The sequence below is a fragment of the Rhineura floridana genome, chromosome 1, assembly GCF_030035675.1.
Source record: "Rhineura floridana isolate rRhiFlo1 chromosome 1, rRhiFlo1.hap2, whole genome shotgun sequence".
Classification (NCBI taxonomy): Eukaryota; Metazoa; Chordata; class Lepidosauria; order Squamata; family Rhineuridae; genus Rhineura; species Rhineura floridana.
Genome location: NC_084480.1, coordinates 115,670,353 through 115,814,531, shown reverse-complemented (window position 1 = coordinate 115,814,531; position 144,179 = coordinate 115,670,353). Strand labels below are relative to the sequence as shown.

Here is a 144,179-nt window from a genome sequence, read left to right as displayed (position 1 = left end):
CACTCTATGTTTATATTTAAATTGCAAGCTCTTTGGGGTAGAGTCTTATCACACATTTATGGTAAGCATCATGAAAATTGATTGCATTAAATTAATTCAGTGTCCATCACCTCCATTTTTGGTAACTTAATGAATGGTACATTGTAGAATATTATGGAATAGCTACCTCCCAAGTCTTGTATTTAGCTGTGGTCGTAATGAGGGCACCTTTTAACAAAACAAAACACATCCTATGTATTCACCATGATTGTGCCTAATTTATAGAACATATGGCTTAGTTTGGACAATTCTTCCAGCTATGGGGAATCAGTGATTTTTTTGGGGGGTGGATTTTGACAAAAATTCATTGGGACACATATTTTGATTTTAATGATAATAGTGACCTAAAAAGAAAGTAAAAACTGCCCTGTGAAGTTAAAGTTTGTCTTAACACCCATTAAATGCAAGGAAGCTTAATTAAATTTCAACTCACAGAACTGAAAAGAACATTCATTCAATATCTGTTACTTACGGTCACAGAGTAACTCAACCATCCATGTGCAAAAGGGTCACATTGAAAAGATCAGTGATCCAGAGGATGTTTTCTATAACATTCTATCTGGATGGAATATTGAGAAAAACTGGTAACACCCTGACAGTCATATGTACATTCTTCTTCTTCTTCTTCTTCTTCTTCTTCTTCTTCTTCTTCTTCTTCTTCTTCTTCTTCTTCTTCTTCTTCTTCTTCTTCTTCTTCTTCTTCTTCTTCTTCTCCTTCTTCTTCTTCTTCTATGAAATAACAATATTAATGCATAAGAGAAAGGCCCATTCCTGTGCAGATACTATGCTTACAAATTACCCATTATTGGAGACAGTTGATTCATATCTAATCCTTACCAAAATGTGAACACTGTAATAATTGATACAGTGTTATGTCTGATAACTGGGCCGCCATCTCTGTTGTGTTCTCAGCGCACACTGAAGAGCTTCCTCTTTCAACAAGCCTCCCAGTCTGCATCTGTGTTGGTTTTAGGGTGTTTTTTTTTTTAAGTGTTTTAAATATTTATTTTTAAAGATGTTTTACTTTAACATTTTAAAGATGTTTTTAGTGTTTTGTTTGCTGCCCTGGGCTCCTTCTAGGAGGAAGGGCAGGATATATATCTATTAATAAATAATAAATCATAATGTTTGAATTGCAATCCTAAACACACTTACCTTAAAGATATCTCCACTGAATATAGTAGGACTTCTCAACAAACATGGATTTTGCACAATTAGTCTATTAATTGGTTTGATTGACTACTTAGATTATTGGTTAGATCAGGGAAGGGCAAAAAGTAGATTAAGGCATAAAACAGACTGGATAGAAATTTAATAATCAGGGTGTATTAGTCAACTGACCATAATACATAATAAAGGACAGTATACAGTAATAACTGTGACAAAATAAATAAATTGTCATTTGTATCAATCCTTAATTGTAACGCTTTCTGTTTGCAATCAAAATCTATCTACAAAAGGAAAGGGGTAATCTGCTCCAGATCCTTTTCCTGTTGACAAGAGGTTCATTATTGGGTCTGCACCTCTCCTGCATTTTATTCAGCATCAGAAGAATATTTGCCTCCTCCTTTCATGTCTCTTCCCCCACCCCTGCAGTTTGTTATCAGTGTTCAGGATGGAACCTTGAGCTGTCCTTCTTTCCTGTCTTCTTCAGAGGGAGAAAGAAAGAAGCAATTGTTTCATGAGTTTCCTACATGACATCTGTAGAACACTCTGAGGGTGGAGCTACAGTCAAAAAATGTCTTTATCTGGCATGCAATAGGAATCATTAGCCGTCTGAAGATTTAAAGAGAGAAGGGAATGAACAGGAATCAACTGGAGCTCCAACAATTGTTGTCCAGTACAAAAATCAATAAAGTTTTCATGATTAAAATAGTTCCTCCCCACTTTCTATGCAGATATCATTAAAGCATAGTTTATTTAGTGTTATGCACAACAAAGTAAATGGACACCCAGCAGTGATAGTCATACAGGACTGCACAGGAATTGGAAAGTCAGAAAATCCAACCTTTGGCAAGAATGATCAAAGAACTACCCCTTATCTCATCCTGAGAAAATGCATGAGAAGTTTTTTTAAAACCTAACTAGTAGGTCATTTTCCCAGGGGACTATTGCTGAAGACATTTGGCATGCTTACAAAGAAACCAGAAACTTAGAAAGACAAACATGTTTAACAGGTGCCACAAAGTATTTTAATATTAATGGCGACTGCTGGTTACTGATGAGAGCTAACCGACTCCATGAGTGGTTTTTCCCCCTTTGTGGTGGCAGCATGAGATTTATCTTTATTCAATGACAGATAGTCTTCATGTTATTGATATGGACATGGAGACTTCTTTAAGTGAAAGCATTTCTTTAAGAAGAAAATGAAAATGTAGTTTCTTATACTCTTGGATTTAGAAAACCAGCTCTATCGGCTTATCAAAGAACAGTATGGTTGTAATTTTAATCAGGGCACTGGAAATAGTTGTCAGGTCAGGAGGAAACACTCTCTGTGAAGGCCATATTACTGAACCAAACATTAAAGCAGAGCTCTTTTCTATTTGTGAACAATTCATTACTGCACTAATTGGGAGGGCGCTTCTAATTATGTGGCCGATTATTTCTACTCTCTGAATAATGGATTGTTTGGATCAAATAACTCTTTAGTTTCAGAATATAAAGTTTCTTTGATGAAAAAGAAAACCCCTGGCACATCCAAATGATTGCTCATTAATTGAGGGAGACCCACACTATATTTTCTAATTCAGTGCATTCACCAACTCCACATGTAAAATGAGACCTATACTGAACATTTTATTCAAATGTATGCACCAGTTGGGATGGGTTTATATACGTATTATTTTCCTCCCCTACACCTGATTACTTATAGATGACTGCATGAACTGATTCCTTCAAAAAGCATTACCCGCTGAGGTGAATACAAACATTTTACACACCGGGACAAAGACTGCAAATGAGACTTATTCACAGAGCAGATGAATGCAATCTGTGGTTCAAAAAACCTGAAGACTATGGAGAGCAACTCATAAAAACAGCCTTCGTCCACCAGGTGCCCTCCAGATGTTTTGGACTACAATTCCCATTAGTCGCCACCAGCATGGCTATGTTGGTGGCTGCTGATGAGAGGGTACCAGGCTGGGAAAGGCTACGTAAGAGAAACTCGGCATGGGCCTATACTCTCTCTCTCTCATGTACACATGCACACGCACAGAATGCCAGTGAGTCCCTTTCTGCAGGGTTTACCTAGTTGGTGTTTGGTTTCTTAAGGACTTCAGGACCCGCTTCATCTGCAGACTTCTTAAGTCAATAAGTTTCTTTACAGTACACACATGTCTCTGGCTCACCATTGAGCTTATTAATCAGAATCCTGCTTTACAAAACACCCTTTTTTCATTCCTGTCCTTCTACCTTTCTCCCACTCTCCACTGACAGGCTTCTAGGCCAGTTCTCTCAGTCACACTTGCACCAGGGCTTCTTGCCAACCCCAGCACAAGTTCCCTTGTACATGTCGCTCTTTCTCTCTTGCACACTCCAGCTCCCCTCACACAAGCTCTCAGTCTCTCTCACACATCTTCTCCTTCCACTCTTCACACAACTTCTGTAGCATGTTCCTCTCGCCCTGCTAGTATTAAGCCTGGGTGGTACATTCTTCTTCTGGCTCACCCATTTTCTCCTTCAGTTGATGTGCAAGGAGAACATGGTTGTGGATGGCCATACTTGTTCCCTGATGCCCCATCTAGTAACAAGGTAGGCAAAGGACACCATGGCTTCCAGTCTTTCCCACTGTCCCTTCAACAAGGCCTTGTTATTTTTTTAAAAAATAATTTGGATGTATTCATGGAATATGAAGATTGCGCAATAATAGAATTAGATACAAAAATGTAAGTTGGCAATTTTCTCTGGAAAGGTTGTTTAGAAACTAGGAGGCATGAGTTAAATTGTGGGCTCCATCTTTGGCTTCTTAGGTAATGGTGAAGGCAACTCAGACACTAGCAATTCTTACTGTGCTAAATTGTTACAATGTCTCTTTTTTTCAAAGATCATATTTCATTGCCAGGGTTAAGATCCTGTCCTTTCTACTTTTCAGTTTACTAATTTGTGGATTATTTAGGATGGAGGCATATGTGGTGTACATTGTGTAGTAGTCCCCTCTCCCAACTAATTAACAATTAGGCTTTAGGCAGAGGCAAAAGTGCATCTTATTATCTCATTCATGATTTCAGCACACTTGTGGGGTGAACTAGCTCAGCATCCTTATTTCCATTCTGCAAAGAACAGAGAGAGCCTGGTGAATAACTACTGTCCCCAAGCCAATGGGTCAATTGCTGGAGTTGAACTCAGGTTTCTCAGCTGCATTCTATCCATTAGAGCAACACCCTTCAACCTTGGGTCCTCAGATGTTGTTGGACTACAGTTCCCATTATCCCTGACCATTGTCCATGTTGACTAGAACTGATGAGAGCTGAAAATCAACAGCCTCTGGAGAGCCACAGGTTCCCCATCCGTATTCTATAACATGGATACCTTGGTACTGAAATGTACCTAGATTCAGCACCATCTACTATTACACTCTCTTGCCTTTTTCTTCAACCCTTCCCCCTTTCTCTCAGAGTCACTATTTCTATTCTCAGACCATGCACCAAGGTCTGTTGAAGATCTACATCAGATAAAATGGCATTGATGGAGGTGTATGTGCATTCCTTTTCCAGACCTGGTTGTGAGAAAACCCAGTGACAAGGACAAAAAAGGGGGAAATAATGAAAAGGGGCATGCATTTGTTTCTAAGAACATGGCACCCATCCAACAATGTGTCGAATTTGTCAAGTGTGCCTGACTGAAGCCTTTTATTATCATATGCTGCTGAAATGATTTGCCTGGAAGGGAAATGGATCATTAATAAAAGGGATGAATTGCTCTTTGTTCTCAGATGGCTGTGCTTCATACTGTTCTTCTGTGCCTTGCACATTCCCTTCCATTCAAATTTCATTACCTGGTCAATAATTAGGTTATTAGATCACTAGATCAAACCTGGGATAGGCACAAGGAAATGAACACTTCCTGAGATATCGCACAGGAAATGAATAATGCTAGCAAATCTCTGACCATAGGAATCACTGGCCTGAAGACTGACATAGCAAAAGTAGTCATGCCTCTTCAGTTTGCCTACTATATAAGATGATTAATGTCTACATGTTAATCATCTTATTTCAGTGAACAATAAAGTATGAATAGAATGAATGCTGGAAAGATGCTAACAACACGCTCTTCAGATTTCTGGACTCTTGTGTTATGTGTGCCCAGTACAGGAGGAAGATAAGGTAAGATTGATGAACATCAAACCAGTGTGACAGGGCTGGGCCATGGGCAGCAGTCCAAGATGACTAAGGAGCTGGCAACCAAGATCAGTGAGAAATGATGAGCTTGTATTGTCCTTGTACTGTCTACACATGTATTTTTATTTATCACTGAACTTATACAGTTCTCTGGGCAGCTCACAAAACAAATACGACAAGTACAGCACACTATATAACAACACTATACAATTATTTGCTAAATTCTAAATTATTCTAAATTCTAAATTATTTGCTAAATTCTATAGAAGAGGAAGGCTGTCTGCTGGAACAGGACTGCGTTGGTGGGGTGTGGAAGCAGGGTGCAATCCATGCACCTGTACTACAGAGAGTCTTTGTACCACTGCCTGCACCATCCTACATTTTGAAATAGTGCTTTAAATTTGCCAAAGTGTTTTAATGCTCTTTTTATCTTCATAACAACCCTGTAAAGTAGATCATAGTGCCATTTTAGCAAAGCTATAATAATAACACAAAGTAATATATACTCAGTGCCATGCAATAGGCCTGAGGCAAAGAGAATGAATTTTAAATTAGGCCTCGAGATCTTCTGGAGGGTTGGCATGTTTTAAAAAAATGTAATGCTTTTGCTAATTGGCTTACTGAGAAGGAAAATGTGCAGACATTATTAGGAATTATTAGCCTCAGAAATAAATGGGAAGAGCATGTAGAAAGTGCACCTGCCCCACCAATGAGGAATCTCTCCTTGCATCTACATTGTTTTTCTGCCTGGAGATGGATAGTTTTAGATTGGGATTGGCTGATGATTGGGGTGGTTACACATGGTCCCTCCCACATTCAATACTGTTTGCACCTGGAAAAGTTTTGGGGTGGACATATTGCTTTGTTTCCAATTGGTGCAGGTCCCATAACGTCCTGCTGAAATCTTGTTACTTTTTATATCACAAATGTTCCGGTGGTTTTTTTTTGTCTCACTTTTGTTGCACTATAGTCCAAGAATGCCCCTCCAGATGGCAACAATGCGGTAATGTTGGGAAAGCATCATAGAACAACAAATAAAGTGGAATGATGATGGTCCAGTAGAAATCCACCACCAATACACTATTATTGTGTCAATGACATGTTAACATAAGAACATAAGAAGAGCCTGCTGGATCAGGCCAGTGGCCCATCTAGTCCAGCATCCTGTTCTCACAGTGGCCAACCAGGTGCCTGGAGGAAGCCCGCAAGCAGGACCCGAGTGCAAGACAACTCTCCCCTCCTGAGGCTTCCGGCAACTGTTTTTCAGAAGCATGCTGCCTCTGACTAGGGTGGCAGAGCACAGCCATCATGGCTAGTAGCCATTGATAGCCCTGTCCTCCATGAATTTGTCTAATCTTCTTTTAAAGCCGTCCAAGCTGGTGGCCATTACTGCATCTTGTGGGAGCAAATTCCATAGTTTAACTATGCGCTGAGTAAAGAAGTACTTCCTTTTGTCTGTCCTGAATCTTCCAACATTCAGCTTCTTTGAATGTCCACGAGTTCTAGTATTATGAGAGAGGGAGAAGAACTTTTCTCTATCCACTTTCTCAATGCCATGCATAATTTTATACACTTCTATCATGTCTCCTCTGACCCGCCTTTTCTCTAAACTAAAAAGCCCCAAATGCTGCAACCTTTCCTCGTAAGGGAGTCGCTCCATCCCCTTGATCATTCTGGTTGCCCTCTTCTGAACCTTTTCCAACTCTATAATATCCTTTTTGAGATGAGGCGACCAGAACTGTACACAGTATTCCAAATGTGGCCGCACCATAGATTTATACAACGGCATTATGATATCGGCTGTTTTATTTTCAATACCTTTCCTAATTATCGCTAGCATGGAATTTGCCTTCTTCACAGCTGCCGCACACTGGGTCAACATTTTCATCGTGCTGTCCACTACAACCCCGAGGTTTCTCTCCTGGTCGGTCACCGCCAGTTCAGAAAGCAGGAGCGTATATGTGAAATTCAGTTTTTTTGCTCCAATATGCATAATTTTACACTTGTTTATATTGAATTGCATTTGCCATTTTTCCGCCCATTCACTCAGTTTGGAGAGGTCTTTTTGGAGCTCTTCGCAATCCCTTTTTGTTTTAACAACCCTGAACAATTTAGTATCGTCAGCAAACTTGGCCACTTCACTGCTCACTCCTAATTCTAGGTCATTAATGAACAAGTTGAAAAGTACAGGTCCCAATACCGATCCTTGAGGGACTCCACTTTCTACAGCCCTCCATTGGGAGAACTGTCCGTTTATTCCTACTCTCTGCTTTCTGCTTCTTAACCAATTCCTTATCCACAAGAGGACCTCTCCCCTTATTCCATGACTGCTAAGCTTCCTCAGAAGTATTTGGTGAGGTACCTTGTCAAACGCTTTTTGAAAGTCTAAGTACACTATGTCCACTGGATCACCTCTATCTATATGCTTGTTGACACTCTCAAAGAATTCTAATAGGTTACTGAGACAGGACTTTCCCTTGCAGAAGCCATGCTGGCTCTGCTCCAGCAAGGCTTGTTCTTCTATGTGCTTAGTTAATCTAGCTTTAATAATACTTGCTACCAGTTTTCCAGGGACAGAAGTTAAGCTAACTGGCCTGTAATTTCCGGGATCCCCTCTGGATCCCTTTTTGAAGATTGGCGTTACATTTGCCACTTTCCAGTCCTCAGGCACGGAGGAGGACCCGAGGGACAAGTTACATATTTTAGTTAGCAGATCAGCAATTTCACCTTTGAGTTCTTTGAGAACTCTCGGGTGGATGCCATCCGGGCCCGGTGATTTGTCAGTTTTTATATTGTCCATTAAGCTTAGAACTTCCTCTCTCGTTACCACTATTTGTCTCAGTTCCTCAGAATCCCTTCCTGCAAATGTTAGTTCAGGTTCAGGGATCTGCCCTATATCTTCCACTGTGAAGACAGATGCAAAGAATTCATTTAGCTTCTCTGCAATCTCCTTATCGTTCTTTAGTACACCTTTGACTCCCTTATCATCTAAGGGTCCAATCGTCTCCCTAGATGGTCTCCTGCTTTGAATGTATTTATAGAATTTTTTGTTGTTGGTTTTTATGTTTTTAGCAATGTGCTCCTCAAATTCTTTTTTAGCATCCCTTATTGTCTTCTTGCATTTCTTTTGCCAGAGTTTGTGTTCTTTTTTATTTTCTTCATTCGGACAAGACTTCCATTTTCTGAAAGAAGACTTTTTGCCTCTAAGAGCTTCCTTGACTTTGCTCATTAACCATGCTGGCATCTTCTTGGCCCTGGCGTTACCTTTTCTGATCTGCGGTATGCACTCCAGTTGAGCTTCTAATATAGTGTTTTTAAACAACTTCCAAGCATTTTCGAGTGATGTGACCCTCTGGACTTTGTTTTTCAGCTTTCTTTTTACCAATCCCCTCATTTTTGTGAAGTTTCCTCTTTTGAAGTCAAATGTGACTGTGTTGGATTTTCTTGGCAATTGGCCATTTACATGTATGTTTAATTTAATAGCACTGTGGTCACTGCTCCCAATCGGTTCAACAACACTTACATCTCGCACCAGGTCCCGGTCACCACTGAGGATTCAGTCCAGGGTTGCCGTCCCTCTGGTCGGTTCCATGACCAACTGGTCTAGGGAATAGTCATTTAGAATATCTAGAAACTTTGCTTCTTTGTCATGACTGGAACACATATGCGGCCAGTCCATGTCCGGGTAGTTGAAGTCACCCATTACTACCACATTTCCTAGTTTGGATGCTTCCTCAATTTCATATCTTATCTCCAGGTCTCCCTGAGCATTTTGATCAGGGGGACGATAGATCGTTCCCAGTATTAAGTCCCTCCTGGGGCATGGTATCACCACCCACAACGATTCTGTGGAGGAGTCTGTCTCTTTTGGGGTTTCGAGCTTGCTGGATTCAATGCCTTCTTTCACGTATAGAGCGACTCCTCCACCAATACGTCTTTCCCTGTCCTTCCGATATAGTTTATATCCAGGGATAACCGTATCCCACTGGTTTTCTCCATTCCACCAGGTCTCGGCTATGCTCACTATATCAATGCTCTCCTCTAAGACCAAGCACTCCAGTTCTCCCATCTTGGTTCGGAGGCTCCTAGCATTAGCGTACAGGCACTTGTAAGCAGTGTCTCTCTTCAAGTGTCTTTGGCACTTGTGGTTTGGCCTGTGGTAATTTTGCTCTTCTGAATTTATATCCTGTGCCCCTGCTCTCACAATGCCTACTTCTAGGCCTACCCCTTTTAAAATGTCATCATTTCTTTGGTTTTTATCCCAGGGGGGAGGTTTATTCCGAACCAGACCTTTCTCAGCTCCTGTCGGGTTTCCCCCCTCAGTCAGTTTAAAAGCTGCTCTGCTACCTTTTTAATGTTAAGTGCCAGCAGTCTGGTTCCATTCTGGATCAAGTGGAGCCCGTCCCTTTTGTACAGGCCTGGCTTGTCCCAAAATGTTCCCTAGTGCCTAACAAATCCAAACCCTTCCACCCGACACCATCGTCTCATCCACGCATTGAGACTGCAAAGCTGGGCCTGTCTGGCTGGTCCTGCGCATGGAACCAGTAGCATTTCAGAGAAAGCCACCTTGGAGGTCCTGGCTTTCAGCATCCTACCTAGCAACCTAAATTTTCCTTCCAGGACCTCACGGCTGCATTTCCCCATGTCGTTGGTGCCAACGTGCACCACGACCACTGACTCCTCCCCAGCACTGTCTACCAAACTATCTAAACGACGGGCGATATCCGCAACCTTCACACCAGGCAGGCAATAATAATAATAATAAAATAAAATTTTATTTGTTAGTCGCCCATCTGTCTGACTTAACAGACACTCTGGGCGACTTACACAATATAAAACACAATTTAAAACATATTCATACAACAGTAAACCACCTGTTAGTAATAGCCTAACCCACCCCAGAAATCCCATAGGCCTGCCTGAATAACAAGGTCTTTAAGGCTCGACGAAAAGCCATCAGGGAGGAGGCATGTCGAAGGTCAAAAGGAAGCAAGTTCCAGAGGGTGGGGGCCATGACCGAGAAGGCCCTCTCTCTGGTTCGCACCAGCCTAGCTGTTTTCACCGGTGGGACCGAGAGAAGGTCTTGTGAGGCCGATCTTGTTTGGCGGCATATTTGGTGATACTGGAGGCGTTCCTTCAGATAAACTGGGCCAAAACCGTTTAGGGATTTAAAGGTTAATACCAACACCTTGAATTGGGCCCGGTATACAACTGGCAACCAGTGTAGCTCCATCAACACTGGGGTGACATGATCCCGGCGACGGCTTTGCTTTATTAAGCGTGCCGCCGCATTCTGTACCAGCTGCAATTTCCGGACCGTCTTCAAGGGTAACCCCACGTAGAGCGCATTACAGTAGTCTAATTGAGAGGAGACCAGGGCATGTATCACTCGTGGAAGCAGATGTATAGGAAGGTAGGGTCGCAGCCTCTGTACCAGATGAAGTTGGTACCAGTCTGCCCGACTTACTGCAGCTACCTGGGGCTCCATGGACAGTTGAGAGTCCAAAATGACCCCCAGGCTGCGGACCTGGTCCTTTAGGGGCAGTCTCACCCCATTAAGCACCAGGTCAAAGTTTCCCAACCCTCCCTTATCCCCCACCAGTAACACCTCGGACTTGTCGGGGTTCAGCCTCAGCCTGTTCTCTCCCATCCATCCACTTATGGACTCCAGGCAATTGGACAAGGTTTCCACAGCCAACTCTGGTGAGGATTTAAACGAGAGATAGAGCTGTGTGTCATCCGCATACTGGTGACACTGCAACCCAAAACTCCTGATGATAGCTCCCAGCGGTTTCATATAAATGTTGAACAGCATGGGGGCGAGGATAGAGCCCTGTGGCACACCACAATTAAGGGGCAAAGGGTCTGAAACCTCATCCCCCAACGCTACTCGTTGATATCTGTTGGAGAGATAGGAACGGAACCACCGTAAAACAGTGCCTCCCATTCCCAATCCCTCCAAGCGATTTAACAGGATACCGTGGTCAACGGTATCGAAAGCCGCTGAGAGATCCAGGAGGACGAGGAAAGTATGTTCTCCCCTATCCAACGCCCTCCTCATATCATCCACCAGAGCGACCAAGGCTGTTTCAGTTCCATGTCCAGTCCTGAAGCCCGATTGGAAAGGATCTAAATAATCTGCTTCCTCCAAGTGTGTCTGTAACTGTTTAGCCACCACACGCTCAATCACCTTGCCCAAGAATGGTAAATTGGAGACTGGGCGAAAGTTGTTTAAATCTTGGGGGTCCAAGGAGGGCTTTTTCAAAATAGGTCTTATCACTGCCTCCTTGAGGGCTAATGGCATTGCACCCTCCTCCAAGGATGCATTTACCATTGCCCTGATCCCTTTGCCCAGTCTCTCTTTACAGCTTACAATGAGCCATGAAGGGCAAGGATCAAGCAAGCAAGTGGTTGGTTTCACAGTAGAGAGCACCTTGTCCACGTCATCAGAGAGAAGAAGCTGAAACTGATCCCAGCAGACCGGATTGCAACTGGCCGCCTCTGGACCACTACTTGTAACCACGATGTACGGAATCTTGCCCTTTAGGCACTCGACTTTATCGGCAAAGTGTTTTACAAATGTGTCACAGGAGGCTTTTGAATGTTCCATAGGTTCCTGAGCAACTGGACCGACCAGGCTTCAGACCACTTGGAACAACCTCCTGGGACAGCACTCTGCCGACGCAATAGAGGCAGCAAAAAAATGCCTCTTTGCTGCCTTTGTTGCCCGCTGGTAGGCCGCTATTGCCGCTCTAACCAGTGTCCGATCGCCTTCAGCGCGCGACTTCCGCCATCGGCGTTCTAGTCGTCTCACCTCCTGTCTCAGACCGCGTAACCGTGGTGTGTACCAGGGTGCAGTCTGAGTTCTGTTCAAGGGGAGAGGACGTTTCAGTGCCACCCGGTCTATTGCCCTAGTGATCTCCTCATTCCACTCCATCACCAGGGTTTCGACCGGGTGTCCTTCAGTAAGCTCCAAATCACCCAGCGCATTCAGGAATCCTTTGGGCTCCATCAGGTGTCTGGGGCGGACCATCCTAGTCCTTGTCCCCTGCGGAGGGTATGCGGCAGTGAGAGATCCATATTCACCAGGTAGTGATCTGACCATGACACAGGGCTAGAAAAAACATTCCCCATTTTCAGATCACTTCCCTTCTCTCCCGAGACAAACACAAGGTCAATAGTATGGCCGGCTACATGGGTGGGACCTATATTACTTAGGTGCAGTTCCCATGAAGTCATGGTTTCAATGAAATCCCGAGGGGCTCCAGTGAGAGCGGCCTCGGCATGCACGTTGAAATCCCCCAAAACCAATAGATTTGGGGTAAACAACCGCACAGCTGAGACCACCTCAAGCACCTCGGTCAGGTCTACACGCCCATCACACACCCCACTGTCTATGTTCCTAATGATCGAATCACCCACTACAAGGATCCCTCCACCCCCTGGAGATATATCCTCCGCACGAGAGGATAGCTGCTCATCCCCCAAGGAATGGGTCCCTTCTAAGGGATTGTTTCCCTCTTCCTCAGCTGGATGCTCTCCTTCCCCGAGACCATCGTTCTCCATGATAGCAGGAGGGCTATCATCGTTGGAGTGGGACACAGCTATAACGTCCCTGAAGGCCTCTTCCACACACCTCTCTGCCTCTCTCAGCTTTTCCAGGTCTGCCACCTTGGCCTCAAGGAAATGAAGTCGTTCCCGGATAGCCGGGAGCTCATTGCACCGAGAGCACACCCACGACTTCTGTCCAACAGGCAGATAGTCATACATGCTGCAGGCGGTGCAAAACACTGGAAAGCCCCCACACCCCTGCTGGCTTCTTGCCTGCATAGTTTTGTTTAAGGTTTATTATGTCAATGGGTTGGAGACTGCGGTTTAGTTGAGGTCAGGGAACAGACGGGCAGAGTGGGGGGCCCTGGCCTCCTCGCCCTGCTGCCGAACTTGCTCTGCTGCTTAACTCGCCTTGACGCTTTGTCAGCTGGGGCCTTGACGCTTTGTCAGCTGGGGCCTTGACGCTTTGTCAGCTGGGGCTCCCTCTAGCTCGTGGAGCAGGCTCCATGTTGCGGAATATGCCTGCAAAAATACATCACTCTACAGGGGTCCTGCATAATTATGCATGGGATTGGCCTACATGAAACATTAGAAACACTTTAGAATATCTAAATTAAAAAAAGTAAAACTTCAGAGATTTTTTAAACATCCAATCTTGTGAAATCTAGAGTAAAAAGAAGCATGGAAGCATATATGGAAGTCCTTTGGTAATCTGCCATGTTTATGGTTGAACTCAGCTGACACGGAAATGGATTCTACATGTAGACATAGGTCTAAATCAGATGTGGAGAACCTTGACCTTCCAGATGTTGCTGAAGTACAACTTCATAAGAACATAAGAACATAAGAAGAGCCTGCTGGATCAGGCCAGTGGCCCATCTAGTCCAGCATCCTGTTCTCACAGTGGCCAACCAGGTGCCTGGGGGAAGCCCGCAAGCAGGACCCGAGTGCAAGAACACTCTCCCCTCCTGAGGCTTCCGGCAACTGGTTTTCAGAAGCATGCTGCCTCTGACTAGAGTGGCAGAGCACAGCCATCATGACTAGTAGCCATTGATAGCCCTGTCCTCCATGAATTTGTCTAATCTTCTTTTAAAGCCGTCCAAGCTGGTGGCCATTACTGCATCTTGTGGATCATCATTGGTCATTGACCATGCTTGCTAGGGGTTATGGGAGTTGTAATTCAGCAACATTTGGAGGGGCAAACATACCCCTTTTCTGGTCTAAATCCTTAGCTCTGTTCCACCAGCAGTTGAGTTTCACCATCATAGGTGCCCCTGCTGCAATGGGCTTAAGTATGCCTAACTCTGTGTTGGATTTAATAATAATATTGGGCAGCACCCCATAATTGCATACGTAGTCTAATGAATCATTCTAGGAACCTGTGTGCTCATTCCAGTGTGCTGAATACTTGTGAGGATGCCTGAACAAGAAATAACTTTAAATGGTTTCACCATGCGAAGCAAATATTTACCCTTTGCAAGGCAGTAAGGTGGTGGGTGGCCGACTGAAAGCCATCTTTGTTCCGGAGTGGATTATGGCAATGTTCAAAACATTCTATGCATCTTCCCACTTCCCCCATAAAATATTTTTCAGGATTCAGTTACATAACATCCAGTTGTCAAAAAAAGTATATTGTGTTCTTGTGTGTAATCATGAAAGGAATGAAAATATCACAAAGGGCTCACTCCTTGACCCCCCCTTTTGTGTTTAGGGAAGAATGAAATTAAGAACACTTCAGAAGCATAGAACACCTCAAAAAAGAACAGTCCAGGACTACTTTTCAAAAAGACAATGTTGATGAGCGAAGCATATATTGAGAAAAGCTCAATGTATATATTTCTGGGCAGGAATGGATGGGGGGGGGGTAGGGAATCAGACTTATGTTCCTGGCTTGAATCCATTTTTTAAAATTCAAGTAAGGTGACCACTTCTCCATCACCAAAAAAGAGGACAAAAGAGGGCACATATTTACATAACACTTGCATATACTAATTTGCATGTATAATTTCAAATGTAGAAGTAATTATCATAATTTAAATAGAAATTAATTTCACCATACTGGGCAAGACTGTGAACAGTTGATCCGTGTGCCTGCACAGGTCTGCTGGCCAGGTGCTAACTATGGGTGGGCAACTTCAAGGCCTCTGCTACTCTCCCTGCTTGTGGTTCTTTATCTTTAAACCAGACCTGGACTAGACAGCCCTCCAAACAGCTTACAGCCCTCTTTAAAGTAGGACAGATGGCCACCCTATTCAGAGAATGGATCAAGTATAGGGTGCCTATGTGTGTTTGTAGGTTTCTAGGCAAACAATTACATGTGGGTGTTGGGGGGCAGGACTAGCAGGCATGTCCCCAATTCCCCTCTTCATGCACTCATTTTTACACAGAAATGCACAAGTGAATGGGATTCTAGAATTCTATTAAAATGTTTTTCTTCAATCAAAAAAATGCAACATTGTGCTCATTATCCTCTAAGGCAGCCTTTCCCAACCAGTGTGCCTCCAGATGTTGTTGGACCACAACTCCCATCTTTCCTGACCATTGGCAATGCTGGCTGAGGCTGATGGGAGTTGTGGTCCAACAACATCTGGAGGCATGCTGGTTGGGAAAAGCTGCTCTAAGGACTGTTTATTATGGAGCCTTGCTGCTGCTGCTGCTACCAGAAGCCATGCTGCTGCTCAGGATTCCAAAGACTTTAATATCTGCATGAGTGCCCCAAACATATCCCAGCAGGCATTGAAGCGACTGAATAGCAAGACTATGAAAGATCATGCTGTGGTGAGAAGAAGTCAAACATTCCCTAAACTGCTCATTGCCATAGATTGCTAATTCCCATACTGTGATTATGTGGCTTAACTTGTTTTCCAGTGTAATATACAATATTCAGAAACTAAATTGTAATAAGCATTTTACTTCATCAGGTTTTTTAGTGTTATTACCTGCACTGATCTCACAGGATGGGTCTCTTTAAAAGGAACAAGCAACATACTAAATAAGAACAGACATCATCAATGCAGTGATAATGAGGAAAGGGCAGCAACAGTGACATGTACCAAAGATCATAATCATCCCTTACCCTCCATTTTGGTCATTACGCCTATGGTGAAGTACAAAATACCGGAATAGGCATGGGGTGGGGGAGAGAGAGAAAGGAAGGAGGTTTGTGAGGATAGTGCTGTAATAGAGTTTTCCAATAATATACCCATCTCCATGCTCATCTCAATGTTTTGGATACCAGGAAGCATGCATGTGGGTAGCTATACCTGACCCTGGTGGATGTGGAACAACGAAGTGGTGAACTGCAGAATGCAACAGATTTGGCTCTGCTGAGTAAGCAAAGGCAGAAGGCCAGGTATATACTGCCTACTACTTATATCAGGCCTGCTTCACCAATCTAGAGAGGTTTAATACTGCCTGCCAATTGCAGTGGTCAATGTGGCACACCCCTATCCCTTTTTGTGCCTCACAGCACAGTGTTACTCTCTGTAAATGCAGTTTCCTGTTGAAATTTTGCCACCCCTGACAACAGTAAACTGTTAGAATCAATGGTTATTTCAAGCAGGCTGTTGTTTCAAGAGGGCCAGGCCTCCCAACATGCTGAGGTGGCAAGTGTGCACCAGGATGATGGGAAAAGCCTATTCAGTGCATTAGGCTAACTTACTGCTTGCCAAACACTCAGCAACTCAAAGCATCTTATGAAAGTTAAATTTTTTGAAAACACTTTAAAAACCTAGCATGATAAAATCTTACAGTGAGGATCTGAACTGAAGGAATGATTTCTGAAGTTGCATGCATGTCAGGAATAAGTAGCTGTTCTGGAATTTCTCTATTTTTAGCTGTTTTAGCACATTCTCATAAAAATATAATGGTGTTGTGTCATTATTATTATTTTTTGCATAGTCTTTACTTTACAGGACTGGTTATTGTTTAAAAACCCTCGCTGATCCCTGAGGTACTTTGCAATTATATCTTCCTAGCTCATATAAGTGCTGGCTTTGTAAGGAGAACACTGCAGAGGATACTAACTGAAGGGCATTTAACTATTAACTAGGCCTTGGGTTCACACCACATATTGCGCATGCAGTTGAGAAACTGCATTGATTAACAATGTTTTCTGGAAGCAGGTTCCTATTACTCACTGCATAGTAGCCAACCTATCTTTGTAAATAAATTAGAAAAATGGAAGACATCACAGTACAATATGTTCTTCACATTCCTCTGATATTTATCTGGAATGCTGTGTGGGCTTCTCAGTGCTTTCATATTTCATTTGACTGTTATCTGGGTAAACTGGGGAACTGGATGATTCGAATGATTCACATTCAAATTCTTTTATACACGATAGCCTGAATGCTGTCAGGCACATATTTAGGACATTTTCACATGACCTTTGAAGGCTCCAAGTTTAAGTTCAGCAAAGCCATGTTTTTGGTCAGTCAACATTGGTAGTCTTTCAGACACATTGCCATGAGCTGAGCTGATCATGTGACTTTCACTAACCTATACTTGATCAGCTCAAGTTCAGCATAGCCTAATGAAAAAAACAAGGCTGCTAGTTTAAAGGGCTGAGTGGACAGGCCCTGGACTCTCTGTGTGAAGAGGAAAACTGTTGAGCCTCTTCAGGTGTCTTTAAGAGTGAATTCACACCACTACTTTTGTTAAGTTAACATTTTGTAGCCTTCTGTAGGTTCCGGGCTTGTGAATGGTTCAGCACCAGTCATTCCGACTGCATTCCAACGCAAGTTCACTCACACATACAAGCAGTTGTCACGCACACTTACACACCAGACATAGAGGCATGCCTACACATACACCCATGTATGCTGGGCATTTCCAGCCCTCTCCATTCCAGTGTTGATCCCTCTGCCAGTTCTGTAGAGATGAGCTTTAAACATCAGGCTGAGAGATTTTATCTCCCAATCTTAGCTCTAAGCTTTGGTTCTTCTTAGTGCCAAAGCAGAGATAAAGTCATCCCTTTGCCTGCTGTTCAATGGGTTATCACAATCTCCATGAAAGTTGGTAGGTCTGGCAGGCCAGCTTGAGGGGTGTGGCAGACCAGATTAGACCCACAGACCAAAAATGCTCTACCACTGTCATAAATGGATGGTTTTTAGTAGGAAAAAACGTGGAAGCAAAGACAAACACATCAGCTGAAAGAATTCACTAGATATGGCCATAGGGCAATGAAAGGAAAAGAATTTTCTCAATGAAGGAGGGGGCAGATGACCTCATACTACGGTCTTTTCCACGCTGGAGCCATTTAGTGTTACTATAGCATTGCTTTGATGCAAGCAGTGCAAGGGAAATTGCAGTTTAGGTTCCCAGGAAATAGGGCTGTAGGGAACCAAGGAGATACTGAGTTAGACCATTCGTTCATCTAGCTCAATATTGCGTACATTGACTGGCAGGGGTCTCCAGGGACTCAAACAGGGATCCTTTCCCAGTCCTATCTGGAGATGCAGGGACTGAACCTGAGACTATTTGCATGTAAAGTATGTGCCCTTCCACTGACCTTCCTCAGGTACTGGGCCATTTATACTACATTAACAAGTACAGGAGAGCAGAGCTGGGTTGTTACTGTTTTTTTTGGGCCAATCCACATATCTACAAAAAACTGTTCTGGGAGAAGTCTAGGAGTTGGGAAAGGGCATCAGACTGTGATGCTTATTCACAAGTAAGTCCTCTGTTGAATTTGCTGCCCTGTCCTGTGTAAGGCTGCAGCTACAGGGAAGGGCTGTAGCTCAGTAGGACAGCATCTACTTTGAATGCAGAAAGTCCCAGGTTCAGCTGCTTACATCTCCAGGTAGTGCTGGGAGAAAACTCTGTCTGTAATCCTGGAGTGCTACTACCAGTCAACGTAGAGAATACTGAGCTAGATGGGCCAATGGTCTGACTTGATAGCAATGAGTTTCCTAAGGAGAACGTGCCTTTCCCAGCAAATGATTCCCTAGCCCAGTTTTTGGACTGTGGAAACAGGCAAGTCAGATCTACCAGTGGAAAGCAATTTTTTCTTATGTCACGTGGCAATAACCCATGTGAATCAAATGAAACCTAAATTAGTTAGCCATATAGTACACATCTTGAGCTTTTAACCTCACTCGTGAAAAAAGATGCAACCTCAACATTAAAAACAGTGACTGAATTAAAAGTTTTATCCAAACGCACAATGATGTTCCACTGAGGACTTCAGGTCAAGCCCCAGAGTTTTATGAAAACAAAAGCTTGGTCTCTCTGCTTGTGGATAAGATTTCTGTGCAAACTCTATTTGATAAACATTTACTCAAGGGCCACATGAGACTGAGGATAGTATTGTTTGCATATTTAGATTTCTACCCCCCTTTGTAATTCAGACTATTTTTTTAAAAAAATGCCATGTTAAAAAAATCTAATAAAATCTGACAGCCAAGGTAACATTGTCTGAAAACAGCACTCCCATTAAAATCTGAACTTTTATTACCAAAAACAGCCTAGGTACAAAGATTTGAAATGTTTCAGTCTAGGGCCTTACTCACCAACTAACTATCAGTAGGCTATCAATGTTGCCAGATTTAGCAATTCTCATTTCTTTGTTCAGAATCTTAAATTGTTCGGAATCACAGGGTTTCCCCCCTTCTTCTCCACATTTAGAGCTGTGCTGAAACCCATCCTCCAGTTTCTCAAAAGATTTCTTTCCTTCTGTCAATGGGGTTGTATTTTTCTTGTTCATTCTTAGATGACTTTAGAATTTCTCTAGAATATTGGTGAGTGCAGGGTTGAGCTTACTTTGTCACTGCAAGATGGCCATGGGCAATATGTGTGTTTTCCATTAAACATTTCTCCAGCTCACTGCAGCCTCCCTGGCTGCCTACTCTTCCTGATCTGAAAAAAACACATGTGATAAGTTGCTTCATGATGTCTTTCCTTGAGCTATGACAAACTAGGGGGGCTGGCTACTGAATGTCGGAGTTTGCTTACTGATTTTGTTTTTAAGGGAAGTCCTTCCTTCTGACTTAAAAAATCCACAGTGATTTCTTTAAAAGTAAAATGCCTTCAGTTAAAAAAATAATGATGAACAGCTGTCAGGTGCACAGTAGACAGTTCCCTACGAGGCTGTGCTTACAAGAAAGCCTAAACAAAGATATCTTAGGGTGTTTTTTTTTTTAAAGGCAAGCAAGACCCACCAGAGAGATGATCTGAAGAATGAAATCACAAACACCACTTGGCCACCAGGAAAGGAAAGTAAGTTTCAGGAAAACCCCACCCCCCACCTGTGAGCATTTCTCTAATATTTTCTTTCCCCTTTGATAATTTTTGAATGCAATTGCTTTTCTCGTTGATTGATGGATAATGGCTGGGGGGAAAGCAGCAGTGTTCACTAGACGACTAACTGCACTTTCAATCAATCAATCAATCAATCCAGACTTCTCCATTTCATTTCTCCCAGCAGTGCTGCCACCAAGAAGCAACCGCAATCTGCCTGAAAAATCTGAGAAGGAGGAGAGAGCAAAGGGGGCCCATTCCCCATACTCTGCTGCTATGGGAGGTCTCTCTCTCTCCGTTTGTGTGAGTGCGTGTGCGCGCGCACACCTGTAAGAAACCTGTAATGTATTTGTTAGTAGTTGTTACAACACCTACAACTAGGATGGTGGGGAAATTCACTTCAGTTCACATCTGAAGGTGAATATATCTAATTCACAATTTCCAAAACAGTACACAAACCAAAACATTACCATCCTTTGAAATTCACACTGCTCTGAATTTTGCAATGTAGTTCTCCAGCCAGGTAATGTGTATAACAATGCATCTACTAGCGTAACGTGTGAATAAAAATGCATATATTAGGGACAATATCACAAAAAGCATTATATTTGGGGAAATTGCTTTGCAAAAATGTGCATATCGGGCAAAACTGGATGCAAAAATGTGTATATTCAGAGAAATTATTCACACTAAAATGCTGATGAATTTTCATGAGGGCTTTTTCAAAAAAATGCAAACTGATGTGGAAATGTAGAGAATTGAATTTAAGATTGGAAAAAGGAGAAATGGAGAGAAACCAAAATTGACAGATTTGCCAAATAGGAGAAATGTTCAATAGGAGAAAAAGAGGGGAAATGCATCTTCTCTCTAGCAACACATTCTCCAACCCCCCACTCTTTCCTGAGAGACCCTTGTGGCACCTCAGCCAGTCTTTAAGCACCACAGCCAGTCACTACAATTTTTTTATGCTTTTGGACAGGGTCAGTGCCAGGCATGCCGGGGCCCTTGGGCATCAGCCTGCCCTGGCACATGCATGCACGCCCCACCTACCTACCTTGACCTGCGCTCCCCTTCCATGATCCATGGCAGGATCACTGCCGTGGATCGCAGGGAGGGAGCTTCCAAGCTGCCTGCCCGTTCCCTTGCTCCACCTACCTCTCTCACTTGCCTTTTGTGGCTGCATGCACTGTGTGCACAGGGCTGCCATTAACCAAGATGGCGGCTGAGGTTTCCCTAAGTGGCTGAAGCCTCTGCAGCCATCTTGGTTGATGGCACACATATTTATTTATTTATTTGTATTTATATATTGCCCCATAGCCGACGCTCTCTGGGTGGTTTACAATAACTAGAAACATTAAAAAACAAATATACAAATTTAAAAACACATCTTTTAGAAACCATGTAAAACACAATTTAAAACAATTTAAAACACATGCTAAAATGCCTGGGAGAAGAGAACCATCAACCAAGATGGCAGCAGGGGCATCAGCACCTTAGGGAAACCTCAGCTGCCATCTTGGTTAATGACAGCCCTATGTGCACAGTGCGCACAGATGCAAAAGACAGGAAAGGTAAGTAGGTGGAGCGAGAGAACGGGTGGGCGGCTTGGAAGCTCCCTCCCATGGCAGCAATCCTGCCACAGATCACACAAGTGGAGCGGCACTCTCCTACCCTATCAAGGGGCCCTTTGGCTGGGGCCCGACCTGGCTGCCCTTTGGCACCAGCCCTGCTTTTGGGCTTTAAGCTTATCACTGCTTCTTTGACCACAGCTAGAGTCTCAAGACCTATACTGACACTCAGTGGAATCCCCCCCTTCTATCGTGAACTACAGAATTGACCTTGATTGGTTGTCATTAGGACAGAACTTGAACGTTTAGACTGAAACCTAGAGCAGATTCCACTTTCCTACTGACATGGTGCCACTGGTTGCCACCCTGCTCATTTGCAGGGCTGGGTTTTACTTAATAGTCTTTGTGCACATTGTACGTATTCTGTGAACATGTTGTCAAAGCGAGGGCTGTGCATGCATGTGGCCTGCTAATTTGACCTTGTGTGTTGGAAGCCAATCTTGGAGAATTTCATTTTAATCCCTCAGATGATATTTTGTAAAGATTCCTGGTCCAGTTATTTGTACTTTATGATGCTTCTGCAGAAATGAGAGAGAGAAAAATGAGATTTCTTGGTGAATATATTCCTTTCAAAACAAAAACACAATGGAGAGGCCAGCTCCAAGCTTTGTTTATTTATAACTGTAGGGGAAACAATTCTGCTGGCTCCAGTTATTTTCCCCTCATTTATGAGGAGAGACTCCCCCTTCCCTTGTTGTTGCAAGCTGAATTCTAAACCATGTCTAAAGCAAAGGTTAAGTGCAGTGCACATTTCTCCTGGGCTTCTTTTATCAGCATTAATTAAAAAAGAATGATTTGTTTGGGGCAGAATGTTCTTTTGCTCTCTGTCACTATAGCAAACACAGAGCTATTATGAGATGGGTATATCTGCAGCATTCTATTAATTTCTTGTTAACAGGAGAGAAAAAAATCTTAAAAGGGGGTGGAGTGTCTCAAAAAGATGGTCAGAGAAACACATTTTTTTATTTTATAGGATAATAATATAAAGCTTGCTTCATGTTCTGCTAAGAAATCAGCAGTTAATATGCAGCTGACTCCAAAAGGTACACACCCAACATGTAGATCTCCTTTGGAACAAAAAGACAGTCAGATCTTCTTCACATTTCAGCAGCATCATAGGTACATTAGCTTGCAAAGGATGAAGGGGCAAAACACATATTCAGGGGCAGGCCTTGCATCAGTATGCAGCACCCTCCAGGAGCTGACAGGGGTTTAGTTCCCCAGAAGCGCAACTTCGATGGGCTGGCTATGTGTCATAAGAACATAAGAAGAGCCTGCTGGATCAGACCAGTGGCCCATCTAGTCCAACATCCTGTTCTCAGAGTGGCCAACCAGATGCCCACAAGCAGGAACTGAGAGCAATAGCACTCTATTACATTACAAAGGACTAACTCCCTCTTTGAAAGACAGCCAGAGGACAGCCTTGTATTTGAAGGGCACTCTGCTCCAAGTCTAGTTACAAGAAGATAAAGTAGGAGCTTGAGCAGGCAGGCAAACAGATCATCTGGTCACAGTCTTCCCAGTATCAATAAATGAATTCCATTTCTATTTATAGTTATTATTTCTAAATTTCCATTTACACATATAAATTAGTATATGCAAACATTATGCAAATCTGTGATCACTTTCTTATATTATTTTTATATTATAAAATATACAAAGAGGCCTGCCTTTTCTCTCCTCCCCTTTTTTTGTCAATGTGTTAAGTGGCCTCATTTTTCCCAATCAGCTGGGTCTGGGAGCTGCCATTTTAAGCCTCTATAATGCCCCTAATGGTGGCTTTCAGCCACACAGTGCTTTGCTGCTGATGCTGGGAGGAGCCACCAGAGGTGACTTTGCTGAGAGCTCCCTCAAACCTGGTGCTGCCCCTACTCCGGACACAACATAGGTATATATTCTACAAGGAGGGAGCACTGATTCCTGTAGCTGCCTAGGATGGAGATGGATGTCACTCCTTGACAGTGCCTTGTTTTACCACCACAACTATTGATGTGTCTGTAGTGCCACATAAATTGTGATGCAGTTCTCATTCACCTCAATGTGGGGGATAGTACCATGCACAAAAATGCTTTGGTGAAATAAAGCTGGTGAAAACTTGTCTATATCAAAAAGGAGCTTATAAACTGGGCCTTAGTTGAAGGAGGTAAAGAGGAACTGTGAATCGTGATGTGTGAACAGAAATAGAGGTGGATAGGTCTGCTGTGTATTATGAACAACCTGCCACAGAATAAACAGATACTGAAACTTAAACATCCTTTCATATTCTCCACTTGTAGAGTTAAATAATTTTCAAACCATGGAACAGCTGTAGGAAAGGCCAAAAATAACACGCTAGAGTTTGAAAGTTTTCAATTTCCAATAATGTGGTGCCAAATCCACACCCTTTCAAAGTATTTATGTTCCAAAGAGACTCCCATTTTCAGATCAGATCTTGTCTTACCTAGAGATTAAAAACCATAACTTTTTATATTGCTTTTTTTTTTTTATCTATTTCAACATTCACCAGTCTATTTTGGCTTGGTGGGATGGATTATCTGAAGGTACCTAATTTTAAAGACAAGGTTAGTAATTAGTTGGTGGATTTGTGCCTGAATAAATTATTCTGTGAAACTGGAGACCATCCAGAAGCTGGATGTTTTTCTAAAAATAAAATAAATGCTTTCATTTGTTTTGATTGATTGCCAGATGTTGAAACACACACACACACTTTGCCAATTAGATGAATTTTAAAGAACTATTACATTATGCTGGTGCTTCTCAGACTGATCGATGGAACCTGCGGGGGGTGAGGATGAGACCCTAGCAAGGAGGATGTGAAAACAGTTCACCCCACTGATATTCACACACGACATTAAACCATGGGTTAGTGTGACATGCACAAGCAGGAATGAGCCACAGTGAAACTCGGGCTCACACATTCCACTCCCCTCTCCTACCATATAGCTGCGAGTTGGAGTTTGTAAGCTTCCACTTCTGCTTGTGGTTAACCACAGTTTCCTATGTTGTCCAAACCTAGAACAACATAAACTATGGTTAAGATAAACTATAGTTAGTTTAAACAAGCCAGCTGCAGTAACCATGGATTGAAGTTGGCTTCTTTTAAACAAACCATAGTTAATCTTGACCACAGTTTGTTGTTCCAGGAAACACAAGAATATAAGTAAAATGAACAGAATAACAAGCTTCTGACTTACAGAATGTCCAGTTAACTGAGGCTGGAACTGAACTGGCATGGGGAGAAAGGGTGCTTAACAGAGCCATAGGAAGATATAATGTGAAGGTAAAGTTGCTACTGGAGGGTGAGTATGTATGTATGAGCCAGGCAGGTGGAAGAATAGTGGAAGTGTGGGTAGGAACCAGGCTTTTTTAAAAATCAAAGTAGATTTTGGGATTATGGAAAATTGAGGAAGTTTAGAAAGAGGCCATAATTTCATAAAGCTGAAAATGCAGTTTAAAAAAGTTTGTATAATGAATAATCTATCTTAAATTAAGTAAAATATTATCTTTGGTCCTTTCTGCAAAGTACTGGAAAATGGACAAGAAACACTGCCAACTTGATCTGTGAAATGTGTGTATAATCAGCTAAAATGTCACTCAATGTAATGAGCAGGATTTCAAGTTTCTCGGAGTTAATATTGGTTGATGTCCTTTAAATATTTTTTTCAGGATGGTTTACACAACATTCAATTAAAATAACACCATTAAAAAAGTTCAATAAAAAATAAAACAGACAAATGCAGCAGAAAACCGGTAGAAGGTCAAGGCTGAACGTGTTTTAAAAGCCTAACTAAATAAAAATACTTTCTCCTGGTAGGCCAAATATATCAATAAAGATGCTGGGCTAGTCTCCCTGGGGACAACATTCCATAAGTGGGGTGCCACCACTGAGAAGGCTCTCTGCTCACACCTCATTTGACAGGGACACCTAAAGAAGAGCCTTTAACAATGACCTTAGCACACAGGCAGGTTGATGTGAAAGCAGGTGATAATTCAAGTATCCTGGTTCCAGGCTTTGAAGGGCTTAAAAATCAGCACCAACACTTTGAATTGTGCCCAAACACAAACCGGGAGCCAATGCAACTGTTCAAAATTCTCCCAGTGCACAGGTACAAGTTAGCAGTTTCACAGCTGAGTTCTGAACCAAGTGCAGTTTCCAGTCTTCAAAGGCAGCCGCATATGCAGCACATTACTGTAGTCTAAGTTACAGATAAGCAGAATGTGGTTCACCTTGGCAGAAAGGTTCGTAGTTAACACACTAGCTGAAGCTGATGAAAGGCATTTTGTGCTACAGAGGCCACCTGGGCTTCCAGTGACAAAAGCTGGATCAACGAGCATTCCCAAACTGCAAACCTTCAAGGGGAGTGCAGCTCCATCAAAAACTGGTTGAAACCCACCACTCCAGGGCAGAAGAACCACCTACCAACAGCCACTCTATCTTGTTGGGATTGAGCATGAGTTCATAGATCCTCATCCAGTTCATTACCAAATCTAGATACCAGTTCAACACTTCCACTACCTCACCTAAGCTGGATGCTAAGCATAAGATAGATAGATAGATAGATAGATAGATAGATAGATAGATAGATAGATAGATAGATAGATAGATAGATAGATAGATAGATAGATAGGAACAGGGGAAGGGGAGAAACCCGAGGGTAATGGAAATAGGGTTGCCAGGCTCAGGGCCTGAGAATGATTCTGTATCTTTAAGAGAAGAGAAAATTCAGTCAAGTGCAGGTTTTCTTGCAACACTGTAATGGAAAAAAACACAAAGTGAAATTCTCCCTTCCCCCTGCACAACTTTTAAAGATACAGAAGACCTCTTGGAGGCTGGGTTTAAAAAACTAAATAACAGCCTTCATTTTAAGGTGTTATTAAAAGCCTCCCACTCTTCGCCTGGTAAACTCAGTGACCCAAAAGACATCAGAAATCGATAGGTCTTACAAGGTTCCAAATAAGCAGGTGTGAATGTTCTAGGTCACTGCTGGATGCTGTTCTGTCTCCAGGCCTCACTATCCTATGCCTTCGCACATCAGTACTCCTCACTGGCATATGCCTCAATGCACAGGTGCTGGCAAAGCTCAGGGCTGAATGCAGAGCAAGAAGCACTTTGGCACTCAGTGGCTGGCTGTGAATCTGTCTCCATGGTCCTTGCTCTGAGGTTCATGTGACAAGTCAGAGCTTTCCTGTCTTTGTGGAGACAAATACAACACAAGGTTCTCTACCGTAACTTTACAGCTTATAAGTGGCACCTACAACAAAATGCTGCAGTTTGGAGTGCTCCTGTTGAGCCAATCAATGGTGCCCTTTCCCACAATACTATATTCAATTTCCCCTCACCTTAGTTTCCCATTCCACCCACATGCTCAGTGTTCTCTGTGGTTACTGAGCATGCTCAGTCAAAGCCTATTGATACCTCCCTCTTGTGTCTGCCATTGGTGCCATTTTGGCCACAATAAGGATCAGCGCTTGGGAAATTAGTTCGCTTTTAGTATATATCAGGGATGGAAACCTGTGTCCCTCCAGATATTGTTAGACTACAACTTCCATCAGCCCCAATCAACATAGCTAATGGTCAGAAGTTATGGGAGTTGTAGTCCAACAACATTTGGAGGGCCATAGGTTCCCCATCCATGATATATATGATAGAAAAGAAAGGAAATGTTCATATGTTTAAGGATTGGGTCAAATAATTAAAGTTTGAGCAAAATGTGTCTCTAATCCCTGAGATAGAAATACTTACTGAAGACCAATTATCCTGCCTAAGGAAGACCAGAAGCTACACAGAAGACATGATGAAAAGCCCAAAAAGTAAACTACCAAAACTGCCTGTCAAGTTGGGGCTAGTCAGGGCATATTTCCTGTCAGCCGACAGTGGGTGGGGCAAGACAGGAGGAGGGAAGCACATGACTACAGACCTATTTTTAGATGTCAAATTAAGACATACTTGTTTTCTCAGGCTTATGGGAATGCCTAATGTTAAGACCTGGACTCCTGCTGCTGCTGAGTTGTTTGCCTTTTTATTTTGTTGATGATCTGGTGTTCTGTCTTTTAAAAATATTTTGTTCTATCTATTGTTGGTTTTACGGTTCTTGTATTGATCTGTGTATTTTAATAGATTGCTGTCCTGGGAACCTTTGGGTTGAAGGGTGCAATGCAAATGTAATAAATAATAATGATTGTGATAATAATGCATATTACAAAGATTTTAAAGGCAAAGTCTCATTGGGTGAAATTCAGTGTTCATCTGCCAGTGGAATGGACACTGTTGGCTAAAGAGATTCCCCATGCAGCCCTGGTGCAACCCCCAAATTTGCTACAAAGGGTTTGGGGCACAATTTTGGGAGGCTTGGAGGATGCTCTTCTATGTCATAATGTTCCTGTCTATGGAAAACTGGTCAAAGGAAAAGCAGGGGAAAGGGTGTAGTTTGGCCTTCTCTTTGATATACTAGATTTTTAAGTACAGAGTAAAAAATAACAACACAGTAGTTCCTCCTGAAATGTGTGACCTCTGTTCTGAAATGGTAAAGTCCCAGAAGGGTTTTGTCGCATCTCCCCGCAGCCCCTGAAGTGGGCATTAGCTTTATGTGGAAAGTTGTGTGGCCTTTCACCAATCACCACCTTAACAGCTCCTAGCTGAATTATGTAAAAGTATATATTTACACTGTTAGACAGAAATCTTTAAGTCCAATCAACAGACAATAGAAAGTGTTTTATTGTCAGTCAGATGTAGAATTCAGCAAAATTACATTCCCACACTTTGTGTTGAAGCAAATTTCCCTCACCTTTTATTTTGTAAAAAACTGAGCAAAAGTTATATTATGAAGGAGAAGAATGAATCACAGCAATAAATTAAGATGACAAAAGAGAGAGAGGGGAAGAAAACCATCCAGGAAGGGGCGACAAAATCAAGGAGCAGCAGCAGAGAGATAGACTAAAGCAGATTTAAAATAGGTTGTCTTTTTAAAAGGTGCTTTTAAAATGCTTAAAACAAATAGCAGCATAGAAGAATCATAAATACAAGTGCACACGTGTCCCTCCTAGAGTTTCATTTTTATCAACCAAAACAGTAGTACTCGTCAGATTCAATCTTGGGGTGTTTATGAAGGGACTGTGAGTCATCTATAAGAGAAGAGTCACTAAACTGGTCCATGTCTGAGGGAGTACGGTGGCCTGGAACATCATCTGCCAAAGTGTCCAGGTAACTCCCCACGGATATTCCATCCAGTCCATCGCTGCAGTCTTGCAAACTGTTGTAGCTGCCTCTTAGAGAGGTCTCCTGACTCTCTAGCAAGCTGCAGAGGCTGCCACTCAAGCTGCTGCCCCTGCTGGTGATAGCTCCCTTTTCTTCAATCATCCACTTGATTGATTCAATGCTTTCATTGATGATCAGTAGCTGCCGCATTAACTTGACGTCTGTGGCTCGAAGATCAATCTGCATGCAGAAGAACAACTAATCAGTACACTGAATTAATGTATGATCTATCCATTCACACATACACAATTGTAATAATTTAAAATTTAGTTTCATCTAGTTTTATGTGAGCTGACATGGATTTCTAATAATGCATTAATGTTCAACCTCTGAAACATGCTGTTTTGTTGTCTGGATATTGCTGGTTATAGGATTCTGAAGATCCAAGTTTAGGTTTCGCAGTGCCCAGCCTTTCACTGGGAAGCTGAGCAAGCAATCAGCTTAATACAACAATGGCTCTGTCCATGCTGTGAGAATATATTCATTAGTTTTTGTTATATGTCAACGATGATGCAGAGCAGGATTTTCAGAATTATATAGTACCGGCCTAATTAGCTCTGCTTCTCTGGGAAGTTACTGGTTAAATTTTCATCAGCGAAAATAGAAGCAAAATTAGGCCAATGCTGAAATTAACATCACACAGTACTTGCCCCCTTGGTTCCTATTTAACATAAATGAAGCATGCAAAGGTAACTGCTTGAACAATATACTAATAACTAGCAAAATGCCCACCAAATGCTGGGAATGTGTGTGAAAACATGGTCCGTAAAAGGTGTTTACAGCTGAGAAGACTGGTAAATGCCAGCCTCAGCCTCCCTTTCCTATTCCCAGGTTTGTTTATTAAGGCATTTTTGTCCAGCTTTTCTGTCCCATGTAATGGGATCCCCAATGGCTAACACAAAAACATTTAAAAACCAAAGCAATAAAATCCACCAAAAGACTCAACAGCCACCACCATCACAGTTTGTTTAGCCCCATCTTCCTGTTCTTAGCCTGTTTTTCCCCATCACCTCTTTCCCTGGTCCCCTCGCGCCTGTTTACAACCACTTCTGTCTTCTTCCTTGTGTCTATGTTGTCCCCATTCATTTTCTCTGTTCTCCTTCTTCCTTCTTTCAATTGACCTGGCTTTCCTGTCCTTCACTCTCCACCTATATACCAAACTGCCTGCTTCCTACACTACTTCTTCCCCTGCCCCCCTCGCTTGTCTGCTGTATTCTGCACCATCTCCCTGGTTATAGACTCCAGGCCCTTCTATTTGTGTGTGCATAGTCCTAGGCCCTATCTGCAATATACATTTAAAGCAGTATTATGCCACTTTAAGCAGCCATGGCTTTCCCCAATCACTCCTGGAAACTGAAGTGTTAAGGGTGCTGAGAGTAGTTAAGAGACCCTGATTTCCTGCACAGAGGAACAATTCCTAGAGTCGGTTAACAATCAATTCTTCTTCCCAGGAAACTCTGGGAATTGTAGCTCTGTGAGAGGAATAGGAGTTTCCTAACAGCACCCTTAACAATCTACAGATTCCAGGATTCTTTGGGGAAAGCCATAACTGTTTAAAGTGGTATAACACTGCTTTAAATGCATAGTGCAGATGAGCCCCCACTGAAGGAAAGAGAGGTGTTGCTAATGAGTCAAACAGTTGTGACTGAATGAAGGGGATTGGTCGACTGGCCATTTCAGTCACATGAAACCCAAGTATGCCAACTTTTCTTTTCTTCTTGGATTTCCCAGAAATTAGTGGACACACTTTCCAAAACTGGTGAAAACATTAATTTCTAATGATAGGAGTGTTTAACCAAACCCCCCAAGCATTCATCATCATCATGTATCTGTACCCTGCTTTTCCCTCCACAAGGAAGCCCAAAGCTGCTAACACAGAAAAGACACATGCACACATATCCGCACATACAACCCCCCAAAAAAGAATGACCTGACAATAAAAAATGTTATAGACCTTTGAATAGACTTTCAATTCAATACTTAAGAAAACACAATTAATTTAACATTCAGTACAAAATACGTGAACAATGCATCAACAACCAGCAATGGGATAATAAAATATTTTAACCAAAAATACACATCTATACAGGCAATATACTAAACCACTTGGATATACCGTTAGAGACAAATCTACCCTAGATCCCACAAAAGCCAAGATAAGAACTAGGTACACAAGTGGTTAATTCAGTAATAGGACAAGATCCAAAGAGCCATTGTATCCCGAAACCCCCTCATGTCAAACCTTCCCTTTCACCTCAGGTTGATCTAGAGGCAGAAAAGGGAGAGACAGTCTGCAGTGCCCTCAAGCCAAACAAATCATGGTTGTAACTTTATATCCCAGTCTGGAGTAAACTTGCAAGATGCCGACAACACTCTTCCTCCCGGATAAAGGGAGGCAGACATAACTCACATAGGCTTGATGTTTCACCAGGCTTGATGTTTCAGTCAGGTCTACACTGAAAAACACTTGCCCTCCAATGAGCATTATAAATAAAGTATAAATATATGCAAAAGCTACACCCACACCCACACATGCATTCTGAGGCACAGCATAACCGTTTTAGGGACTAAATCTGAACCAAGAAACACTGTAAACGCTGAAAAGAGTTTTAGTCAACAAGGATTTTCTTTAAAAAAGAATATGATTTATTGTATAGTATAGTCTTCTATACTGTTCTCTTAAGCCCTCTTTTTCTGTATATGAATATAACATCTGCATTGTTCACTCACAATGAGTTGAGGGGAGGGGACATTCCAGACACTGAGGAAGTGAGCTCTTAATTTTTTTTGGCAAGCAGCCTCTTTTTTCTCTTTTGTATATAATTCTTTCCATGGATTCTTTCAAAATCTCAAGTCTGTCAAAATATCCTGAATTACACACTGCCTTCTTTTTAAAAATTATTGCTCTGGTGGTTTAGATCAATGGTTCCTGACTACTGGCCAAAGAACTGGTGCATGTTTCCTGTCCCTCCACAATTCCCACATGTCCCACTCCCTCCTCTGCTTATATTCCTTTCACATTTCATGAACCCTCCACATGACTGTTCCCTCCCTTATTTTCCATGCCCCACCTTCGTCCTCTGTATCACCCATCCTCCTTCCTAAGGAACCTGGTTTCATATTACAACTTCCCTGCCTCCTCCTGCAGTTCCTTCCCTCTCTTCTAATTCTGCATTTATTGTCTGGATCCAATCAGTCAGCAAAGCAGGGGTGGAGAAGTTAGGGCCCGGGGACAAAATGTGTCCCCCAGCCTTCTCAATCTGGCTCTTGGGACTCTCCCGAGGCCACACACCCTCCCCAGCCACACCTTTTCCTCAGGCTGCACCCCTTACTGGCCCTGCTTCACATTCTCCCTGAATCCTCTTGACTGGCTGGAATGTGTCTTTGAACTTTGCTTGCCGAGATGGAGGGTAGAGAGGGGTGTGCGAGTGTGTAAACTTTATATTCATTACTCCACCCACTTTTGTCTCTGGCTTGGCCTGCCACTTGTATGTGGTCCCCAGAAAGTTGTCCAGAAAGGAATGCAGGCTTCAGGCTGACAAAGGTTCCTTATCCCTGTGGTAAAGTAATGTACACTGAGTGGCACAGGTAGAGGAGTGTGTGAGAGAATTAGGAATGGAGAGATGGGACAGTGGTGAAAATGTATTTGAGTGAGGAAGCTACACCATTTCTTTTTTCTACTCTACTTGTCACTATTTCCTCATTAAATTTGAAGACTGAATCCTGAAGTCTTGTTTGAAGACTGTGGCAGAGACAGTAGCTATAGTTTATTTATTTATTTATTATTCGATTTATATTCCACCTTTCCTCCCAGCAGGAGCCCAGGGCGGCAAACAGAAATGCTAAAAACACTTTAAAACCTCATAAAAACAGACCTCATAAAAACAGACCTAGTTGTGCTTCTACTTTCTTCCCATCTCCTTGCCATGCAAGTTAGGAGTGCCTTTTTCCAGCTCCAGCTGGTTCGCCAGCTACAGACCCTTTTGGAAAAAAATGACTTGGCCACTGTCCTCCATGCTCTGGTAACTCCCAGATTGGATTATTGCAATGTGCTCCATGTGGGGCTGCCCTTGAAGATGACTTGGAGACTTCAAGTAGTCCAAAATGCAGCAGTCAGATTACTGCCTGGGATTCATATAACCCCCCTTTTAAAACAGCTGCATTAGTTGCCAGTTTGTTTCTAGGCCCAATTTAAGGTACTCATGTTAGTGTTTAAAGCCATAAATGACTCAAGCCCCAAATATCTGAAAGACCACCTTCTTCCCTACAGACTCTCTCGGGTGTTGAGATCAGCAGAGGGGGCCCTTTTGGTAGTTCCACCACCTTCTGAAGCTTGGGGGGGGAGTGGCCAGGGACAGGGCATTCTATGTAGCAGCCCCCAAGTTGTGGAACTCCATCTCCACAGAGGTGCATCTGGCAACTTCATTATACAGTTTTGAGTGAACGCTGAAGACACACCTCTTTATCCTGGCCTTTGACATCTGAGATGTATATTTTTAGAACCCTCCCTTTTTTGTGAGTGTCAATTGTTTTAAATTATTTTTAAGGTATTTTAAATAGTTGTAACCTGCCCAGGGACCTCAGAGTGAAGGGTGAAAAATGATGATGATGATGATGATGATAATAATGTTGCTTGGACATCCTGGAATTGAGAAAAGAGTGTATTCTGTAATGTCAATAATATATTTTCTTATTTTTTTTTAGTGCACCTTTTCATAGCCTTCCTCTATGAAAATGAATGTTAGATTGTTAACAGTGCAGCATCACAAGCATTAGCTGGGTGATGGATCCTGAAATGGATTCAGAAGTATTGTCAGTTGTAACTCTAATTATACTTTCAACCTATCATTATGTTAGAAATGCAATACTATCATGATTAAAGACTTGCATTTCTCTACCCAGCTTGCCTAAACAGTTTTCTGTATGCCAAACAGTAATATACAGCAAAATGTAAAATAATAAGAGACACCCAAGCCTAAATGGTGATTGTTATAACATTAGCAGATTTCATTCCATTTGTAATAATAGCTTGTGAGCAAGGTGAGAACAGTGCAATCCAAAACATGATTACTCAGAAGAAGGTCTTATTGAATTTAATGGGGCTTACTTCCAAGTAAGCAGATGTAAGACTGAAACCTAGTTTCCCAACGGGTAATTACTAATAGCAGTAATGATAACACTAGGCATGGTACTATAATCTGTGAGAAATAACTCAATGTCATGTCAGTGTCATAGGAAGTCTGCATTTTTTTAAAAAAAGCAAAATTCTACAAGTTTAATGCTGAAAACTGTATAAATTATGCAATTTTTAATCTTTTGCTTGATTTACATTTTTTCTACAATTTTTATTACTTTTCATAATTTATTTTGCTTCTGCTAGTCATGAGATGAGCCAAAATGCTATACAGGATACTGAAGCTCTATTCCCTGGAGCTCTTGTTCAACAACTCATATGGTTTCTGGAATGTTGCCATGCATTATCCACAGACCTTAAAACCTAGATTGAAAAATTATGTGCTAGAAAGTTGGTGCCCCCCCCCTTTAAAATAAAGCGGAATATCTTAGGAAACCAAATTTTGTCTGAATTTCCATGGAATTTCCACATGCAGTCAGCCCTGCTCATTGCACACATCTAGCAAAATAACTGGGAAATATTTAGTTTTGGTTTTGTTTTTTTTAAAATGCAAGTTGTGAATAGGTAGACATTTCTACACACTCATAGCAATCTGGCAATCCTATGAGAGTGCAGGAATTTCAATGTTCAAACAGAGACCCCCAGTTTATAAAGGTTCCCACCTTCACTCCTAGTATCACACTCTCTCAGAACAAGTGAGTGCAGGCCTAGTTATTTATTTATTAAATGTATATCCCACCCTTCCTCCCAGAAGGAGCCCAGGGCGGCAAGCAAAAACACTAAAAACACTCTCAAACATCATAAAAACAAGACTTTAAAACATATTAAAGCAAGACATCTTTAAAAACGTATGACAACAAAGCATCTTTAAAAATATTAAAACAAAACATCTTTAAAAACATTTTTAAAAAGCGTTTAAAACATCTAAAAAGTAGTTTCAACACAGATGCAGACTGGGATAAGGCCTCTAATTAAAAGGCTTGTTGAAAGAGGAAGGTCTTCAGTAGGTGCCAAAAAGTTAAGAGATGGCGCCTGTCTAATATTTAAGTGGAGGGAATTCCAAAGGGTAGGTGCCACTACACTAAAGGTCCATTTCTTATGTTGTGCAGAATAGACCTCCTGATAAGGTGGTATCTGCAGGAGCCCTTACCTACAGAGTGCAGCGGTCGACTGGGCATATAAGGGGTAAGACTTAAGGGGTAAGTGGTCTTTCAGGTATCCAGGTCCCGAGCTACACGGGGCTTTGTCCACCAAAGCCAGAACCTTGAACTTGGCCCAGTAGGTAAGGGCAGCCGGTGCAATTCTTTCAGCAGCGGGGTGACATGGTGATGATACCTTGCCCCAGTGAGCAGTTGCACCGCAACATTTTGCACCAGCTGCAGCTTCCGGACCAACCTCAAGGGCAGCCCCACACAGAGCGCTTTACAGTAATTCAGCCTGGAGGTTACCAGTGAATGGGCAACTGTAGTCAGGCTATCCCACTATAAAAGTGGCCACAGCTGTCTTACCAGTCAAAGCTGGTAAAAGGCACTCCTTGCCACTGAAGTCACCTGGGTCTCTAGTGACAAACATCCAGGAGAACTCCCAGATTACGAACCTGCTTTTTCTGAGGAAGTACGACCCCATTCAAAGCAGGCAATTGACCAATTATCTGAACTTAGGAACCATCAACCCACTTGCACCTCTGTAAGCTTACCTAATTTATGCTGGTGGTGGAGAAGAAAGCTTCCCAGCTTTCTGAGGTGATTCAAGAAGCCTCAGACCACATGGGAGGAGCCCAAATTGCAGTTCCTCCCCACACACCAGCTTTGCATCCATTTCCTACGACCTTGACAGCACTGGGGAAGAGGTCTGGCATGGAATCCTCTTACATGGCCTGGTTCTTCTTATATTATGTAGTGGCACATGAAGGAAATGCATTGCAGAAGCTCCCACACCCCAAGGAAACACAAGAAGGGGACCAAGGTGCACTTAATTCCCAGTGGAACCAACATGCTGGCATAGTACAGTGGGTAATGTGTTAAACTAGAGCAGGGAAAACCCAGGTTCAAATCCTCATTCAGCCATAATGCTGACTGGGTGACCCTGGCCCAATCAGCAGTGCCAGAGCCAGAGGGCAGCCAGGTTGGGCCCTGGCCAAGGGTCCATGGGGCCCCTCCTTAGGGTGGGTGGTTAGCCTCCCGTTCTATGGTCTGTGGCAGCATCAGCTCCTGCCACGGATCACAGAGAGGGAGCTCTCAGGCACCTCCCTACAACCGCACAGGCCCTTGATGCCCACCTGCATTCCCCACTTACCGCTCCTGTTGTGGTGAATACTGGCCGCACTGTGTGCACATGCTTGTCATCAACTAAGATGGTGGCCAAGGCTTTCCTAAGGGGCTGATCCCTCTGCCATCATCTTGGTTGATGGCATGCACACATGCGTGAGCAGCATAGCGAGCATTCACCACAGCAGGAGAGGTAGATGGCATATGCGGGTGGGCGCCATGCCCGGGACAGGCTGGTGCCCCAGGGCCCAGTCATGCTTGGCACCGGCCCTGCCAGTCACTATTGCTCAGCCTAGCCTACCTGGCAGGGTTGTTATGAGGATAAATGGATGGGAGAAGAGACATGTATGTTGCCCTGGACTCTTCGCAAGAGGAAGAGCAGGAAAAAAATGAAATGAAATAATAAAGCCAGTACACGTTTTATCAATTTAAACAGGAGCTATTAGTTGTGTGTGCACTGTGTGTTAATGCCCATCCAGTGAAAGCTATTGCTGGACTTCCAAAGTCTGCTTGATGCTTTCAACCCCCTTGTAAAAAAGAAAAGAGCAGTTACTTCTTCTGATAGGATTGACATCTCTCAAGTGATTTATTATATCAAGCTCCTGATAAAATGGACATTTTTGGTGTTTTAGTTTAGACATAATCATACCCAGCTGCTTAAATGTTACCACTGTAATCAGATTAGTAAACAGGTATGTCGAAATCAATTAAATTATGTGAATCAACAAAACAGCATCCCATTATCTCCTCCCCCTTTTTGCCAGCCACATAAATTATAGCTCAGCACCACCAGATGTATTTTTTACAGAAAGACCTAGAATGGACTAGAAATGGATTCATGTCTAATATGCAACACAGGCTTTCTATTGTGTTGTTATGAATTAGGAGCCATGAGCAACACTCTCTTTTGACCTGTTTCAAGCAACCAGGTAGATTATGAGAAGTTATGGGCATGATCCAACCCAAGTCAAACCCCTTTAAGATGAGTGCAATTAGTTACACACTTTCCTGTGAGTAAGCCCCACTGAATGCAACTGGACTTACTTCAGGGCAAGTACTCACAGGACTGCACCGTTAAACATGTATTTGTCACTGTGAAATTAACTAGAAATGTAAGTGCTTAATTTGGCTGTATTGCCCTCCTTATTTTTGAAGGCTGAATAAGTAGGGATGTTTCTCTTCCCCCAGGCATATGAGTGTTGTTGTTTTTTCTTTGCAGCAGTTGGTAGTGTATTTCCCCCTGCCCTTTGGGGGCTGTGCTACTTAGGCCTATGTTAGGGGATGAAGGGACTGTTTTATGGTTTTATTATCTCATATTGTGTTTTGTTTTTAATTATTTTGTTTTTCATATGTTGCATTGTGCATTACTATTTGTAAGTCATTTTGAGATGCTTGTGTAAAGCAACTAATAAGCTTTATAAACATTATTATTTCATTGCTTCTTTTATTTCTCGTATTAGATTTTACTGTATTACAATTTGAATTCTACAGAGTGCAAATTGTAATAAAAGAAATAAAAAGCATTGAGAATACAGTGAGAAAAATGAAACAGCACCTAGCACAATACATTACAATTGCTGCAGCAGGCAGAAAAATCTTTAAGTGGTCCCCCAAGACCACCAGCAATTTTCAAGTTTGGGAACCACTCGTCTAGGATCCATGAAGCATCAGGCCTATTCTGTGTGTTGGGCCTGACCATGTTTACTTCAGAGCTGAGCTGAGCTGCGCTTCTAAGTCTCATCCCTGGCATCACATCTCTTTCCCCAAGCAGACATATGTTGAGTGTGGCTGTCTGTAGAGAATTCCCAGTGTACAAGGTCCTGCTTGCACTTAAGGGCTCCATGCAATCAGAACAACCAGTTGTGCAGGTATCTTGATTGCACAGAACCCCTACACAAAAGCAGGAGCTCACACACTGAGGTTTCTTTACAGACCACCATTGGCAACATGAGGTTGCTTGTGGAAGGAGACACAACATCAGGACTGGGCTAAAAATTTCCACCGCTTCAAAGAAAACACAGTAATGCCTTACACATGAATAACGTGTGGATGTGGCAACCTATGTTACCTTCTCTACAGTATTAAATAGATTTTAAGATCCATTTCTCATCAGCCAAGAAAAACAGTTGGTCTGTCTGTCAATAGTATAATGGTGCCACCCTGATAAAGGCTCAGAGTTTAATTTTGCTGGGGCTCACCAGGACTTAGCAGCAAAACCTGTTCTGCATGCAACAGAACATGTAAAGTTTGGAAACGTATCGAGTGATAATAAATAACAGAATTAATCGGAACCTGTTCTTCAACAGTCTAACACCACACAATGCCAGGTTTACCCATGAATCTTCATCACTCAACAGCAACATCAGTGATGAGTTGGGGCTCTTAGGTCCAATAGCAGAGACCAACAGTGTCTCTAAGCAAAGTCCCCTGGCATAAAAGGAGGCTGTGAACACTCTGAGGGCTAAAATCAGAACAAAAGAGCTGCATCTAATGATGTCTGACACCCGTGAATTCTCCATCACAGATTCATTCCTAGAACTTCCACATCGCCCACCAAACACAATACTTTCCGTTGATGAAACATTAAGTAATGAACAAGCCTGTGAGGAATATAACCTGGAATTAATTAGAAGGGCTTCTAGGGTCAGAAAAGTCCTGGTATTATTATTTTTAGGCTAGTGCTTCTACTGTAGGAAGAGGTGGGCAGGACAGGGAACACTTCCTCGCAGCTGTGTGCTAAGTAGTCAATTACCAGAGTCTTCCGCTTACTCACATGTATGGGACTGGAGCTGGAAATTTTAGCAGACAGGTGCTTCTGTGGGAATAGAAGGGCTGAGGAAGGCTGTCCTTGGTCCTGACATACCACAGGACAAAGCAAGGTGGAACAATTCTGCTGCAGTAGAAGTATAATTTCAACGTTTTGCCTACAGGTTCCAAGATGCCTAAAGCTGCCTGGGCTTGCTAATATGGAGTTGCCAGGGTTATTTCAGGAAATGTCATGAATTATAGGCACTCTTCTGAACAACACACAGAATAGTGGTGAGAAACAAAATACAAAGTTGGGTTACAATCCACTTTATCAGCAGCAATGATTTTAATGCTACTTCCTATCACTCTAGAAGTTCCCCCTCCACTTTCTAAGGTCACCTTTCTAAGTCTACAGAACCCTGCCAAGCCGAGGAAATGTTAAGTTCAAACACTGCATTGGCATAAACCCTTAAGCACTATCGAGTCCCAATGATTCCATTTGGAGAGGTTTAAACACATGCTTCAATAAACAGGAACTGAAATGTTATGAATTTTGACTGGATCATGCCCCTCCTTTTTATAGTTTTCCATTCATACAGTGCTTTATTTTCCTATTATATTGTTTTACATTTCTTATCTTATCTATATGGAAAATATTTCTGACAGCACACATACATAGTTCCAATTTTATTTTATATCTGGGTTAGGCCTGTTTTGCATGGAATATAAATCAGATTTTCCAGCCCCTAAAAACAAAACTCTCTCACACAGAATTTGAAAAATAATCACACTCTATACTCTTTTTTTTAGAACTCTTATTATTCAGTATAAAAATTCTATTCTCGTTATTGACTGATTTTCTGTAGTGTGGGCCATCACTGCTCTTGCTTATATTACAAGGGACTGTAAACACTGACAATCTAAAATACTCATTTTACCAATTGCTACATCTATTTGGGCTTTATCAAATAAGACTTGATTTATATTGGGATACTTTACTTCAAATCAGTGGTGTTACATAAAACTGTGCAAAATATAGATATGGAAAAGCTCCATAGGTCATACACAAGACCTATTCTGTTGCAAACTAAGAACAGCAAGGTTATCTCTTTGGCGCTTAAAGCACTGGCTTGGCACAGTCCCCTCAAATAATGAATGGGAGGGTCCTGCATGGGTGAAACATCAGTTTAAGGAGCAAATGGTACTTTAAGGGGCACTAGCATTTCTTTCTGCTTATCCAAAGAAATGTATGCAGTTCTTTCACATTTGCTAGTGTCAGCTTATCCTGACACTGTTTTAAGTTTATCTTTTATTTTTATCTTTTAAGTTCTCTTATTCTCACTTTCTTATATGTGTATGTACATATATACATGTATGTATGATTGCATGTGTATGCATAATGCATTTTTTGTATTTTAATAGTATTTTATGCATTTTAATATACTGTTATGTTTTGTGTTTTTATTGTGTATTTTATTATATATGTGTGCGATTTTATTGTAGCCACCCTGACTGCCCTATTGTAGGGGAGAAGGGCAGGATAGAAATATTTTGAATAAATAAATAGATTGGGGATTGTGTCTGAGCATCCTAGCATACAAAACCAATGATAGCTAAAACTCAACAATGAGACTTAGTCCCAGCTCATTATTGCTTCTTTCCATTCACTTCCAAACTACTATGTGAACTAGAAGTTGCCTCAATGGACAGAGCACATTTTAAACCCTATTCTGTGATGGAATTCATACTATATGCAATGCAGTTCACACCATATATCCTCCATGAGAACCAAACTTGAAGATTACCATGAGGTGACAGCTGACTGAGCAAAACTAGCCTGCTGAGGAACTAATACACTCTTGCATCCTGCCACAGAAGGTTTCATCTTCAGCTGAGCCATGCAGGTGTTCAACACATTTCGTCAACCTCATTGCTATGATCTCAGCTTTAAGAAAGGCTCAGGACTCTTCTATGCAAAATTCCCCAGCAATTCCTACTCTCTGTCTTTGAAACCCACAACATGATTCCCAACGCCTCATATACATTTGCCTTGATCTATCATTGCCATGTTTTCCCATTCTTATAGCATAATCCTAGGCATGTCTACCCAGAAGTAAGACCCACTGGTTTCAGTGAGACTTACTCCCAAGGCAAGTGTGTTATTGAATTCAGCCTTAACCGTCTTCTACTCGCAATTTGAATTGATTTCCATATACTGAGATACATTTGGACTGTACACCTTTAGGATAACATGCCCTGGCTCCATCCATCAGCATCCCCTCAAGAATATCATGGCACGAGGAAGCCCACCCTAACCCCAGCCACTAGGTTAGGAGACTGCTTGGTTATAAGCTGCCTTGAGGATCTTTCAGGCAGGGTATAAACCACTGTTCTTCAACCTTTGGGTCCCCAGATGTTCACAGAATCATAGAATAGTAGAGTTGGAAGGGGCCTATACGGCCATCAAGTCCAACCCCTGCACAATGCAGGAATTCAAATCAAAGCATTCCTGACAGATGGCTGTCCAGCTGCCTCATGAATGCCTCTGGTGTCGGAGAGCCCACTACCTCTCTAGGTAATTGATTCCATTGCCTATGGCTCTAACAGTTAAGAAGTTTTTCCTGATGTCCAGTCGAAATCTGGCTTCCTGTAACTTGAGCCCATTATTCCATGTCCTGCACTCTGGGACGATTGAGAAGAGATCCCGGCCCTCCTCTATGTGACAACCTTTCATGTACTTGAAGAGTGCTATCATATCTCCCATCAGTCTTCTCTTCTCCAGGCTAAACATGCCCAGTTCTTTCAGTCTCTCCTCATAGGGCTTTGTTTCCAGTCCTCTGATCACCCTTGTTGCCCTCCCCTGAACCTGTTCCAGTTTGTCTGCATCCTTCTTGAAGTGCGGAGACCAGAACTGGATGCAGTATTAAAGATGAAGCCTAACCAGTGCTGAATAGAGGGGAACTATAACTCCCATCATCCTTGGCCATTGGCTAAGCAGGCTGGGGTTGATGGGAGTTGTAGGCTGATAACATCTAGGGACTCAAGGTTGAAGAACAGTGGTATAAATCTGCTTGCCATAGAAGCTATTTGCATGCATTCACACTAGAAATGAGGCAGGCAGTGACAGCAGAAGGTGGAGGACATCAAGACAAGGTGGATGGGAGAAGCTCAGGAAAAGACTGAAAGGCAGCAGTGCTGCATCCAGGGATTGGGTAGGAAAGGTCTGAATCCCCTTACTTATTCTGGAATCTGGTTCCAGGAGTCAGATGAGGCTGGCCTAATTCAATTTAACTGTGAAGCTGCATATAACGTTCCTTTGAAAGGAAATATGAGGGTGTAATGCATTCAATACCACATCTAATTTATCTAGCAGAGGGGATCATGTACGCATCTGTAGCTGGATAAACTGAATGCCACCATTCAATGTGAGAACTGAAACACAAGCTTGTAGTTTACACAGCTGTAGCCCAGGGTTTGAACCATTTAGTTAAATATGCCTTAACTCAGATAGGTGTGATTGTGGACTGAATTTCTGTAATCTAAGCCTATTTAATTGCCCAAACACATTTTATTCCAATTAAATTAAATGATACAAATTTCACAGAAATTTTTTGAACCTGATCTTGACTCCTTCCATACAGTAATAGGAATGACAACTGAAGGCAAAATAAATTACATAAAAATGAATATTTATTTATTTATTTATTTATTTTATTTATTATACTTGTATAGCGCCCCATAGCAGAAGCTCTCTGGGCAGTTTACAACAACTAAAAACAAATACAATTTAAAATACATCTTTTAAAAAACAATTTAAAACACAATTTAAAAATTTAAAACAATATAAAACACATGCTAAAATGAGGTGAGAATAGGTGAGAAGTGCAGTGTATTTCCCATCCAAAGTAATCTTGCATCTGTTTTGGAGTATTATGTGAATCCTTATATCCCGCTTCGTTAAAAAGAACAGTCTTTGTAACAACCTCTGACTTTGTTGGTTTAAAGCAGATGTGGAGAACCACTGGCCCTTCAGATGTTGCTGAACTACAACTCCTATCATCCCTGGCTGTTGGCCATGCTTGCTGGGGCCAATGGGAGAGGTAGTTCAGCAACATTTCGAGAGTCAAAGGTTCATCACATCTGGTTTAAAGGGAGATCTAAAGATTTGCCATAATATTCTCTCAGTTTGCTGTTGCTCAATAGACAAAGTGCTGCCTGAAGCTCCTGTGGTTTTCTGTAGTCCTTTGTAAAAATAGAAGGTAGGAACTTTCACAAAACTTTCCTAAACATAGTAAGAAAGAAAGTAAATGTACATTCTAGCTTATCCTGTTGAAGACGGCAAATTTCTCACTGCAGTCAGAAATCAATTTCAAGTAGGGATGGCTGAGGAATTTTATCTTTGTGAACTCCTGTATGAATTAGCCTGATCTGCATGTCCTCGATTTGTGTGTAGATTGAAGCTTGTGCACCTTCCTGGTGTTCTGATGAACTCCTCAGTTGAAAAAGTGTATCAAAACGCATCTCAAAATGCATATTTTGAAATAAAATATATTTATCAATGCATATTAAAAAGATAACACTATGTATGTATGTATTTAATTAATATCCCACCCCTCCCAGAAGGAGCCCAGGGAGGCAGTGCTCAGTAGCTGCAGGTGTGTGTATGGGGTGGGGGTCAGGGGCAGAGCCACCCTCCTGACACCAACACTGCTGCAGCTTACTTGAACAGGGCTGGGGCAGGACATGGTGGCAGTGGAGTAAGGGCTGTGCAGACACATTGTCAGGCTAATCTGGTGCTCCCAGTAGTGTGTCCACACAGCCCCAAACTTGCTGCCATCCTGTCACAACCCAGCTCCATCCAGGTAAGCTGTCAGGAGGGCAGCTCTGCCCCATCACACTGGCGGCTACTGCAAATGCATATTATGGGAGAGAAATATATATTTTGAAACAAAAGGTATTTTTTAAAAAATACATTTTCAATACATATTTAAATGCCAATTTTCATGTCGATTTTTTTTTTAATTGCCGATTGATATGGAAATGGGACAGAACAAACTTGCAGAAGGGACATGAACTGGAAACAGAATGATTTGTCTGTTCCGAAATTACAGCAAGGAAGCCCAACACCTAGAGATGGCACACATCCATACACCTGTCAACTTTAACGATGGAGCAGAGAAGGCTGGCCAAACGTGTGTCTTGTATGCTGAACAAGCACTGTCATGCAGTGAAAATCCACTTGCAAGATATTCTCTACCTGTTTTAATGGCAAGGACCGAAAACTTAAAAGATGCCACTATTTCATTGTTGGATTAGCCACTGATTTACGTTTGGAGAGTGATGAATAATATTTTGCATTTCTGCTGGTGCAGTGTTATATGGCCAATGAAATTGTATTCATTAGATACATTTCAGCCTCAGATATACATACAGAAAGAAGAACCCAGTCTGCGTCTGTGTTAGAATTGCTTTTAATAGTTTTCTTTAATAATATGTTTTTAACCCTTTTTTGTTTTTAAAGATGTTTTTAAAGCTTTTTAACGTTGTTTTGTTTTAATGTATTTTAAGGTCTTTTTATGATGTTTTAAAGTGTTTTTAGCGTTTCTGTTTGCCGCCCTGGGCTCCTGCTGGGAGGAAGGGTGGGATATAAATCAGATAATAAATAAATAAATAAATAAATCCTTTAATCAGCTTCAATCAACAATAAGTAATGAGTAATGAAGCCTGTACTTAGTACTAGCTGATACCGCTGTGAGAGTGGCTCAGTATCCAAAGGATCTAGGGTCAGCTCAGAGTCTTCCACTGGGCTTTGCTGGTGGGGATACACTGGCAAGGCTCACGCCTGCCCACACATTCAGGGAGTGGACGGGAAAGGTCTGCATTGGTGGAACAAAGCACACATCACTCCATTGTTGGGCACTGGGAGACTGGCTGAGGCAAGAGGAGGAGGTAAAGTATGCCTCTACTCAATCCAACCCCACCATAGTCCAGAGTGAGGGGGGGTTGGACTGTAGCCCAGCTCCCTAATTTTTCCCCTTGAAGCATAAGCCCACAACATGGAGTCTTTATATTCACATTGATTTTGCCCGTTCCCTACTTTGAAAGGTTCTTATATGCAATTGCAGAGCCAACCTGTACAGTGTAATCCAGCTTGGTGCAACTGGAGCTGTTCAGGGATATTGTCCCTTTAATTAGCAGCTTCTTCGCTCCTTTCTTGGATAATTAGTTTCTTCCTGTTCACTTATAGTTGCGGCATTCCTGAATTGTAATTTAATTAGTACATTCGTGTTTGGAGAGGGGACTGGGTGGAAGGACTTTCATTACTGGTTTCCTCTCTGAACCTGGAAAATTGGCCATTAATTTTTATTGTACTTTTTATTATTGCAGTTGCAAAATTGTGGACGTCAAACATTTGTGATCATCATTCTCTACACAGATCTAGAAACCTTAGCTGTGAAAAGTGTGGACTGGAGCAGCCCTTACAGCCTAGCAAAATCCACTGATTTAAGAGCCCACGTGTAAAGTCAAGGTTGTGGCTTAAGGCATTATTAAGGTTATTTAGGTTAGTTACACATGAAAATTAGAATAAATGGGGGGCTAATTCATTGTGTCTATCCCTGAAGGAGCCTGGACTAAATGTAATAAAAGACAGATGTCTAACATATGGCACCAGAAAGGTCACTAGCACTAAAAGACAGCTATTGATACTCAAATGTTTCCTTTTCCCTTTCATGTCCTTGGGAAACAGAGATGAATGAAGTCAGGTGGACTGGAAATCTTCAGAGCTATCCTGAATTAGTAATGTTGACGTTGCAGTTGTTTAATAAAAAGATGGGAGTCTACATTTCATATGGCATACATTTCTCATCATATGGGAGTTAGAGATGTGCTTAGAAAATCCCTAATACCAACTCACTAATGTTGTCAGACATGGTAATACAAGTGTAATCATTTAGGTCAATGCCCAGCGATAAGGAGCGGCTGCTTGTGTCAGAAAATTTTAGAGCAGATGGTACATGATAGATTCATTATGATGCATCCTGGACATCTGTCTCGAGCAACAATACTGAATTGTGGCTCAGTAATATAAACATTCAGAGGATAGCCTTTAAATCTGCACATTACCCATGCCTGTCTTGACATAAGAACATAAGAACATAAGAAGAGCCTGCTGGATCAGGCCAGTGGCCCATCTAGTCCAGCATCCTGTTCTCACAGTGGCCAACCAGGTGCCTGGGGGAAGCCCGCAAGCAGGACCCGAGTGCAAGAACACTCTCCCCTCCTGAGGCTTCCAGCAACTGGTTTTCAGAAGCATGCTGCCTCTGACTAGGGTGGCAGAGCACAGCCATCATGGCTAGTAGCCATTGATAGCCCTGTCCTCCATGAATTTGTCTAATCTTCTTTTAAAGCCATCCAAGCTGGTGGCCATTACTGCATCTTGTGGGAGCAAATTCCATAGTTTAACTATGCGCTGAGTCAAGAAGTACTTCCTTTTGTCTGTCCTGAATCTTCCAACATTCAGCTTCTTTGAATGTCCACGAGTTCTAGTATTATGAGAGAGGGAGAAGAACTTTTCTCTATCCACTTTCTCAATGCCATGCATAATTTTATACACTTCTATCATGTCTCCTCTGACCCGCCTTTTCTCTAAACTAAAAAGCCCCAAATGCTGCAACCTTTCCTCGTAAGGGAGTCGCTCCATCCCCTTGATCATTCTGGTTGCCCTCTTCTGAACCTTTTCCAACTCTGTAATATCCTTTCTGAGATGAGGCGACCAGAACTGTACACAGTATTCCAAATGCGGCCGCACCATAGATTTATCCAACGGCATTATGATATCGGCTGTTTTATTTTCAATACCTTTTCTAATTATTGCTAGCATGGAATTTGCCTTTTTCACAGCTGCCGCACACTGGGTCGACATTTCCCCCCCCTCCATTGCTGATTCTTTGGAGTCACAGCACATACTATACATGATATAATATATGCAGTGTGAGTGGGACAACTTTGGTGTGTGCCCAAATTTGGACAGGTAAATGAGGATTCAGAGCTATTGATCCCTCTTAGTCTAATTGGGTTAGGGCTTTGCACTGTAGACTTGTGACCAAAGAGTGTTGGGTCATGAGAAACTATTGAGTTATGATGTAAAAATAGGTATGTATACATGCAAACCTTAGTTGGAGTGGTAAAAAAATGGGGTAAGTGGGGAGATGTTCCTGATACATAAATGATGTGGTCAAAATTCACTATTGAACACCCTGAAGATCTCAAAGCTGACCAAGCAGCTTTCAGCTTGATAGCTGGGAGTCTGATGGTCTACTCATATGCTGCTGCTTCATCTGCTGGATTGTAAACTAAGGCATGTGTCCAAGCAGCTAAAATAGTATCCTATCCCCAGAAAGCAGGGCAGACACCTACAGTTCTTCTCTCCTGCCTCTAAAACCACCTTAACCCCTTCTTACTGTAGTACAGGCATACCCCGCTTAACGTTGCTTCACTTAACGTTGCCTCGCTATAACGTACATGCTCCATACGTCCCCATACCCCACTTAACGTTCGCGCGCTTCGCAATAACGTACACTTTATTGGCATGACGCCGCTGCCATCTAGTGGTGATTGCATGAAGTACAAGTGAAGACAATTGCTTCACTTAAAGTTTATTTTCACTTAAAGTATACTCTCCGGTCCCATTGCGAACGTTAAAGCGGGGTATGCCTTTATTTTGCTGCCACAATGCTGTGTATGTATCAAAGATTCCGGTCAGTCCAATAGCCCTAATGATGGTTTTAAAAGAGGGCTTCAATTCTCATCTTCTGTCCCTATTGCTTCCATACCCTAAAAGCTTTTTTTGATTCACACAACTGCACCATTAAGGGGCTTCCACAGTATACAATACATCTTCTACTCTGCTAATGTACAGTACAGTGAAAGGGTCTGTCCAAAAAAATCTTAGAGCTGCTTCATGTAGTCTCAGATCAGGAACTTCAGTACAAAGCACACACATCTTTACAGAGGGTGAACTGGGCTGATGCGTACACAGAAATCATATGGGCAGTTAAGGTGCCTGGGCCTCCCATCGGTAGTGTATTTCCAGATTTGACATTGTGTGAAATAGCCCAGAGCATTCATTGTAATGATTCACTTGATCATTACAACTTCCCAGTGAAACAATCCTTTATCCACCAATCCACATAATATGGCTATGGCTTAATCTATAAGTTTCATGTGAATATATTAAGATTAGGGATTGGCAAATCTGTCAATTTTGCTTCCCCCAGTTTCTCATTGTTCTAGTCTTAAAGTTATTTCCCCACATTTCCACATCAGTTTGTGATTTTTTAAAAATATGTGAGTTCTTGCCTAATATACACATTTTTGCAAAGCAGTTTTCCCTAATGTAATATACGTTTGTATGCTATTTTCACTAGTATGTGCATTATATGTATATTTTACCTATATGCATTTTTGTACACATTACTTGGCTGGAGAACTGCATTGCAAAATTTGGAGAAGTGAAAATGTCAAAGGATGGCTATGTTTCAGTTTACATATTGTTTCAGAAAGTGTGAATTAGGTAGGTTCACCTTTAAATGCAAACTGAACTTAATTTCTTCCCCCTCCCCAGTTAAAATCCCTTTCCTTTGAATCAGTTGAACAACCTGTTGGCCCAGGACAGGTCTCCTATGCATTTAGCTATTCTCAAGTATCTGATAAATAATAACTAGTTACATTCGGTCTATACGTTTCCATCTGTAGACACATCTAAATATTATTTTCCTGAACATCCATCGAGGTTGGGTAACTTAACAATAGCAAACACACAATTTCTTACCTCAGAAATTAGTACCACAGGCTTCTGATTATCCAATTTTGGACTTACCCTACATGAAAATTAAATCTACCTTTTCCCTTTGCTTGAGCTAAAAGCCATAAAAAATTACAAGCAATTTTCATATGTTGATCTAATAGGCCATTGGGTATCAATATATTTCTCTTTCTCAAAGACGTTTCTGACTCTTCTATTTAGAGTTAATGAGGATTTAAAAATGGGGCAAAAATAATTCATACTCTTTCTATTAATGTTTACATTTAACATCTCTAGCTCCTGTCAAAGATCACTCCCCTGAAGTAGGCACATAAAGTGTATGAGATGGAGTAGCTGGCTTTACATAACTGGAACAAATGATGTTATGCATATTTCAGAAGACTCAATGACCATAGTTTAATGCAATGAAAATGAGCCCTCCCCTCCCCTCTTGTGTGGCCATGAGGCATTCCATAGCTATTGCTTCTAATTTCCATTAACCACAATTTAAAGTGTCATCTGAACTCTTTGTTGTTGTTATGTGCCTTCAAGTCGATTACGACTTATGGCGACCCTATGAATCAGTGACCTCCAAGAGCATCTGTCATGAACCACTCTGTTCAGATCTTGTAAGTTCACATCTGAACTCTAAATTGTGGCTAATATTAACTATGGTTTATTTAAACAAGTAGCTTCATAACCCATGGTTTGAAACTAGCTTGTTTCAAACAAACTAACTGAAATTCACCACAGTTTGTTGCATTAGATGATACAAGCTACGATTAAGCAAAAACAGAAGGGAAAGCTTCCAGATTCCTCCTTACGGCCACAATGGACCAGAAAGTGGGGGACAGGGATGCATAAACCCATGGCTCACTGTACTTAGTGTGGTTTCCAAACCCTCACAGTGCCTTCATTATAACTAGGATGGGTAATTTATGGGTTGAAATGATGTGGCTGAAAATTTGATAAGGAATTGCACAAATGCTGTTTTTTCTGTTAAAAAAATTATATACTCTTACTGTGGAGATAATTTGACAATAGTGGATTGTTTTCAAAGCCTCCAAAATTAGCAGGCAAATGCATCACATTTATTATGATATTGAGGAGTATCAATTTGTGTTCTTCAGACGCCCTCAACTGACCGGATTACTTTAGCAGGGTGCTGTCTATTTCTTCAAAGCAGGGGTGAGCTAACTTGAAGCTTGTCGGATCTTTTTTTATTATTATTATAAGAACTCTTAAGATCTAGCAATGAGAGTCAGGAGCAAAGAAACATATAGTTAGAATTGAAGAAGACAGCACCTGTGGACACATTCTGAGTCTAGTGATTTGTTTTCAGTACCAGAAATGAACTGAGCTTACAGTCCTTTCACACAAAAATCCACTCCAAGTTAGCTTTCTTCATTTCAGCAGCCTCATTTAGGTGAAAAAAGTAATTTTGTTGTTGCTACTGATAAACAATTGGGAGTCAGAACCTCTTGCTGATCTATAGCAAATCACCCAAAGATCTATCCATAGTTTGCGATGTACCATCAGCCCACCCTTGCTTTAAAGTACCAGAAATGGTTTCCTCAAAAATGAATACTAGTGAACACAACTTAAAATGTTAAAATATATGGTTGTATTTGAGACATTCATACTGGGCTCATGGGAAAAGTAGAAAGGTGCAACCTTCTCACTGGTTGTCTTCCATATGGACACGACTAGAAAACCTACATGTTAAACACAACAGAAAAAAACCCCGATTCTCAAATACTCTCAAATGTTTACTATAATATTCAGCAAGAGTTTCTTGTTTCAAAGGAAAAGGATGGAGATGTGATGGGGAGCCCCTTTCCCTACAGTATAGGCTCCAAATGGAACAGGACAGACTCCCATTTCACACCACCATCTACTACGAGTCAGACCATTGATCCCTCTAGCCCACTATTCTATTCTGCCTCTCAGCAGCTTTTCAGAGTCTCAGAGGCCTTCCCTATCATTTGCTACTTTGGGTCTGGAGGCCAAACACATCCCTCCAGGCCTCTCTGTCTGGCCCTCAGGACTCTCACCAGGCCTGCCTTGTGTCCTCTCTGGATGTTTTTGCCTGACTTGAATGTTTATTTCATCTTGTTAATTTCTCTTGCTTCCCTGAATGGAGGGTTTGCGTGGGGTGTTTGTGTGTGCAGAAACCTCTGACTTCTGCATGGTTGGAATGTGCCCTATTGTACAAAGATAAGACTTGCCTCTGTTGCTCCAGTCACTTTTGCCTCTGGCCCTGCCCACCGCTGGCATACAGCCTCTGGATGCTTGCCCACAAGGGAACACAGCTCTTGGGCTGAAAAGTTTCCCGCCCCTGTTTTTATTGGAGTTTACCAGGGACTGAACCTGAGAATGTTTCATGCAAAGCATTTGTTCTTCATATAACACATCTCCAAGGAAACAGCGTTACTTTCCCCTTCAACCTAAAGGTACTTAATTTAGAACTTTTCTTGGCAAAATTGTCTTCAGTGGGAATACTACTGTTTAAAGGGAGCTGATCTCACTTCCTTTAGACATCACCAAATTATTGTAGAAATACTTAGAATGTAGAAATGGGCAACCTCTTTGCCAACAAGGGCCACATAAACCAGTGGATGACTGGTCAAGGGTCACATTGGGTGGCATCTGACCTGGCAGTAGATGGGGCCAGGGCCAGTGTCCTGCTTACTTCTGCTCACGCTTACACACACACACACACAAATACACACACTCACATATATGCTCATTTACACACACACTTTGCTCCCTCACAAAAGCCACATTTGCACCATACATTTCCCCCCACTGTTATTCTATTTTAAACAGCCATTGCTTCCTCAAAGAATCTTTGGAAGTGTAGTTTCATAAGGGTAGTGAGAGTTGTTATGAAACCCTATTTTCCTCACAGAGCTACAATCTCCAGAGTGGTTTAACAATCAATCCCTCCTCCCAGGGAACTCTGGAACTGTTCTATGAGGAGAATAGAGGGTCTCCTAACAATGCTCAGCACTCTTTACAAACTACACTTCCCATGATTTTGTGAGGGAAACCATGACTGTTTAAAGTTGAATAATAGTGGAATAAATGTATGGTTTGAATGTGGTCAAAGAAACACACAACCTGCCCTCCAACTCTCTCACACATACAGTTTTCCATACTCTTTCTCCCTCCCTCCCTCTCTCTCTCTCACACACATATACATAAGTTTAACATCCCTTCCCAGCAATTCTGATGCCGTCATGCAGCCGGTGAAAAGATGGGAAGAGTGCCTGGTGGTGCAGGGGGGGGGCAGCAAATCTGGTATTGCGGAAAAGCCACTGAGTTCACGTCAAGCATGCTCAGAGCGAGCATGCCAAACTCTTTCAAATTCTGGTTTTAATCCAAAGTGGGTGGAATTCCCCTGTATCCCTACAGACCACACATGTGTGATGTAAAGCATCCGTATACTGGGGAAATGTAACAAAGCTACATGTGTTACCATTCCATCTTTGTATACTTCTTAGCAAGAAATCAATTATGTACACAGGTTTTGGCCTTGCCACTTTCTTTTCATATATCTTTTGTAAGGGCCATTGCAAAACAAACATGTTCAAATCATGTTAAACAACCTCTCTAAGGAAGTAAAATTCAGCCCACTCCCTCCCCCATTCATGATGTAACTTTGCACTTCATTGGTTATCCTATTAATGTGGTTTTAATGCACATTTTCCTGCTAGGCATTACATGTATTAAATTGTTCTACCCAAATGCCCTTGCAAAAAATTAGTAAAGAAAAGTAATACTAATTAGTACAAGACAAGTACCGCATGCAGTTTTAAAACACTAACATGAGATTGTTGATAAAACTTGGAATGATACCGAACATATTCTAATTACAGCCAAGGCAAACTAGTGTTTACATTTTGGTCTAATATATTTTTATTCTCGGGAGAGCTATGGACATAGGATTACATTATTATTTGCTTAATTCCTTAAGTATGTTAATGAATACTGTGCTTCATCATTGTTGCAAAGGAAACATTCTGCAGGGCTTTTGAAAAGTATGAAAAGTTCCTCACAATAGCAAGTAGGGATTGGAAAGCTATGCAATCTACTTATTTCCCTCTAAACTGCTACTGTTAATATTGAATTGGGAAGGAAGGGTAGCTGAGTAACGTGGCCTACTTACATACTCAGTCTTTGGGGGACAGAGCTGTAGGTGAAAATGTGGTTATGATGGGCCTAAAGGATATTCATTGCAGAATAACAAAAACAGAAATATAAGTAGCTAGTTGTTTAATTATATTAAACAACCACTGCTGCCAAGGGACTGGGAGAATGCATGTGCCAAACAGCAGCACTGGTGGGCCCTGTCAGTGGGCTTGGGGCCTGGCAGCTGCCCAAGAAAGCTGGGTGCTGCTGCCAGCCCTTTCTTGTACATTCCTGGAATTCACTTCTGAGGGAGGTTAGACTGGTTCGCTCCCTGCTGTCTTTCCATCAGCAGGTGAAAACTTTTCTACTTCAACAGGCTTTGGGGAACTGACTGCAAGGGCTATTAAAAGAGTGCTCTTTTGCTGATTTCTATTTTGTGTTTTCAATAGCTATGTTTTAAATGGTTTTAGAGAGCCAGTGTGGCGTAGTGGTTTGAGTGTTGGACTACGACCTGATAGACCAGGGTTCGAATCCCCACACAGCCGTGGAACCTGTATATAATAAATCAGTGAGAAAGCTAGGGACTTTTCTAAATGTACATGCTGGAAATTTCAAGGAGAAACCTAAAGCAACCTTAAAGGGACCAGGCTCCCTGTGGGCTACAGCCATGTTGGGGCGGCAACCTCTAAACTCACTTGGATCTCTGATTTCTTACATTCAAAGAGGTATTCAGTTGACGTGAGCTGGAAGAGAAGGAACTGTTCCTTTCATTCCAGGTAAGTGATTACGTAAACAGTAGCAGGATTGTTATCTCTAGAGGAGTTCATATTGCCACAGATAAACACAATGATATCTAAGGAAAAAATCCAAAATAGTCATCAAGGTGTTTGTGTGTGCCTGAAACAAGCTTTGATCAGTTGTTCTAGCAGGCAGGCGAAGAGTTATCATTTCAATTTACTGATTTTATAATCCAAACTATCAACAAACTCCAGGTAGATAGGCAAAAGAATAGCCTGATACAGAGATCTGATAGTAGTAGCCTCAAAGAGGCTATAAGAATATACAAACCACCTTGCTGGATCAGGCCGCAGTCCACTGAGTGATCTAGTGTTCAGAAGATATGCTCTTCCTGAACACAGATGTTCCATTGTTAGCTGTCATGGACAATATATGCTGAGAATCTTCTCTTCAACTACCTTTCTCTTGTTCATTGACATAGTTGAAGAGAAGATTCTCAGCATATATTGTCCATGACAGCTAACAATGGAACATCTGTGTTCAGGAAGAGCATATCTTTTGAACACTAGATCACTCAGTGGACTGCGGCCTGATCCAGCAAGGTGGTTTGTATATTCTTATAGCCTCTTTGAGGAGGGAAGGAAGGGTAGTTACATAAAAGAAGCTATGTAGAGCCTCGGCTTCCTACTACAATGAAACAGTGATATACAAATATGTTTATAAATAAATAAATAAAAATTCAAAAACACTGGATCAGGTCCAAAACTACAGGCATAACTGGAGCATCCCCTTAAAGCAATTTCTTGAACCCTATTTCTGCACGCAGATCAAGGACTGCTGGACTGGGACTACTTAATTTCATTAGGCCAGCCTCTATTGGTTAAACATCACAGGGTTAATCTTCAGGCAGCTCTGAGGTTGTTTGAATGCGACTGAAAACTGCAGTTGGTCTGTTGTAAATACAGGTTCATGCAGTCAGCTCTGTTGGGTATATAGGGACACAGGAAAGTGCCAGGAAGGTTGGGAAATCATACCTATTAAATAGTTGCTAGTAAATATACAACCAGCCTCAAAAAGAGTATATAATATGCAATATATTTCAATAGGAACTATATATAATATGACCAGATATTTGCAAATGGAAGCCAGTGTGGTGATAATAGTGGGTTGTATCCCATCTTAGTCATACTCAGAGTAGACCTATCAAATTGAATGGGCATAACTAACTTATGTACATTAATTTCAATGGGTATGCTCTTTCAGTATAACTTAATTGGATAAAATCCAGTATTAATGAGCATGTGGAGAGGGCCTGTTTTTGAAAATTTATTGGGCTTTCAGGATGTTCACTGTCATTTTTTCTTACATAAATGTGTAATGTATCTCACATAGGCATTGCTTAACTCAACACACAAAGAAGTGATTCTACAGAGCTGGGCTGCAAGCAGTGCAGTTATCCTCTAAAAAGAAAGGTCCTGGTCTCAAACCAACTGAGCTAAGTGTGTAGCTGTGGTTGTTCAGTTGTGAGAGAAGTACACTCTGCACATCCCCAGTGGCACTTTTAGCTATGATCTCATCATGATATTCTAGGAACTAGCCATGGTACTGAGAAGAGATTCAGGACTGCATCCAGGCACAAATCAAGGCCCTGAAAGCAATGCAGGCGGGTGGGGAAGGAAAAGAAAGGGGGGGAAAGGAATGGAGTGTGTGTGTGTGGAGTTCATTTCCAGGGGCAAAGGGCTGGAAACAAGTGAATCCCACATAAAGATAAAATATTATGTTGGCAAGCCTCTTGGATGTTAAACATCTGACTATGGAAACAACCCACTCTTTAAATAGTTTATCCCCCCCTTTGTACAGGGCAGAGTTCTGATCTGATTATGATAAGAAATGTTCCATTCCTATAAATTAGGGGTTCTCTCTTATTTTCAAGGTACATTCCTTTCTGTAAGGGCTATTTCTTATACTTCAGAGCATCCAGGCTCAATATAATGGATCCTGAGTGAGCCAATTCGTCAATATCTAAAAATTGGCAGATTGCTAATAGGTACAAATTCTGGACAGAGGCAGCTGACATCTCTCTCTCTCTCCATGCAAGGCATGGCCACAAAAGCTCTTCCTGTGTTTCAACTTGCATTCTTTTAGAGCAAGATATGTGTCAGGAGTACTGGAGCAAAGGTGCCGTGTCACCTGTGTGGCCCAGGATTTTGTATGGAAAACTCTATCACTCCCACTTCCCACACGTTAAATTGTGTTGCTGGGCCTAGAAACAGCCCGCACTCTCCCACTCCCCCCCCCAGTACAAAGCCAAAATAAAATATCTCTGGGACTCGTTTCTAAAAAGAGAAACGTGGAGTTTCAAGCTTGACCGGACCCCATATCTTAACGATCTTAATAACCCGGAAGCCTGGCTTTTAACCCTAGATATGTAGGGTTCTGACACCAAAAGGGGCGGGGAAATGCTTTCTGCACGTGCTCAGAGAGACAAGCTGCTTTTTATTTCTCTGACATTTTTTTTAAAAAAGAGGCTTGAATTCTGCATTTTAAGCAGCCCTAAATCAAATGAAAACCCGTATTTTGTAACTGATGTGGCTGGAAAGTTTACTCTTGGTTTTTGAAATTGATAATCAGTTGGCTCAAAAAAGCTGAAAAGGGAAGGAGGGTGGCTTGGCAAAGCGCAGAAGAGTCTTGACAATCTGAGCGTTTCCCAAGAAGAGCAAAGGAAATGTTTGCCTACAGCGAGGGCGAGTGTCAATAAGGAGTGCCGAGTAGTGGTCAGATCCCCCCCTTGGTCGTACATTGTTGTCTGTTGTGTGTGCGCGCATTTCAGAATCCTACTCACCATTTCTTGCCTGAGGAGGTGAAGCTTGGTCTCCAGTCTTTCTAGGGCGCTGGAGTTTCTACTGCTGAGCATGGCGGCTCGCGGGGCCAAGGAGGCGGAGAAGCCGGTGGCTGCAGGACCTCCGCCGGCTTGCTCCCGGTCCTTTTCCCTGTCGCGGCCGACGACGGGCTCCTCCCCTCGCAAGGAGCGCACTAGGCTCTCGGGGACTTTGCGCCCCAGCTTGAGCTCGATGTCTCGAAGGTCTGGCAGGGAACAATCTTCCATGGCTTGTTTTGAATAAAGAGGCTTTTCAGATTAAGGGAGCTGCAATCGGCGACAGAGGAGAGGCAGAAGCGAGCCCTTAGCCGCTCAGCCCTGCCGTGCTGCCCGACCCCTCCATGTTAGTCCAGAGCAGCGACAGTCAGAGGTGGGGGTGGACGGGAGGGGAGCGACAAGCCAGCCAGGTGACCCGCCACGGGAGGCAGCAGGAATAGCCGCCGCCGCTGTCCGGCAGCTGCATTATTTGGATTGCAAACTCCCGCCCTTGGGGTCGCACCAGCTGCCTGGGCCACAAAAGCACGCAAGCTGACGGTTGCAGAAGGCAGGCAAAAGCAGACTCCAGCTGCAGTTGCAATGCGATTGCGAGGAGATCGCGTGATGCTTAGGCTCGCTTAGCTTCTCTCGCCCTTGGGTGAAGTTTGTGCATCGCTCTAGCGAGCAGCAACCCACTTGCAAGATCAGGCCTATTGGCTAGGTGCTTCCCTCCTCCCTTCCCCAATCCCTTCTCTCCGGTAGACTTGTGTGATACTGAAGCGAGCGTCTGGAGTAACAAGCACACACAGACTGACGACCACTCTTAATCCGTGCGCGTGGATAGAGCTCCCTCTATATCCCCCAGCAACAATTGCGCAATTACTCTTCTTCCTCTCCGATACAACCAGACGTGGCTTCTCTATGCAGTCAGTTCGCTCCAAGTCATTTGAGTGTCCCCAAAAGACTGCGGCTTTAAACCTCAGTGGCAGGTGCACCGGAGGAGAGAACAGCCCTTCTACCGTAATGCCTAGAAAAGGGACTCCTCATAGTCCCTAAACAGGCACGGGGTATCTCAGAAGACTTACCAGGAGGCCCAAGAATAAAGTGGTTATGAGCTGACCAACTTCTGACTCCAGATGTGCTAGAATAGACTGTGTGCTAGAATAGACTGTACCACTTCAGACTTTAGGTGGGGAGAACCCCTTTAAAAAAAAAATTAATTATGTAAACAACAACAACAACAAAATCACTCTGCAAGTAAAGGCACAATAGGGCTGTATTTTTCAATTTTATTTTCTTTCAAGAAAGAAGAAAAAACAAACACAAATGAAGGATCCCCGTTATAAGAACAAGTTGAATCAGTATCATAACTATTCAAATCCTCCCCCCCCCGTAAAAAACCCAAAATAAAACAGTTGGATGGCATTGTACATAGCAATATAGCCTGGTACAAATAAAATACACAGCCATCAACACATTCCTGAAAACCTAGTGTGAGAAGGCTTTTCCAGTTTCACAACAATTCCTCAACATACATCTTTGTCCACTCTAGTCCTTGTCCCAGAGGCTGAAAAATGCCATCTACTCTGTTGTGGGTCTATGCTATTTAATATATATCTAAGACTTGTTCCACATGGCATAATAGTCCAATGTTGATTATTTTCCCTTTGCCAACTTCAATTCGAAAGTCAGTTTCTAAGCTGTTACAATATTCCAGAGGTGCTTGGTTTAGTTTTCCACTGTTAAACAGTCAGCCTGTTTCACAATCTCCATCCTGGCAGCTAGAGTTTTGTTTTAAAACTGCAGGGAAATTCTACATCAGACATTCCACCACCACATTTTGTCTGAAGTGGTAAATTCCACTCTACTATGGCCCCATCTGCACTATACATTTAAAGCACTTTAAACAGTCATGAATCCTGGGAACTGTAGTTTGCTAGGGGTGCTGAGAATTGTTAGGAGACCCCCCTCACTGAGCTACAATTCCCGGAGTAGTTTAATAATCAAGTCCTCTTCCAAGGGAACTCTGGGAATTGTAGCTCTGTGAGGGGAATAGTGGTCTCCTAACAACTCTCAGTATCCTTAAGAAACTACAGTTACCAGGATTCTTTGGGGAAAGCCATGACTGTTTAAAGTGGTATAGTACTGCTTTAATTGTATAGTGCAGATGGATTCTACCACCTCATTGTGCTGTGTGTGTAGACAAGGTCTAAATAGGCAAAGGGAATGATCAGGGAGTCAAGAAATGATAACAACAGGGCCATTTCACAATTGCAAGGAGGAAGGCTACCCACTGTTCTGGAAGCACATTAAAGTGTGTGTACACAGATAACATAAACAAGGTATTTATTTATATACAGCATCCTGCATTTCCAAAGTGGCTAACAATGTCAAGAGTATTTTTTTTAACCCTTTTCAGTGTAAAACTGAGACACACATGTGCCACATGGGAAATGCCACACATTACCAAAGCAACATAGGATTAAAAAACAGCGTCTATGCCACTACTGTAACACAGGAATTGGGTATGACTGACATGTAATGAACTGCCATGAATGAAAGCATCCCAGCCCATTAAGGACAGCTGAATTCCCGTGCAACTGAACATCACTAACAGGAGGTTGCCATTATTTCAAAATTGGAGCATGCTTCTGTGCCTAAGAAGACTGTCTTTTCTTGCTGAATTCCCCTGCTCCACTCTGCTTCCAACCCCCAGGCTTGGGAGGAGGAAGGATTCCCTGGATTCACTACATTATTGCTGGGCTATGGGGGAACAGGCTAAACAGCTTTACCTAGTTATATTTGCTTTTAGCTCACACGCTCTGTTCTGCTGCCCTTTGAAAGAATAGCAGCTGATCTACTTTGGTGTTTTTATTTCCCCTTTGAGGCCTCTGCAACATGTCCAGATGGAACATGATGTTGTCTTTGTCATCACAGAGAATGAAATACTGTAATCCAAAACATCACAGGGCAGCTAATCTCTTTACATAACCAAGACACACGCCCATTGATAAAGTAATCTGTAATATCACTTACAAATTGGGACCAAACTACATGTGACACTCGGTCATCATGTGTAGTTTGATCCTGATTTTGTTTTCTTTTAAACAAAAACTAAAGAGTATGATTGGCTTGTGTGTGTGTTCTTAACTTTTTTGCCCCTGTGCTGTTCTCCTCTGAATATCACCCCCTCACACACACCTGTAGTTGCTTTTTGCCCTTCTTTAGTTTGCAGCAAAATTTGCAATTTTTTAAACACACACACACCTGCACACACACATCAGCAAAAAAAATCCATACCACCAAGTAGTCCTTTTGGAGTGTTCATTTCATTTCATTTCATTTCTAAATGGCCCTTCATCTGTACAGATCACAAAGCAATGTGCAAATAATCATATAAGAGCATAAGAAGAACCCTGCTGGATCAGGCGGGTTACCCATTTAGTCCAGCATCCTATTCTCACAGTGGCCAACCACTGCCTGTGGGAAGCTCACAAGCAGGACTTGAGCACCAAGAGTACTCTCCCCTCCTGCATGTTCCAGCAACTGGTGTTCAGAAGTTTACTGCTTCCAACAGTGGAGGCAGAACATAGCCATCAGGGTTAGCAACCATTGATAGCCTTCTTCTGAAGTCTTCTCGAACTATGCTGAGATGCCAGCTTCGCACCATATAAAATCTGACAACACATAAAATACAATTTAAACAGAGAAACATGTTAAAACACATGCTTACAATCAATCTCATGAGGGGAGAGCAAGGCCATCCTTGCCAGCAGGACACCAACCCATCTGCTCAGGGTGGTGGTGAGAGAGATCTGGAGCAGAGAGCCTGCTCTACCTGTGTAGGCTCCCTGCATTATTAAGGACACATAATTTAGAGTTGGGTTCTATGTGTGCACAGCAGGTACCCTGCTCCATACTTTCCCCTCCAACACGCACATGGCATGGGGTTGGGCTGGTGAAGATGTGATGGCAAGGGTGTGGCCCCACTGTCCCTATCACACGATTGTTATTATGTGAGGGGAGAATACCTAAAGCCATGTGTAGTGTAGCCCTTGGATCATGGGTAGGGAATATCAAGCCTGGAGGCTGAATGCCACGCCCCCCAAACTCTGGCTCTTGGGACTCTGCCTAGGCCATGCCACCTTCATAGGCCTCACCCCTTTCTGGAAGCCACACGTTTCACCAGCCCTGCTCCACAACCTCCGTGAATGCTTTTGCCTGACTGGACTTTGTCCTTGAGTGGCGACAATGCCTTTTGCTTGCCTGGATGGGAAGGTGTGTGGGGTGTTTGTGTGTGTAGATAAGTTCTGCGTGGTTGGAATGTAGTCTACTGAGCAAAAGTAAGAGTCGTATCCTTTGTAGTGCCCCCCTTTGCCTCTGGCCCTGCCTGTCCATGGTATTCAGCCTCCAGAAAGTTGCCCACAGTGGAATTCAGCCTTTGGGCCGATAAAGATTCCCCACCCTGGCCTGAGATAAATCAGAATCTAGCCTTTGTTGAAAACTCCCATTTGAATCAGTGGGCTATCTATTGTGGTGCTTTAAGAAAACTTTGATGACGCATGTGATATCTCAGAGCATGCAATTACATTAACAGAAAAGGAAGACAGCTCCTGTGTACTCGTGCATCTGACTAGCAGCCTTTCCAAAGACAGATAAAACAGATGTTGCCCAAAAAAGGACAAGAGAAGGAAAATAAATTAGAAAAAGGACTGACATGAAAAGAAAAACCCTACCAAATATTATAAAGAGATAGCTAAGCAGAAGTTTAGATTACTACACTGTCATTCTCAGATTAATTTTAGCAGAAATTTGAATTTTTGACTTGCTCTTTTCACAACTCTCCTTGAAAGTGCTGATACCATTAAACATTTCTATGCCTTCAAGCATTTTCATATATAATCCTAAAAGCCCCTGTGAGTTTCTATTTGTTGGCATTTGTCTCCATGTGCAAAAGTTGTTGCTGGTCAGAACACTGATGAGATCCCTTGAAGGGCCCTTCCAGACAATCTCTTTTTTTGGGTGGAATTCCATCATATATCAGCAAATTCAGGCTGCATAATCTAAGTTGGCTTGGTGCTCTTGTGCAAGAAACCTGCTTCCCAATTTTTTAATTAAACAAATCTGACTTTTTACAGTAAGGAAATGATGGGGAATTGCTCTGGAAAGTGTGGGATAACAATTACTTGATGTAACATTGCATGACCTTCCCACAAACAAATCACAATGAGTGTTCAAGAAAGAGTCAGTGTCATCTAACCTCCTGCAAACTTTGTGCAAATAAATCAGAATGAATGTTCAGTAAAGAGGTTGTCTGGAAGTGACCTAAATCAGATGAATATTCTAGAAAATTTTGCTGATAGACCCCTTTTGTATGTGCAGAAATACAAAAGTACTCTGCTGCAATGCGTAAAAAACGCCTTCAGTCAATGGACTTGAAGGGTCATGTCACATGATGGTGATGGTGCTGCCTTCTCTTCAGGAGATATTCCTAGTCTCACATTCATAACTGTACGGAGATCTTATCTAGAAGTACATAGTGTGTCCTATGATTTCAGTGGCTCCAAAAGTATCTGAGTCTAAGGAAAATTGTAGAAATGGAATTTGATAGCATTAATGTGCCACCAAGAAACAGGATGGGTGTATAAAGATGTAGGGTGGGAACCACCTTCCAGTTTTGGAGTCTTATTGGCATCTCTGATGGTCATACCAAAATATAACATATGTCAGTACTTTGGATGCTGCTTTGGGTTTTTCTCAGGAGGATACAACTTGAATGTTAGTGAAAACCTGCCAACTAACTTGATCAAAAAACAACTATTTATTTTTTCTAGGCTGCGTTTCATTTGATGGATGTCAGGGCAGTATACAGTAAAAACAGAAATCCTTTATTACTGTTATCATTTAATTTATATACTACTTAATGTCAAAATAATCAACAGGGCCAGCATTAGGCATGACTGGGCCCTTGGGCACCAGACTGCCCTAGGCCTTTGTTGTCATGCTCCCCAATACCCCCGCCCGATGCAGGCGGTGTGGCTTAAATAGGCCTGCTCATCCCACCTGCCTCCTGCATTGTTGCATCAGCACGCTAGCATGCTGCACACACACGCCTGCCATCACCCAAAATGGCGACAGGGGCGTCAACCCCTTAGGGATGCCCCCACCGCCATCTTGGGTGATGGCAAGCATATGCATGCAGTGCACTAGCATGGCAATGTGGTGATGTGTGAGGCAGATGGGACAGGCAGACCTATTTAATCCTGCATGGGGGTGTTTTCTAAGAGGATGGAGCTCCCACTCTGTGATCTGCAGCAGTGTCGGGTCACTAGGCTCCACAAACTGATGCTGGTGCAGACTGCGGGGTAGAATCTCCACCCTCCCTGCCTAAGGAGGAACCCCTCAGAGACCCTTCTGGGCTTCAGGGGCCCTCAGCCAGTGCCTGACCTGGCTGCCCACTGATGCTGGGCCTGATAATCAAAAATACAAATACAACCAAACCAGTTACAGGTTGTGAAGCAACAAGAACTTATGAAAACTGAAAGCAGTCTGAAGAAGCATAACCCTCTAAATTGCCCAAATACAAATATTTTAACTTGACATCAAAAATATTTGTTAGATTGAAACCAGTTTAACCTCCCTGAGGAGTACATTCCAAATTTGGGACACCACTGCAGAAAAGGCCTTCTCCATTGTGCACACCATACTTCCACCAAGGAAGGCATTTGGAGAAAAGCCTCTGTTGAAGATCTTAAGATTTTAGACAATGACAGGCTAGGATAGAAATGAATCAAAACACATTGTTGTTGTTTATTTATATACCACTTTTTGGCCCAAAGGTCCCCAAAGTGATGAACAGCGCATTATAAAACATATTACCAAAAAAAGAAAAATTACATAAGAAATATGCAGTAGAAATACAATGCTTACAATAGATAAATCAAAACTATATTTTTAAAATAGCATGAAAATCCAACCAATAATACCAATTATGTAATAGGCTCTACTAATCAATAGGTGTTCCCCATCTGCCCACATAGTCATCTGTGCTGTGGACATTGACAGCTACAGAGCACCAAAGTCTCCAAAAAGCCATCTTCTGTTCACATCCTTATTGTTAGAACTAAACTAAATGGGGTGGCACCGGACCCTTTCATTTAGCCTGCCCCAATCAAGGAGGGTAAGCCAGGGGTGGATTCAGTTAGAGGCAAAAGGGGCACATAGAGGCTAAATATTCTCCTTTCTGTAGCTTATGTCCTCTCAGTCTGCCTTCCCAGGTGCTTTCTCTTTGGTTAAGCTCCAATACTGTAAGTGATCTTGGCTGGAGAAAATACAGAAACCAGCCCCAGCCAGCAGCCGAACCTTATGTCAACAGTGGCAATTGGTCAGTGTCCTTCACCATACCTGCAGGCAGAAGGCTAGCTAGAGTGGGCCCCCCCCAAAACCTTTTCAGCCCAAGGACCACATCTGGAAACCAAAGAAACTGTGGTGGGCAGCACTACAGAATACTCATTTCACCAAAGAAGAACCAGCAATGCTCAGAATCCCGCAAGAGAGGCAAAAGGCATCCAAAAACAAATACAATACAGACCCCTCCCCCAACAACAACAAAAAGCAAAGAAAAACATTGAGAGAGGCAGTCACCCAGGGGGATGTCTGAGGGTGCCATGGTGTCCAAGGGTGGCCCAGGGTGAGAGAGTGCAGGTCATGGCACATATGGCTTGGTCCTCCAGCATCTTGGCATCACTCACTCACCTCTTGGCTTCACCTGGCTCTTGAATGCTGTCCACCCAAGCATACAGCAATGCTACAGTGGTAGGGGGCTGCCAGTGTGCATCATATGAGCAAAGCAACACATGCACATACATGGTGCCTTCTGGAGTACATGACCTGGAGTGGCTGTCTCTCTGCCTACTCACTTGGTCAGCAGCCTTTCCCAATGACTCTATGGTGTGATGTGTTGGGAGAAGGTGGGTAGGTGAGACAGCCAACTCAAGTCAACAACATGCAAAAAAAAAATACTGCCATCACGGCGTCAGCTCAGGAGGATGATCATGGAGGCTGACACTGTTGCCTGAAATGGTTGCCTCACTCTGACTAATGGAAGGGCCAGCCCTGATTCTGAGTTTCATAACTCATTGTGTCTTTGGTCACTTCTCAAGCCTTACCCAGTGAGGATCTAAACTGTTGCATTATTTGCCCTTGTTCGTGCTATGTACTTTCTCCCACTGAACTCTGTGTGCCATTTTAAAGTGAATTCTGGATTGCTAGAGACAGGGAATGAATGGGGGTATGAGCAATGTGGGCCAGAATCATGGCTCAACCTAACAGCAGCAGGCACACAACTCCATGGAGAGTTTTCTTTCCCTTTTTTGTTTTTTATCTATTGTCTGTTTCAGAGAAATTCCAATTACTTTTGGGTCAAAGATTTTCTCAGAGAATAGCTGAGTTGATATTTAACCTGGCATTACATCATGCTGCAATGGATATGGGCAGGAAAAAAACTGGTTCATTTTCTGGAGGCAGCCTTTATTATTCAGCTCTTTTTTTCTTTTCTTTTCTTTCCGATGTAACCAAATACCCTTGCTTTGTGTGGCTCCACATGACATAAGTTTACACTTTTTAAAATAGTAGGCTCACACCTGATCACATTTGAACAGGAAGAAATGATATTGAAACCAAGCAGGTCTCCAGCTTGTGCATAGAAAAATCCTTCCTATAGCAAAGGGAAGGGTCATAGCCCAATGGCAGAGCATCTGCTCTGCACGAAGAAGGTCTAGAGTTCAATCCCCAGCATCTCCAAATAGGGCTGGGAAACATTTCTGCCTGAAATCCTAGACAGCAGCTACCAGTCAACGTAGACAGTACTGAGCTAGATGGATCAATGGCCTGACTTGGTATAAGACAACTTCCTATGCGCTTAGCTAAAGCTGCTTTCAAAGGAACCATATCTCACTGGCAGAGTCTGACTGGCAATCGACATGGAATGCAAGATGTTTTAATATACAGAGATGACAACCCCATATTTCATATTAAGGCAACTCATTTTCTTGTACGGACATTTATCAACGTGTGGCAAGGGCTTCCATCACAGATCTGCTGTTGCAAGCAAACATGTAGTCACCTAGAGAGCATACTTTATGAGGTGACTAACAAATGCAAATGAACAAACAAAAATACAGATGCACCCAGAAAGCCTTCCACTAATATCCACCCACTATATTTTATTAGCATAATCTCAGTGCACAGGGCAATCAGTACACATTACCTGTGGAGGTAAGAAGCACAAATAAATCCTAGGCTATGTTCCGAAGGCGCACGAGGCCAGCTTCCTGCTGAAGCTAAGCAGGGTCAGGTCTGGTCAGTGCCTGGATGGGAGACTGCCTGGGAACCATATGTAAGCCGCCTTGGGTTTCTATCATGAAAAGGAAGGGGGGTATAAATCTAATAAATAAATAAAATAAAGAAATCAAGAGTTTCTCTCCTCCCACTCATTCTGCAAGACTTGTGGGTCCTGCAATGGTTCCTTACACACCTTGGTTACCAACGTCTCTTGTTTTTACTCCCCCTAAGGCCAGGCCGGCTCAGATATACATGCACACAGCTTGATTTCTTATCAGCTGAATATTCAACACTGGGTGACTTTCAGCTGAATGTCTGAGCCAATGGAAAGCACTATGCTTTACGTGAGATGTGGTGATAATGAAATTCTGTCTGTAGTGTTTGATCTGTATGTGATGACTCATTCATCTATGCAGGACACCACTTGATGCTGAAGTTTTCAGGTGATAAACATGCATCTGTGAACCAGCCCTCGGATGTCTCATCAGTCATGGCATGTGTTGCCTTCTGGATCAAACAGGAGTGGCATTCTGAGTGGGTAAACAGTAACTAGCCCATCCAGACCTGGAGTCATGGTGTCTGATGCTAGTGCATAAGTTGTTGAGGAGTGAGGAAGCAAGCATGTCACACGCAATTTGCAGTATTTCTTCTCCTGCTCCTATAAATCCTTTGGAGGGGGAGGGATACAAGATGTAGGAGACTCAGTAGGATATTGCACTGGCGTGGCATGACTGTGATATTGGGATGGGAATGCTTTGTTGGTGCTTAGTAAGCCAGAAAGCCAAGTGATTAGATGGGGTGGAGTTGTTGATAGAAAACATTTTACTGTGATGACATGGGGGAGGATTAGGAAATGTGTATCTGGTCCATAAGGCCTTGCTAACAACCCTATCTGTCCTTTCATGATGTGGATTCTAAGCCAATATACAGATCTATGCCAGTAAGGGTATATGAAGGAGAAATCCTTCTGGTGATATAAAGTCTCTGAAAGCCTTGGAAGCCAGACTAATACTCAGAACAGTAGCATGTAGAGTTGAAGTGAGTGAGAATTCTTACAATAATGGTTGCCTCCAGACTGTTAATGTTTTGCAAGAGGGGTTCAAGGGAACACCAGAAATTTAGGTTTGTGCAATGAAAGTTGATTAAAGTGCTCCTTCACCCTGGTACAACAAATCCACCTTTTTTATTTTTTAAAAGACTTTTGCAGTTAGGAAAATGACAGGGAAATGCACTGAAAAGTGTGGGATGAATGAATGATTAACAGGAAGATGTACAAAAACTGTGCATGCAAATCAAGATGAATGTGCATTGTTGTATAACTGCCCTACCAGACCAAGCAAATCAGGATGGATGTTCAATAAACAGGTCATATGGAGGAGCGCCATATCTTACAGACTAGGGCTGCAATCCACTGCGCACTTACCTGGGAGTAAATCCTGTTGAACTCAGTGGAGCTTACTTCTGAGTAGACATGTCTTAGATTGCAGCCCAGGTCTTTTGTCTTTTGCCTGAGAAACCTCAACATGTAAAACGCAGGCTACACCAGAAAGAAGTCTTACATCCAGGGAGTCACTTTCATACAAGCTTCTCCATTGGCTTTTTGGCTTGCTGAAGTCAGCTAATGCCTTTTGAATTTAGGCATGGCATTTTCTTGGTCAGATAAATATTTATGGCCAGAGTCTCTCAACCTTAGTCATACCACATACCGCTTCACTGTCTGAGTCATCTTGGTGAAATTAATGAAAGCATTCTCAGCATCAAGAAGAACTTGGCATAGGAACACATTATGGTGGGAGATAGGATTGTGTTCCGGATCTTTAAGGTGTTCAAAGCTACTATATTACTTTTGATGAAAACAAAATTTACGACTTTCTTTCCTTTATTGCGGTTTTTGTTTTCTTTTTATTTAGCACATAAGCTAGAAGTCAGCTGCACAGGAGGGTGAGAGAGCTCTCATGTGTACCCATCTTGTATGTTTCTTTTATCCAGGCCATGGGTCTCTTCACATCATCTGGGAGAGAGAAACAGCCACACCTCATCCTGGAATATCTTTACCGTATGAGAATTACTTCCGAATAAATATCCCAGACTCCCATGTGATGCACCAAAGCTTATTTGTGGATAAGTTCTCTGTTGAACCTGCTGTCCTGCCCTGTGGAAGAATCTGCATCTAGCTGTGGAAAGACTGAAGCTATGGGGGAGGACTGTAGCTCAGAAGCAGAGCATCTGCCTTACATGCGAAACGTCCCAAGGTCAATCTCCAGCATCTCCAGGTAGGGCTGGGAAAGATCCCGTCTGAAATTCTAGAGAGCTGTTGCCAGTCAGTGTAGATAATACTGAGCTAGATGGACCAATAATCTGACTCAGTATAAGGCAGCTTCCTGTTCCTCAGGTGCTGAAGTGATCCAGCTTCACATTGTAAGGTTAGGTGCTTGAGTAAATCTCTGGATAGATCTCTTTTCCCAGCCAGTGGATCTCTTCTGGCCCATCTTCAGCAGCAGATCCACTCACAGGAAATTAGTCCAGCAGGGTGCTTCAGGAGGCAAGCCAGAGTCCCTTCCCAAGTGAAGAGATCTACTTCTGAGGATGTGGGCAATTTTCCTCTCAAAGTCTGTTCAGATATCATGCAGCACAAGGGTCGCCAACCATTTTGGACCAGTGGACACATTTTTAATTTTCAGAGAGTGCTGTGGGCACCAGTTTGCCGCCCCGGGCCCCTACTGGGAGGAAGGGCAGGATACAAATCTAATCTAAATAAATAAATGGGCTGCCACAAGGGGCATCGCATCACACAAAATTAGAGAGTGCACTGGTGAAGCTTCTCCTATAATTGCATTTCTGTACAAGAAAATGCATAGTCTGTTGAATTTCTGCCTGAAATACAGCTGTTCTTCCCCAATGCCAACCCCAAACCAAAGCATAGGCTGCCATAGTAGATATTATGGGGGATGTTTGCCTGTGTGCCAACCCACATACCTCTGCATGTCTTTCTGCTAACAAGGGTTGCCAGGTGTTTTGACCCCTATATTAAATATCTGGGATTTTGGATCCCAACTGTGAAGCATATATCCTGGGCTTTGCCTATGAAAAAACACGCAAGAGCTGTGCTCTTTTTCACAATGTTGCATCCATTCCAGATTGTTGTTTTTGTTATGTGCCTTCAAGTCAATTACGACTTATGGCAACCCGATGAATCAGCGACCTCCAATAGCATCTATCGTGAACCACCCTGTTCAGATCTTGTAAGTTCAGGTCTGTGGCTTCCTTTATGGAATCAATCCATCTCTTGTTTGGTCTTCCTCTTTCTCTACTCCCTTCTGTTTTTCCCAGCATTATTGTCTTTTCTAGTGAATCGTGTCTTCTCATTATGTGTCCAAAGTATGATAACCTTAGTTTCATCATTTTAGCTTCTAGTGATAGTTCTGGTTTTATTTGTTCTAACACCCAATTATTTGTCTTTTTTGTGGTCCATGGTGTCTGCAAAGCTCTCGTTTCAAATCATTACTGATTTCTGCTAGTAGTATGATATCATCTGCATATTTTGAATTATTGATATTTCTCCCTCCAATTTTCACACCTCCTTCATCTTGTTCCAATCCCGCTTCCTGTATGATATGTTCTGCGTATAGATTAAACAAATAGGGTGATAAAATGCACCCGTGTCTCACACCCTTTCTGACTGGGAACCAATCTGTTTCTCCATATTCTGTCCTTACAGTAGCCTCTTGTCCAGAGTATAGGTTGCACATCAAGACAATCAGATGCTGTGGCACCCCCATTTCTTTTAAAGCATTCCATAGTTTTTCATGATCTACACAATCAAAGGCTTTGCTGTAATGTATAAAGCATAGGGTGATTTCCTTCTGAAATTCCTTGATCCATTCCATTATCCAACGCATATTTACAATACGATCTCTGATACCTCTTCCCTTTCTAAATCCAGCTTGGACATGATCATCTGGCATTTCTCGTTCCATATATGGTAAGAGCCTTACTTTACTTGCATGGGATATTAAGGCAATAGTTTGATAACTACTGCATTCCCTGGGATCCCCTTTCTTTGGAATTGGGATGTATATTGAACGCTTCCAGTCTGTGGGCTATTGTTTTCTTTTCCATATTTGTTGACAATTTTTTGTCAAAATTTGGACAGATTCAGTTTCAGTAACTTGTAGCAAATCTATTGGTATGCCATCTGTTCCTGGCGATTTGTTTCTTCCAATTATTTTAAGAGCAGCTTTCACCTCACATTCTAAAATTTCTGGTTCTTCATCATACGATTCCTCCATGAATGAATCTGTCATCCTTGCATATCTTTTATATAGGCTAACTCCACTGACATGTCAGCGTAGAGTCATTAGGTAGGTGAAAAAAGCCTCTTTGTAATTTGGGGGTTCACCACATAGACCACTGGCACAAGGGATGGAGTGCATTTCATATTTGAGCCAAACAAAAATCCATTTTCAGCAGGAGGCCAGCTTTACTTACCCTCAGCTTTTGTTTTCTGGAAACATCTCTAATCAGGAGTCCAAAGGTGCTTTTTCTCAGGATCTGTTGCATGCAAGGAACTCGGCCCATGCTCTGAAACCCAAGATGCTGCTCAGGCAGGTAACATATAACTAGCTAAGTTAGATTGACTTTATTTTGTGTTTGTGTGTGTGTGATTGTTCTCTTTTCCTTCCCCTTCCCCTGTAAATAAAACTCTTTATAGTTTAACATTTAGCTTCCTTCGTTTTAAAAAGCAGTTCTCTGAAATTTCACTGTAGAATCTTCCCCTTGTGCTTAAGACTGCATAGTTTAGCTATGACCCCTGTGTCTAAGTTTATTTCACAACGTTTTGTTAAGTTCTGGGTCCACTGGGCTTTGGGAATATACTGTAAACCCAAAGCTTCTGTTTTTGTTTGTTTTTTCCTAGAGCTGGGCTACAGGGTTCAGAAAGTCCCCAACCCGCTGAACAAACTAGGGTTGGCTTAAGGTTCATTCTGTCTGGTGGAAGCCTGTTATAATTCTGTTTATGGAGGGAAGCCTTATATAAAAAGAGGGTTGAACAGTAAGGAAATGTCCCCCCCCCCCTTCCTAAGCCTAAAACTCAAGAGGCAGGCTTGGTGATGTCACAAGGAAAGACTGGTGAAGTAATGAGACAGGGCCTGATGATGTCACAAGGCTGGCAGCACTTGAAAGTCAACAATCTGTTAGTGTGTTAGGCTTGGGACGAGAGCTTGGCTATAAAAGGATGGAACCCAGTGATAAAGGGGTGGAGCTAGAAACAGTGGGAATAATACAATGGTTTTTTTTAATTGAAAACCTTATGAACTATGAATTAAACTTTCAAAAGCAGTTTTCCCAGCTCCACATACTTCTCTGCCCACAAGTTTGCAACAATGTGGTCAGGGCAATCTATTATTCCTGTGCAATCCTTATTTATATAACGATTAGTTCTGCATGTGGAAGTTACATGCACAGTTGTTACCAAAGGCCAGGAATATGTCAGGTAGTACTAGAACACCTGCATACTTATAATGAGTGTGTAGGTGTGTCGAACTAGCTGATAGCCCTGAGATGTAACTTGAGTCCTGAGAATGACCCTGAAAATCTGAGTCTCGGGGCCACTGTCTGAGACCTGTCAATCTTAACTGCTAGTAAGCATGCATGTTGTGGTGTCATAACTCTCAGATTTTCATGCTCCCTCCAGTTTGCAATGGACACGGAAATACTAAATGTGATGATCTCATTGCACACTTTTCTTTTACTAGATTTTTATGTTATGTTATTTGAGCTATTTGTAGTGCTCCTTTCACTCAAGAGTTCCAAGGTAGAAAATGATAACATTAATATCACAATTAGCAGTGAAAACTCACCACCATAAAATTAGTAACATTCACAAATAAATCAGAAAATTTTCAGCAGAATTAAAAACAAGATATCACCATGCACTTCATCTCTTCCCAAAAGCCAGGGCAAAGAGGTGCATCTGAATGAAAAGAATGGAGAGGCATGACACACCTGATAGGGGAAGCTATCCCAAAGCTGTGGGGCCACCACAGAGAAAGCCCTCCTCTGGGCCCTTGCACTGCACACCTCTCACATATCTGAATAAAGAGGCAGGCTAGTATGGGAGATGTTTCAGATATTTGGGACATAAGTAGTTTAGGATTTTATGCGTCATAAACACCTTAAATGCTTGCAAGAAGACACATGGGAAGACATGGGTCCAGGACAGCCATGCGTTCCTTATAATGTCTCAATAGGCCAATGAGAGACATTCTTCTCCTATATGGCACCAATCAGAAATTAGTAGCAGATGACTTGGGGTGGCGGTGGCTCTCACCTGACCTCTGATTGTTGGTGCTGCAGCTGTTTACCAGGAGGTGTGAGGTCTGCGTGATGCAAACACACCAGCAGAGCCAATCCAGTACTCCCACTGGTGTGTTTGCACCACACCAACCTTGCCGCCCCCTCCCCCTCTAACTCCCAGTAAACAACAGCAATGTGACCAATAGAAGGTCAGGTGAGCATTGCCTCTTCACCATGCCATCCGCTATTGTTAGAAACAGACTTCAAATGTTTCTGAGTACAGCTGATTTATCAAAGCCACCTAGCGACCACCACACAATCACTGTCATTGCTGTAATTGAATTACTGTTGCCTTATATTGCTCTGTGCCCATGACTCTGTATGGCTTTGCAGAGTGTGAGTGAGTATTGTATTCCTGTCACTTGTGACTCATTGCAACAAAACAAGGGCTTTCTCTGAGCCACTGCTCACATCCGTTTCCTGACTCGCTGACAATGAGAACAAAAGGGTAGTGTGTTTAGAGATTCAGAGGTTCTAATGCTCATTATAACTCTCTTCTTGTAAGGTAGACCCACCTTAGAAAAGAGTCATGGTGTGGGCATTGGAAGCAGCGTTCCTATGAACAACAATGACTGAACCCAAGCCAAAATGTCAGAAAAGAACTCACACTGTAATCTGAAAAGGGATTTGAGTAATTCACACACCTACTTTTACCAAGGTCAACCAGGGTGCATTTGTGCTTCATGTATTACTAGCCAACCAGAAATTTGCTTTATGACTTATGTAAAAGATTTGGCTTGCAATAAGGATGGGCGAGAAATCTGATTCAGTTCGTATTTCAAGCCAAATCTATAAAATCTGCACTTTCTGAAAAAGTATGAGAACCAAAACACAACCATCATTTGAAATTTGTGCTTACCCAGATTTTGCAACGCAGCTTGCCCACCAAACAGAACTGCATACATGGGGGAAAAGTGTGCATAAAAATGCATATATGCGGGAAATAAATGCGTTATATAATGAGAAATTGCTTGCAGAAGTATGTACATTTGCCTACAAAATGTGTTTATTAGGAGAAATTTGCATTAAAATACTCAAGAATTTTCATGAGGATTTTTTTTTTTTAAATTGCAAATTGAGATATTTCCAGGGATGATGGAAGGTCTAGCCCAGTTACATATTGGCTACTTCTGGAGTACAAAGATATTGCATAATCTACATATATTCCCCCCTACCACCAGATCTGAACAACTGAATCATAAACATGAACAGAGAACTTATAGTCTCTTTCAGACTGACAAAATAAGGATGGGGTAGAGAACCAACCAGGAAACATTCCCTTAATATGTGATCAACCAAACCCAGAAATTCTGAAGTCAAAATTCACATTACTGACAAACATTTTAATCCCTCCCCCGCCAAACATTTCTGTAAACTCTCCTAATTAAGCATGACCCAAAGGAAGTAGCTGTTCTTTGGAGTGAGGGTAGCCAATGGGGTGCCCTCCAGATGCTGTGGACACCATCATCTCCAGACAGCATAGCAAATGGTCAGGGACGATGGGACTTGTCATCCATAACATCTGGAGGGTACCACATTGACTACATAGGAACAAAGGAAGCTGCCTTATACCACGTTGGACCATTAATCCGTCTAGCTCAGTATAGTTTACACTGACTGGCAGTGGCTCTCCAAGGTTTCAGGCAGGAGTCTGTCCCAAATCAACGTGACCTGGAGCTGCTGGGAATTGAGCCCGGGACCTTCTGCATGCAAGACAGATGCTCTGTCACTGAGCTACAGCCCTTCCCAGCGGGCTACCCTGCTTTAGAGTCTAAAGGGTAGCAGCTTCCTATCGTTCGTGTTCAATTAGGCGGTGCTTTGACATGTTCTCAGAGGAATAGTGAGATTTATTTGAGATGTGCCAGATTCTCACCTGATTTCCTCCTCTTGCCCTTCCCTTTTGGTATTTATAGAGTGGCTATAACATTGTGTTGTGTCGGGTGGCTATTCCATCACTTCCAACTGTCCTCAGTAACAATACATAGTTACAGGTGGCTGCCCAGTATTACCAATCCCAGAAATTCATTCAGTGTATCCCAAGAGGGCCATCAGTTACAACAGTTCAAATGTGCTCTTGAAAAACATCAATAAAATAAATTCCATACAGTACAGTGTGTGTGTACTCTGCCACAAAAGCATTAAAGGCAGGACTGAAGCCTTGAGGGTGTTTTCTGAAGGGGGGTCAAGTTCAATTGATTTGTGGGGTGTGTGTAGAGATCAACATTGTACCTTTATTTCCTATTTGGATGGTTGCAAAATATATCTTGTACTATTTATTTTATTTTATTTATGTAATTCATATCCCGCCATTCCTCCCAAAAGAGCCCAGGGTAGCAAACACTTCTGTGATAAAAAATACAATAAAGGCATATTTAAAGCTTTCAAAAACTGTTAAAAATATTTAAATGCAATAAAATTTCTAAAACAAATTTAAGAACAGAGCAGTAATACTGCTCTGTTCTGCATATTTCTGAGCTATACTTAGAATGAGACGCTTTTAGAGAAAGTGATATATCTCAATCAGAGCTTGGAAAAGTTACTTGTAGTTTAAAAAAGCATGCCCACTGGATTGGGCTGATGGGAGTTGTAGTTCAAAAAAGTAACTTTCCCAAGCTCTGATCTCAATATATGTTGCAGGGGATTTGGGCGCAATTCACAATCCAGCTTGGCTTATTTGGCTCCAGTGATGATTAGGGATGGAAAGATCTGTCTCTTTCGGTTCACTCAGTTTCTCATTTTTCTAATGTTAAATTCAGTTCTCTACATTTCTGCAGCAATCTGCGAATTTTTTGAAAATTTTTTTTAATGAAAATTCTCCACTATTTTAGTGCAAATTTCTCCAAATAAACACATTTTTGTAGGCGGTTTTGACAAAGGTACTCATTTTTGCAAGAATTTATCTTAATATAATGCATTTTGTGTATTATTTTCACTAATATATTCATTTTTATGCCAGGAATGCACACTAATGCGGGTTAGGGATGGAAAGAGCTGTCAGGTTTGGTTCTCTCAGTTTCTCATTTTTCCAGTCTTAAATTCAGTTCTCCACATTTCTAGCAGCAATTTGCAAGCTTCTTTTTTTAAATTCTCATTAATATTCTTCAGCATTTTAATGTGAATTTCTCCCAATAACCACATTATGGTATGCAGTTTTAACTGACACATTTTTGCAAGAATTTCTCTTAATATAATGCATTTTGTATATGATTTTCTCTTAATATAATGTCATTTTTATGCACATATTCCCCTGGTACATGCATTTTGAAAAACATTGTTTGGTTGGAGAACTGCATCACAAAATTCGGGTAAGTGAGAATTTAGAAGGATGGCTGTGTTTCGGTTCTCAGAGTGTTTTGGAAAGTGCAAATTTGATAGATTCAGCTTTAAATACAAACTGAATTGAATTTCTCAACCATCCCTAATGTGGAATAAAGCACTCTGTTGCCCTGATGCAACAAATCCACTTTTTAAAAACCCAGACTTTTTGCAGTTAGGAAAGTGATGGGGAAATACTCTGAAAATTCATTAATGGGGAGATCCAGAACCACCCCACGAGCAAATCAGGATGAATTCAGGATGTCTGTCCATTGTTGTATAACCTGCCTTCAAACAAATCAGAATGAATGTTCCATAGAGACTGGGTATAGTCTAACGTCCGTATAAACTTTGTGCCAGCAAATAAGGATGAATACTCAATAAACAGGGCATCTGGAGGAGCCCTGAGTTACAGTTACTCATGGTCTATATTTCCTTTATGCCTCTCTGATAAAATACTGGATGAGAGAACCACATGGGTAGGGCCAAAGACTGTTCTTTTCCATATGAGCATCACTGCCATAAGGATGTGGTTTTGGAGTTCTTGTGTTTTCATGTTTGCATTTGTTTTATTTGTATTTTAATCATTATTTAGTATTTTAACTTTCTTTATATGTAAACAGCTCTTGGAGAATTTTTATTGAAGGTCAGTATATAAAAAGGGCTGTATACCTAAAACTAAAACAATAAACAAAGTAGTCTAAAGGTTTCTAAGTCGTAGTTATGAATGGTGATGAGTGCTGGCCTTTCTTTGGATCTTCCATTGGTTTTCCCTCTGTTGTCTTTGGTTACGTTGATGAAGCGCCCACCCCACCTCACCTGAGCTGTATAAAGATGACTGTGACATTCCTGTGACTCTGGGACTACCACCTCCTGATTCCCAAACAGCTGGATCAGGAAATTCCCGGGAAGTCCATCTCAGCCTGGGTCAGATATGCCATCTGAACTACAAGCTCCAACCCCACCACCTTTTCTCCAAAAGATGACCGCTGGTGTAATCTGTCTGCAAACTTGGTATAGGTATAGGTATGGAATAGGACCGTAGTATGATAGTATTCTTGATCAAGCTGACATATGGGATTTTGAATCAAACAAATAAACATTATTATATACAAAATGTTAAATGTAATAGTAAATGAGTAAGTTGCTATTGTCTGCATGCTACCTACTTATCCTACCCCAGTAATCCCAATGAAAACTACAGCCCTTCTAATTAGATGTTGCCTTCTTGATCCTTAATCCTATCTAACTCTAACTGTCAAACCCAATGGCTTTTCTCTTTAAAACTCCCCTCAGAATTCTCACTCACACACCTGCTCCCACCTGTCAGGCATATCTCATCTGCACTTACTAACATTTTATTAACATTTTCTTACCTGAACACAATTTCAAAACAGTTTTAAACATATAAAGTAATTCTGATTTCATTACAATGATAAATCCACTAACAAGGAACTTTTAAAGTAGTCCTTCATTTTAGATGCAACAACATTAGAGAGAGTTATTTTGGATGTAAAGCATATGTCATCATTGGACGTTTAGTGGTGTGTAGAAAATGCATGTATCCAAAGGACAAACTAAATGTGGAGTGAAGGTATGTAGTTTACACATTTGAATGCAATATATTATTGCAATTCTCTTAGGAACCATAAATTAAAAGTTGTAGATTTCATGTATGCTGAAAAAACCTACTGTCTCCTTTCATTTGTGGTTTGGATAAATGCTCAGGACTTCAGATGCACATCCAACTTACCAGACTAAAGCTCCGCCCCCCCCCGATATAAAGACCTTTGGCCTTATGTGAGTTGCATCATTGATTGGTTTGGAGCAGCCTTTCCCAACCAGTGTGCCTCCAGATGTTGTTGGACCACAATTCCCATCTTTCCTTACAATTGGCAATGCTGGCTGAGGCTGATGGGAGTTGTGGTCCAACGACATCTGGAGGCACACTGGTTGGGAAAGGCTGGTTTAGAGCCTATTTTAGAATATATATGAAAAACAGAAAATCCCATGGGAACAAATTGCTTCCTAAATGGGCTTGTACCATAGTGGACAGTTCCCATTAAGTGCTGTCTTACTGGCTTCTAGCTTTGGCTGGCCCATAGGAAATGTGCTGAATTCTATCTGAGGATGGAAGTGGTGTGGTGTGTGTGTGTAAACACTGGTTAGCATTTGCTGTTTGAATAATGGGAAATAGATTTTGGACTGGTTACAGTTTCATCAAAAAAGTTGGACCCAGTGAAAGTTGGAATGGGCCCAAAAGATCATCTAGAAGCAGATAATGCATACATCGGAATTTCTTTCTCCATAACTGCCCTGTAGGTCTATATTTTCATTCAGTCATACTATATCTTTAATCAAGCAATTATTATTTGTACTTGCTAAATGGGCCAAATAAGTATTTTAGTACTATGCCAAAGGGAGTAATCATTTTACATCCTTGAAACATATCATTTCTGTTACCAATTTCAGTATTATTATAGGGCCTAGGTCTACCTTTGAAAGTTGCCAAATTATATAGTTAGTTCATTGCTGTTTCAAGTATACAAAACATTTATACAAATTACAGGTCTTGTGTAGCTTGAGGAATACGCTTTTGAAGTGTCAGGCTCAAACTGCACACAATGGTGATGGCAGGCATGTTTTGTTCAAGGACAGCTCTGATCACAAGTAAAATGGGAGGGAGAGTACATATTTTATAAGAAAAAAGGCATGATGCTGGTGTAATATATGGAAATCTGCTACTTACTTCAGAGATGGCAACCATTGTTCCTCCAGATGTGGTTGGACTCCAACTGCTATCAGCCCTAGCCTGCAAGGCCAATGATCAGTGATAATGAGAGTTGTAGTCAACAACATTTGGAAGGCTGCAGGTTTCTCTTCCCTCGCTGACGGCCTTTCAGCTTTTCCCCGGGTGCTTCCCCCCAGGTTTGTTTATTTCCAGGATCAGAGCCAGCTGGGGTGAGATGGCATTGAGAGAGAAGTCACAGAGAAGTAAGTGTGGTGAGAATTTCACCAAATGAATCCTCCTTCTCACCTTACATGTGACTGGGACACATCCAGGTTCAACTAAACAGGTCTGCTGCTATCATCACTTGTAATGGGAGGCTCAGCCCTATAGAGACGCAGAGTCAGAAGAGATCTCATTTCATCAAATCGTGCTTGAAGCAAGCATCTTTGAAGCTAGCACTGAGGGTGATCCCAAACAGTTCATTTAAGTTATCTAGAGGAGTGGATTTCAGGAGGTGCAGGTTTTGTTCCCCTCCACACTACAGCTAGTCCTGAACTAAAATCCCCCTCCCCCTTTGCAATTCCACTGTCCTATTTGCAGGCTGCTAAGTTGGGAGAGTCATTTTAGAGACTGGGAAGGGGGGGTAACAAACAGAGACAAAGTATTCACCAGTTACCACCCACAGCATTTTGGCTCCTTGTTTCTCTCTGGTGCAGTTTCCTCAATGCCTCCTACCCAGGAGACACCAGAGGAAGGGCAGACATGGGATGTTTCTGTCCCCTGCTATAGTGCCTTCTGTGAAGGAAGCATTGAGAATATGGCTTTGGGGAACATAAATGCTGCCAGGATCACACAAACAGGTAGCTGAAAAAAGGCACGTGAGCAGTTTTGTGACTTGCAGGGCTGGCCCTACAAGTAGGCAGAATGAGGCAGCTGCTGGGGGCAGCTATCCCACCATGTCTCCAAGCTCTAAAGGCTCTGCCCCTCTAAGGTAGCCTATTGCCCTCAGGCATGGTGGAAGCTGTTGCCGCATCACCAGTACTGAAGAAAGGTTCAGCTGCTAGTCCAGTTGGATTCTGTACATGTAATGAGGAAAATGTCTTGGGCTAGTCCTGATTATCTTCCTTTCCCATCCCTGAAAGCACATGTTCAAGACTGAAAAGTTCCCCAAAGAAGTTCCAGCTCAGGTCTAGTTACATCTACCAAACTTTTCATCTCCTACACACCAATTACAACTATAAAAGCCCCGCCCTTTTAACCAGGTTCTCTGGTTGTCCTAGGAGCCTGGGAACACTTATCTTATTTACAACTGTTTTTACAATATAAACAACTGCTAATCTATACTACGGGTGAACAACTTGTGGTCCCTGTATTAGAATCAACCCTCAGTGGGGTACTACCTGCCTCCCCAATTTCCAAAAGAGTGGTGTAGAGGGAATGGCATTTGTGGTTAAACATTGACTGTCAGCTTATTTATTTTGGCCCATTCTCATCTCAAAGTGGGTTTCCAAGAAAAATAAATGCTGACCAGGTCCCTCCCTGATCTAAGTCTATGAGCTAGAGGACCTCTTGATAATCAACCTCATAGCCAGATCTGTTGCTCTTCATGCCAGCATTTAATGATTTGATATGTTTCTGCACCATCTTATTTTTTCTATATTCTTAGCTTGCCTTAACCTTAGCATTTTTGCAATACACATGAAAGTGGAAAACACAAGCTCCATTTATTAGGACTAGAGATGTCACAAGACTTCATAATTCCTTGGCTGTAAAATATGAACTGCAGCAACTTGTAATGCTTGCCATAAAAACAGCACAAGCATTACAACTTCCAGGTTATTTTCCAGCTTGGATTTTAATAGTAGGACTTTCCCTCCCAATCCTTCTGCACTTTTGCTCATAATTGCTGGTCCCAACCCAAATTGATCCTGGGGGACCTCATCCATCTCTGTTTCGGATAACTTTGATAGTCATTACAGTGAATTAGTTAAATTTACATGACAAGAGAAAGAGAGAGAGAGACTAGGAAATGATGTCATCAGTGCATAAACTGACTACAACAATTATACATCACAGCCATGGCAATCTAACCGACACATAATGGCAGAGAACTCCACTTCCTAGAGCAATGCTTGATGAGCATATGATTTTGTTGCAAAGCCTTTCGAATTCCTTTTGGCTGGACAGAGAAAACTTTGTGGCATTTAAAAATGAGCTGTGCTGTTTGACTTTGTATAGATATCATTAGAGCATCACCAAAAAAGTGAGTAACGCAAAAAGATGCATTTTTGTCTTCCAATACACCACAGGGATCAAACCGCACAACATTATTATGTATATGTTGTGCTGCCACAGCGATGTTTCTCAAGAGCCATCACAATTTTTAATATAGCAGTATAAGAATATGTTTGGTTTAATGACAGCCTGTACCCTGAAATGTGGCAAATCACCTGAATCACCTTTTTGACAAACAAAACAGCTGTGTTGTACCAGTGGCTTCTCCAGGGTTAAGCAATTCATGAACAGTTAAATCTTTTTTCTATTTAAAAGCATATTGTTACCTAACCTAGGTTTTTGGATAAATAAGCCCCATCAGCACCATACATTTAAAAGAGTATCATACCACTTTAAACAGTCATGGTTTCCCCAAAGAATCCTGGGAACTGTAATCTGTTAAGGGTGCTGAGAGTTGTTAGGACACCCCTATTCGTCTCACAGAGCTCCAGTTCCCATAATTCCCTGGGAAGAGGGATTGTTAAACCACTCCAGGAATTGTTGCTCTATGAGGGGAATAGGGGTCTCCTAACAACTCTCAACACCCCTAACAAACAACAGTTCCTAGGATTCTGGGGGGAAAGCCATGACTGTTTAAAGTGATATAATACTGCTTTAATTGTGTAGTGCTATACATGAAGGAGCTATGCAGCTATTATTTGGCTTTATAGCCATTTGCTATAAAATACACTGGTTGTATGATAATAGGGCTGCCCTAGTAATTATTTTATTTATTTATTTAGTATATTTGTATGCCGCTTTTCATCACCAGGTGACCTCAAAGCGGCTTCCATAGCAAGAACAAAATAATATGATAAAAACAATTTAGAACATAATAATAAAAAACTACAACAGTATCAATAAATAATACCACAAAATATCCTAAAACAGGCTGAAATCTCAAATCAATCTAGTCTACAAAATGTAGAGAAAACAAATATATATATGGAGAGCGAGCGAGCGAGAGCAAATATACAGTAGAGTCCCATCATTGTAGAACAGTCCATATCCTTCAAAGAAGGCTGTAACAGATTCCTTGGTAGCAGTGTCTTCCCCCAGTGTCCAGACAGGCTTGCTTCCATCTCCACGTCCTTGTTTTATTTGTGGGGGAGTGGGTAGGAATGGGACATCCTGTTGTTGCGCCATCACATCTACATGAAAAAGTCTGGCTTTCTCTATGGATTCCTCCATAGAGAAAATTATTTATATAATGTATAAGTTATATGTAATTATCCAGTAATAACATTAACAATGCGATTGTAAGCATCTCTGCTTAGAAGTAAATGCCAGTGAGATTGATGAGAATTCCTCTCAGGTAATTATGCATAGGTGCGCAGCCTAATGTGTTTTAAATGTTGTTGTGGTTATGTGCCTTCAAGTCGATTATGACTTATGGCAACCCTATGAATCAGCGACCTCCAATAGCACCTGTTATAAACCTCCCTGTTAAGATCTTGTAAGTTCAGGTCTGTGGCTTCCTTTATAGAATCAACCCATCTCTTGTTTGGTCTTCCTCTTTTTCTATTCCCTTCTGTTTTCCCGAGAATTATTGTCTTTTCTAGTGAATCATGTCTTCTCATTATGTGTCCAAAGTATAATGACCTTAGTTTCATCATTTTAGCTTCTAGTGATAGTTCTGGTTTAATTTATTCTAACATCCAATTATTTGTTTTTCGCAGTCCATGGTATCTGCAAAGCTCTCTTTCAACACCACATTTCAAATGAATTGATTTTTCTCTTATCTGCTTTTTTCACTGTCCAACTTTCATATCCCTACATACAGATTGGGAATACCATGGTCTGAATGATCCTGACTTTAGTGTTCAGTGATACATCTTTGCATTTGAGAATCTTTTCTAGTTCTCTCATACTGCGCTCCCCAGTCCAAGCCTTCTTCTGATTTCTTGACTATTGTCTCCATTTTGGTTAATGACTGTGCCAAGGTGCTGATAATCCTTGACAAGTTCATAGTCCTCATTGACAACTTTAAAGTTACATAAATCTTCTGTTGTCATTACTTTAGTCATCTTGATGTTCAGCTGTAGTCCTGCTTTTGTGCTTTCCTCTTTAACTTTCATCAGCATTCGTTTCAAATCATTACTGGTTTCTGCTAGTAGTATGGTATCGTCTGCATATCTTAAATTATTGATATTTCTCCCTCCAATTTTCACATCTCCTTCATCTTGGTCCAATTCCGCTTTCTGTATGATATGTTCTACGTAAAGATTAAACAAATAGGGTGATAAAATGCACCCGTCTCACATGTTTTCTGACTAGGAACCAGTCAGTTTCTCCATATTCTGTCCTTACAGTAGCCTCTTGTCCAGAATATAGGTTGCACATCAAGACGATCAGATGCTGTGGCACCCCCTTTTCTTTTAAAGCATTCCATAGTTTTTCATGATCTACATAATCAAAGGCTTTGCTGTAATGTATAAAGCATAGGGTGATTTCCTTCTGAAATCCCTTGATCTATTCCATTATCCAATGTATGTTTGCGATATGATCTCTGGTGCCTCTTCCCTTTCTGAATCCAGCTTGTCTGGCATTTCTCGCTCCATGTATGGTAAGAGCCTTTGTTCTGGGATCTTGAGCATTACTTTATTTGCATGGGATATTAAGACAATAGTTTGATAATTACTGCATTCCCTGGGATCTCCTTTCTTTGGAATTGGGATGTATATTGAACACTTCCAGTGTGTGGGCCGTTGTTTTTTTCCCCATATTTGTTGACAATTTTTTGTCAAAATTTGGACAGATTCAGTTTCAGTAGCTTGTAGCAACTCTATTGGTGTGCCATCTGTTCCTGGTGATTTGTTTCTTCCAAGTATTTTAAGAGCAGCTTTCACCTCACATTCTAAAATTTCGGGTTCTTCATCATATGATTCCTCGATGAATGAATCTGTTGGCTTTGCTTTGGTTCCCACATTGTTTCAGAAAGTGCAAGTTTGATCAATTTGGCTTTAAATATGAAACAAATTTATTGTCCGTCCTTAGATGCTAGGATTGGCTTAATATCCTAAAGCAGTACACCGGAGGAAACACTCTGAGAAGACATTCTTAATGAGTACATGAAAGGTTGACTCATGGGCTATGTTCCCTATCTACTGGAAAAATACTGTAAATGAGTAAAACTAATTCAGTGTGTAAAGATGAGCGCATACCTGTTATCAAGCAATAAACAAACTTTTAAAAAGAGGTCACTTGTGTTTTTCACTACAGTTTATCTTTTATTTATTTTTCTTACAGTCTTCTTTTTCTTTGAGACATACAGGAACAGTGGGCTGAGTCATTTTAAAATGACAGCTGGGGTGTGGGCAGCTTTGTACATGGTATTAACATGTCTTTATCATCCAGAACTCATTTGGTCTCCATTGTTCTAAAAGAATGAGAATTGCAGTCATAGACCCTAATCCCAACATATGTGCAGCAAGTGGTGCAGGAGGTATGTGCTTATCTATTGGGGGGCCACTGTCTTCAACCCAGAGCTTTCCCAATCTCACTGCAGCCCCACCCCATCCCCTTTGTCGTGACTACAGCAGTGACATTGCCAAGAGGGCTCCGCCACCTTCAGGCACTACTGCTCTATGTATGGGTTGCTCCCTTCAGGGAAACAGGGCAGGGAGTCTCTTGAGCATTAGAGTGTCCAAATGTACAAGATCCAGTAGATCAGGTAGATCCTGCTCTTAGTATAGGGATGGGGCAATCTGTAGCCTTCCCAGTATCCCTGACCGTTGGCCATGCTAGCTGGGGATAACTGGCAGTTGGAATCTAACAATATCTGGAGGGTCACAAGTTTCTGTCTTAGAACAACTGAAGGGTCATATTTGATTATCATTTCAGCACCTATATTACAAGGATTTCTTCCTTAAAATGAGTCATTCCAGCCCTTTATCTGAAAATTGGTACAAATATTGAATGGGATTTTGGACATTTTCCTGCACATAACCCCTTTATACAACGTATTTGCAGAGAGCAGGTTGGCTTTGTTTCGGAGGGAGGGAGGGTTAAATTGCTTCCAGCACTGCCATCTTGTGTTAATCTTCGATAATTGCTGCTGCCCTTTACTTAAAAAAAAAGTAAGGTCCATGCAAAGGATATTTTGTTTCTGTGTATATGAAAATGAATCAAATGGACTTTATTTTTTGAGAACTGCATATGTTATTCAAGAATGTAAGTTAATGAATAATATAGGCACCATCTGCACTATACACCTGAAGTAGGCTCATGCCTCTTTTTTATTGTTATGTGCCTTCAAGTTGATCATGACTTATGGTGACCCTATGAATCAGCGACCTCCAATAGTACCTGTTGTGAACCAAACCACCCTGTTCAGATCTTGTAAGTTCAGGTCTGCGGCTTCCTTTATGGAATCAATCCATCTCTTGTTTGGCCTTCCTCTTTTTCTGCTCCCTGCTGTTTTTCCCAGCATTATTGTCTTTTCTAGTGAATCATGTCTTCTCATGATGTGTCCAAAGTATGATAACCTCAGTTTCATCATTTTAGCTTCTAGTGATTGTTCTGGTTTAATTTCTTCTAACATCCAATTATTTGTCTTTTTTGCAGTCCATGGTATGCGAAAAGCTCTCCTCTAACACATTTCAAATGAGATTATTTTCTCTTGTCCACTTTTTTCACTGTCCAATGTTCACATCCATACACAGAGATCGGGAATACCATGGTCTGAATGATCCTGACTTTAGTGTTCAGTGATACATCTTTGCATTTGAGGACCTTCTCTCACAGCTGCCCTCCCCAGTCCTAGCCTTCTTCTGATTTCTTGACTATTGTCCCCATTTTAGTTAATGACTGTGCCAAGGTATTGGTAATCCTTGACAAGTTCAATGTCCTCATTTGTCACAATTTCCCGCAAAGAATCCTGGGAACTGTAGCTTGTTAAGGGTGCTGAAAATTGTTAGGAGCCTCCTATTCCCTTTAGAAAGCTACAATTTCCAGAGTTCCCTGGGAAGAGGGATTAGTTGTTAAACTACTCTGGGAATTGCACTTCCGTGCAGGGAAAAGGGGTCTCCTAACAACTCTCAGCACTCTTAACAAACTACAGTTTGGGAGAAGCCATGCCTGTTTAAAGTGGTATGATATTGCTTTAAATGTATAGTGCAGATGGGGCCGGAAGGTGCATGTAGACATAACCTGCAGATCATTTCAGAACAAAGTACTGCAAAAAGCACAGCAAGAACAGATTGCGAAGTGTAAAAGTAGAGGCAGACATGCTGCATGTTTAGGAGGGCCAAATACAAAAGAGCTACACCTGCTGAAATTCCCTCTTCTATATGTGTAGGAATCCCTCCCCCCTTTCTTTAACTGTTCATTGCCATTATTCCACCTGTTTGGTGCTGCTTCTGTGCCATCTTTTCCTAGTTAGGATTTCCCCCCCTTTTTGCTAGAGCCATCTCAGCCATTCATGCTTCATGGAGTGAGTGTGATTACATTACAATGATATATAGCCAATAAGAAATGATGACAAGCTGATTTCACGTGGGGAAAACTAAGCCATCTGTGAATGGAAGGAATGCATCCTAGACTGACCACATGGGTGATCCTAGCCAGTGAGGAGTCACTGAGGGAAAACAAAGTCCACTGAGGGGAAGATTTGCTAAACAGGGGAATACTTTTGTTTCTTTTTGGCTTAATCCACAACAAATTGTTAAAAGAGCAGGTGCTTTTTGATGCTGTTGAAAATGTTCAGAAAGCCATATTCTCATTTCAGCTTAATTCTGCACATGCAGAGGAAAAGAATCAAAGCTAGGAAAAAATCTAAATGGAATAAATATACTCAGCAATTAGCTTAAGCCTCTGTGGAAAATGTCAATAATCAGACTTTGACAATCTGGAAGTGCAGGACATTTATTTCATACTATGGATAAGTGGCTGAGGAGTGAAGCATGTGAACTCAGGGGAAATTTTGAGCAAGTCTAACAAAGAAAACACATTACTGACACAAATGACTTGAGATTTCCCTGATGAGGTGAAATCTAGCAAGGTTTTGTCACTCTTCATGTCCTTTATTGTAAATCAGATGAGAAAGAGCAGGTGCTGCGGAGTGCTGACAGACTGCTGCCTCTTCAGACCATGGAGTGGCTTGGGGTTGGTATGCTGTCATAATCATCTGAATAGCTCTGGTACTGATCAGTGAGAAGAGGCTGGTGAAGTTCATCCTTGTTTCTCCTGGCATGAACTATACATGTGGCAACAGCAAATATAATTGCAACCAGGATCAATGCAGTTACAATTGCAATAGTTATGATTTCAGTTACTTGGAGGGCCCGAGCTATAAAGAAGTAGAAGAAAAGGCACATGGGATTAAAGTCTTGCATGTGGTGTAGTGGTTAGAGCAGCCTTTCCCAACCAGTGTGCCTCCAGATGTTGTTGGACCACAACTCCCATCTTTCCTGACCATTGGCAATGCTGGCTGAGGCTTATGGGAGTTGTGGTCCAACAACATCTGGAGGCACACTGGTTCAAAAAGGCCAGGTTAAAGTGTTGGACTATGACCTGGGAGGGAGATCAGGGTTCGAATCCCCACACAGCCATAAAGCTCACTGGGTGACCTTGGGCCAGTCACTGCCTCCCAGCCTCAGAGGAAGGCAATGGTAAACCACCTCTGAATACTGCTTACCATGAAAACCCTATTCATAGGGTCGCCATAAGTCGGAATCGACTTGAAGGCAGTCCATTTCATTTAATTTTGGTTTTGATGTAGATAGAAGTGTAATTCACTGGAGTACCTTGCTTTAGAGAGTATGGTTGATACCAAGTCCCAGTAATTTCAAGTTACTATTGATCACAACTATTCACTAATAGGCAAAAAACCCAACCCCCTTGTCGTTTATGAATGTACCTATAGCCCACAGATATTTCTATCTAAAAAGCAGGGAAATTGGGCAGCTATAGTGAATGCACCAGGGGAGCAGGAGACCTGACCTCCTCTCTGAGATATTGTACTGCCCTACAAATTGGTCAAAATGCAAACACAATTTGGGTTGGTCTTTCATAGTCCAATCCCTGTGTAGCTTGGAAGAACTGGGTAACATGTGCCTCTGAGCATATGGTGAGTGGTGGCAACACCTGCAATCAGCCCAAATAAGAGAAAGAAGACATGTGCTGTGCTGATCTTGTTTCAGCAGGGAGGAAGAAACAATATTAAAACAGTTGATGTAGTTCAGATAGTCACTTTAAATGTTTGATTTACTTTGCAATTTTAGTGAAGTTTCCTATAGTAAATCATTCTCTTTTGCTTCTGTTTCTGTGAATATGTGAACTACAGCAACACGTTGCAAGCTTTACACTAAAAAAACCTCCAAGAACAATTGTGGAATAATGGCACTGACTATTCTGTAGAATAGTCTCCAATGGACATGATGAGTGTCTCAGTTTGCAGAAGATAAAACAGTGGGAGGTAAAATATGGAAAATGGAAATGGACTGCCTTCAAGTCGATCCCGACTTATGGCTACCCTATGAATAGGGTTTTCATGGTAAGTGGTATTCAGAGGAGGTTTACCATTGCCTCCCTCTGAGGCTAGTCCTCCCCAGCTCGCTAGGGCCTGCTCAGCTTGCCACAGCTGCACAAGCCAGCCCCTTTCTTGTCTGCAACTGCCAGCTGGGGGGGCACCAGGACTACTTGGGACTATGCATCTTGCCCATGGCTGCACAGGTGGCAGGGCATGTAACCCCTGAGCTACTCACTGTGGGGGTGATCTTTAGCTGGCCCTTTACACCCAGGAGACATGAGCAGGGATTTGAACTCACAGACTCTGACTCCCACCCAGGCTGTCCTCCCCACTGTGCTATACCAGCTGTTCTGAGGTGAAATATATCATAGCAAAATTCTAGGTGTGCTCTATGTTTTTAATAGACCATGCCCACCTTTCCTTCAGTGGAATGGTTTAAGCATAGCAGGCTGAAAACATGCATCTTGGGCAGGCCATATTTGTTTTTTTCCAACAGCTAGATTCATTACTTAAGTAGCAACATATTGTAATCAGTCTGTTTTTACATCAAACTGCAGTTTCAGATTCAACTATTAATGCACCCAAAATAGAAATAGAACATAACTTCCAGTCTGAAACACAAAAGGCTGTCTTCACCATCATATGACATTGACCAATACAAAGGCTTTGAAATTAATGAAAATAAATTTGACGCAGTTTTCTTAGATGCACGATGAGAGAAATATAATTTTTTAAGTTAGATTCTCTGTAGAAACTGTAGTAACATAGAAAAGAAGCAAAGTAAGAAGAACACCAACAAACATACAAAAATGTAATTCTCCACCTTTGGAGATGGCAGGTGTTGCCACCACTCACCGTATGCTCAGAGGCACACGTTACCAAGTTCTTCCAAGCTACATAGGAAGTGGATTGGACTATGAAAGACCGACCCAAATTGTGTTTGCATTTTTACCAATTCGTAGGGCAGTACAATATCTCAGAGAGGAGGTCAGGTCTCTTGCTCCCCTGGTGTATTCACTATAGCTGCCCAATTTCCTTGCTTTTTAAAGTTTGATAGAAATATATGTTGGCTATAGGTATGTTCTTCAACCACAAGGTTTTATTTTGTCTATTAGTGAATTTCTCTGCTTTTTAATCTGGGAGGTAAGAAATGGGATCCTATGCAAATTTGCTGAGAATGGATTGGTCATTTGCATGCTTATTGAGTTCAATGGGATTTACTCCCTTGCAATCATGCTTAGGATAGGTGAAATTGACCATGGGGGAGGAGGAGGGAGGTCAAGGGGAGAAGAAGGGAGATGGAAGCAAGGGGGCAGGTTTGATCATTGGCATGCTTATTGACTTCGTAGGATTTACTCCTGTGCAATCATGCTTAGGATAGGTCAAATTGACCATGGGAGAGGAGAAGAAGGGGGAGGAGGAGGACAGGAGGGTGGGCTGGAGTGGGCAGGGGAGGAGGAAGATGGAAGAAGGGAGGAGAAGAGGGGAAGGAGGATGGGGAGGGGAGGGAAGGGGGAGGCAGGTCTGATCATTTGCATGCTTATTGAGTTCAATGGGATTTACTCCCATGCAATCATGCTTAGAATAGGTGAAACTGATCATGGGGAGAAGGGAGAAGGAGGGTGAAGGAGAGGGAGGGAGGCAATAGGGAGGGGGAGAGGGGCTGGGAGAGTGGAGGAAAGGAGAAAGGGAGGGGAGGGACAGGAGGGAGGGGAGGGACAGGAGGGAGGGAGGGGAGGGAAGAGGAGGGAGGGGATGGGAGGGAAGAGGAGGGAGGGTAGGTATGATCATTTGTGTTCTTACTGAGGTCAATGGGATTTACTCCAGTGCAATCATGCTTAGGATAGGTGAAACTGATGTGTGGGAGGGAGGGCAGGAGGAGGACAGGAAGGGGAGGGGGAGAGGGAAGGGAGGAGATTGAGTGAGTGGGCACTGGGCAGAGGGAAAGCCCCTTTCCTTTCCAAAAGGAAAACATTGTGAACAGTATCATTATTTTTTAGGGTTTCTCTCACCTTTTTATTCTACAACAGGCACCTGTAGTCTCCCACACAAATTTAAACCAAAGCTGTCCCTCACCATATCCACACCAGATGTTTGTTCCATTTTAAACAGTCTTAGCTTCCCCCAAAGAATCCTGGGAAGTATAGTTTGTGGTGATGAGAGTTGTTAGGAGACACCCTATTCCCCTCACAGAGCTACAGTCCCCAGAATTCTTTGGGAAGAGAAGCTGACTGTTAAACCACTCTGGCACTGTAACTCTGTCAAGGGAATAGGAGTCTCCTAACAACTCTCAGCAACTACACTTCCTGGATTCTTTGGGGGAAGCCATGACTATTTAAAGTAGAATAAATGTCTGATGTGACTGAGGCCCCTTGATTAGCCAGGCCAAACAGCTATGAGTCTGGCATTTAGAACACCGACAGTTGGTTCTTACTGACCATGCCTACGCTATCATAGGCTCCAATGTTAATATTCTTAAATTAATTAGAAATCAGCCAGGCATTTTTTAAAACTTTTAAACTGCAGAAGATGAATGTCAGAGTATGGGGCAAGGTCAGTATAGGATTACAGGATGTGAACATGGCTGATGTTTAATTCATTTCAAAAAAATATGAGACCACTGACAGAAAAAAACCCAACAGGGGTCTGGATTTTCCCCCTCTTGTTTTACACTTGAACTCCAGATTCTGTCTGAGTGTTTTGTGTATCACCATGAAAATTTAGAAGGTTGTTAAGCAAGTGTTTCTGAGTTCAGGACTATAAGTTTTGTAAGATTTTGTTTTGAAATGAGCTAAAGGGAAGCAGCAGAATGGCATGGGGGTATTTTCAATTTAACATGGCGGAATGTGAAAAATCTATGGTGGCTATAGTATACAGCCACTTTTGTGGTTGTACAATATCTCATTAGAAGCCATAATTCTAGAACACGTACCATTAGAACATAATAAGAGCCCTACTACATCATACCAAAATCTCATCTAGTCTACACATTGGTTAACTAGATGCCTGTTCTTTGGCCATCCAAGTTATTTGCCACCACTACGTTTTGTAATAGTGAATTCTATAGTTTAAGTAAGTGCTGTGTCAAGTATGCCCTTCTGTCTGCTACCAAGATCCTCCTCCATAGATTTTACTGGTTTTACCAATCCAATAATTGTGTTATGATGGAGCTCTGAGAGCCTCAATTCAACTCATGCAACCTGAATCATTTCCTCTGTAAACCAGAGCAAGAAAACACCCTTTTAAATACTCTGTCATCAGGCTATGTATTTAAACTTATGTATGAATATGTCCCAGGTGACTTTCCTTAGAAAAGAGCATGGGTTGCTTGGGATGATGAAAACATAGGGATAGAAAGCATGGACAAACTAAGGAGCAAATCTACTCCACTGAGAGTGTATTGTCATGGGCCATGATATTCTCCTATGACAAGTAAAGAGATTGTCCTCTGTTTTTATTTGTTTGGCTGCAGACAAACTAGTTACTCCAACAGCAGCCGGACCATTTTCTCTGGCTGCATTTTGAAACAACTCTGCCTGTGACTAGATCCATCTCCCTTCCCTACTGCTGATTAGGACGGACCCACAGCAAAGCACTGGGCCAGTCACTGTGTCTGCCTGAGCCTACAGCAAAGTGTTTTCATTGGAAACACCTGGAATGGCAATAGGGTTGATGGTCAATCAGTTTTAAAGATTGTGTGAACCTGAATTCAAGGGAAAGCGTGCTAGAGCTGCAACGTCCGAAATTTTGTACTAAAAGGGGGCAGAGTTTGCCTGGCGCTGTGTGTCCCTGTGTTCAGAAAATGGAGGTGGAGGTGCACCGAAGCCAGCAAAACTGAAAGTGTGTCTCTACCCTTTGTTAAATCCTGAATATTTAGCTTTGCCATATTATGATACTGTGAATGAGCATTTCTCCCTTAGTTTTGTTTGTTTCTTTGTTGATTAAAGCAGGCCAACCAAGCAGCATAGATTGAAAAATCAGTAATTTTTGATGGGCTTCAATTAAATACAGTTCAAGTCTAAGCAGCTGTGAAAGGAGAACAGCTTTTCATAGTTATTTCACATGTAATGAAGAAAAAGATGGTGCTATATAATGAAAAGGAGAATAACTTACTTGGCCACTGAACTTCATAAGTGTATCCCAGATTTTCTGGTGCAGTAATAAACATCTCATTGTTGGTCACAGGGGGCCAGAATGGCACCATGTTGTACCGTCTGTTGTGTCCAATGGGGGCATTCTCTAGTGGATATATTGAGATATCTGAAGGGAAAACACATCTTACTTGTTCAGTTTTAGGGACTTGGTATGGATAACAGCATTAAATTGGATGCTAGATGGTCAGTTCCAGAACAAACATTTAGGGTGCTCCAGACTGTCCATATTTTGAGAGAGGGATTCAAGTGCATGCTGAAACTTTAGATTTGTGCAGTTAAAGTAGATTAAAGAGCTTTATCACCCTAGCAAAACAAAACTGTTTTTTTTTTAAATTTTTTTGCAGTTTGGAAATGCAGCCAGGGAAATGCATTGAGCAGCATGGGGTGAGTGAATGATTAACTTGAAGACTATAAACATCCCACAAGCAAAACAGGATGAAGGCTCATTTTCATATAACTGCCCTACAACAAATCAACAAATCATAATGGATGCTTAATAAAGAGCAGATAAAATCTAACTTCTGTGTAAGCAAATCAGGATAAATAGATCATCTGGAGGAGCCCTTAGTCTCACCCTACTGGACTTTCAACCGTAACAAATAAGAATTTGGTTCCTATGAAGAAGAGTCCTCCTTTTTTATACTGTATCCTATGGCCCCCAAAGTTTAGGGCAGGGACAGGCTATGTTGGATGTTAAGTATATAACATGTTGAGTTCTGGAGGCAGAATATCAACCCCATTACTGTGAAGATAAGAGTACCAAGGATCAGTAAGACAATCATATATTTACGGCCTTTTAACATTCATCGGCTCCCTTAAAGCAGTGTTTTTCAAATGTCCTATCCTGAGAGAGCCCTTTCGTTCCTACACTGAGGAGCCACTGTATGTCTTCTGCAGAACTGGACTGCAAAGTATTGGAAATTCTTTCTGGTCTTTTCCTGTCTGCAGTATCTTCCATTTCATTTCTGAGTCTAGTTCAAAGTGCTGGTGTTAATCTGTAAAGCCCTGTATGGCTTGTGATCCCAGTTCCTAATGGAACCTCTACCCATATGTGCCTACCTGGGTCCAAGATCATCCACCAAGGCCCTCCTCAGAGTGCCTTCTCCTTCCGAAGTATGGAAAGTGGCAACAAGAGAGAAGGCCTTTCCAGTGGTGAACCCCTGACTGTGGGATGCTGTCCTCAAAGAGCCCACCTGGGCTTTAATGTCTTTTGGAGCTAAAGACTTTACTCTTTCTCCAGGCATTTGAAATCACCTTTGAACAATTTAATGTCATTTTAATGCCATTTATTTTGTCTCTGTTTATTCTCATAGTGATTACTCTTTTGCTTATATGGATGGAATTTTATTTGTTTTGATCAGAGCTTGGAAGTAATTCATTACTTTTTTAGGAACTAGTGGGTAATTCCTTTACATTTTGATTGTAATAGAACAAGAAGTAATTTTATTACTGTTGTGGAGTAATTGTAATGTTTCCAGTATTACTTTTGGGCATTATTTGGGGGGGGGAAGCAGGGGAAGTCTGCTCCTCTGATTTGTGGATGAAAATCATGTGCCTCCCTGGGCTTCTGTGCAGCGTCGCCCTTCCCTCGTGCTCTGTGAGTGGGTAGAGGATGGTCCAGTCCTGGGGATATTGGAAGGGTGTTTCAATGTGGGACAGGGTAAGCCAGTGCAAACAGGAACTGAGCAGAAAAAGCAGACCGTCCCTCATGCACTGTGAATTTTTGAAGGGATATTTGTGGAGACCTTTCGTGGGGTGCCATAGGAAGTACTGGCAGGCACATTGGCACCTGTGGACACCAGGCTGGCAACCCGCTTTGTTGCAACCATGTCAATTAAAAAAAAAAAAAATGAAATAAACCCCTTGATCAGAGGCATCTGCATGAGGCAACCAACACATTTAATAACTAAACATTCTAGAGCATGGTGTAAAGTATATTCTCAAATTCATGGGGAACACCATTGACATCTACCTGGCTTCATTGTCACCCTGCAAAAGCAGAGTGTTGTCACCCCTGCGGCTTTTCACTGCAGGAGGAAATGAGTAAAGGTGGACTAGTAATGGTTTAAGGACATTTAGCCATAATTAAGGGTCTTCCCTGATGAGCTTCTGGGCATTCCTGGGGTCGACCCCACTCCCCAAACGCTGTTAAAAAACCACTGCCTTCTGACACGCTCTGAAGCCCTATATGTTTGCTTCTTCCCTATACTCATTTTCTTTGTTCTCTCTTTGTCCAGAAACCCGAAGAGACTGGCAGCCTGCACCCAGGCCAGCTGCTTTTCTGTTGCATCTGTTAGGGGAACATGACATGAACGTATGCAATTTTACTGAAGTAACAAACAGCTCTTTGGAACTTGCCAGAATTGCCACTCAGCTTCCTGCAAACACCCCCACAAAAAACTATTGCTATAAGATTTTTAAAGACGACCTGCAAATATATGCCCTGCAACAATGAGCACAATGTTTGGCTGGTCTTTTTTTTGGGGGGGGGAGGTAGGGAGTAGGTGAGAGGTTGAAGGGTAGCAGTGCATGATCTATATTTGTGAAGTTATGAGATGGGGAAAAGAGTATGTAACTATTTCTGTGGTTCTGGTCAACTCACCTGGGAAAATGCCGTAAGATCTTGTGATCCCTTGGCATAATTTCTCCTGCATCCTCAGACAATACAATAACTCCTTCTTTGGCTACATACCTTTCTGCTTCCAGAGACAGGAACAGAAGTATGTGATTGTGCCACTGAGCCCTGAGCCCAGGCCCCTTCAAGAGCTGCACTGTTGCAATGGGATCATAGCAGCTCCTTCGTGCAGGCAGAGATGGGTGCCTGCCTGGCCAATGTAGCTCAGACACTCTGCCGGATGGGAATCAGACAGATGTGTTGCAGTGGGCAAATCATTCTCTTTGCTTCAGTATAGTGGGGAAATAATACAAACCATAGCAACTCACCAGGATTATGCCTCCTCAGCCATTCATCAAAGAGAGCATCAGTAAATGTGTGCAGCAGGACAAAGATGGGATCATTTGGGGACAAATGGGTTTGCCCTCCAGTGCCATTCAAAAACAGATGGGCCAGATTGTGAAGACTGCGAACAGCTGGATCGTACCTCCCCGAAGGATCGCTGTAGCCTGGTGTGTAAGGATAAAGAGGCGACACCAGTTGGAAACAATCATGGAATTATATCAGCTGGCTCTAATTCTGTCTGGCATGATGTCGGACCACTCTCTTAACTTCTTTAAGGAAATTGCATTGATTCAGTGCATGGCTGCTGTTTGCGTGGGACAGTCAATGTTGAGATTAAATAATAAATGATGATACTTGACAAATAAGAAGTGGCTTGCTTGCTCCTGTGTTTGTTGTGCAAGCAAAGTGAAATGTTGCACATTGGTGGTGAAACACACACAGCAATCTGTTTTTTGTTTTGTTTTAGCATTGAGTTAAGGCTACAGCTTTTGGACTGAAATGGCAGCAAATATAATTGAGACCACCATGTGCATTTTCTAACTGCAGACACGAGTGTCAAGATGTTCTTATGTATCCTAATAGGCCAGCTGTTCCTTCAGTTCCCCACATGCCTCTTCCTGAATGGTTGCCAGCAGACTGACTTTGGAAAAGGACCTTCTGCTTCAGGGAGGCTAACAATTCTCAGTGCTGATTCTCCAACAGCACTAAACAAATTCTTGGAATGTCAGAATCTTGGTCATCAGAAGAACTGAAATAATTAGGTGGGGAATATCCTGCCTTCTTCTAAAGTGAGGCCAAAAGCTCAAACAGCGTTGAATAAAATTAAGTGTTAAACTCCACATTGGTTTTATGTTTAAACAAATAACACAGTAATGTTTCCCAATGTGAATTTTACTCCTGCAACAATACCATGAGAACATAAGAATCTGCCTTACATAGAGTTAGACCCTTGAACCATGTTGCTCAGTACTGTCTAGACCAGGGATGGGCAGAAAGTAGATTTGGCTCTACTGGTAGATCTGTGGGTGACTTGCAGTAGATCAGCAAGGATTTCTAACATCCAGTTAGAACAACCGCAGCAACAAAATGACTCCCCCACCCTAAATTATACACCAGGAATAAAGTAAGTTTTAGGATTTGTGTGTGGAAGGGCTGTTAGTTCAGTTCTAGGACTCAGACAGTGGTATAGTTGTCCAGGGTCTCAGGGGGTCTTAGACCCCACATTTTTGGGAGCAGGGTCCCAGTAGGGTCCCTATGTCTCCAGCATCTTATGATACAATCAGCATGAAAGGAGAGTGTGTTAGCCGCTGAGAAGAGTCTTCTAACATGCTTCATTGTCCTTTCCTGCTGATAGGGGCCAATCAGAGTGAAATGAGGTGAGTCAGCCACTGAGAAGACTCTTTTCAGTAGTTAACACTCTCCTCTTTCATGCTTATTGGCTCCTAGGGATGTCTGTTGTTGTAAGAGAAGGCATTAACAAGGATTTCATTCTCAACCCAGCAGCAAAAAAAGAGAGAGGGGCGTGGCTGTGACTATCACAAAGGGACCCTGCACTTCTGAATTTGCCACTACACCACTGAACTCAGAACAAATCCCTGCACACCAAATTCTTTAATTCTAAGCGTATATCATTTGTACCAGGCTCTGGTTGGTAGATCTTAGGTTCTAGTAAAAACACCGTAGATCCCACAAGCCCAAGGTCTGCCCACCCTGCTCTATGCTGATTGGCAGCAAATCTCCAGGGTTTCAGACAGGAGCCTTTCCCATCCTTACCTAGAGATGCTTGAGACGGAACGTGGGCCTTTTACATGTAACACATGTGCTCTGCTGTGGCCCTTCCCCAAGTACTCATGCTTGAATATATCTACTCCTTATGGCCGGAACTCCCTCTCTGAGCCGGTAAATAGTGGCCTCCTCTCTGGGTCTTTAGTCCTTCCAAAAATTCATCAGTGTTCATTGCTTACTGTAACCCTAATGGCAGCCAAGCCCAATTATGTATAAATAAGTATATTTGCATTAATCTCCCATGCCTCTCCTCTGACTGTTGTCTTTCCCACTGCCACAATTTATACAACAAGGTCTTTTGGAGCAGGAACATTTTACTTGCAAAATCTTGTCAAGTGCCATGTATATCAGTGCAAGTAAGTAAGAAAGCACCAACTAAACTAAAAAAGTTTTAAAAATTCAAGCAATTTGGAATTTGTACTTTGTTAGTAAGTATTGGCAAGTCACTAGCTTAAGAAAGAAAAGAAGGAGACACAGAAGCCAATATGCACTACAAAGTTCTATGGAAATATGAAAGGTTATCCAATGTTACATTAGCATATCAAGTATTAGCACTGGCATCACTCTACTAGTTGCCAAATACTAGCAGAAAAACTAGCGCAACAGTGCCAGTGTTACCTAGCATAATGAAGGGCCTTACCTCTGCAGCCCTGCTGAACCCTCTGCTTGGAGCACACACTGCACCTCCAGTGACATCTCTTCCTTTCTTGTAAACATTAACTGTGATTTAACTTACACAGTTGGAAACTAAGCATTGGATTGGAGAGCTGTGTCCCGGGCTTTGTTTGTGACAGAATACCAGCACCTCTTTTTTTGCTGCCCATAGCAGCCATTTTGTATGGTACACATGACACTTTTAATCAATATATGAGTACCGATAACCCATTTTTTACCAAAACCCCCACACTGGCTATGCCAAGTTGAAAATGCGGTTTCTACTTGCGGTAGTGGCTTTGTACCCAAAGAATGATGCCCTTGGACATACAACCCAATATTCTGAAACATGCAATAATTGGATGGCTTGTAGCCAGTTGGACCAAGTAATTTAGGGTCACCAGACTTCCCCCCCGTGGACCACTTGAAAATGGTTGATGGTCTTGGCAGACCACTTAATGATTTTTCAGCCAGTTGTAGCATATGTCATCCGCTCTGCTAGATGCTATATGATTTTTAATGGTATTTTTATTGCTTCTTTTCTTTCTTCTGTTGTATTCTATTGTGTTACAATTTGCATTCCAAAGAATTCAAACGGTGATACAATAAAATACAATTTAAGAAATGAAAGAAGGAATACAATTACCGTTAAAATCAAGATGAGAATTTAATGCACACACGCTGCAGACCGCCTGAATGAAGCTCACAGACCATTGGTGGTCCATTGACCACAGTTTGGGAACCTCTGATTTAGGGTAAATGGGAGGGACCATTGCTCAGTGGCAGAGCATCTGCTTTGCATGCAGAAGGTCCCAGGTTCACTGTTAGAAGAAGCAGGAAAGACCTTTGCCTGAGATCCTGGAGATTCTCTGGTCAGAGGAAACCACAGGAACCTAGCCAGCTGCCTTGTACTGAGTCAGACCATTGATTCATCTCCCTCCGTATTGTCAACCCTGGCTAGCAGCAGTTCTCCAGGGTTTCAGAAGACAGAAGTCTCTCCCAGCCCTGCCTGGACAGGCAGGGATTGAGCCTAGGACCTTCTGCATGCAAAGCTGATTCTCTACCACTGAGCTATGGCCTTTCGCCTAGATGCACATTTAGCTTCATTTGGTATAAGACAGTTACCTATGTTCACAAATATTTTTTTCCAAACTGGTTAGTTTTATAACTAATTGGCTTTTGTGCAGCCTAGTTAATTGGTTAAGTAATTGGTTAATTGGGAAAATCATGTCTATTTCATGTAGGACAAGAACAAAAATACTTCAATAAAACACACTTTGTACAGTATATGTGATTGCTGCCCATGCAGTAAACATGCAAAGCGTGGACAACATAGCTACAACTTTAAGCACTTGTGTGCATGCATCTCACGCTGTTCAGTGTTCAAAGAGATGGGTGTAGATGTTGAACACACTGGCATTTAAAGATACATGTATGTTGTTCACAAACTGTTGTAGAAAATATCACACAGGAATTTTGTTGGTTGTGTAAAGTGCGGTGCTGCCTTGAGAATCAGAAACAGAAGATACGTGTGTGTATGTGAGTGTGTGTGTGCATATATGTAATTATTTATAACTGAAGTCAGGGATGTTGAAATACGTTTTAAAGATACTTGCTAGCAATGTAATTATTTTTGTGTCAGATCAATATTTCAGAATGAAAAGTCTTGACTTTTGTAAACGAATATTTAGTCATAGGAAATACTACTGAGAAAAGTTGGCAAGAAGACACAGCATTTGCTTTGCCTTAACTGGAAAAAAAAAGTGATGTGGTAAGTGATTGGTGTTTTTCTGTTCTTTTTAAAGCGAAGGAATACTTATGTGTATTGGTTCAGTGTTGGTCATTTCTTTTGTATTTTGATGTTTATAATTTTATGTTTTAATGATTTTACTGTACATCACTATGATATTGGTGTGATAGTTGATAATTTAAATGAATGAATGAAATGTACATTTTTTGTCACTTATTTCAGCTTGGGAAAAACTGGTAAATAATATAAAGGTGTCACCATCTCACTCAATCTGATTCCAGATCTTGAGAATACATTGTTCCTATATTGATGAACTTGATGAGAAAAGGTGGTTTCCTAAACAGATAATTTCTTCCACAAAAGGATTTGACCTATTTTCACTCGGTGCAAACTCAATCAGCATGGTGGATTGCGTGCCTCTCTGGTTTCAGACCTTTTCTCTGAGAGTTACTTGCCTTCCACTGTATTACGAAAACTGTCTGTAGAATTTGAATAGAATGGAGGCGTATCGAATAATCCAACTTCTAAGCAAAGAGCAACATCCTGTGGCTCAGGCAGGTGCTGCACCATTGGGCGGGCAACATTTCCAGCAGGATTTCGTCTAATTGGGCCACCTTCTGTGCCTGGCATGTAAAGAAGGGGGTGGGGACAAAGAAGACAGAGATGATTGCAAAGTCTAGGAAATGCAATGGTGGGTCAGACTTAGGGAGAACAGGGAATATCTTTGGCTTTTGGCTGAGACCTACTCTGAGTTATCCCTGTGTGCCACATGAGCTTTGAACCACTGAATTTCAGTGGCAGTAGCATAATATCTCAGACACACATAAGAGAGGCAATGAAACTTCCCCTCCTCTCCTCCCACCCTCACATACCCCCCTAAATCTGCTCCTTGCTGCCTTGGAAATAGTCATGCTGGAGTGAGGTGGGGGATTGCTATGCTAGATATCACACAGAGGCCTACTGCCATACAGAGCTAAGTGAATGACCACGGTGAGCCAGGAAGAGCTCTATTCAAATTTTGCCTCTGCCATGAACTCCATAGATCACACAGTCTTACATATACACACTTACTTGGGAGTAAGCCTCATTGAGTTGAAAGACATAGGATTACACTGTCTAGTAAATCACTATCTTCTGTTAGCTTCATCACCCCACTCCCCTAATTTGGTGTAGTGGTTAGAGGATTTGGGAGGCCAGGGTTCAAATCTCCCCTCAGGCATGGAGCTCATTGGGTGGCCTCAGTCCAGTTGCTACCCCTCAGACTAATCTACCTCACATGGTTGTTGTGGGGATTAAACGAGGAGGGGAAAAACCATGTATGACAGCTTGGGCTCCTTGGAGGAAGGGGAAATTTTCAATATGAAGATAATAATTCTCACCTATTTTATAGTGTTGCTGAAAGGATTGCTAAGGTTGGAAGAATGCATGCTGTGGAACATTAATATATATGCTCTGTTGCAGGACAGCCTTAGAAACAACAACAGTGTTGGAGATTTTGCATTGTTGCTCTAAACCAGAAAATGTTTTTCCAAAGACCTAATGAATTAAGTAACTGTATTCACAGTCCAGCATGTGCATCTGACAAGGTGGATGTTTTGTGTTTTAATTATTTTACAGCCTGACAGTTTGAAACAGCCACATTCCACATTGCAATTACAGAGGCTTACCATGGGGGTAATTATCCTTGGTACCTAAAATTTCTCATGTTGGACCCATAGGGTTGTATCAACGAAGTTACTGCACAGGTGGAACACCTTCCACATGTGCAGCGGAATTTCTCCCCAATTATCTGGAGCAGAATGGGGGGAAGGAAGGGGGGCAGGAGGAGAGGAAGGGGAAATTTTGGTGTGGAAGTGGAAGTCATTCTGCTTGCACGTTGGCTTTGTTGGATTCAGCATATAGTGTTAAAAGAAGGTTAGGTGTCAAATTATAATTGGTGTGCAAGCAGAGAATCCAAAAACATCAAAGTAAGTAATAGTGAGAGAATTATGCTCAAGGGAGTAATGATTCCTTACGATTGCCAGCCAAGGAGTCTAGACTCTTTCACTGCTGACCTAAAATCAGTCAAAGAGCATATGGAACAATTCCAGGATACTGAACTGTGATTCCATATTCCATGGAAACAAAGCTTGTGTATCTATCAAGAAGTTTCATTTTCGCTGTATATTCCATTGGCTGCAAATCTCATATGGTATATCAAGATTTTCTTAGAGGGATTGTAATGTGAAGGGAATGCAGGCAAGCTACCATTTTAGTTTTTTTTACAGCTACTTTCTTTATAATTATATTTATAATTATAATTTCTTTTAATTATCCCTCTCTGCCATTTTCTAGTTCTCTCTTTCAGAATCAGGAAGAACCAAAACTCTTTGATACTTTTAGCAGGGCTTGGGGCAAGATGGCAAAAGATCCACGATTCATGTTATATGGATGGTGCATTTTTCTCTTTGCCTTCTATGCACCCAATGGGCAGACTATCTGCTGTTCTTGTTTATAGAAAGGGACTAGGACACGTCTTTGCAGCTTCCCACCTACCAAAAGTTAACAAATCCCACCAGGCATGCATAGCAATCCACCAGGAATGCAATAAACCTTCTGTTTTTTGCTGGGTAGGAGTTGGGGGTGGCTTCTCAAATACCAGGCAGACCACCATACATGGCTGGTGGGCTCTGTTCACCTTCATGGGTCACAAGTTGTGCAGACCTTGACTCTACCTCTGGGGAGGAAACAGCAAGCCTTTACATGGATTTCATCAGGAACTCGGAGCAAGACTCACTTGCTAAAATCCTAGTTTTACTTTTTGGAGCCGAAGAAGAAATTGTGAGACCACCACCTTTTCCTCGGGACTCAAAAGCAGAGACATTTCATATGTACCTAATCTGAGACAAGTCTATAATAGACCTTTTACATCTTCTGAAAGTTACTTTTGATTGCAATTTACTCATCTGGCTACTTCCCCCACGTCTGCTTCCCAGCTGCTAACCATGATGGCCATGTCCTACCTCCACTGTCATATGCAGCATGCTTCTGAATGCTAGTTGCTGAAAACTGCAAGAGGAAAGAGTGCTAAATACACTCAACGAATCTGGACTTACTATTGCAAATGGTTCCCAAAGTATCGTAGTCTTCAAGCTCCTCACACAAAACATGCCATTGAGAGAAGATGGAATTTGGGCTAATAAGGGAGTCATCGAAGTTGCTTCCAGCCCCCATTAGGTCATCTGTGCAAATGTCGCAGGTGTTTCTACCTGTCGCAAAGTTCCAGTAGGGAAGAGCAAAGGAAGGGTCCTGTAGCATGTCCTGATGAGACCAAAAATGGTTTAATGGTGAGCTAAATAGGGTTGTAGGTAAAGCCAGCTGCAATTTTGAGCTGGTTAACTCATTACCACAATGGCACTTCTTCCCAGGATGTCACTCTAGTAACATTTGAATATGTGGAAATGATATGGTTCCTCCCCACTGAAATATCAGAGATTTGGGTGCAAAAAATAAACAAAACTCCATTCCCATCCATGGGAAGATGTCTTACACAGAATCAGACCATTGGTCCATCTGGTCTAGTATTGTCTACACTACCAATGGCTCTCCAGGGTTCCCGAAAGGGGTGTTTCCCAGCCCACTGAATCTGAGACCTTCTCCATGCAAAGCATGTGCTCTACCAGTGAGTTGCAGCCCTCCCCAACTATCCACTGTTTTCTGCATCCCACAACTTTGACAGATAACCCTTGGCATTTTTATTTCGTTGAGGTGAATTGCAAATTTCCCAATCCCTTTAATCAAACTAGATTCCAGGGATGGGTAGATCACACACCAGTTGACTTATTGTTACTTGACTGCTGAACACTCGGTGGCTTGAGACTGGCTCCACTGAGAAACCCTGAGTGGACACCTGGTGATATGAAAGTTCCACTGGTGAAGATTATTCTGTAATGGTTCATTAACATATGAAAATAAACACTTGATGCTTCAATCATGGAGAATCCTAAATGTAAGGACAAAGAGGACATTATTAAACAAAAAACGAGGTGGTGGCAGCACATAGAGGGATAGTGAAAGAGAAGGATAGGGAAGGAAAAGATGATTGGAGAATAGAAATTGTAAAAAGGAGGGGGGAGTTTGAAAGGAAAACCTTCAAGGAAAAGAACAGTTTAGGCAAAAGGTGATCAGATCATGCGGCCTATCCAACAAGGAGCTTTCAATAAGATTGACGGCCTACTAAGCATGAGACATGGAGACAATCCTGCTTCTTTCCTTCTCTAGATTTACACAACGGAATGATTATGATCAGTATTAAATTTATTACATGCCATTCACCAGTAGTTCCCAGGACAGGTCACAAGAACGACATCATCATACTGTGTGTTTCCTCCACCCTGCCATGGACAGCCCATGAACTGCAGTGGAGGGCAGAGAAATGAACGACGAGACCTCTCTGTTGCCTGGATGGAGGGATGTGCTGAGTGTGTGCATGCAGAAATCTCTGGATTTTGTGTGGCTGGAATGTAGGACACTGTTCAAAGGCAAGAGTCACACTCATTGCTTCAGCCACTTTTTGCCACTGGCCTCACCCACTGTTGGTATACCATCCTTGGAAGGTTGCCCACAAGAGAATGTGTCCCTTGGGCTGAGAAAGCTTCCTCACCTCTCACTTTAAAGGGACACATTTTGAAACCTGCACATTCCTTGACTGCAGCATAGCATAGGAATCACAGAAAGGTCCTTACCTGAATGTCTCTCTCCAACTGTAGTAGGTGGTATCTGTGCCAGGTAAGAAATGCTGGCCCTTCATGGGAGAAATCTATTCCACTAAAACTCTGCTGTCCTGGTCCAAGGAATGTCTTTCTGACAGAGTAATAATGGGACCACACAAAATAATTATAAATGGACACATTTTCAAATTGTGGTGTATTGCCATCAGGGCCCATGATCTCCTCTCGTCTCCTTCTGGCTATCACAATGTCTGGATGCACTGTGTTCTTGGCCTGTTGCATGGCTCTTAGAAACTGATTCCTTTCTTCGTTATTCAGATCCAGAAGGTTTCTTCTGACTAAAAGTTAAAAAGCAAATTGTACTGAGGATCAAAAATAAATAGAAATAGGAAACCAATCATTCATGCCTATCAATTATCAATATAAAAAGGAATATCCATTAAGCCCAAGCATTCAAAATCAGAACTTGGCTTCCCCAGTATTATGGGACTGATGTATTTTATTCAGTAATAAATGCAGGAGCCAAAGATTACTCTTAAACTTTCATTATACAATGTGACAATTTCAAGACCTGGGAACTAGAACTCTAAAAAGAGAGGGAAATTTCATTGTAAAAGAGAACAGTAACCTTTGATGAGACCCCTATAATCTTTCAAGAACAGTATCCAAAATACATATTTACATGTTAGAGCATCATCCTTATGTCAGAATCATCTTAAGAAAACAGTAGGAACCACACACATGTAGAACATTTGTTTAGTGCATGCACAAATTAGCACATGATTCCTCTGCTCATGGGGAAAATGGGTAGACCGGAGAGCCACTGTCTACATACATAATTCAACAATAGATTCCTCTTTACACTGATAATTCAAACAGGCAAAAATGTGAGTTTGGATGTCTGAGCCCAGTGTACGTGCATGTAGCATCAAATTACATAAATCTGGTTAGCATTTGGACAGGAAGACTGGACCCTTCACAGTGCAGATGGGGGTGTGAGTATGTCAATGTCAGGTAGAGATTAACATATCATTAATTTTGGTTCTCCCAATTTCTCATTTTTCCAACCTAAAATTCAGTTCTTCACATTTCTGTAGCAATTTGTGATTTTTTCAAAAAGAAATCCTCATGAAAATTAGTATTTTAATGCAAGTTTATCCTAATAAACACATTTTTGTATGAAGTTTTGACTAGTTTACTTATTTTGCAAGCAATTTCCCCCAATATAGTGCATTTCTTTATATTATTTTCACTAACATATACATTTTTGTAAAAGTTGTTGGTTGGAGAACTACATCACAAAATTCAGAGAACTGTAAATTTCCAAGGATGGCCGTATTTTGGTTCTCATCTTGTTTTGGAAAGTGTGAATTAAGTAGTTTCACCTTTAAATGTGGACTGAATTGAATTTCTCCCCTATTGCCAGAAACAGGACTATCAGACAACACAGTGGTTTCCTCTACAGGTTATTAGTTATGCATCTTTGGTTGCATACCCTCTGCATCAGAATTTTTATATTCTACAGTAGCTCAAACAACATGGGACACTCATAGCTTTCATCTGCTCTCCTGCTATCAAGTGATACACACATAAAATATAAATCAGCCCTAAATGCTTTTGTTATTTTAATGGAATGGTTCAAGCTAATCTAGTAAAGTATAAACAGAACCTAACAATAAAGGATTAGTTTCAATAAAAAGGCTGGATAAGGATTAGTGCAGTTAAACAGCTGCAAACAGGCTTGTGATCTGACTAATTTTTGAAAGAATTATTTATTGTATGAGTTTTAATTGATGAATAAATTAAACTGACAATTCGATTTGAATAAATGTACAGACACATTTTTTCTGAAGTGAAACATATTTTCTTTGATGTACATTTGTGTAGCTGTAAGCATCTTCTTAAGGGGGCATTCCTCCTCCTGTGGGTCTGAGAGGAGGGATAGAATGCCTCTTTTAAGATGGTGCTTGTAAGCTATAGTTTTTATAAGCAACTGTATTACAAATTATATATGAAAATAAGTCTGTCCCAATTAATTAGGGGGACCTTTTTAGTTGATGGGAGAGTGTGATAATAAAATCATAGAATAGTAGAGTTGGAAGGGTCCTGTACGGCCATCGAGTCTAACTCCCTGCTCAATTCATCCTGTGTATGTCTACTCAGAAGGAAGTCCCACTGAGTTCAGTGAGACTTACTCCCAAGTAAACATGTATAAGATTGCACCTAAACACTGAATTAGTAAATTTAACCTGTTAATTAATTAAATATTGCAGCCCTAGTTCTGAATCACATAAGGGAAAGTTACAGTAATGAATATATTTCATTTACTGAAATGCAAATCAACAACTAATTAAAACAAGTTATACCTGTGTCTAAAATACTTTGAATTTTGCTAGCATTGCATACTTTACATATACATTACAATCTGAAAACTGTATGTCTTTATCTGTTATCTTTTAACTAATAACCTTTATAACCCAAAACCCTATCCTCTGCCCCCAACTTTCCATCTTAGTGCAAATCATCTGTTTGGTGGCCAAATGAACAGACCAGAACTGCTGCTGGAATGTGCATCTGAGAACTGGGATCCTATTACTACATCTCTAACAGTGGCATTAGAAGAAGAACAACATAACAGGACATCTCTGCTCCTCTTCTTAAATCATGCATAGGGAACCTCCATTAGAATAAGGGTAGCCTACAGATTTCTCTCCCCCCGCCAACCCCCCTCAGATCAGAATGGGATAATGCCAAAATAGGGCTGTTGCTGTTACCCCTTCAAATTCAAAGTGAGCTCTTTGCCAAGGTGTGCTAAAACCACCCAGGATTTCAAACACCACCACATTTCATTTCTGAATGTTATATTCCTCTGTTGCACATGTTCCCCTAGCACACCCAGGATGGTTACTAATACAGAAAGAAGAGAAAGGGGCAGTGCTGTTAAGCAAAGCAATGAATCTGAGCCCATAATTCCCAATCTACCCATTATGACGCAAAAATGTCCAAATATTTTTATTTGTTTTTTATGTTATTGGAATTTTTTTCTTCTGTTTTTCTTTTTGATTTAGGTTCCAGTCCAACACACACTTACCTGGGAGTAAGTTCTACTGAAAACAATGAGACTTAATACTGAGTATGTGTGTAGTACATTGTTAAGAGACTGTTAAGCTTCTGCTAACAAAAATATTTAGGGCAGATGCTAGCACATTTTAAATGAAGTGTTGATTGGCTTGTGAGTTCACAGAAGTTCTGAAAGCTGAATAATTGTGGATAATTTTCAGAAAAATAGCAATATCAGCTATTAGAAATGCTGAAACCATTAAAAAGAGATAAACATCTGTGAGAAAACTCATAACAACAGTTTAAATATGCTGTCTGTCTTGTTACTTTCCTTACCTATTTGGATCTGCTGATCACATGCAGGACCTCGCCAGCCAGGTCGACAGGACCCACAGTTGTATCCAGAGAAGTTTCTGTTGCACTGACAGGTCCGGTTGAAGAAGCGTAGAGGCCATTGTTCACGGTCATCTCGGCCATCATGCATGTACTGGGGTCCATGGGGACTTGAATCTGCTATCACCTGTATGCACTGACCCCTTCCAGAAGATGATCCACAACTGTCTGAACCAGGAATCACCACTGGAGACAGGTCTGGACAACATTCCCCTCTTGTCAATGTGTCAATTGTAGCACATTGCCTGGGGAACTGAGCACTAATTTCCCTGAACAGGGTGAAGAGAAGTAATATGGATAGATGCATAGTAATGGTCCAGAATCAAGAACAACTAAAGGATCTAAGACAGTGTCCCTTCTTGTGAATAAGCATCCAGTAAACTCTCTGTGTCGTGATGTAAACTTTAAAATGGAAGAACAAAAAAGAAAGAAGATATTAAAACACTATAGTGGCTGCCATAAGACATGGCTTCACAAATGAAGAGAAACTTCCTTATCTCCATCAGATGCTTTCCATTTGTGAAGGGGAGTTCAATGCAATAATCTTTTGGATTGCTCGATTGTCATAACCAAAAATCATTATAACCATCAACAACAATCACAGTGTCATTACTTTGGAATACGTATAATAGGTCCTGCCTCACTGGATGTACAAACTAAAGTTCTGGACTGGAAACAACAGGAAGATACAAACATATCAGCTTCAAGTCAAAAGGAAACAAACTAAGGCTGCAATCCTAACCCCAATTAACAGGGAGTTGGAATTAGAGATGGGGGTGAATATTAGCATTTTTGGATTTGTTACCGAATTCTGTCAGAATCTGTAAACCCTGTATGTCTTTGGATCGGGTTTGACTAATGCTTTCATTGTCAGTGACACTGGCTTTTTAAAAAAGCAAATCAGTGGACATCGTTATTAATGTAAACAGCTTTGCTTTGAAGTGCTGCAATGTGTATACCTTTGAGTTCTGTCTCAACGAGGTGATAACAATCGCCATTAACATCTTTGGTCAGCACCGCAGTAACCTGAGGCAAGAGGCAGAATTGACAGGCCGTGATCTGCATAATTTAAATTTATATAGAAAACCCAAGAGACCATCAGTAGAAAGATTGCCAACAGCAGTAGCAACTTAATTAGCTATTACAAGCAGACTGGAAATAGCGCAAAAAAAAAAAATCTGGGGGAAAATGTTGCGGACTGCTACCACAAGCCAGTCGCAAAAACCAAAACACAGACCGGAACCAAAGAGTGAACCCCATCCCTAGTTGGGATGGAAGAAGTTGTCATTTTTGGGTCTCTCAGTATCTCATTTTTCCAATCTTAAATTCAGTTCTGCAGCAATTTGAGAAATTCGTTTTTTTTTTAAAAAAAAATCTGCATGAACATTCTTTAGCATTTTAGTGTGAATTTCTTCTAATAAACACTTTGGTATGCAATTTTTACTAATGAGCATATTTTTGCAAACAATGGTATTATTATGTACTAATATACTAATATATGCATTAGTACTAATATACTACTAATAATTTACTAATGTATCTTTTTTTGAACACTTTCCCCTAATATACGCACTTTTACAAATGTAGTTTGGTTGGAGAACTGCTCAGCAAAATGTGGGTAAGTGTGAATTTTGAAGGATAGCTGTGTTTCAGTTCTCATATTGTTTCTGAAAGTTCAGATTTGATAGATTCAGCTTCAAATGCGAACTGAATCAAATTTCTCCCCCATCTCTATCTGGTTGTAAGCCCCACAGCATTCAGTAGGACTGATGACTGAGTAGACGTGGTTGGGACTGCTGTCTAAATTGCTTAATATAAGCACCATTTCTGTCCTCATCTCTCCAACTCCATCCCTGCCTTTACTCAACAAAAACAATCAGTTATGTGTGGGTGTCTCATTCCTGGACATAAAGTAAAAAAGCTTTCCATGCACTAATTATTATGGTGGTCCTGCCAGGCAGCATCTTGCGACATATAATTCTGCATTCCTGCTCTTGTAGATTGATCCCAAATCTGCCCTTCACCCCAAATCCCACACTATTGCAATCTATTGTTGCATGCATTAGCACTTTATTACTCTTTGTTGAAACAGAACATTTCTAATACATACTTTTCCCACAAGATCTCTGCCTTGTCTCTTCTTTGTTGTTTGTTTATTTTTCCTGAGCACGACTTCACGGATTGTCCTTTCAGTTCCAGTCCTTGCCTGTCGCTCCCACCCTGAACCAAACCGAGCTAATTTGTTTTAGATTCCTGTCTGCTTTCTAATCCTGGCCTTGCCAACAATTTGGTTTGGTGTGACCCCCCCTTCTGTCTTTCTCTCTCCTCCTAATCCCTTTCTACTTCAATGAGCTTGCCTGGATAAGTCCTCCGACAGCACATGATTCTTTTCATGTGGATCTCCTTGTGATTTTACATGTTTTCGGAAAGGTCATGGGTAAGTAATTGCAATGAAAACAAAGAACCCACAACTGAAGAGGCTTTTGAAAAATTCTTATGCAAAGAAAGGGCCACAGGGAGATTTGGGGCAGAGGGAGGGAGAACGGAGCAAAGGCATATAAACACCCAAGAAAGGGGAGGGTGTTGTCTGGAAAATAAAGGGCTCCAATTTCACACAAGGACCAAAGTCAACTGCAGTCATTTTCTCTCCACTTATGCCACAGCTGACTCTTCTATATTAGAATAAAAGAAATGGAAAACTGGCAAAAAGTTTCAGGTTAATGACATTTCCAGCATACTGGACAATATGCCAGGCAAATGGCTACCAAATATTAGGTGTATATCACTTGGAGAGCAGAGCTTGGAAAAGTTACTTTTTTGAACTACAACACCCATCAGCCCAATCCAGTGGCCATGCTGGAGAGTTACCTTTGATTGATGAACACATGCGTTTCTGCTGCCTTTGTGCTCATTAGACATTAAATAACATATATTTGGGCACCATTTACACAGATGTTCTCTTGTGCATGTCCCCAACAAAATGAGCAAGAGCACAAACTGCTGTGCTATTGCTCAGCTCCCAAGGATATCCTAGTGGACAGTGTCTCTTGTGAACATATACTAAGATCACACCACTTGTTTTGAGCAAAGAAAGCTTAGCTAGATGAAGGCCGGCACATTCATTTTGCTGACACTCATATGGTGCACTAGGGTAAGGTATGATTTGCACTATTGCAGAGATGTGTGATCTCATGCCTAGGTAATGGAGTATAAATCATCTGGTTCCCTCTGATTTTCAAGAAAAAATGTGTGCCCTCCCTTGGTTACTGGGCCACCTTTGGGGCAGTCTCTGTGCCTCTTCTGGGACAAAAAAGGCTCATGAAAGTAAGCTCAAATGAGTGGAATCACCCTGCCTTTCCAAGAGTGGTGAAATGGCTTTTGCACCGCTAATGTGCTGGTGTGTGTGTGTGTGTGTGTAATGCTGATAGTGTGGAGGGTCCTAGCATTTTAGCCTGTGAATTGGTCAAGACATGGAAACAGGGTTGGAAAGGACTTTAAGGGTAATTAGTCCAACCCTCTGCTGATGGTTACAAAGTCTAATGAAGGAGAGTCCACTGTTTTCCAAAGCAGCCTGTTCCACTGTCAAGCACCGAGTTTTGTCAGGAATAATGTTTAGTCAAAATTGCCTTTCTTGTCATCTGAAACTCTTGGTTTAGTTTGGGTCCTACTGTCTGCAGCCACAGAAAATAAAGTTGCTCCATTATCTGTGTAACTGCCCTTCCAACATTTGAAGATGACTATTAACACCTTTTAATCATCTCTTGTCCAGGCTAAACGAGTCAATTGCTTCAACTTTTCCTTGTAAGACTTGGTCTTCAGACTCGTCACCATTTTTGCTGCCTTCTTCGGACTGTGTTCCAGTTTGCTGAAAGCTTTGTTAAACTGTGGTGCTCAGAACTGGGTACATAAGGTAGTAGTTTACGCACCGTTTGCTGTAGTGCTTCATTCAGACAGGTTCCTCACTGTCTTTATAGAGGTGTTAACCTCTGATTTGATGGTGGGAAATCAAAATCACTTTCAATTTTATGACACCTTGTCATTGCTCTGTTACACTGAGAGGGCAAGAAGGGCTTTCCAAATGAATCCCCCAGAATGAAACTATGCTGGTTAAACACTTGCTGCATGGAATACATGAGATTCCTCACCCGCCCTTCATTAGTGCACTTATTCTTAAATTTTCCAAATGGCAATACTGAATTGCTGGGATGCTATGTTTTCTACTTCTGATAGTACAATTATTGTACTATGCCAACATTGTTTGTGATAGTTCCATTGGCACCTGTTAGCCGATGCCTGAGGCATCATTACAACTACCATCATGACATGGGTGATTTGGACATACACACCTGGTGCAGGAACATCTGGACAATTGCGATTCTGGGCAAGTTTACTCTACATCTCTGATTCCTGCAAAGCGAAGCAAACCCGGAAGCTTTCATGGCTGTGTGGTGGTCATTTATAGACTACACCACCTAACATGATTTATATGATCATCTTGCAAATGCAGCAAGAACCATTTGGTTTTCATAAATAATTTCCTGGGACATTTATTTATTTATACTTACCTGATCCTCCATTGGATTCTGATTTTTTTTATTGTTACTTAATTGCAATTGTAATCTTACCTGTATGATCCTGATGTGAACCCATTTTCTTATTAGTAGAAAGTCCATGGCTCCGGGGTAGGGGAGTTGGGAGGGATTTGTTAGTTGATCTTATATTTCTTGTTTTCTGTAAAATTAAGCAATAAAAGTTCATTTAAAAAATCATAACAACCAGGGCAAGCCCCAGGCATGCCCAGGGGGGGAGGGCGAGTGGGGGGAAGGGTGAGGGAGGGAGCAGATGGGCGGGTAGGACAGTGGGCGTGCAGGGGGTGAGATGGTGGGTGAGCGAGCGGGGTGTGGGGTAGGGTGAGCAAGCGGGGGCAGAGGGCGAACGAGCAGGTGGGGGAGGGCGAACAGGTGAGGGGAGGGTGAGTGAGGGAGTGGGTGGGGGCAGAGGGCAAGCGGGTGGGCATGAGGGAGAGTGAGCGAGCAGGCATGGGCGGGGCAGCGAGCGGGTGGGCAGCTCCCTCCCTGTGATCTGCGGCAGAAAGCCTGCCATGGAATGGGAGCGCTACTCCACCACCATAATGAGGGGCCCCTTAGGGTCCCCTGTGGGCCACCGGACCCTTGGCCAGGGCCTCACCTGGCCACCCTTTGGAGCCAGCCGTGATAACTACCATGAGAGAAATTCCATCCTTCTTATACTACCACCCCCTACTTTACTTTTCTGCATTTAATACCTGTATTTTCTCCTTCTATAATTTGCATTTTATAGTTCTGGGGTCAAGCTTTCCTAAACTTTTAAACACACACACACAGCCATCTTTGCTGACTGTTGCCTATAACAGTGGTTCTCAACTGTTTCCTCCCCACAGACCACTTGAAAATTCCTGAGGGTCTTGGCAGACCACTTAATGATTTTTCTACCTGCTGTAGCAATTGTAATTAGGGATGGGATCTGCCGCCTGCCAATCTGATCTGCCACACTCACCCCCGGCATCATGGAGAATGACAAGGAGGGAGAGAAGGGGGGCCCTCCCTGGGTGGAAGGATAGAGCAGCAGCCACTGCAAAAGCCTCCTCATAAAGGAGGAAGAACAGGAAGAGGAGGCACCACACCGTGGGGCAAACAATAAGCTGCAGGCTGCAATGAGTGAATGTCTGCTTAATTTTGAGGGGGGCCCTGCGGTAGGAATTAAGGAGATTTTTCATTCACCCTAGCCTGTAGCCTGTCATTTGCCCTGCAGTGTGGTGCCTCCTTTCCCTGTTCCTCCACTGCAGTCTGGCTCTGCTCTGGGAGACTTTTGCTGTGGCAGCTGCTTTTTCCTTTGATGTTGGGCAAACCCTTTTAATAAGATGAAGCAGCATGGTGTAGCGCAGCCTTTCCCAACCAGTGTGCCTCCAGATGTTGTTGGACCACAACTCCCATCAGCCTCAGCCATTGGCAATGCTGGCTGAGGCTGATGGGAGTTGTGGTCCAACAACATCTGGAGGCACACTGGTTGGAAAAGGCTGGTGTAGCGGATAGAGTGTTGAAACTCAGATTCAAACCTTGTTTGGCCATAAGCTCACTGGGTGATTCTGCGGTCTGTCAGTCACTCTTTCAGCTTAGTCCACCTCACAGAGTTCTTGTGAAAATATAAGGGGGAACCATGTATACTGCCCTGGCTTCTTAGATGCACGGCAGGATAAAAATGCAATAAACAAAGTAAAATTTGTAACACTTGGATGTCTTTTCACTATGTGCTAGTTGTTTGATTTAAAAATGAAATAGAAACAGTATGTAGTCCCATTTCTTAGCAGAAGTATTTAGTAACAACAGTGGATTTTGAGAATCAACCAGCCCACCTTTCCCTCAGACACAAATAACAACAGAGACAATCTTCTAAGGTAAAAAGTATAAAGAAGGTTTACTCATGACCTTTCATATGTCCAGGAAACATTGGCTCTAGCTTAGATGAAAAAATAGAAGTCTTAGTCCATTTTAGTCTTTGGTGATGATGCTTCTGGAAGAGCATCTGCCATGCTGCTTCTGCTAGAGGCTAAAGCTCAATAATGGTGGATATGCAGGAATCTACAATATCCCCAGACAAAGGAGGAGGAAAAAGAAGGAAAATAACCCCACCCTTTAAGGAAGTTACATCATGGTAAACAGGTACATAGAGATATTCCCCAAATATAAGTTAGAGGGAACATCTCCCTATCAAAGGGGGCGGCATGCAAGCTTGTTTAAACCCAACAGTAATCTGAGTGGCAGAGGTTGTTATTTCAGTTAGTAATAACTGCATATTAGATTAATTTCTTTGGCTACAATTCTGGTACCAGGCAAACCTAGTTAGTGGTTGACATGTGTACAGCTTACTCAGCAGGCTTATCCTGCACTGCCCAATGTTATATGCAATAAATTTAGGCTGAAAAAAACAACTTGCTTTCATTTTTATACATTGTTGGTGCTTTATAAATGGGCATGATGAAATCAGATGCAGGAAGGACGACCTTCACCTAAATGAACCTGCTCAGGCCTTAATAATGACTATGAGCAATGGCTCATGGGCTCACCCTGGTAAGGACCATCAGGTTGGTAGGCACAAGCCACAGGGCCACTGGTAGCCCCATATTGGTGGGAAGTACATGTGGCTCCCTTGTTGACTGTTTTTAAATAGGCCTTAAACACCTGGTTGTTTAAATCCACTTTTCATTGTCTAATGCTGGTATACACTTTTAAACTTTAATTTTAATTGTTGCTGCTATTTTATTGATGGTTTTGGAGTCTTTTTTTAAAAAAATGTTGTTTATAGTGAATTTATATTCTATTTTTAAACTACTTTAGGATGATTTGATTTGTGAACTGCCTTGAGAGGACTTTTTGCTGTGAACGGCAGAATAAAACATTTAAAGAAATACAAATACTTCACGAAACTGTTTGGGGCCGATTTCATGATGTATGTACGCAGAGGTCCCCTGATTATTTGATTCTTGACCACAATAAACCTTAAGGCTACAATGTGAAGTCCCTTTCACATTCAAGCATAGATGGTTAGGAATGGATTGGTCCAAAAGAGCCAGTCAGATTTAGGTCAAGTATGCATTGATAATATGAACTGGCTTCCTTCTAACACATGGCCTAGAGCTGGAGAAGAGAATCGAGAGGTTGGGTGGCTCCTGGGATTTTGCTTTTACAAAGTTGCCGTGTGCTGGGTTTGAGTTAATCTCCTCTGTGTAAGTGACTGAAGCCTTGACTGCCTTCACCAAGCCGTGCATTAATGGGTTGAGACATATCTGGATTTCAAGAATGATGTGTGATAGGTGACAAACTGGTGCCCACTGAGGCTTGAGGGAGACCTGGAAGAGTATCGTAGCTAGGTGTAAATTAAAAGAAAGTGTCAGTTGTAGACACGTTGAAATCGTTCCAGAATAACAGCTGTCACCATTGTCCCTGGAGGTTCTGATTTGTATGATGTGACTGCAAAGTGTTTTTTCACCAGTTCTTAAGTTCCAAATGCTGAGCCAACTAAAATGCAGCCACAAATGCTGGATTTCAGCTTTCAGAGAAGTTATTCATTCCCCCCACCCCTTATAAATCTGTAAGAGCTTTAGATAATAAGCATGGAGATAAGTTTCTTAATTAGAAATGATAGCTGGTTTTGAAACCATTTAAAGACGAGAGCACTTGCACTTACACATCACACATGCCTACTAGAAAATGTTATTGATTCAAAAGGCTGGTGACTTAGCAGGGACTAAGACCCATTTTAAATAGGATGCTGGTCATGGACAAAGCATAAACTCATGTAAACATTGCATGTGGCTGCCATTTCATTTCAATACACCTACTGTATGTACCAGTCCACAAACATACAGCATTTGTGTGCAGGTGGAACATCCACCCAGTCTTGCATGCAAATACTGTACACATGTGGGTTAGCCTATCCAGTAAGTATGTTTAATAATTTGTATGGAAGAGCTCTGTGCAGAAAATTTCTCCTTCATCTCCCCTTCCCCCAACCATTCCCTATCAATTAATGATAAAAGAAACTGCATTTGAATATGATTAAAGGGGAGAGAACATTTTGGTGAAGTGCTGGACTCGTGTGTGTTTGTGAAAGTTATCATGCCATTTTTCTGCTAAAAAACTCTTCCTCCCCTTTCAAGGCAAAAAGAAGCTGCTGCTGCTGGTGGTGTGTGTTGATCTTTAGCAGGAAAACTCTGGAAGGGTTAAGACACCTCCCCCAATTCAGTTTTCCACTTTGCAATTGTCTGAGGCTGCATTTTGTAAAACCAAAAAAGGCGGTAAAAGTTATGTATGACTAAGTGTCATGGATATGCTACTTTGGCCCCTAAAAATGTGGAGGTGAACCCCTAACAAATGTAATGTGTGACTCAGCCTTAATGGCTACTCTTTTTTTTTAATAATTTATTTTCTAGAAAAAAATGCCTTTTTTCAAATGGGGTGGTCATGATAATGGTGATCATTATTCTATAAAATCCTTCACACAGACCATGACTCAGTCAATCAAGTTTTCTCACTGATGCAGTAAATGTGTATCTTGGCTGTACTACTTTTAAAATAAATAAATAATAAATAAATAATAATTTTTATTAACGTTTTCTATTTTCCAGAAAAAATAAAATTACATCAACATCCATGGAACATATGATTTGAATGTATATAGTTACCCATCCCATTCCAGGTGAGTCATTCACTCCCACGCCGCCGCCCACACCCTGGTCTCTTCTTCCCTATTTCCTCCCCTTATTCTGTATTACTAAACAATATCTGGCAAGAGGGGGAGAAACTTAAGATCTAAAAGTTGAACAAACAAGAAAAAAAAGAATTAAACGTAGGAAGCCAATCAGGTAGGTTATACAGGTAAATGGTGAAAACTATGTCTGAATGAGATTAAGACTGCGTTATAATGTATCATGAGTTGATGTGTGAAGTAAATGTAATTTCTTGGGCAGGATCAGCTATACTTTTGAGAGTACCATCTGTTTATTTTAGGGAATAAAACGCTGTGTTTTAGGCATTCCAAGTGTGTAAACATTGTGGTGGTGGAACCATATTGTTAGCTGTGTCATTGATAAATAGAGTTGTACCATTCCCCTATAATCATTTTTTGCTTGACCTCTAGCTGTACTACTTTCTGACTGTGGTTGTGGCTCACATTATTGAATTCTCCTCCATACAAAGAAATTTGCTCCACCTACCTGTTGAAATGTTCCTCTCTGGGCGGTGGTGGGAGCTTAAATTTCAGTCTGCCATCTGCCTTAGAATGTGGTATTTGTGGGGGTGAGGGGGCAGGGATCCATCTCTCAGTATGCTTAAAATACCTTCATTAATTCATGATCTCGTGTGCAAAGAAAATAGACTTTCTTAGACCCTAACCTTGATGTTTAGCATAATCCTAAATACATGTACTTCATATTTAAAAGCCAATGACTTAAATCCAATAATATGGAGGTGAGAATGGAGGATAGTGGGGGCAAGGCTTGTGTGGGGCTCAAGCCCTCCCATCCTGAATGTACCAGTGCCTATGGGTTGAAACTCCTTTCATATCATAGGCATGACTGATGGCTTCATTAACCCTAAATTGTTTCATCTTCATCTTTGCGAAAGTGACTTTAGAAATGAGACTCAAACAAAAATAATATATTAATTTCAAACAGACAATCCACTTAAATGTTAATGTCACTGAGGACAGTACTGTTAGAGGATGTGCAGGGTGATCTTATACAAGTCTGCTCGGAGTAAGCCTCATTGAACTTAAAGGGACTTGCTTCTGTGAGTAGACATTGTGCTGTCAATTTCTTTGTATACTTTTATGTGTTCCATTTTTAAAAGACGGGTCTGGAAAGGTGGCTACTTTCAGATTATGTGTGAAACATTCACAGCCTACATGCCAAATTGGTCTGCATATCCTCATATTTTCACTCCAATTTTAAACCTGTTTTTCTCTCTCTGTTGCTGCTTGGGAAATCTACTGAAACAGCATGGGATCAGTTGCCAACAGCAGGAGAGAATGTTTCAGAGTGCTCCAGGGAGCACCTGAAAGACAAATATAGTAGCTAACAAAATGTTCAGAAAGAAGTGTGAATTTTAAATTGCTTTAAACATACAACTATTTTAAGAAAAGCTTGCACTGTGGAAGAAATTCTTTTTTAAGTGTGGCATTTTATTTGTTTCGTAATAGTTGAAGCAGCAACAGAACTTTGTTCTCCATCAGAAAAAAGCTAATTGCTTTGGGTATCTATCTATCTATCTATCTATCTATCTATCTATCTATCTATCTATCTATCTATCTATCTATCTATCTATCTATCTATCTATCTATCTATCTATCTATCTATCTATCTATCTGTCTGTCTGTCTGTCTGTCTGTCTATCTAGTAGTTAAATTGCCCCTTACATATCTATATATATTCTAAGATTAGGTAACTGTTGCTCTTGTCCTGGATCCCAAAGTGAAACATGTAGTCAACAGCGATGGGTGAACACTAATCTGTTCCTTTTGGACAAGCAAGAAGGATTTGTGAGCATTCTTTCTGACTTCTTGCAAAACCCTGAGGGGCTTTGCAAGGACTCACAAAGAATCCTTGCAAATCCTTCGGGTTTTGCAATCTGGTAAGTGAGACGTTGGGGGTATCTTTTGATTTCAATAAGCAAATTTTGGCTACAGTTCTAATGTGAGGGTGGGGAGGCAGAATTAAAGGTAGTCAACCAGCCTCATCTAACACCCTGGTGGGCAATGCTTTTGGAAACAATGGGAGGAAAATATACTCCAGGATATACTCTAGCCTGAGGCCGGCCAGCTCTCATTAGAATCCCTTCCCTGGATTTTAACATTTAGATACTGGGTTAAACTAACTTATGCATGCCCTTCTTCTGGCTATCTATACTTCCTCTGGCGTGATCCTTTTATCAGTTCATGGTCCAAAGCCCTCCTTGCCAAGCTGGCTTCATTGGGCTTCTCAGCAGAATACCTTTCATCTTTGGACTCTGTGTCAGCCAGATGGATTATTGAGACCCGGATTAAGGATATTTATCTACAGAGCTCGGTGCCAAACGCCACCAAAACATGCTCACCTCTGTATTCAGGTCTAAATTTTTCATTTCCCAAACCAGCTCTGTATTTAGAATTTTTGACCTTACCTAAATTTCGCCAAGTGTTTACGAGAGCCCTTTTTAACTGTATTTTTTCTTCACTTTTAGTAGGCCGTTTTCATGGCATCACTTTTAGCCATTGTTTATGCCCGTGTAACAATGTTGACATTGAGTCCTTGCATCATGTCTTTTTTCTCTGTCCTTATTACACTGCTGAACGTTTTAAGTATATAAATCCAATTTTAAAGAACTTCCCTGGTAGGTCCAAAACTATACTTTTACAACATCTTTTGGCTGGTCTTGATAAACTAACAACCCTACAAGTGGCTAAGTTTATTTACGCTGCTCAACTTACCCTCTTGAAGTTCCCCCTGCCCCCTTAGATAAATACTTGAGCCTGTTTGATGTATTTTATATATTTTGTAACTAAGGTTTTTCTTCTACCTATAATCTAAGTGTATTGGGTCAATGACTGTACAATAAACTTGATTGATTGATTCATTGACTCTTATCCAGGGTGTGGTCAATGCATCATTGCGGAAGGGAGTGGTTCCAGCCACCCTGAAAGAGACGGTGATCCAAATGCTCCTGAAAAAGCCCACCTTGGACCCATTGGTCTGTGGCAATTACTGACCAGTTGCAAATACCCACTTTTTAGGAAGGTGATTGAGAGGGTTGTGGTGCAGCAATTGCAAATACTCTTAGATGAAACAGATTATGTTGATCTGTTCCAGTATGGGTTTAGGTCTGGTTATGAGACTGAATTGGCCTTGGTCGCCCTGATGGATGACCTTTATCAGGAGAAGGACAGGGGGAGTGCAACCCTGTTACTCTTACTTGATCTCTCAGCAGCTTTTGATACCATTGACCATGGTATCCTTCTGGGCCAACTTGGTGAGATGGGTATTGGAGGCACTGTTTTACAGTGGCTCCGATCCTACCTTTAGGGTCATTTTCAGAGAATAGTATTGAATGATTGTCTTTTGACCCCCTGGCAGTTGTGCTGTGGGGTGCCATAGGGTACCACCATGTCCCCCATGCTGTTTAACATATATATGAAACCCTTGGGAGCAGTCCTCAGGAGATTTGGGGTGAGGTGTCAACAGTATGCTGACGATACCCAGCTCTATGTCTCCGTAACATCTGAATGGGTAGAGGCTGTGCAAGCCCTGGATCACTGCCTGGATGTGGTGCTAGGCTGGATGAGGGCCAATAAACTGAGTCTGAATTCTAACAAGATGGAAGCATTGTGGGTTGGTGGTTCCTGAGTTCGATAATTGGTCAATTGCCTGCTTTGGATGGGATCGTACTCCCTCTGAAACAGCAGGTCCATAGTCTGGGGATGCTCCTTGATCTATCTTTGTCATTAGAGGCCCAGATGTCCTCAGAGGCTAGGAGTGCCTTGGTAAGGCAGCTGCGGCTGTTTCTGGACTGGGATAGCCTGACCACTGTTGTCCATGCACTGGTAATCTCCAGGCTGGATTACTGTAATGTGCTCTATGTGGGGCTGCCCTTGAGGTTGGTCCAGAAGGTGCAGCTGGTGCAAAATGCAGCAGCGACACTGCTCACTGGGGCAGGGTATTGCCAACATGTCACGCCGCTGCTGTAAAAATTGCACTGGCTGCCCATTTGATACCGGGCCAGGTTCAAGGTTCTAGTGTTGGTGTACAAAGCCCTACACAGCTTGGGACCAGGATACCTGAAAGTCTGTCTTATCCCTTCTATACCCAGTTGACAACTGCTCTTTGCAGGTGAGGGCTTCCTGCAGATACCATCTTATCAGGAGGTCCATTCTGCACAACATAGGAAATGGACCTTTAGTGTGGTGGCACCTACTCTGTGGAATTCCTTCCCTTAAATATTAGACAGGCACCATCTCTGTTATCTTTTCGGCAACTATTGAAGACCCTAAGCTTTTTAAGTTGAGACCTTATCCAAGTCTGCGTCTGTGTTGGAATTGCTTTTTAATATGTTTTTAATTTTTTTAAAAAACAATGTTTTTAACTTAAAAAAAAGATATATTGAAAGCTTTAAAATGTTGCTAAAGATGTTTTAATGTATTTTAAAGTCTGTTATAATGTTTTAAAGTGTTTCTAGTGCTTTTGTTTGCTGCCCTGGGCTCCTGCTGGGAGGAAGAGCAGGATATAAGTAAGTAAGCAAGTAAGTAAGTAAGTAAGTAAGTAAGTAAGTAAGTAAATAGATAGATAGATAGATAGATAGATAGATAGATAGATAGATAGATAGATAGATAGATAGATAGATAGATAGATAGATAGATAGATAGATAGATAGATAGATAGATAGATAGATAGATAGATAGGGATGGATGAATATGTCAATTTCAGTTCAATTTGAGTTTCTTATTCTTAAAAGTTCAGTCTGTCCCATTCCTGCATCAGTTTGTGAACTTTTTTTTTAGTCTGCATAAAAATTCATATGCGTTTTTGTACATAATCTAATATACACTTTGTTCATTTTATTTGAAGAACTACACCACAAAAGTGGGAATGTCAAAGGATAGGTGTGCTTTGGTTTGTGCATTGCTTTGGGAAGAGTAAATTAGGTAGATTTGCTTTGTAATATAAACCAAACAAATTTATCCCCCATCCATGTATCATGATCATGATAAATTAGCGATCGTTGCACATGTATTTTATTTACTCATAGATTCTCTTTCAACTGCATCACTAAATCATCGGAGGATCAAGTTATGCACAATGTATTAAGTACATCTATCAAGACAAATGTGACCCTTTTGCATGTATTGTCAATTTAATAAATTGTGCTTTGGCTACCAGGCACATTAATTCATGTGACTAATGCCAAAGACAGAAGCATCAGTTCCAGGAAAGGCTCTGAGTGTTATGAGCTGTAAATAGTGCCTCTTGACAACCTGCTACCGAAATCAAAATCCTCTAATCCATGATTATTAATGAAATGATAGTGGGCTGCAAAGACTTTTAACTGAATGTATTAAGGATAAAATGTCCCTGATTGGGTGGGAGTCTATGCTCTGCTTGCAAGTTAGCATTAAACAGCTTAATTCTTTTTCTTGGACTGCCAGCATTTAAAGGGTAAAGCTTTTTGCATCCAACTACGTTAGACAGTAAACTAACAGGTGCAAGTTCTCTTCATTCTAAAGCAGCCTTTTCCAACCGTTCGGTCCCCAGATGTTGCTGGGCTACAATGCCTATCATTCCTAACCATTGTCCACGCTGGCTGGGGCTGATGGGAGTTGTAGTCCAAGAACATCTGGGGACCCAAAGGCTGTTCTAAAATCTCATGGCTAGTATACTTCCAAGTACCTACACTCTTTCTTTCTTTCTTTCTTTCTTTCTTTCTTTCTTTCTTTCTTTCTTTCTTTCTTTCTTTCTTTCTTTCTTTCTTTCTTTCTTTCTTTCTTTCTTTCTTTCTTTCTTTCTTTCTTTCTTTTAAATGTACTCTACTTTCTTCTTTTTTATTGTATAAGTTTTACAAAATAAATAATTGCAGTAAGATGATTTTATATGAACTGTTTGGGTTTAACTGTTTGTATAGGAAATTGAAATATCTGGATAGTAAAATTCCTGTACAAGTGATTCAAAGGTCAAAGTAGCTGTGTCATAAGTTTAGAGGTGTGCACAAATGGTCTCTCGAAATTCTCCACCCTGTTTGTGGACAGAGAAATTGTGGATACCATTTCATCCAAATTCTGTAGGGGAAGGAGATATGATTTGAATCTGGGGCTCTATTGGTACAAACGGAGAGCTATTAAAACCAGAAGGCTGAACTATGCATGTATGGACCTCAGACTGATCCAGCATGACAGTCCACAATATCTTACAATCTTTTGGGGAAACAGCTTGCTTTTAATTCAGGCTTAAGGTTCATAAATTGTGCAGCTTTAAGGGAATTTCTATCATATTTGTTTTTTTCATTTCTCAGAATTTTGTGATATTCTCAGCAGTCTTATACAAATTGCAGTTTGTACAAAAATGTGTATTTTAAGGGTAAAATACATATAAATGCATATTTTGTGGGAAAACACGTTCAAAAATAATGCAAAATAATTGTTGGGTTCTTTTTAAAAAAATCTGATTGATATGGAAACAGGATGGAATGGATCTATGAAAGAACGCATGTGAAACTGACACAGATCTAAAAGATCTGTCAATCCCAATTTTCTGATTCTTTACCCTGGGATTGCACCTGGGCCTTCTGCATGCAAAGCACGTGCGACACCACTGAGTAATAGCCCTTCCCCATCTAAGCCAGTGGCCACTACTACATCTTGTGGCAGTGAATTCCATACATTCATTAATTGATGTATGATGAAGCGCTGCCTCTCATTTGTCCTGAATTTGCTGACAGAACTATCTCATTAAGGATTTCAAGGGTGTTTTTTTCCCATAAAAAGCTTTTGAAACCCCTTTCCCCCTTTCTTTCTTGATCGACCTATGACTATTGACAGTGAACAAAGTGTTACACATTCATTATAAAAGTCAAGAAAGTTTCCAGATCGTTTTAGTCATGTGGTGGTTACATTGGAAGGTTAGAATTCCTTCAGGTATTAAGAGAAACTATGGGCAGTCTGTGATACTAGTCATGAGTTTATCTCATGGAGAAGGTTGAACACAGTGCAGAAAAAAACAACAACACAAAAGAAATACCCTCTTGGCACTGAAGACAAATGCTTTTCTTAAATAGATTTGCACTGGCCTCTTGATTCCCAGAGTCATGCTAAAACTTTTTTTTTAAAAAAAACCTAACTTTTATTTGGGATGCAAAGGTAGAATATCAGTACATTCAGTCATAAGTATTGTAAAAAAGCACTAGATTTGATACTAGATATAGTATTTGATACTAGATATATAATCATAGGGCCAAACTGTGAATTTCATTAGATATGCGGTTTACAATTGTGCCTGTCTTAAAAAAAGGGGGGCTGCAGGGAGGCCAGTTTGGATTGGGACTGCAGTGGGGATGAAGTTGGACCCTCTCTTCCTGCACAATGTTCTTGATAAAGAAAATTGCCTCTCCCCTTTTATTGGCACCAACAGCAACTTCTTTCCTGAGGCAGCTTTGGGGTGTCTGTGTGATACCCATCAGAACTGTGGGTTAAGCCTCCTCCTGCCCCTCTGCCAAGATTCCAATCCTGTTAGACACCCCCCAAACTCCTATTTGTTTTTATTTTATTTTATTTTAGAAAGATGCAAGTACAAACCATGCACAAAATGGAATGTGAAGCTTTGCCCCTCACTTTCATTCGTTTAAAGGCTTCTTACCAATGTAGAACATGTGAGTGATGGAAAGATATTAATTAGGTACTTTTCAAGTGTGCCCATCCTTCTTCAGGGATGGGTTCAGAGAAAGCAGTTTTTTATCTATTTGCAGTAGAATGTTACCAAATTCTTCCAAGCTACACAGGAAGTGGACTGTGAAAGACTAACCCAAATTGTGTTTGCATTTTGACCAATTTGTAGGGCAGTACAATATCTCAGAGAGGAGGTCAGGTCTCCTGCTCCCCTGGTGCATTCACTATAGCTGCCCAATTTCCCTGCTTTTTAAAGTTTGATAGAAATATCTGTTGGCTATAGGTACATTCATAAACTGCAAGTTTTTTTGCCTATTAGTGAATGATTATTTAAGAGTACTGTGCTTAGTAAGGTTACATTACTACATCAATTTCACTTAGTAAATATGCTGTCCGGAACACTATGAGGGTGCTTCAAGATGACCTGTTTATCGGGAATTCATCCTAATTTGTTTTTAGGGAGATTAGATGATATTGGATGTTTAATATGCATTCATTCTGATTTGTCTGTGGAGAGGTGAGATGATGTTGCATCACAGGATGTGTTATCCCACACTTTCCAGTGCATTTCCCTGTCACTTCCCTTTTTGCAAAAAGATAAATCTTTCAGGGAAGCGAGTTTCTTGTGCAAGACCTTCCAATCAACTATATTTGTGCAACCTGAATTTGCTAGTATGTGATTGAATCCCACTGCGAAATAGCAACAGTCTGGAAGTGCCAGCAATTATCACATACGAGCTGGTATTTACAGTCCTAGCTAACAATGGAAGTTGGAGACAATGTTGAGAACCTTTGTGGACTTCTCCCAAACTGCATTTGAACAGTATAAGGTCTCTGTTAAACAGAAAATAATTTGCACTCCATGTTTGGAGGCCTTGTGTTCACATTCTGGGGGTTACTGCTGCTCATTTCAGAGTTTGGAGACTGAGTACTATGTATTGTGGTCAGATTTCTTGTATGAAGAATTATTATTGTCACATGAGACTGCTGGGAAATAAAGGAATCAGGCTGGGAACACTCTAGTGTAGAATTTAATAAAGCTCCAGGATACAACTTGGTCTTCATACATCATTGTGCATGTTAATGAAATGGTTGTCAAACACACGTTTCCTATAGCTTACAATTACAAACTTCACATAAACCTTAATGGTTGTTTGATGGTGACACTGATTAAGGGAATAAATAATGGCACCTTAATTTAGAGCTAGGTGATTAATAACTTCATTAACCTATCCTGTCATTACAATTAATGAAGATGCATTGTCCTTGGCCTTCTCACATAAACATCTTTTCATTCTCTTTCATGTAGCCACTGATCCAAGCCACATTCTCTCTAAACTCAGGCCTGGTCTGGCTGACCTTCTGGGCCTGCACCAGAGGGCGGCCAGGTCGAGCCCTGTTCTAGGGCCCCTGTGGCCCACAGGGGTCCCTCCTTAGGGTGGGAGGGTAGTGCTCCTGTTCCATGATATGTGGCAGTGTCGGCTTCCGACCCTGCCACGGATCGCAGAGAAGGAGCCCCCAGGCACCCCGCCATACAGACTGCGCAGGCCCGTGACAGCTGCCCACATGCTTCACCTATCTCTCCCATAGTGGTGAATGCTGAGTGCGCTGGATGCGCATACCTGCCATCTACTAAGATGGCGGCTGAGGCTTCCGTAAGGGGCTGATGCCCCTGCTGTCATCTTGATTGATGTCAGGCATGTGTGCATGGGTAGCATAGCATGCATGTGTGCCATCAACCAAGATGATGGCAGAGGCATCAACCCCTTAGGGAAGCCCTCACTGCATCTTGGTTGATGGCAGGCATGTGCGCACAGCATGCACGGCATTCATATGAAGTAACAGAAGAGGTAGGTGGGGCATGCATGCAGAAGCTGTGGCCCCAGGGCAGGCTGGTGCCAGCCCTGCTGACCTTTGTCACCTCTGCTCAACACCCGCCACTTCTATGGGAGAGATATGGCTCATCCAAAATGTAAGGAGGGCTGTTGCTTCCCTTCCTGCTGGAAAAGGAAATGGCTGACATTGGCTGAAGATGAATGGCTCCTGGATTAGACCCATGACTTTTTTTTTGTGATGGTGCTCATCAGTGCAGAGCACAGGCACTTTTTTTTTTTTTTGCTGCCCATGGCATGTAATTTTGTGCTGGCACCCACAACACTTTTATCAAGAGATATGAATACTAGCAACTCATTTTTTACCCAAAAAGCACTGGTTACACCCACAGGTAAACAGAAGAAAAGGAGACTCTTAATGGGATTGTCTATTGCACTGCAAGGTCACTAAGGCAGGATTGTGATGAGCTGCAACTTACAGCAGGAATGGGAAACTTGTAGTCCTCCAGATGTTGTTGGTCTACAACTCCCATCATCCCTGACCATTGGCAATGATGGCTAGGGCTAATGGGAGCTGGAGTACAACAATATTGAGAGGGTCACAGGTTCCTGACCTAGAGCCTGTTCTTCTGCTGTTGAAAAAGCCAATGCTGGACCCAGGATGTTTGGGGAATCATCATCCAGTTTCCAACTGACCATCTTTTGGGCAGGTGATCAAATAGTGGTCAGCTGACCAACTCTAGCCATTTCCTGGGGAAAGCTGATATCATGGATCCATTTCAGTTCAGCTTAAAGCAGATTTCGATACAGGAACAGTTTTTATGGTTCTCGTGCTTGAAAGAGGAATCCCACTGCGCTGATCTCTCAGTAGTTGTAGATACTTTCAACCATCAGATTCCTCTGGACCACCTGAGAGTTTTGGTGAAAAGTCAAAGCATTGCTTTGCAATTATCCTTGAGCTGCTTTTCAAACTGGTCATAGAGTTTTCTGTTAGGTGAATATTGTTCAACCTGTGGAAGTTATCATGTGGGGTTCCTTGTAGTTCTTTTCCATTTACTTAACATCTACATCAGCCTTTGCCAACTTGGCACTCTCCAGCTGTTTTGCACTACTACTCCCATCAGTCCCATCTAGCATAGAGGTTTGGATTACAGCTCCCATCAGATGGGGGGGGTATAGTTCAAAACAGCTGGAGAGCACCAGGTTGGCAAATATGGGTATTACATGAAACAGGTGAAACAGGTCTCCAAAGATTTGGAGAGAGGGGGCACGTGGCTCTGGTTTTCATAAACAATTGTTCTTCCATAGTTTTCTATTCTAACAAGTTGCCATATCCTACATGTGTGTCTTCTGCTAATCTCTGCAGCATATGCACAGACTCTTAAATTCATAGGATTTCTGTTATGCACATATCAGTCAGCATTGTTCATTTAATTAGCCCCAAACTATGAACCCATTAAGAGAAATAAAAAATCCATATCATGTGCTATAGATGTGGCTCTAAGGAAGCAATAAGTGCTTTATAGCAACAATATGAAATAGCTCCAAGAAGACCAGCTGGCACAGTATTTCAGAGCTGCCAGATTTCTCACTTGACTATGACATGCACGGAAGTTCCAGTCTCTCTTTTATTTCTCTCAGCTATGATATGAAGCCTTCAATGGCTGAGCTTCTGCAGAATGGAAGCGGACATATAAGACACATGATACAACCTTTTAGAGTGAGCTTAAAAGGCATATGACGCTGTCACCTTGTTGAGTTGTACCGTTCTGATCACCTCACCTCAAAAAAGTGGATATTGTAGAGTTGGAAAAGGTTCGGAAAAGAGCAACCACAGCGGTCAAAGGGATGGAGCAACTCCCCTATGAGGAAAGATTACAACTTTGGGGGCTTTTTCGTTTAGAGCAAAGGCAAATAAGAGATGGCAAGCTAGAAATGTATACAGTTATGCATGGCATTATGGAGAAGGTGGATAGAGATAAGTTTTTCTCCCTCTTTCATAACACTAGAATTCATAGACATACAATGCAACTGATTGTTGGAAGATCAGGACAGACAAAAGAAAGTACTTCTTCACGCAGCTGACAGTTACACCATGAAATTTGCTCCCCCAAGTGGCAGCGATGGTCACCAACCTGGATTAGAGAAATTCATAGCGAATAAGGCTATAGTTAATAGCCATGATGGCTATGCTTTGCCTCCACAGTCGGAAGGATATGCTTCCCAATGCCGGTTGCTGTAAACTGCAAGAGGGAGAGTGCTCTTGCATTTAGGTCCTACTTGCAGGTTTCCTATAGGCCTCTGGTTGACTACTGTGAGACCTGGATGCTGGACTAAATAGACCACCGGCCTGATCAGGCAGACTCTTCTTATAATATGTTCAAGGTGTTGGTTTTGATGTATAAAGCCCTGTAAAGTTTGGGATCAGAATACCTGAAAGATAATCTCACCCCTTATAAACCCAACTGATCACTGTGGGGGCCTCCTGCAGATACCATCTCATCAGGAGGTCTGTTCTGCACAACATATGAAGTGGACCTTTAGTGTTGTGGCACCCACCCTTTGAAATTCCCTCCCCTTAAATATTAGACAGGCACCATCTCTGTTGTCTTTTTAGTGCCTACTGAAAACCTTCCTCTTTCAACAAGCCTTTTAGGTAGAAAACATATCCCAGTCTGCATCTGTGTTGGAATTGTTTTTTTTAATATGTTTTTAAAGATTTTTTAAAAAAGATTTTTAAAAAAGATTTTTAAAAAAGATTTTTAAACAGATTTTTAAAATCTGTTTTGTTTTTAAGATGTTTTGTAGATTTTTTTGTCATTTGTTTGCTGCCCAGGGCACCTTCTGCAAGGAAGGGCGGGGTATAAATTAAATAACTAAATAACTAGTAAATAAATGATGCTAATCAGGCCTGCGTTTGGTGACAGCTTGGATGAGAGACTACCTGTGTTGAGTTCCATAATGGAAGAACGGCAGGCTATAAATGTACTAAACCTGATGTAGGGAACCTCCTGCCTTGCAGATGTTGTTGGACTGCAACTCCCATCAGCCCCAGCCAGCATGGGCAATGTTCAGGGATGATGAGAGTTGTAGTCTAGCAGCTTCTAGAGGACCACAGATTTCCCACCCCTGAACTAAATTGTAAATGTACTGCCTTCAAGTTGATTCCGACTTATGGCTACCCTATGAACAGGGCTTTCATGAGGCTGAGAAGCAGTGACTGGCCCAAGGTCACCCAGTGAGTTTCATGGCTATGTAGGCATTTGAACCCTGGTCCCCCAGGTTGTAGTCCAGCACCTTAACCACTACGCTACACTGGCTCTTGCCCCTGAACTAAACAAACAAACAAGCAAACTGTAGTATCTCTCTGGGCTCTTGTTTCATCCACTGTAATATGCTTCATCGAATGCCCCATTAATAGATAATACGTAACACGATGGTAGCTTTGGACAAGGCTGGGAGTTTTCTTCAGGTGGGAAATTTCAATTGAGATTGATACTGCAGTCCTACGCTTGGGTACCTGAGTTCAATGGAACTTGCTCCCAGGTATGTGTGTTTAGGATTGTAGTCTGGGTGACAGATTGGCAGGGCATGTATGGCAAATGAAGGGGTTGGGCAGGGGGCTAATGGAGATTCTTTACACAGGACTAATGGATGAGAAGAAACATGGTGGGCAGAAGCTTAGCCGCCCTCCTCCTTGACAAAAAAACCCAGGATGGTTACAGGGGAAGCCTGATGATATTGAAATTCCTTGCAGGATCTTGCACTTCGACCTTCATTTGCTGGCTCTTAGCCTCGCCCATCAACCCAGTGATTTCTGCCTTTAATCCTATATTCTCCTGTGCTGGGAAATAGGAAGGGAGAAATGACCTTTTTCTAGATACTAGAAGGATGGGGCATGTCCTCTCTTTATACGTGTCTTGTCTAGATACTAGAGGAAGAGAGAGTGTCTGAGTTTCCATTTCGCTATGGACTTAGTGACATCTTGCTGAGATCAAACATACTGGAACTTTTCTTCCTCCAGTTCCCGTCTTTTTCCAAGGGAGATGAGAAATGTGGATAGTACCTGAGCATCTGGACCCAGTGCCATAGCTTCCTCTGCCCTCCATTCACAACCCCCTTGCCTGTTTCAAAATATGAACAAGAAAAGCCTTGTCTGTTTTGCAAGGAGGGAGTGGAGAATTAATGGGTGTCCTTCAGCTTCTTTTTGTTCCCTTTGGTTAAGCTCCTATATGTCTGGCTGCCTGGTTTGTATTTATAGCATTCTGGAATGTATGTATATTAATTATACATGGATGCCAAATACCCTTTAGATGTTGTACTCTGTCTCTGAAATTGAGTGTCAGTTCTTCTGTAGACTCTGGAGACCAGAGGCCCAAGTCATTTACTCCCGTATATTCTGGTCCCTGAAAATTCCATCAGCAGCAGTGGTCCCCACCATTCCTGGAATATTTCCTGAGAGTAAGTCTCACTGAACTCAACAGAACTTGCTTCTTCTTCTGGGTTGACATGCACAGGAATGCACTGTTAATGTCCCTTGAGATAGCATGTCACACAGGGTGACACACATTTCTCAGTCTCTCTCAAACTACAAATCCTAAATCAGGAATAGTCAATGTAGTGCCCTTTAGATGTTGTTAGACGGCATCTACTAACATTCCTGATAATTGGCTATGCTAGCTGTGGCTGATGGGAGTTGTAGTTCAATAACATCTGGAGGGTACCATGTTGGATACCCCTGTTCTAGTTTTTCTTGTATAAGACGCATGGTTCTCTCTCTCTCCCTCTCTCTCTCCTCACCCATACAGATAAATAGATGCAGGAAAACAAGCTTGCATAAACCTCCTTAAGTCCCTGGACCCACAAGGCTTGCTTGGGCCAAGGGTGGCAATGGATGTTGAGCAGCCATTTAATTTTTTTGCTGGGAGGAGAAATTGAAACATTCAGCCGGCAATTTTCAGATTTCAGATAAACACAAATCCCTTGGTAAGACACAACATATCTTCACACCTCACATTTCAGATGGGTATCCATCTGTCCTTTAAGCGTTATTTTTAAGCACCAAATGAAACAATATTTTCGTATGTTTCCTAACAATAAATCCTTTGGGGGTTTGTGTCTAAATTAAGCAATCAAACCGTTTCCTAAGAAGGGCATATGGAGCTAAGCTCCTAAGCTCTTTATGAGTTTACAAGGGATTTATGAATGAGGCTCTCAAATGACACTTAGTCTTGAAAATATCATCAGAAAGCATATAAAGGAAGTAAATTTCCATAGGCCAAGTACTTTCTTGCTGTCTGAATTTACTAACACTTGCTCACTACTCATTGATAAAGATTGAGACCCTACTATCACATACAAAGCATAATTTGTTTGCATATCATAGCACTGTTATTATTTATTTTATTTAAATTTATTTATTATTACATTTACATTTATTATTGCATATTATTCATTTATATCCCATCTTTCTTCCAAGGATCTGAAGGTTGTGTACATGGTTCTCATCTCTCTCCATTTTATTCTCACAACAACACTGTGAGGTAGGTTAGGCTGAGAGATTGTGACTGGCCCAAGGTCACCCAGTTAGCTTCATGGCTCAGTAGAGATTTGAACCTTGGACTAGGATTAGGACTATGGACTAGGTCCTGGTCCAAAACTTTAACCATTAAACCACACTGGCTCTTATTATGTCCCTGGTAGTATATCACTAGTGCAGGGATGGGGAACCTCCAGCTTCTGGATCAATCTTGGGCCTCCAAGGGGTCCATTTTCCCCAATCCATGTCCATCTACCCAGCAGCAGACATCACTAGTGAGGGTGGGCATTTGAAGGCGCACTCCCATCCACCCATCGGCTAAGGGGTCTATTGGAGCAGGCCTTCAATCCCATCCATTATTCTTCAGACTACAGTGGTCTGAAGGAGAAGAATGGAGAGGGGCGTTTGAAGTCTTGCTCCCACCTGATGGCACATTGGAACATGCCTTTAACCTCCTCTGCATTTGAAAACCCTGTTGTTCACTTTGAAGTCCCAGAAATCAGGGCTTCAAAGGGAAACATCACCTGACATCACTATGAGATCAGGTAATTGACAAGTGGGCAGTCCCATTCCACCTGTCAACTTTGGCCTGCCAGGTGCAGGGGAGATGAAGATCTGGTCCTCCAGCCAGAAAATGTTCCCCACCCCAGCACTAGTATTAACCAGCATTCACAGATCATGGTAAATCACAGTTGAATGCACAAATGACTCCACTTTACTGCTTCCCAAGTCAGGGTGGGAGCAATAAACCATGATCCCTCGCTTAGTTGTTATGTCTGAAATAGGGATTGTGGATTGTTTTGCTCGAAACAAACCGCAATGTGAAACAAGGTTTGTTCTTGGCTTGCCAGTTGTGGTTTGGAACGAAACAAACCATGATTCCAGGTTCAGGTACAATGCTAAGCCAGAGATCATGGTTTGTTGCTCCTGTTCCTACTATGGGAAGAGTCAAGCAGGAGTAATTTCCACATTAACTGTGATTTACTGTGATGAGCGATCACGACCATTGTGAATTTTGCACACAATGAAGCAATTAAATAGTTAGCTAATAGGTTGCTATCAGTACAAACAATAGTTATAATTGTTAATCATTATGAAGTAATTTATAATTAGGAACTGAGGTAAAGCAATCAGACAACAGTAACCCACATCTTGCCATGCTAAAAGCATTGTGTGAATAGTTCATCATGGTAGCAAAACTTGTCAGTTCTGGTTTTATTCACATGCATGGTATAGAGAGTACCCCAGCATTGGAGGCAGCACTAAATGAAATATTTTAATAATAATAATAATAATAATAATAATAATAATAATAATAATAATAATAATAATAATATCACACAGAGTTCACCAACGTTCAGTTCAAATCAGGGGTTTGACCCTCATGGTATATACAAGGAAAATGGCCGATTTGATCCAGGTCAGTAAACTGCACAAGAGTTTGATTGCCATGCATGACTTGGTTTTATAATGATGTGCTCAGTGCCTTTTTGGTGCACCTTATTCTCCATAATAGACTAGGATTTGAACAGGAACAAAAAGGGGGGATTCTGCTGCTTAGCCACTCATTACGCTGGCACCTTCCTCATTTGTTAAGACAACTGGGGCACTCATTAAAAATCCACGATTAGTCTAATGATTTCCAACCAAAGTGAAGCTTGGGATTCTCACAGGATTTTAAGATAATTATGTACCTCCCACTTTTGTCATAAAAATCGTAGCCTAACACCTTTCTTTCAATTAAAATCAAGCTATTTACTTTTACCACTATGGCCTTTTAAAAATAATGAATGAACTCATAGAGAAACTGAAGATCTGTATGAATAGCAAGAAAATCCAACTAATTATGGACCCAACCACGGCATGATAGAATTTGGAGCTGGGTACACTCAAAGAAACTACGTGAGATTGCTTCAAGGCTAGCCGCAGTGCAGATCCACCTGACTCAGAAGGATTAATCTCTTGTTGAGAAAGTTGAGTTTTGGTGTTTACAGTAAACACTTACAACATAGGGTGGCCCAGGCACATCAGTTATGGGCCAATCTCTAAGCATGGCTTATTGACAGGGAAACCAAGGTAACTCCAACCATGTTATTATTTATTTATTTATTAAAACTATGTTGTTGTCCTGCTTTCCAGGATACAAACCTTTACAAAGTAGTTTCCAGGTAACATCAATGCACATTTTAAAAAAACACAATAAGTAATATCAACATTTAGCAAGCCATAAAGATCCTTCCCACAGGGCAGCTGGTGGTGGACAGGACAATCTAGTTGGAACAGGAGCAGGCTCCTAATATCAGAGTCATAGAATCATAGACTATCGGGATGGGCTAATTATATACTCAATCCCCGCTGCTATGTATTACAATTGCTGCTATTCTGTCACTGATGATTATTTGTATTTTATTGTGTTTATTGTATTTACTGTATTTTGTATTTTATTGAATTTAATATGTACGTTGCCTAGAGTGGTTTCGGCCAGATAGGCGGCCTAAAAATTAAATTATTATTTTTATTATTATTAGAATCGTAGAGTTGGGCCTATAAGGCCATCAAGTCCAACCCCCTGCTCAATGCAGGAATCCAAATTCTTGCTTTTCTGCCTCCCTTATTTTCCCAGAGGGCAACTGGTGATACCTCTCTCTCTCTCTGTGTGTGAAGGTAGTCCAGTGAGAGTAGACATTTTTGCCTCTCCTCACTCTCCTTTCCTTTGCCCAAGGCAGTTGGAGGTAGTTGACCTTCTGGTAGGGGAGGGTAGTCATGTTGGAGCAGGCTGCACTGACCTCTTCCCCTTCTCACTCACCTTCCTTTTGCACCAGGCAGTTGAAGGTAGTTGGCCTTGTAGCAGACTCTGGTGACTAATTCACCTGTCCTTTTTGTTCTCCTTTCATCAACAAGGCAATTGATAATAGCTGGCCCCAGCGCTGGCCCTAAACATTTTGCTGCCTGAGGGAGAACAACAAATGGCACCCCCCCACACACACAATCAGTTACATCATGCCCAAGTCTGGGAAATGAGGCAGAAAATCCCGCAAGTGTTTCTCCCTTGGTGTAAAAAATACAATCGCAATACATCAAATAATGAACACTTTGCTGCCTTTTAATGACACCCCAGACCAGCTGCCTGAAGTGGCACCTCACTCTGCCTAATGATAGGACCAGCTCTGATTGGCCATGTATGTTTGGGGGTGGCAGTGGAACTTGAGCAGGTTGTGGAGATTTTTTTCCCCTGCCCTTCTCACTCTCCTGTGGTCATGGTTATTCAGCGGTGAGGAAAAAGGAACTCTCAATGTATTCAAACTCACTTCCTTATTATCACTTCTTTCTTTATTACTTCACAAATTCCATGGTTGAGTTGTGGCCATGGAAACAAATTTTGAGATTAAGTCCAGAGTAGGAGCAGTGGCTAGCAGTGCAGACAGAATGCAGGCATCAGTTTAGATATCTGATTTGCCATCATGCAATATTGTTAGGGAAAAAATTACACCCCCAAATATTAGTCTTTTTAAAATGACTTTTTTTTTAAAAAAATTGCAAGCTAGCCATCAAATATCTCAAGTGCCAGTGACCAAAAACAAACTGTAATGTTTAACCATGCTGAAATGTTATAACTATGCAATTGACTATGCTAAATAATCTATGAAAAAAATCAATCTTCCAGTAAAACTGTATTCTTAAGCATTTCGCCAGGAGAGGTCTCCACAAGCCTAAAATTAGACAAATAAAACATTTGCTACTGGCTTTTAAGAAAAAAAAAACACCATTCAGAATGGTGTTGTAGAGACTGCATGTTGCATTGATTTGTTTATTTATGTGTGGCTGGGATTTTATTTTAAAAATGGTCTTGGTTAAAAAGAACTTGTTATTTGAAGTCTGAAATAGAGCTTCTAAATGGGCCTTAGACAACCCCCCCAGTTCAGCCAATCTTTTACCCATCAGCTTGTTCTTCCCTTGGCAGTTTCCTAAAAGCCAGCTCATTAAGTTTCCTCTTGTTTTCCCAATGCAACAGCAGTGTTAAGGAATGCATCTGCCTGCCCATATCAGTGTCTGAAGAATTCAAAACATGTCATTGGCTGATGAAAAAAAAATCCTCCAGACTCATTAGGAGCAAAAGCTCTAGGAATGGCAAGGATTTGGTTTAATATTCATTGTGCATATTTCTAAACAAATCAGGATGATTTTGAAAATAAAAAAAAAATAAACCCACATGCTACCAATATGTTCCACTGCCATTTGTTTAAGTCCCCCCGGCTATCTTCTATTAATATCCAGCCAGGGGCCTAGCTTGGACAGTCTGTCCCTACCAATGACATTCATATCCATCCATTACCATGTTCCCACGGTAACCAATCACATTTCCCCCATGCCACCTGAATTTTTTGTGACATTCTAGTTCCTAATGAGAGCTTTAAACACCTTGCTGTTTAGGATGCAATCCAGTGGGAAGCCATCCAGCCAATGATTACACTTCCCATTCATTTCAATGAGACTTGTGCAGGAGGGTTTCCCATTGGATATTTGCAGTTCTTATTCGTACGACATGTTCATGCTCATGCCAATTCACTCTTCTGCCTGCTTTCCATGCGACTCCTTGGATTACTGGTTAAGGTCATACATGAAACACCCAATCTGAATTTAAATTATACCTGTGTGGATGGCTTGTGGGTGCTTTTTATAAACAGGCTTAAAAGCACTATTGACAATGCTCCCTCATGGACACTGTTGTCTATTCACTGTTTACTTTGCCTGTTTATATACTCAGGGAGAAGCAAAATATGCTTGTTCTGACGGTTTACTCGGGAAACCAGAGGTAACATCAAATACTTGCAATACTGTTGGATCAATTAAGTTTATTTAATGGGGGCAACCAGTGTGGCACAGCAGTTAAAACTATTGGATACAAAGCAGGAAAGATGGGTCCAACCTTTTCCTTAATCATGAGATTATCAGGATGGCCCTGATCCAGTCTAACCTACCTCACAGAGCCGTTTTATTATACAGCCACAAGAGCAGCTGTATACTTTAGTCAACATGGATTTTTTGCATTCTGTAGTGTTAAATCAAAAATACCCCCGATGCCCTACTGATGCTTCCCATAAGCTCATTTCACAACAAACCTTACAAAACATATAGTCCTGAACTCAGAAACGCTTGCTTAACAACCCTCTCAATTTTCATGGCAATTCACAAAACAGTCAGAGAGAATCAAGAGTTCAAAGTGTAAAAGAGAGAGAGAGAAACCAGACCCCTTTTGGACTTTTTTCTGTCAGACTGCTCATAATCTGCTGGAATTCATTAAAAATCAGCCATGTTCACAGAGTACCTGTAATCCTATCACTGACCTTGCCCCATCCTCTGACCTTCATCTTGTGCAGTTTAAAAGTTAAAAAAGATGCCTGGCTAATTTTTAATTAATTTAAGAAATTTTGTCTGGGACCCAATGATAGTGTCGGGCATGCGCAGAGTACTTTGGGCTCAAGAAGTGCTATAAAACTTTAATTAGGACCAAAAAACAGCTTGCCAGGAGGGAGGATTGGAAAAATTTGATAAATGCTGCCAGAGTGAAGGACTCAACCACCTTTTGGAGATTGGTCTCCAGGGGTGGTCAGTCCTCCGCTCCCGGTATGGATTATCATATTTCACCTAATGCCTGGGAATCTTACTTTAGGGCGATTTTTGCCAAGTCCCAAAATAACAAATGTACACATGAGGAGATCAACAATCTGAAGTCTCTCCCCGAATGGCCCTCAGTCTCTATTTCGGAAATTGTGTCGCTTATTAACAAGCTTAAACCGGGAAAGGCTCCAGGAAGCGATAATGTGCCACCAGAATTGCTTAAGAACAATATAGACTGGTGGGCTCCGCTTTTGGCTGCCCTCTTTACATATATTGATCAAACAGCCTGCATTCCTGATGACTGGAGGCTGGCTATTATAATTCCTATCTTTAAAAAAGGGAAAAGAACTGATCCCGCCAATTATCACCCAATTAGCTTGCTGAGTGTTATCTGTTTTTACATCAAACTGCACTTTCAGATTCAACTGTTAATGTATCCAAAATAGAAATAGACCATAACCTCCAGTTTGAAACACAAAAGGCTGTCTTCATATGACATTGACCAATAAAAAGGCTTTGAAATTAATAAATAAATTTGACACAGAATTCTAGGATGAGTAATGAGAGAAATATATTTTTCTGTGTTAGATTTTCTGTAGAAACAGTAGTAACATAGAAAAGAAGCAAAGTAACACCAACAAACATCCAAAAATGTAATTCTCCATCTTTGGGGATGGCAGGTGTTGCCACCACTCATCATAAGCTCAGAGGCACATGTTACAAAATTCTTCCAAGCTGCACAGGAAGTGGATTGGACTGTGAAAGACCAACCCAAATTGTGTACAAATTTGTAGGGCAGTCCAATATCTCAGAGAGGAGTTCAGGTCTCCTGCTCCCCTGGTGTATTCACTATAGCTGCCCAATTTCCCTGCTTTTTAAAGTTTGATAGAAATAGCTGTGGGCTATAGGTTTTTTGCCTATTAGTAATTATTTATATTGTTTCTTCACAATAACTGTATGAGTGGGGATCGGAGAGAATTCCACTTAATTCAGACTTTGTATCGGATTTTGCAATCATTTGCATGCTCACTCTGTCTGCAAGGCGAGCATGCTTGCTGTGAACTCAACAGCTTCCCTGACACTGGATTTGTTGGATGACTGTGGCGCAGAATGCAAGTCCTGCAGCTGCTACCCCCACTCTCCTAGGTATGCTTCTCTTATCTTCCCTGCCAGGGCCTGCTGCTGCTACTGCAAGAGAATACTGACCCCAGCCAAACCTCCGCCCACAGGCCTGCAAGTGCATTGGGGGTGCTCCTGCCATGGGTCCAGAGCTCCCCACTGCCACCACCAAGACACTGCCACTTGCCCAAGGATGTGAGGACACTTCCTTCTTGCAATATGTCATGGAGCTGCTGTCATAGCTGCTGCTCTTTCTTTCCAACTGGGGGGCACCTTCTCTCCCATCTCCTCCTCCTTCCCCATCCTGATGAACTGCAATCAGACCACGGTGGGATACTCCTCCTCCTCCTCTCCCCTGAAGAGGCCAGATATGTGGCTGCTGGCTGGTGATGGTCTTGGTGGAGGGCAACCATAGGATCCCCAACCTTGTTGTATAGGATATTTCCTAAAGCAAACTTCTGGTCGAGACTCAGTAGTGCTTTCAAATATGAATACAAAAATGCATATATTAGGGTAAAATGTATGTAAAAATGCATATATTTGTGAAACTATCACACAAAAATGCCTTACATTAGGGAAAATTGCTTTGCAAAAATGTCTATATTAGGCAAAATTGCATACAAAAATATGTATTTTAGGAGAAATGTGCACTAAAATGATGAATTTTCATGAGGACCCTATTTAAAAAAAATCACAAACTGATGTGGAAATGTGGAGAGCTGAACATAAGACTGGAGCAATGGGAAAAGGCGGGAAACAAATGCTGATGGGTCTGCCCATTCCTACTGACTAGGCAGGTGTCCATTTGTTAGCACCACCAGGCATGGCCAAGGGCTTGGGTATACCCAGTAGATCTTTGATTGTCTTTGCTTTTGAATGACAGAAGCCCTTCTACCCACTACACTAACTCCTTTCGAAACTGCTTTCAAATGAAGCTTGCCGTGTGGCCTGCCTGAGTAGCTAGTGTTTCAGAAACAGAAGTCCAAATTTCTCTTATGCTTGTGAAATTAGTCATGTACCATTAGGCCATAGATACTAAAGGGGATAAGAAGATGAAGTCTTAGGAAAGAGCTGCATAAAGAAGGAAAAGCACAAAGTGAACTCCGATGCCTCTGGGGTACGACAAGTTGCATACCCTTTGTTCTTCTTGTGCATTCAAAATCATTAACCTCAATACATCATCGTAATTGCCACTGATCAAACAACCAGCTCTTTCAAAAATATGTGAGTTTTAAGTATATGCAGTTCCACAAATGAGTTTTAAACGGCACGATTCCCACTTATATTAATTGGAGTCATGCAGCTAAATCCTCATACATCACAGAGACGGCTATTTGCCATCTAAAATTAGAAGTGAACACACAGTTAATGAATATTTTCTCTTGCGCTATCTATTACAGAGAGTGGTGGCAAAGGAAACAGAGGCTGTACATCTGTTCTTTCTCAGCTGGACTTTGCTGTTGTTGAGGGCTTTCCCGAGGTTATGTGTTAACAACTCATTAAGTGCTGACACACTGATCCTACAAGTGAACACATGTATTTGAAATCATTACTGAGGCTCGACCAGAAGTTCACTTTAGGAAATATCCTATACAACAGGGTTGGGGATCCTATGGTTGGACTCCAGCACTCATCTGCCTGCATGGCCAATGGTCAGGGATAATGGGAGTTTTGCCTAACAACATCTGGAAGGCCACAGCTTCCCCATCCCTGCCATCGGGATTTTGATCGGGTCACTAGCTTAGTAGATGGTGGAAATGCTGTAGATGTCATCTATCTAGATTTCAGCAAGGCGTTTGACAAAGTCCCCCACGACCTTTTGATAAGCAAACTAGTCAAATGCGGACTACATGGAAATACTGTCAGGTGGATTCACAACTGGTTGGAAAACCGTACTCAAAGAGTGGTCGTCGGTGGCTCTGCTTCGGACTGGAAGGAGGTCTCGAGTGGAGTGCCACAGGGTTCTGTCCTGGGGCCGATACTCTTCAACATTTTTATCAATGACTTAGATGACAGGGTGGAGGGAAGCCTTATGAAGTTTGCGGATGATATGAAACTAGGAGGGATAGCTAACACAATGGAAGACAGGAATAAAATCCAAAGGGACCTGGATAGACTAGAAAATTGGGCTGAAATTAATAAAATGACATTCAATAAAGACAAATGCAGAATTCTGCATTTAGGCCACAAAAACAAAATGCACGGGTACAGGATGGGAAATACCCGGCTTAGCAGTACTGCGTGTGAGAAGGACCTTGGAATTGTAGTGGATCGTAAGTTGAACATGACCCAGCAGTGTGATGTTGCGGCAAAAAAGGCAAATGCGGTTTTGGGCTGCATAAACAGAGCTATAGTTTCCAGGTCGAGGGAAGTAATAGTCCCACTATATTCTGCATTGGTCAGGCCTCATCCGGAATACTGTGTTCAGTTCTGGGCGCCTCATTTTAAGAAAGATATAGACAAGTTAGAGCGGGTTCAGAAGAGGGCAACGAGGATGATAGCCGGTATGGAGAACAAGTCTTATGAGGAAAGGTTGAAGGAACTTGGCATGTTCAGTCTGGTGAAGAGAAGGCTGAGGGGCGACATGATTGCACTCTTTAAGTACCTGAAGGGCTGTCACATAGAGGAGGGTACAGATTTGTTCTCTGCTGCCCCAGAGGGTAGGACTAGGTCTAATGGTTTTAAGTTGCAGGAGTGTAAATTCAGATTGGACATTAGAAGGAACTTCTTGACAGTAAGGGCAGTTCGGCAATGGAACCAACTGCCTAGGGAGGTGGTGGGATCCCCTTCGCTGGATGTCTTCAAGCAGAGGCTGGACAGCTATCTGTGGGAGATGCTCTAGCTGTGGATTTCCTGCTGTGAGCAGGGGGTTGGACTCGATGGCCTACAAGGCCCCATCCAACTCTATGATTCTATGATTCTATGTACTTCAATGGATTAAGAATTTTAACCGTTGAGATGACATTCACTGGCCACGTTTGCATGACACAATAAGCCAGGGGTTGCTGCTTCATTGCAGGTTGTTGTGCGTGAACAGCATGCTGGTGCTCCTGCTTCACTCCTCTTGGCACAAGTAGGAAAAACACATCTGTAAGTCACAATTAAGCATAGCTTCACATTAAGAGGAATCATGGTTTGTTAATCCCTAACAAACTAGGCTTGCTTGTAAACCTAAACCTGGGCTCCTGCTGGGAGGAAGGGCGGGATATAAATCAAGTAATAAATGAATAAATAAATAAACCATGGCTTGTTATTTGCTTACCAATTCATAGCTTGTTTGGGTCCGACAAACCAGAGCCGTGATTTGGATCATAATGAGATGCTAAGCTTAGTTGTGTCTTTCAGGTTTGTTTCTTCTGTCATACCAGGGAAGGAATGAAGCAGGAACAGCTAGGCTGCATGCTGCTTGTGTCAATAAACCGCAATAGGCTAGCAACCCTGGTTCATTGTGACATGTGAATAAGGGCCATTGAGAAGGGATTACCATTCAACCAGGTCCCCTCATGGGCAAATATATGTGAGGTATTCTAGTTTCAGCCATATTCCTTCCTTTGTTTAGGGACCAGGGCAGGGCAGGAGCTCACAAGCCCCAGGGTGCTTCACATCATTTGCTGAGCACACTATCAGGGCTTCAATAATGTGCCATAAACTCTAGAGACCTGTTCACAGTTGTATTAGATGGCTAATTATTCTGCCAGTATAAGCAACTCAGATGGGATAAGATTATGCCTCCTTCATCAACGCTAAGAGGGGAGAATTGTTGTCACTCACATGTGATCCTCAGTGTATCAAATGCTTTGCCCTTTTACCTTCAGTGTTGATGAAGAAAAAAATATACATACAAATGGTGGCACTTGGTGATCATGACATGCTAGTTTGAAGATTTCTTTTGAGAATATGACTTTCTTTTTCCAAAAATCCCAATAAAATATAGATGACACACGTACACACACAATTAAACTGTATCTCCTCCAGTCCCGAGAACTATATATTTCAAATGTCCTTCTATTTCAGAACAGATGACCTCACATCTTAGAGATCAAACCTGTACTGCTAAAATGTGCATAGCCTTCTTTCAAAGCATTCATTTCATTGGGAACTCCCCCTCTTTCCATGGACTACAGGCTATCTTTTAAAAACTGTCTTCCATATCCTACAGAATGTGAGTTTAGGAACATCACCCATTTGTTAAGAGCTTACGAGGTGATCCTACCATCATCTACAGAGCTTATGGTGTGCTCTGCCTAGTCTCTGACTATTTGCTCAGTGTTTAGGAGGACTTCTTGGCAGAGGATTAAATAGAAGCTGGTGCTGTACCTTGTACTGTCAAAATGAGGTCCACTATCGCATGCATAATAAAATAAACCACACTGACAAGGAGTCATGCAAGTTATTAAGACGTTAGCTCTTTGTCAACTGGCATGCAATTAGCCTTGCCTCCAGGCGTTTATGGAAACTACAGTACAACTGCGCCTTGTATAATAATTACTGCTGGCTGTGTCTCCCGGAAATATGTAAAACTAATGAGGGTGAGGATACTCACTCATTAAAACCAAAGAAGCATAATTCTTGTTTTGTCCTCCACAATTTCTGTACTTCTGGGTTCCTTGCAGAAGGTGACAAATACAACTGGGTCTTCTCACCACCCTAACGCTCCAGCATAATTGCTTTCTTTTTGTAATGATGCAAAAGCGAGGCTGCATACACACCTGGAATTGCACCCAATGTTGGTGGGTGCATTGGGTTGCTTTTCCATGAAGAATCTGCCTAAACCTAAAGCATCCTAAACCGAATAGAGAACTGGACCCCAGAGGGCTCTTCTTCTGGGAAATATCTGACTTTGTCCTTCTTGGGTCTTAGAAAACTCCAGTGTTCTCTTTGTATCCATGATGTCCACACTTAAACTACTTACCCGACTGTTTGCTAATTTGCAAGTACATCCACCAATAGTAAAGGGCCTCAGAAGAACATCAAAGTCCTGCTGGATCAGACCAGAGCTTGGAAAAGTTACTTTTTTGAACTACAACTCCCATCAGCCCTAGGCAACATGGCCACTGGATTAGGCTGATGGGAGCTGTAGTTCAAAAAAGTAACTTTTCCAAGCTCTGGATCAGACCAAAAGCCTACCTATTTCAGTATCCCATTTTTCACAGTAGCCAACCAGATGCTTCCGGGGAAACCACAAGCACAACTGCTCTTCAGTACCATGGTGCTCCTGATCCTGAAGGTCAGGACTGGTGCCAGGTTGGGGTGGGCCCCCAGGCACCAACACCCCCTGCAACCACCCCACCTCCTGCATCATAATGCTAGCATGCACTGATGTGACAACGCAGAAGCCTGTGCCGGCCGAGGAGGGGGTGTAGTCTGGGAGGGTGGTGAAGCATCCACTCAGCGATCAGTGTCTGGTTGTGAGCTGTGATTTGTGGCTGCAAATCACACTCCGTGACCTACTG

The 144,179-nt window shown here is 41.8% G+C and overlaps 2 protein-coding genes and 1 long non-coding RNA gene across 6 annotated transcripts; 1 reads left to right on the top strand and 2 right to left on the bottom strand.

Moving 5' to 3' along the window:
- Positions 1–28,511: 28,511 nt before the first annotated feature.
- LURAP1L (leucine rich adaptor protein 1 like) lies at positions 28,512–57,769 on the bottom strand. Its single transcript, XM_061629767.1, has 2 exons — positions 56,717–57,769; positions 28,512–29,228 (listed from the first exon to the last, which is right to left on the bottom strand). Exons 1-2 carry the CDS (start codon positions 56,978–56,980, stop codon positions 28,851–28,853), a joined length of 642 nt encoding a protein of 213 aa, XP_061485751.1. The 5' UTR covers positions 56,981–57,769; the 3' UTR covers positions 28,512–28,850.
- Positions 53,490–95,993, top strand: LOC133386165 (uncharacterized). Of its 2 annotated transcripts, XR_009763069.1 has the most exons (4): positions 53,490–53,912; positions 68,060–68,343; positions 92,714–92,753; positions 94,607–95,993. It is a non-coding gene; the product is annotated as an uncharacterized LOC133386165 (long non-coding RNA). The 2 variants fall into 2 exon arrangements; XR_009763070.1 differs by lacking the exon at positions 92,714–92,753.
- On the bottom strand, positions 86,613–109,920 carry TYRP1 (tyrosinase related protein 1). 3 transcript variants are annotated; one of them, XM_061629746.1, is made up of 9 exons: positions 109,790–109,920; positions 107,623–108,081; positions 104,242–104,564; positions 103,329–103,406; positions 102,613–102,817; positions 99,973–100,140; positions 95,313–95,492; positions 92,329–92,475; positions 86,613–87,033 (listed from the first exon to the last, which is right to left on the bottom strand). In XM_061629746.1, exons 2-9 carry the CDS (start codon positions 107,984–107,986, stop codon positions 86,828–86,830), a joined length of 1,671 nt encoding a protein of 556 aa, XP_061485730.1. In that variant the 5' UTR covers positions 107,987–108,081; positions 109,790–109,920; the 3' UTR covers positions 86,613–86,827. The 3 variants fall into 3 exon arrangements, with proteins under 3 accessions (XP_061485730.1, XP_061485736.1, XP_061485742.1); XM_061629752.1 differs by lacking the exon at positions 109,790–109,920 and adding an exon at positions 108,639–108,694; XM_061629758.1 differs by lacking the exon at positions 103,329–103,406.
- Between the last annotated feature and the right edge of the window lie 34,259 nt (positions 109,921–144,179).

Coding starts and splice junctions, on each gene's coding strand:
- LURAP1L (XM_061629767.1), bottom strand. CDS start 56,980: ATGGAAGATTGTTCCCTGCCAGACCTTCGAGACATCGAGCTCAAGCTG. Junction 29,229..56,716: donor ACCTCCTCAGGCAAGAAATG/GTGAGTAGGATT, acceptor TTCTGCATGCAG/ATTGATCTTCGAGCCACAGA.
- TYRP1 (XM_061629746.1), bottom strand. CDS start 107,986: ATGCATCTATCCATATTACTTCTCTTCACCCTGTTCAGGGAAATTAGT. Junction 92,476..95,312: donor GCTGAGGAGGCATAATCCTG/GTGAGTTGCTAT, acceptor TTTTCCCTTCAG/ATATCTCAATATATCCACTA. Junction 87,034..92,328: donor TTATGAAGTTCAGTGGCCAA/GTAAGTTATTCT, acceptor ACTTCTTTATAG/CTCGGGCCCTCCAAGTAACT.